The following is a 109,391-nucleotide window of genomic DNA, read 5'->3' on the forward strand; positions in this document are numbered from 1 at the left end:
ATCAAAACAAAAAAAAAACAATTTTTTTTATTTTCTTTCTCTCTAAAAAATTATCTAATCAAAATATTAATTTTGATTTAAAATTAAACTGAACTAAATAAATTAAAAATTAAAATTTTAATATTTATAAAAATTACGATTGAATTATTTTTATTAAAAATTTAATTGAATCGAAGCGGTCTACTTCGATTTGATTAATTTTAACTTTTAATAATTTTTTTTATTTTTTATTCTTTATTTTTAATATTTTAAAATTTAATTAGAATATTTTAATTTTAATATAATCTAATTTTTATATTATTAAAAATAATACACCATTATCACTAATCCGTTCGGTTTAATTTTTTAATTTTTTATTAAAATTAAATCGAATTAAAATAATTAAAATTTTTAAAATTAAAAATCGAATCAAACCGAAATAAATAAAACACTGAATTAAAATTTTAAATTAATTTAATTTAATTAAACTTTTCAATTCGAATACATTGCTTGGGTAAGCAAAAAGTCAACAACTCCATCAAGGAAATAATAGAAATCAGAAAAAGAAAACAAAATGGAAGTGGGGATAAGGAATAATAGATAAGGAGAGAAATCAAGAGAAAAGGATATTTGAAAGTGGGAAACTAGATTTTCATGGATTAGAATTTCACATGAAGCATCTTGATATTCATAGTGCTATTCAAAGATTTGACCTTTATCAATGAAGAATGCATCATTCTGATTTCAAATGAAAAAAATAAATTAAATTAATTAAAAAATTCAGTTTAATTTTTTATTTTTTTAACTGATTTAATTTTTATTTTTAAAATTTTTAATTATTTTAATTCGATTTAATTTTAATATAAAAAAATGATAAAATCAAATTGAATTGATTATTAATTTAATATATTAGTTTTAATAATATATATATTAGACTATAATCAATAATAAAATATTTTAAATTCAACTCATCAAATCGAATTAAATTAAATCAGTTCGATTCAAATTAATTATTAATAAAAATATTAATAAAAATAATTGTTAATTAATTGAGATTTATCATTTATACATCGGTAAAAAAATACATAAATTTAATTGGAGAAATTATACCATGAATACATAAATTTTAAATTCTTTGAATTCTCAATTTAAATTGCATGATCATAAATTATGTTAAATTAAATTTTTATAATTCATAAATTAAATTCTTATTATTACATATAAGTGAGATTTTTGTTAAAATAAAATTAAAGTTGAAGGATTTTTTTGGTAATGAAATGAAATTGAGGGATCAACATGAAATTACTCTTAAAATTAAATAATCATATGAAATCACTCTTAAAATTAGAGACTGATAAAAAAAACAAGAAAGTAAAAAAAATGACAGAAAATAAAAGAAATTTTATTCATCACACTTGTTTGGATGGCAGAAAAATGGTCGAGAAAAATACAATATGAAAGTAATTTATGAGAAAATAAATAGTAAATAATATAATTTAATTTTTACAACAATTTATATTAATTCAAAAATTAAACGGTAAAATAACTATTTGACCACTTAAAAGGTAACTTTTCTCTTTTATTTTCTTGAGGAAATTTTTTTCCTTCTTATTTTCATCTTTCTTCCTAAAATGGTTTTCCAAACATGGTGTAGAAGTGATTGTCGAGCAGCCAGTCAATAGAAGAGGACGAGGAGGCAAAGAGAACCCAAACAAAAAATCAGAATCAGTTGCTGCTTCCATCACTAGAGAGAGACAACACAGTAAGAAAAAAAAAAAAAACTTTGTTTACTCAGTTTCTACCCATTTATACGGCTCACAGAAACAGGGGTAAACCATTATCTTTCTCTTATTTTATTCTCTCTGTCTCTCACCCACACCCACACCCACACCCACACCCACTCACAGTTTCATATTCAGCTTCCTCTTTCGGGGGTTCTTTTGTCCTTGTTTTCTGGAATTGGTTTCTCTGGGAATTAGCTTTCCCTTGAAATTCCATCTTGCAAGATCTGATACACCTGTTAGCTTGTTCATTTACTGCATGCATGGGGTAAGTTTTCTGCTTCTTCCTGGTTTTGGATTTACATGGAGATTTTGCTTGTGGGTTTTTATTTTTATGGGGTTTTGTGATTGTTTGATTGTGAATTTTGGTCTGCTGTGCTTGCTTTTCTCTGTAATTGTGGGAAAAAAAAGTAGGAATTGGGATTATTGTTTTGTGTTTGTTGCATTTTAGTCTCTATGGTATTGACTAAATTAAGCTCACTAATATGATCTATTAATTTCAGCAGAAGGTATGAGGTAAAATTTTTTATTGGTATGATTTGGAAAATAAAAGATTATGAAATTTTTACATCATATTTTATTTTGCAAGAATTGAAGTTTGGTTTTGCTGGGTATCGCCAAATGAATTTCTTCAATCTCAAAACCATAAACCTTGTTATTACTATGGCACATGGTGACAATTGACATTCCTAAGAATTTATGATGGCCGGAGCTCGCCTGGTTGTTGTGTATGTTGAGGCATTTGCAAGTCTTGACTTGCTGCAGCACGACACATAGCTTGCTTGGGAATGGATGATTTCTCTGAGTGAGAAATTTCAGTGAATTCGCTGCTTTTCTTGTAGCCAGACCATTTTTCTCTTAAACAAGTGCCCAAAATGTGATGCTGTGCTATGAATTTCAAATCTTTGGCATTTGTTTTCTCTTTTGTCTTCAATGAATAATGATAATGTATTAATATCAAGCAATTGTAACTTAAAATAGTGTGTCACTGCAAAATGACTTTTTGCAAGTGTTAATGAGAATGTGATAATCTCATGTGTATTTAGCCATGTGACGATGTGTGTCCCTCTCTATCTTACTTTTTTGCTCCTTATCTTTAGTTTGAGCATTGACTGTTTTGTAGTTGTAATTTCTTCTGTATCATTCAGCCACATCTATATTTAGTGGTTGTTATGCTTCAGCTATATGATTGTATGTGATTTGCTACAGAACAGTGGTTGTCTCGGATGCTACAAAAAACCCACACTAATTACATCTGTAGATGAGCCATCAAAGGGATCAAAGGTTCAAGGTCAGACAGTGAAAAAACCTAGCATTTCAGAGGAATTCTGGACTACCAGCACTTGTGATATGGACAACAGTGCAGTTCAGTCACAGGGAAGCATGTCATCAATCAGCACTATCAACCAGATACATGATCTGCATGGTGGCTCCAGTAGCACTACTGCACCTTCTGAATTTGTAAACCATGGTAAGTTATAGTGGTGGATCTAGATTCTTGAGGGGGAACAATGTGATGAAGTATTTCATACGAGTTATATCATGTATAATAAAGGAAATTGATGAAGTCTTGAACTGTAGCTTCATCATAAATCGTCAACATAAAAAATGTAACTTGGAACCAGAAAGATCTTAAAATACATATTTACATTTATAAAGATATAGCATATTTGAATTGTATAATCTAAATTGATGAGAAAAAGAGTTCCAATATAATATTTATCATCACATACCATTTTCAAGTTACATCTTTAACTGGAACTTGCTTTGCAATGGTTTTCTTTGAAGTCGGCTCTTCAGAGTGTAAAACCAAATAAGTCTGTACTAACCAAAGGTTACAGTCGAGGAGGCCATAGTAACAACTACGGATTAGGAATAAGAAAATCCTAAACCAACACTAATCAGAATCCCATATCAAAACCAATGTTGAAGTATCACTTACTATGTTTTCTTTCTAAAGTAAGTAGTCTTAGAATTGCTAGAAGATGATCCTGTATCACTAACCCCTATATGCAGTTTAATTGTCAATTATATTTTCTGCCATGTTTTACCTGCAACATAGATATTTTAGAGGGCTTTTGTATGGCTTAATGCATTTATACATTATGAGGTTGGTAAGACTTCCGTGTAGAAAGACAAAATGCACTGGGTAGTGAGGGTCATCTAGCTCTCCATTCCCCCACCTTCTCTAGGTTTTCATGTGTTTTTCTGTTTTAATTGGATTTCCTTTTGGATTTGATTTATTAATAACCTGTTTCACTTTGCATGTGCACTGAGGGTGCATGGTTGGTACTTTTTGATCTATCATTGGTCCAGCATGTTACACTCTTCTCAACTGTGTGTGGGCACCTGCTTCCACATATGCCAACTTTTTCTAAATGAACTCTTGATTGTAGGTCTTTTGCTTTGGAATCAAACAAGGCAGCGTTGGGTAGGAGAGAAAAGGTCCGGGAACCGTGCACAGCAGTCTCGGGAACCCAAACTAAAGTGAGTTGATCTAATTCTTCTGAATTGGTCAAATTAAGATTCTTGCATATGCATGCATTATTGTTCATCAACTTTCTAACACCTGTATACATGTACTGCAAGCAAACGTTGTACTGTGTTCACGTCTTTGTCATTGAGTTCCCAGTCTTGATTGACTATACGATGCAATTCGTCCAATATATCTTGTAATTTTAGTTGAAAGGGTTATTTTTGTTTAAGAAATGAGCAAATCATAAATTATAGAGGAGCATTCAACCTTGCTGGTTGAGGTTGCACTTTGAATCAAGTTGTGATTTTGCTTCCAATTCACAGCACCTCAAATAATCATGTATGAATGATAAAATTCCAAATATAAAATGTATCTGGTTTTTTTTTTTTTACCCCAATTGAGCAGAGATATGAACTAGAACTTGTTTGTGGATTTTCTTTTTCTCAAAAGAGTTGAGTGTTACTGTTCCCTTGAAAGGAATGGTGGAAAATGTCAAGATTTTTCAACATTACTTGTGAAGAAACACGGGTGGGAATATCATCTCTTGAACATGCAGGATGCTATCTTAAAGATAAGCATTGATCATTCATGAATTGTTTGTGGTTATTTTGTCAGCACTCATTGTCTCTCCATGGTTAAAAACTTCTGGCCTTGCAGTTGGAACGCGACATATGACAGTTTACTTGGAACCAACAAGCCATTCCCTCAGCCAATTCCTCTCTCTGTAATTCTCGCCCTCTCTCTCATTCTAGGTTCCTGGTTGAATCAGTTGAACTCCTAAAATTATGCTTTCTTATTGTACATTGATTTTAAATGACAGGAAATGGTAGATTTTCTAGTGGACGTTTGGGAGCAGGAAGGCATGTATGATTAATCTGCAGCAACTAGAAGACAAATGGAGAAAATCCCTGTAACATTCTTTGCGTATACTCACCCTGGCTTTTGCCTTCCCTCCACAGCCATTTTTAGACAATTCCTTTGTATTGCATTCAAACCAATCAAAAACATTGGCTGCCAGTTCTTTTCCATTGCAATTTTTTTTCTCTGATGCATTGAATTCCTTCTTCTCCCTTCTTTCTGTTTGTTTCTTTGGAAATTTTTGAAGGCCTGCCTGAATGCTCACCCCGCAAGACACCCAGTTTTGATGACTGACACATGTCATCACGTAGTGACCGGAAAGCACCTGAAAGACACTCAGTAGATGACTGACACATGTCAGTCACGTGGTGACGTGATAGTCATGATTTCAACAGTTTTGAGTACCGTTAGGTCTTATCATGCGTGCTTTTGTCTTCACTATCATATGCTTACGCATACCATACACTGCTGCCTTAATAAATCTCAACCGTTGGCTCATCTATTTCTTTTATATGTGGATCGGACGGATGAAAATAATCCAGTCGCTTCTAATCTCCTCCACATTTGATTCCGTAGAAGCTTATCTTGATAAATTAAACACAAAATTAATGTTTACATTTATTAGTATTTTATTTTATTTTTTATAATTATAAAAAATTTATTTTAATTCTCCAATTATAAAATAAATTGTTATAAATAAAGGCTCAAACAAAATGCAGGCTGCTATATGAAGTTTGAAATTGAATTGAAATTTAGATGTAATGAAAATTTAACAATTAATTTTTAGAGCGTAAATTAATTAAATAGATCTAAATTTTAAAAAATTTAAATTTTATTTATTAATTTCTGTTTTGAATTAAAGTAAAATTTAAGTTTTGACACATTTGAATTTGAATTAAATTAATAAGTTCAAATTTAATTTATTTAGTAAATAAATTTAAGTTTTTATCGAGTTAAATATTAAATAGTTTAAAAATAATTTAATTATAAATATAATAAATTTTAATTTAAAATAAAGTAATTTTAATTAAACAATTATATTCATAATATCATTTGCGAGTTAACAAACTTTAATTTAAGTGATTTATTAAATGAAATTTAAAGTTAGACTAAATTTAACTTATTTAAACAGTAATTATAGTTAAGTGAAATTTTAATTTACAGTCACATTTATAATTCTAAGCACTCATAAAAATTTGACTCAATTTGTTTTAACCTCTTATAATCGGACTCGTGCGTTTATATTTTATGATTTTTAAAACTTTTTTAATAAGTATTAATAGTTTATTTTCCGATCTTATAATTAACTGAACTTATTTATTTATTGCTTTCAATCGTTTTTTAATTATATATTACTTAAACTTTAGTGTTTATAATATTAAATTTCCTTTTTTTACTTTCTTACTTTAAATATTATCTTTATACATATATATTCTTCACATTCATTTATATAAAAATTCTTGTTTAATTGTATTTATATGAAACTATAATATAAAATGAAATTTTATATAATGACTATCGAGCTTTATATATTCTGACTGAATTCGTATGAGAAGAATTAAATTTTAAATCTATTAAGATTTAATACATAGGTATATTTCACGGTATAAAATTCAGGATTCGCTTGGACAGATTAAACAGGATTCGGTCCCATATGTAAGAGGTCTAATTCAATTGTGTTGATGAACCCGCAAGATCAGATATAATTAAATGATCGTCTGATGATAAAAAAAGAATAATACATACGATCTAACATGATAATAATGAAATATACAGGTACAGGACAATGGTTATATATTATTAAAAAATAAAAAAAAATAAAAAAATTAAAAAAATAAAAAAATAAGAAAAAAATAAATCGGATCAAACTTATCAAAACACATTGAATCTATTTTTAATAGATTTTAAAATATTATTATATATTTAAGTAGATAAGTTTTTCGTGGATACACGTGGAATTGGATTTGGGGTTGAAAGGAAAAGTACTTGGTGAAATTTAATTACATCGGCATCGCAATAAAAGCTTAGCATCTGAAAGTGGAGAAGATAAAGAAAAGTCTGCAAAAGGGAAGGAGCTAGTGAGCAAGAGTAGCCTTTTCCTTTTTTATTTATAATCATCTATTTTAAAGGATCATTTATGTATTTATTTAATTTTTTTCACATAAATTCAATTCATCCATTAAAAAAAAATATATTTGTATCATCATATCTCACTTCTTAAATATGATTAAATAGAATTTAATACTATATAAATTCCAAAAATTAATATCTTGAGTAGGGTGGATAAGTTTAAACAAATAATTTATTCTTAATTATTTGATTGAAATATTTAAAAAATAGAATATTAATTAAATTTATAGTTAAAAAACCTATAGTAGTATTAATAATGACAGTCAAAGTCTCTGAAAGTTGATCCAATAGTCATATTCACTCAAATTAAACAGGAAGTCAGTGCCACAGTTTCCCAAAACGACAGGAGAATTTGTGCCTGTGATTTTTTTCTACAAAACAGTGGCAAAGTCTAAATTTCTTTAATTGGTGAACAACCGCTACTACTATGGCCATCAGAGACATGTCCCTTCCAAGCCCAACAGCCCTAGAATTTTGCCTCAAACTCTGTATATAGTCTATTCTTTCTATTTTACCAATCAAACCTACCAATCCTTTCTCTCAAATATTTTCCTGTTCTTCTTTCCCAGAAACATCATCCTCTTCCTCTGGCTACGTCTCTTTACTGTTAACTTACCTTACAAGTGCTACTATTGTTAATTTAGTGCTCCGGCTCGGTTATTATGGCTGCTTCTACAACCAATGCAGATGGGCTGAAACTTGCAGTAATTGTGGTTTTCGTCCTTTGTCTCATGTTTCTACCACCACAATCAGGTAAATAAATCCAACCCATTTGAGGGAAAAAAGAAAAAAAGAGAATATATACAGCAACTTTTTAATTTGGTTCTAAGAAATATAGTTTTCGTTTTTTGCATTTGGGATTTGCTTAGCTGCTCAAGGCATGGTACTTTCAAGCAACAGTGAGAATTTGCAGCAGAAAAGGAAGAATACGGTGTTGGGTTCAAAGCCTCCAGGTTGTGTAGACAAGTGCTTCAGTTGCAGACCTTGCATGGCTACTCTGGTAGTTCCTTCTCATCAAAACAAAGGTCGCAAGTTTAAACCATTATCTCGTGGAGACGATGATGATGGTGGCTACTATCTTCTCTCATGGAAATGCAAATGTGGAGATAAGCTCTTTCAACCATGAACTCCATACATGTAATAAAACAAAACAAAACAAAACAAAAACCTTCCCTTAGTAATTATCTGTGTCAACCTCTTTTCTACTTCGTGCAACTACCAGTGATGAATGATAATTTATCAATATTTTAAGATGTATTAATTTTATATTACCATGCTTGTGTACTGTGAACATTGTTGCACATGCATGCAGATGTAAGAAGATAAGAGAAAAGACTAATCTCTGGTAAGAGAATAGCTGTTGTTGTTCATAAATGCAATGGCATATGGAAGTGTCAAGTCCTCATGAGTTGAGTGATAATTCATAAGCAAACAGTGAAGTTTTTGGAAGCTTTTGTTGATGGTAATGGTGGGGAAAGTTAACACTGAAACTTGGTGGGTACCCTATGATTCTCTAATCTATCCACTGATAAAGCATGAGCTTTGAACATTGTTTTTCCTGTTTCAATAATTCAAGTAAATTTTACATCAAACAGTTGATGTTTTGGACTTTATTGTGTTGCTTTTATTGATTTAGTCTTTATGATCATCTGGGACTGCACTGGATATTTACTAAGCTTCATTGATGATTCATAAACAATTTGTATGTTATAAATAAATGCAGAAATTTTATCAAAATATCGAAAATTAAATAACTCAATATCGTATTAATACTCGTATTAACGAGTGATTTAATACTTTATTTTTTAAGTGAGACGATAATTTAATTATTATAAATATAATAAATACTCAAAATTATGTTGCCCATTTATTATGATTGCATTCTAAAAATAATTTATTCAAATAATTAACTCTAAAAATGATTTATGCAAATAATTCAATTAAATTGAATTGAATTATTATAGAATTTTTAATTCTAAACGTAGGAGTAGAGCATTTAAAGAAATTGCTCAATAAAAAATATTTTATTGTCAAAAGAAAAATTAAATTAGTTTTATAGAAAATGAAAAAAAGAATTTTAAAGATCCTATTATACTAATTTATATAAATTTATTAATATCATTTATTTGTTAAATCACAATTAAAAACATTAAAAAATAAGTTTTTCCTTGAAAATTATTTTACTACATAAAACATTTTTTAAATTAAATATATAAGTTATTTTTCAAAAACGAATATAATGTTAATCACACAAAATGTTCAATTTAGTATTTATTGATACAAAGTATTAAAGAATATATTTATCAACAAGTGATTGAACCAATGGTGTGAATAATAATATGGAGTTTGTAAATTCAGAAAGAAATTAATATATTTTCTATTAATTGTATTGTGTGCAAAATTCTCTATTAGTTAGAGAGGATAAACATAAAATAAAAATATAATATTAGTTAATACTCGTGATCACATATTATCGTTAACAGCCTCCTTCAAGTTAACTGAGTGACAGGTGACTGAAGTTGAAGCTTGCATGAATGAGTAGAATAAATCTTGGTCCAACAATTTGGTTAAGATATCAGCTATTTGATCTGCATTCTTGATAAGCCGTATTAGAACAATGCCGAGTTTAATTTGATCTCAAATAAAATGATAATTAATTTCAACATATTTTGTTTGTGCATAAAAAATTAGATTGAAAGTGAGATAAATAGTACTAATATTGTCACACCATAAAGTTGCATATTGAGCAGGCGCATGTCCAATTTCACGCAAAAATAAAGTTATCCGCATTAACTCTGTGTTGCATTAGCTATAGTTTTATATTTATTTTCTGTGTTTGATCTTGCAATAGTTGGCTATTTCTTACTAAACCAAGAGATAAAATTATCACCAAAATAAACTAAATAATAACTTATAGATCGACGATCCCAATAGCATTGAATAGAAAGTGTAGATGATGGATGAAGCAAAAGTCCATAAGTAGAAGTACCATTAAGGTAACACAATAATCTCTTACATGCCTGCCAATGGACATCCGTAGCATAGTGTAAGAACTGAGCTAGCTTGTTGACTGCAAAGGCAATATCTGGTCTAGTGACATCAAATACTGAAGTGCCCTATACTACTTGATGATATTCTGTCATAGAAGACAACGATGTGCTCATATTCTTACTTAAATTTGGAATTATTGCCATTAGTGTATCACACGGTTTTGAATCCTACATATGTGTGCCTTGAAGTATCTCTGAAATATATTTACTCTGAAATAGCAAAAGCCCATCTGGTGTTCGAATGATCTCTACTTCAAGAAAATAATTAAAATCACCAAGATCTTGAATTGAAAAAGTAGCTGCCAATATGTGAACAAACCAATCTATAAGTGAAGATTTAGAACATGTGATAAGAATATCATCAACATAAACAAGCACAAATAACTGATCAGAACTATTGATATATAGAAATAAAGAGTGATCGGCCTAAGTGTACCAAAATTTGATGGAGCACATAAAAGTTTTGAGTCTTTCAAACCAAGCACGCAGTGCCTGCTTCAGTCCATAAAGAGATTTGTGGCTTACAAACATAATCAGGCTTAGTGTGATCAACAGAGCCTTTAGGCTGTTCCATGTATAAATCTATATCTAAAAACCCGGAGAAAAGCATTAGAAATATCCAATTGATGCATATCCCATCTATTTATTACAACAAGAGATAAAACGAAGATGGATAGTAGTAAATTTGAGGACCTGTGAAAACATCTTTGTATAATCTATACCAGATTGCTGTGTAAATCCCTTTGCTACAAGCCAGATTTTGTAGCGCTCAATATTACCATTAGAATGTTGTTTAACCGGATAAACCCATTTGTTTTGAATAATAGTAACATTTGCAGGCCTGGGCACTAATGTCCATGTTTCATTCCTAAGCAAAACTGAAATTTCTTCTTGCATAGCCTCTTGCCACCCCTGCATTTTGTTAGCTTGCAAAAAAGTTTTTGATTCCTAAGATGGCAAAAGGTGAGCAACAGAAGCATATTTACAATTTGGTTTAGGATTGGATCGTAAAACCATGGGATGGGTTCGAACTTGATTTGGGATAGCTGTAGGTTGGCCAGATCGAGTACTGCTAGGGGAAGACATAGGAGAAGAAATATCAAATATGATCTGTAATGCTTTGGACGGGCTAGAAATTGGCATTGTTTTTGTTGAACTTTGAATGTCGGTTGGTGATAAAGGCTAAATGGGAGTTTGAGTGAAAGAGTAAATTGGAGATGAAGGAGTGTGAGGTGAAGAGGGAGTGGAAGGAAGAAAGGTACCTGATGAAGGCGTTGGTGAAGATAACATAGTGCAAGTAACCTGTAACCATGTTGGATTAGCTTGGAGCTCCTGCATGTTGAATGTTGTAGAGAATTTAGCATAGGAAAAATTATTAGACACAAAACGAACATGTTTAGCCATATAGACACACCCTGACTTATAATCCAAACATCTATAGGCAAAATGAAATGGGTTTTGACCAAGGTACACATACTCAGTTGAACGATAACTAAATTTATGATTATTATAAGGACGTAATAAGGAAAAAAACACTACAACCAAAAGGTTGGAAAGACAAATAATTTGAGTATTTGGAAAATAATTTCAAGAATGGTGATGCTTTTTGTAAGACATCAGATGGCAATGTATTGATCAACATAGCACTTTGTCCAAGAACATAATTTCAGTATTTTAAGGATAGATAGGCATAAACTAAAAGAGTAAAACCAATATCAATGAGATGTTTAATTTTTCTTTCAACTGTATCATTTTGTTCATGAGTATATGGATAAGCAATTCTATAAATGATACCATTAGTCTTAAAATATCAATTCAAACATCGATATTCACCGCCCAATCAGAATGAAAAGCTAAAATTGATTTATCAAATTTACTTTTTATAAGCTGCTCAAATTGAAAAAATATATAAAAAATTTCACTTTTATTTTTCATGAAATATACCCATGTGAAATGAGTAACATCATCAATAACGATGATCCAAATTATATTGTATAGGCGCTCGACCCCATACATAAAAAAATACGATATCAAAAGAACTATGGCTAGTATGTTCTTTGGAAACTAAATAAACACGAGATAACTTTTCTACATGACAACTAGAATAAGGATGCAACTGAGTATCAAAAATTGATATTTTATATTATTTAAACAAAACAAACAATTTGAAAAAATTTGGATTGCCCAACCGCCTATGCGAGTCATTCATTGAAGGAGCCGCTGCTCCGTGATTAGCCATTGGGTGTGGTTGTAATTGAGTCAACTTGTACATGCCATCTTCACTTGGGCCTTGCATCAGAGTTTTTTAGGTGCACTGGTCCTTTATAGCAAAATAATGTGGGAAAAATTAAAAAAAAAAAAAAAAACAGAATTGTCAGTCATGAATTTTTGAATAGAAAGCATATTTTTGGTAATTTCAGGAACACATAAAACGTTATTCAATTTAAGCTTACAGGTAGGAGTAGAGAGAAGGTCATTATCAGCATGTGAAATTTGCAGACCTTGCCCATTGCCAACAAATAACTGATCATTATTTGAGTACCCATTGATGGCAGTCATCTGTTACGGATCAACGGTAACATGATAATTCGCAGCTGTGTCTGGAAATCATGAAATAGATGCAAAATCTGCCATTGAAAGAGGAGCAGATGGGTAAGCCATAGTTGTATGCGCCATATTCGCAACAGGAGGTCGATGTGGTTTGGAGGAAGACCAATATCCTTGATTGTAACCTCCATGACCATTAGAAGAATAACCTACATTGTGATTGTTGCCAATATTGCCACGATAAAAACGCCGGTAACAAGTCAAAGCAGAATGATTGGGCTTGCCATAGATTTGACAAGTCACACGATTCTTTGAAGAATCTTGAGGTTGATTGGCAGGAGCTGATGAACGAGGCGTAGGTAATAAAGGAGCACCAGAAAAATTCGATTTAAGACTTAAGTTAGCCATAGATTGATAAAGATTATTAAGAAGTAGTTCATGTGCAACCAAATGACCATGAAGCTTAAAGAACAAAATAGGTTCAGGGCAAAGATTAAAATGGGTAATAATCCGACGAAATTCAAATTCAAGGTTCCGTAAAATCATAAGTAACGATTCGAATATTTTTCGCATGTGTAACAAAATAATAATATTTTCTTTTTTATTGATGGTCATGCATATTATTTTTTATAAAAAATAAAAAAAAGAAATTATATTTAATTAAGAGAAAAAATGAGAAAATGGAGTAAAAAAAACTAAAAAGAAAAATTTAAAATTTTTCACTTTTTTCATTATTTTGTATTGTTATATTGCATATAGGTAATAAAATAAATAAATTTAGAAAAAGTTAATAAAATAAATCAAAGAGTTCAAAATAATATGCAACATTTTATTATATAAATTTATGATCTTGAAAATTTTTTTTGGGTAAATGATTTTTCTATTATTTAATAATCGCAAAGAAATAAACGAACTATACGTCCACCAGTACTCTAAAATTTCAAGTTTCCTCAAAAATGTCAATTCTCTCTCCGGCAACCACGGCAAGCTCAGCGAACTCACCGCCACAAGCATCTCCAGAGTTCAATGCGAACTGCCAGTCTATCCCTTCTCTTCCTTTTCCGAATAATCCCCACCTCTCGTTCCTCCCGCTTCGCTCCAATCCCACTTCACGCCGCCGCATTCTCCAGGCCACGTTTTCCCCCCAGCCGCCTCCACTGTCGGACCCGCCTCCCGAAAATGACCCTATTCTGCCCGAAGGTTCAAATTCTAATAACTCCCCGTTTAATCGATTATAGTTATGTTCCGAGTTGCTAAGTATCTGTGTTGTTGAGTTGATAATTTTATCATTGAATTCATTTATGAATGTATACAGTACGTCTATGCGGTTTTAGCAATTTTGAAATTATTTGGAAATTGATGTTTTGCTATGCAATAGCGGTCTAATTATCCCAAGGATTTGCCTGCTTATTGGGATGTTTCTTACACTATTCTTGCGGAGCTGGTACTGGCAAGCTTAATTTTGGTAACAATTTGTAAATTGGTTATGTACCCTACTTGGTTTTTGAATTCTCAGACCTCATGGTTCGAGATGGCGCATAATTTTGGCGACGGGAATTCTCAATATGATAATGAGTAGTATGAGGACTTCATTGTGTTTACTTAGGTCACATTTGATAGGTTTCAAGTTTATTCATTAGTTGTAATGAGAAAGGAAGTTATCAATGTGCTTTTGGGCAAATCCCAAATGTGGAAGCAATCTCAACACAACCTTCACGTATGGGATTTAGACCAGGTATTAACTGAGTTTAAAGGAAAGGAGAATAGGAGAGTTGGGTAATAGGAGGATGGCCTGGAGATAAAGAGTATCTATACTGGCAGAATATAATGTTTAGTGGCGCTATGAAGCTTTATGGATCATTGGTCTTACGTAGACGGTAAATTAGCATCTCTCACTAGATAGCATTGCTCACTGCTTCAGCGGTACTCCTAAGAATAGTTAGTAATATTGCTCTGGAGGTTTCCCTATGTCCGGGAGACCTGACATTTATAATGGTTATCTAATATATAGCCACCTTGCATTGTGATTTCAATAGCTCTTAGTTGAATGATAGACGCTAGGATTTGTGCAGAGCATGGTACTACAACAAAGTCTGTTCACAGCCCTTCAACTCACCCTGTCTTACCAACTTGCAACTAAACAGTCATTTACTTCTAATTCCTTGCAAACCCTATTCCCAAATGCTGTTCTGGCCTTAATAGTGAATTGTGGAACTTCAGCCACCATTAAATCATTTTTAAGCTGATTCTTAACCCATATCTATTATTTTTCCAGTTTGAATAAGGTTAGAACTGTCTTAGTCATATAATATCTCGTGTTCTCATCCTGTAGTAGATCTAATTGTTTGTGTGCGTCTATGTTTTGCCAGCTTAATCCATGAGAATTACTCATCTACTGAATTTTGCCATTTTCAATGAAATTGGTAAACTATGTTTTTGTTTTTATTTATTTTTATGTTTGCTTTGTCTGATGTACCTTTTATTGATTCTGTTGGTAATTGTTTGGTTGTCTAACTCTAGGTTGGTAAAATTGTCTCCTCTCTTTTGAATCTTGTCAAGAAAGTGGAGCATAAGTCAATTACCAGTCAAATGCCCTGAAATTGAGTATTTTTATCTGGCTTCTTATATTTTTTAACCCTTATGAAGGCAATTTTGCAAGTTTCTCTGGACTTCAGGACCGTGTTCAGATCTTCTTAGCTGTTCTTTTGTGGATATCTCTGTTCTTTTGGTCTGCTGCATGTGATGGAAGGAACAACGGCAGTGGTAGACCAAACAAGTGGTCTCAATTTAGAAGATGACATAGTAAGCATTTAATATACATATGTGAGTGTCTTTGAGGGAGTAGTATTAGATTGTATACATGGGGCAAAGTACATTGTTGTCTATATAGATAGTTTTCTAGCCTTATTTACATTTATTTTTATAAGCAAAGTGGAATTAGGAAATTTTCAATGGTTCAATTTAAAATGAAATGTTCACATTCCATACTTGAATATGGATGGAGATTCTTTCTTGTTTTGTAGGAGCTTATACTGAGCTGATTGTTTTTCTCTGTCTAGGAAGGATCTGAATTATGAAACGTCTATTGAAGTTATGGCCATTGAATGCTTTTGGTTGTATTTGTGCCAAAAATTGGGAGATTTACATTTTAGTCCCTGAGTATTGCCATTATTAATAAGTCAGTCCCTGCATTTTCAGAAACCTATTAAAAAGTTCTTAACTTTTCTCTCCGTCAACGAAATAGTTCTCTGTCATCTTTTCCATTAAAAATAGATTAAAAAAATGAGATTTAAAATTTTTAAAATCCAATTTTACCCTCAAATAAAATCCCTTATTTAGTTATTGAATATTGCTATTATTAATAAGTAAGTCCTTATATTTTCAAAAATCTATTAAAACGTAAAACTAAAACATTCTTATCGTTTCTTTCCGTCAACGAAATAGTCCCTCTCCTTAAAAAAGAAAAAAAAAAGAAGAATAAGATAATGATGATGAAGGAGAAGAAGAAGAAAGAAGAAGAAGAAGAAAAAGAAGAAGAAAGAGAAGAAGAAGATGATGATGATGAAGAAGAAAAAGGAAGAAGAAAAGAAGAAGAAAGAGAAGAAGAAGATGATGATGATGAAGAAAAAGGAAGAAGAAAAGAAGAAGAAAGAGAATAAGAAGATGATGATAATGAAAAAGAAGAAGAAGAAGAAAAATCTCCTCCTCTTTCTCCTTAAAGAAGAAGAATAAAAAGAAAAAATGAAGAAGAATCAAAGAAGAAGAAGAAGAAGGAGAAGGAGGAAGAGGAGGAAAAGAAGGGGTGATTTGGTCTTTTGTTATATTTTTAACTGTAGAAATAGATCGAATAACTATTTTGTTGATGAAAAGAAAAAATAAGAATGTTTTAATAGGTTTTTGAAAATACAGAGACTTGTTAATAGTGGCAATACTCAGACACTAAATTATAAATCTCCCTAGATATTTTAATTAGGGTGCAGTTATTGTAAACTGGAGCTACTATTACTTGAAGCTTAACTATTTGAAGCTCAACTATTTTAAGCTTGAGCTTGTACTAGAATAAGCTCAACAACCTTTATTTGGTATAGATTTGTATTTTCGTGGTATATATTCTAATTAATTTTGCATAGACCTCGATATTAGATTAGATATTAAGCTCATTATTTTGTGAGGTCTAGTTTATGTGAAATGGGAAGTAATACACCAAACTTTCCAAAAGTTATAAAATCATGAAAACGAAACAAAGTATTTTATACTTTGAAGTAAGTTGAGAACCAAACCAAACCAAACGAATCCTTATTTCAATAATTGTACTGTACTCTCCACATCGCGGTTGTGCAAGTTTTCTAATATTTTAGAGAATTGCGTCCCATCAGAATTGAAAATAAACCACAACTGTAAGAATTAAATTGTACCAAATTTATATTTACTATTTGTTTTTATTTTGGTTGTTTAGCAATAATCAAATTTAAATTATTCAAAATAGGAATCTATTAAAAAATTAATTTAAAATATTCTCGTTCTATTGTTTTTTCACGTATATTAAAAAATATAATTTTTTATTAATTTTTTAATTATATTAATTTTAAATAAAATATATTTTAAAAAATTTCTTAAAAATAAAATAAAATAAAATTATAATAATTAATTTATATATTATTATAATTTAAAATATAAAAGTGAATAATAATTTTAGAATAATAAAAAAATTGATAAAAATTATAAAATAGAGATAATATATTTTTAGATATATTTTTTAATTTTAATAAATATATAATCTAATTTATAATTAATTATTTTTATTATATAATTTGATGTTATATTTTTTATTTTTAAATAATTTTAGTTATATATGGATTAAATTAGAAACGATCATATTCGATTTAAATCGAAAAAATTGATCGAACTGAATTAATTTAAAATTTTAATTTGGTTTTTTATTTATTTCTATTCGGTTCGGTTTTTAATTTTAAAAATTTTAGTTATTTTGGTTCGATTCTGTTTTGATAAAAAAAATTAAAAAAATTAAACTGAATCTATTAGTGATAATAATATATTATTTTTAATAATATAGAGATTAAATTATATTAAATTTAAAATATTTTAATTAAATTTTAAAATATTAAAAATAAAAGATAAAAAATAAAAAATTTATTAAAAATGAAAATTAATCAAACCGAATAGAATCAAATTAAATCAGATCAGTTTGATTTAATTTAATTTCTAATCAAAATTGATTCGATTTAATTTTTAAAAATATTTAAATTTTAATTTTCAGTTTATTCGGTTCAATTCAATTTTAAACCGAATCGACCGAATACTCACCTTTAGAATTATCTTTCAGCTAACTATATAATCGACTAATATGTAGAAAATATTATTTACTAAGAATTATATATAATAAATATTTTATATTAATTTTAACATTGTTTTAATATTAGTGTTTTTTTATTATTGTTAATATTAGAATTTAAAATTTAATATTTTTAAATAATTACAATATTGTGTAATATTTTGTTTGTAAAATCAAATTTTGATTTGGAATTAAAATTAGAATACGCGAAAACTGTATCAAAATTGCTTTTGGATTGAATCAAAGTTTCTTAGGCATTAATAGAGAGATTATGGTGACCACTGAGGGAAAGATTATGTTAACAAATTGCTGAAACAATACCAAAACCTTCACACCCACAGATTGATTCCATGGGGAACTTCCATCCATTAAAAAGTTTTTACCATAAGTTTAAATTTTATTAAAAAAGGAATTCGGCTCTCGCAGTCTGATCGTAGCCCACAGTCTGAAAAAAGAAAACAGACAACAAACAAGTATGTCTTAATTATCTTAATGTTCTTGGTCCATACCTGTCTCTTTTTCAAATCATGGTACGTGTCTAAACTGGCTTGGAAAACCAGAGATGACAATAATGTGCCTTTGTTTCTCATTGCAAAGGCTTTTATGAGCCGTCCATTTTTCCCAGGAAGAGAAGTCTGTCAATCTATCAATCACGTGACCCTGCCTCAACGTGTCCTTGCCTTACAGGCTTTGTGCTTATGTGTAAAATTGCCTTACAGGCTCTGTGCTTACGTATTCTCATGAGATCATTGACGGCTGAGATTTTATCATTTGCCATTGTCGCAGCCCTTCGAGAGCAGATATTTCCCTTCCCTGCCACTTGTCTGAAAAAGCCGCTTCTTCTCGGAATCACTTTTCTTTCAATATCTTTCTTTCTTCTGTGTGAAAAGGTAAAAACTTTCAGCTACCGTAATTCCCTCTTAAAAGCTCGTTTATTTTCTTCGCTTTCATAAGCAAAAGCGCTTTTCCATAAACATGCTGTTGAGGAGCTCCTCTACGCCAATCTTCAATTCTTGGCTTCCCCACTCCAAGGACTCCTTCTCACCAGAGCCAGAGTCCCAGATCCTCCAAAGAACCAAATCAATTTCCTTCCATTCTCAACCTTCAACTGATGATCTAACAAAGACAATCACCACCCAATCTTTTCAACAAGAAGCTAATCTCCAAACACCCAAGAAGGGCTCACCTATAAGAGCTCCTCACATCTATAAACAGCAATGCAAGAAAAATAGTGATGAGGAAGAGAAGGAAGCTGCAAAACCCAGTTCAAGAATCTCAAGTTCTGGGTTGGGAGGGACAGTGATGAATGATGATGATGATGGTGTTAAGAAGAAGGGTTATGGGATGCAGACACTAGTAGTGGGTGGTGGAATAGGAAGTGGAGGTGGTGGAGGAATTTGTGGCGGTGGTAACGGAGGGAGAAGATCAGATGGTGGAGATGGTGATGGTGGGTCAGAATTTTATGGGAATGAAAAAACTGATGCTTATTATCAGAAGATGATTTCAGCTGATCCTAGCAATGCACTTCTGCTTGGAAACTATGCTAAATTCTTGAAAGAGGTACGTGAGATCATTATTCTTCTTGTGCTTACTTGCTTGAGTTGGTCATTTACTTAATATTTTTGGTTTTAGGTTAGAGGAGATTTTGCTAAAGCAGAAGAGTTCTGTGGAAGAGCAATTTACGCAAATCCAAGTGATGGGAATATTTTGTCAATGTATGCTGAGCTGATATGGCAAAACGATAAGGATGCTCAAAGAGCTAAGAGCTACTTTGATCAAGCTGCAAAAGCTGCCCCAGAGGACTGGTATGGCATTTAAACTTTGGCTTGATCTTTCCAATTTAAAGTGGTTTTAATTCTAAAATTAAATATTCAAGAACTTGTAGTTCTGAAACTAATTCATTAAAATCAAATTCTTGCAGCTATGTCCTAGCTTCATATGCTAGATTTCTTTGGGATGCTGAAGAAGAAATTGAAAATGAAGATGAAGATGACCAAGAAGTAGATGAATCTCAAGCCAGTTTCTTGCTTTGCTCCCCCCATGATCCCCCTTTAGCTGCAGCTTCCTAGTCTCAGAAGTATAAATTATACAGTAGTAGTTTTATGCTTTGTCTAAAATAACAAAGTCATATATTACCATCTAATAATTAACCTCCCTTTCTTTCAAGCCAACTATTAATTCCATCATTTCTTTTGGTTCTTTTATCAGATGATTTTGCCATTTGGGTCTCTATCCTCCGTTGAAATTTTTTTGAAACACAGCGGTGGTGTAATCCATAAACACCATCGTAATCAATATAAGTGAAGACAAGCCAACACTAACAAATTTTTAATTTAATAATTTAACAGTGTTTTTTAATTATAAAATTTTGAATTAATAATATATATAAATATGGTGAATTATGACTTCAAACCATAATGAAAAATCCAATAATGAAAATAAAGGATATGGCAAATGAGCAGCCAATAGAAAATCTTGAGAAACAGATGGAGTCTCTGTGTCTGTTTGTGCAGATGTACATAAATACATTGGCGTCCTCAGACCTGCACAGAGATAAAAAGTGCAAAACCAGAGGACCCATAACAGCTATTCTTCGTCCTTTTCTTTTCTTTTGTTCTTTTACGGATGGCTATGACTCGAAATACAGGCCCGTGAATAGTATATGCCAAGGGTTTAAAATGTGTGCAAGTTTCATATCTGACAGAGATGCATCACTAATGTCATCAACCATCTCGGAAGAGGAGCCGCCTTTGCTGTTCCATTTGATGAAATACGACATGGAGCGAGAAGCTGATTGAGAAGAAATTGGTGGGTCAGACATATCACAAACCCCTTCAAGCATTTGGACCACTTTAGTCATTGATGGTCTCAATTGCATCATTTTCATTGATGTCCAGCTTTGGATCAATGACTTCTCTCAATCTTCCCTTTTCCAACATTTTGAAACAATAAGAAGGGAAATGAGGTTTCTCAGAACTTCAGATGAATCGTAAGTCTTCCGGCCTCCAATGATCTCCAGCAAGACAATGCCATAGCTATACACATCACTCTTCTCTGATATGGAGTTGTTGGTGATCCATTCTGGAGCAAGATACCCCCTCGTACCCCTCACTGTTGTAAACAAGGCTGTCTTCGCGATTCTTCAGCTTGCCAAACCAAAATCTGATACTTTGGCTGTGAAATTATCATCAAGCAGCACATTCTGAGGTTTTATGTCGCAATGAACTATTTTCACCTCACAATCTTCACGGAGATAAGCCTTTTGAACCTTGTGTTCCAATCTAACAACAGATCTTCATTATCATTGAAGATCCAGTTATCCAGAAAGCCTTTACCCATGAACTCGTAAACAAGAAGCCGATATGACCCTTCAGCACAGAAGCCTTTAAGCTTGACCAGATGGACATGATGGACACATCCGATTATACTCACTTCAGCTCTGAACTCTTTCTTCCCCTGTCCGATGCCTTCCAGTTTTTTGACAGCCAACTGCGTACCGTCCGGCAGAACACATCGGTAGACTGAACCAAACCCTCCTTGGCCAACTTTCATAGAGAAGTTCTTGGTTGTTTGCAGAGATCATTGAAGTTGTAGCGAGTCGGCATTGCAGGAAGAGTATCCCAGAAATCATCGTCGTCTACATTCTGTCTTTAGAATTCCAAGAACTTCTTTCCTTTGCAGTGACTCCAGATCCAGACATAAAGTGAACAAGCAATTGCCAAAACTATTGCAATAACAATGATTGAAATCAAGGAGGCCTCTGTCTCCCCGTTCCTGCCACCAGCTGAATTTTGCTCCTCCATTGACACCTTAATATATGAAATATAGCCTGTAGAACCTGGTTGACTGCGAGTCAAGCTCCCTAAATGATCAAACAGAAAGCACCTTCCACTACTATTTTCAAAGAACAAAACAATGCAAGAACAGTTTCGGGACTATTTCGTTAACATAAAAAAATGATAAGAATATTTTAATAGATATGTGAATAGATAGAGACTATTTCATTGACGGAAAAAAACGATAAGGACGTTTTAATAGATATGAAAAAAATAAAAATATTTTAATAGATTTTAAAAAATGTAAGGACTAACTTGTTAATAATTATAATATATAAAGACTAAATAAATGGTTTTATTTGAGGGTAAAATTGAATTTTAAAAATTTTCTCTCTCCTTCTTTATCTAATTGTAACGGAAATTAGGAGGGAATGATTTTGTTGACGGAAATAAAACATAAGGACGTTTTAATAGGTTTCTAAAAATATAGGGACTGACTTGTTAATAATGGTAATACCCAGAGACTAAATTATAAATCATCCTTTTTATAATTATATTTATATAAATTTAATATATAATTAAATTAATTATATTAATATAATAAAATATAAAAAATTAAATAAAATAAAATAAGTATGAGAAAATTTCTTTTCCACACCAAGATTTTAGAATTAATTTTTTTTTTTAATCTGAAATTGCAAAAAGGTCCAAAATAGCACACGTGGCATCTGTCACATGGCTCTGTTATGCTGCAGGAATTTTTTGGTATCTTGGTTGCCTCAAGGTTAACCGAGTTTCCTTTCTGAAGATTGTAGAATCCAATTGCTCCATCAGAGCCTAAAACCATAGCCCACACAGCATTGGGGTCAGAGTTATCAGATAATATGAACTGCCAGAGCAAGACTCTGTTTTGATCATAGAAATTCCAGGAATTGGAAATCAGAGTCGCAGAGTGCACTTTGCCAATAACACTATTTTTTATTTTCCTGCTTTCATTTGCAAGGGACCAGTATACTTGTGGAGTTCGGGGTTTTTGCAAAATTAGGGTCAGGGCCTTTTTTATTTACGATTTTGTGGTTGGGAATAAAGTATTTGTCATTTTGGGGTTCGGCTGCCACGTGGCAGCCGAAAAGGAGGCCTGGCACCTCTCAAAGAGGCGCCAGGCCCTAGCGCTTCTTAAAGAGGCGCCAGGCCCTAGCGCTTCTTAAAGAAGCGCCAAAAGCAAGCTGGCGCCTCCATATTTATAAAATTAAATATATTATATATATTCATAAATAATAAATATATTATATATTAATATTTGAATATATTAGAATTAAGAAATTAATATTATAGAATTTATATATATTTAAATTCCATAATATTAATAAATGTGGAATTTTGTTATTATGTTTAAATAAAATTAATAATTTGTAAAAAAAAATAAAACTGAATTTAGTAGTAATGATGTATCTAAATAAAATTTAAAAAATAATAATGATATTAATAACAATTAAATTTAAGTATACAAAAATTCACAGTAATATTATAAATTATGTCTAATGATGACCATGTAAATGACCACCCGTGCCACAATATCGTGGTCTCCTCTCATTAGTGCGTCTTGTGTTGTATCGACGCCCGTCAAATGATGGCTCCTGTTGAGCTTCTTCTGAATTTCCAACATCATCGTCAGCCATAGATATATTTAAATCAGGAGGTTGAGATCGAGGTCTTGAACTCTCCCCAACAACTGGATCCTGAGTTGGAAAGCCGAAATCCCCCGAATAAGGGGTAGCAGAAAATAACTCAGGAAAATCCGAAGAGAACAAGCTAAGTCGGCTTGAGGGATCATCCAGTGATTGTCGAGGGAATGCTGGAAAAACAGACTCTGATGGAGTATGTGTTTGCGCAGGGGAGAAGAAGTCGAACGACGTGCTAGCCATGCCTTCCGCTCCAGTCTGATCGTAATTGGGCGGAGTTGGAGTAAATGACTGAAAAGGCATAGAAGAAGGCCCCGGTGTCCATCCTGTATACTGACTCTGAAAATTGTCTCCATAAGTGGGCAGTTGTGAAGATTGGCCCAATTCTGTGTATGAGCCGTATGGATGGAATGCAACTGGTGATGGTATCTGCATTACACCAGGGTTTGGCGTAGGTCGTGGAATCTCCGTCTCCCTTGATGGCCTGGTAGTGTGGCGACGATGTCGTGGAGGATTCCTGGAGGAGGAGGGTGTGTCGTCGTGTACATCATCTGGAAGCGGTTGGGAAGGTGGCGCCGGCTGTGGAGGTGGCATATGGGAAATGCGATCGAACAAACGAAGTGCATGAAACATTGAATTGACCGCATTTCCAATTTTATCTACTGTTGGGTGACGAACTTGACTCGCCCATAAGCGGCAGTTCTCCAGACCATCCTCCTGAAAAATGTATTTATTAAGATTTATATTCCCAAAGTTAAGTAATGTAAAAATGTATATAATGAAAACATAAATCATATTGAATTGCCCATTACCACAGCGCCGATTGATGCACCCCTTTGAGACACCCACCGACGTGCAATCATTCTGTACCATTCCATGTACTGTGAATGGTAATGCAATGGCTGGATCAGAGTATTGCTGGAGACAATCCGTCGGTGCCTTGATTCCCAGAGCGTAATCCAAGTTTGGTTCTCGGTTATCCAGTTTGTAGCTGAAGAAGTTAATTTAATTGAATGCATATCAGCTGTTTGACGGGGTGGTTGTGGAATGGGCTGAGAAAATCCAAACTGCCTTAGCACCCTGTCAGGTTGATGCCACTCAACAATATGAAAACAAATAAGTGGAACAACTGATCTCCATATTTGTCTACCCTGTAGACAGTAATCTGGCAAACCGTCCACCACAACATCAGAGTATGGCTCCCATATAAACTGTGTAGATAAGATAATGTCAAAGGTTGAAATTGTATAATTTGATTTGACATGTAATTTCAATGTATAGAATGATGACCTCTTCGGCTTCCATTCGATCAAGTTGGTACCGAAGTTGCACAAGCACATGCGTTGTAACTTCAGTAATACTTCTAGCATTACTCCACCTATACAATTTATAGTTTGGAATTACAAACAAGATGTTGGACTTGATAGTATAGTAGTACACAATTGAGATCACATACCGACTGCCAATCGGTGTATCTGGAAGGGGATTTATCTGGGAGATGGTAGGGGCAATTGTCTTTATTCTGTCCCATGTCCAAATCTGTAAAATATGCAATGGCCCGCCAATTTGTTGCACTTGTGGTGACGTTGCCCTGCAAAGCTCTTTATAAAGCCAAGCAAGGCATGCTGAACCCCAGCTATATTGACCACAGTTGTTGAAATTAGCGAGAAGTGGTAAAAACATAAGATTTACCCTATGAGCAGACCGATCAACAAATAGGGATCCACCGATTAGTCGTAAAAGGAAAGCCCGAGCATGCCTCTGAATAGTAACATCATCAGCGTACTCTGGAATTTGGTCAAAGTTATCTCTCAACCAGGTAAGTGCAACAGTATTTCCTTTCATGACTTCACGATCCGGGACTAACCCGAGCAAATCTTGACATATTAATTGCCAAGGCTGTCCCGTACTCCCAGTAACAGCACTACTATCAATAGGCAATCCAGATATCAGTCCCATATCTTGAAGTGTAACAGTACACTCTCCATGGGGTAACATAAAAGTATGTGTTTCTGGTCTCCATCTCTCAACCAATGCCGTTATGAGGTGGTGATCTAAGTTGAAGAAGCCTAATCGAACAGCTCCGTAAAATCCACTAGCACGGAGATAAGGGATAAGCCTCTCATCAATATCATGACTGTGTAATACGGTAGATGATCGTCGGCATGTGATTACACCAGTCTCTTAGGGATCATCCCACACGACTTGGGACCTATGAGATGCTTGGAAATATAGCAATGAAGTATCACGTGGTCTTGGGTTGATGAATAATCTACTGTCATTTGAGCCCTCCATTCCTGCAAAGGATTATTAGAACTATGAATTACTTATGTCAATTCTTTCTATTGCTAGACAGTTTGATGACATAACAGAAGTAAAAGAATAATGTGATTTTAGTAGGCAATTTTTTTGTTTTGGTACAAGTGATGAACACATAAACCTAAACTCCTAAAGAGCACCTCCTAAACCCTAATACCCTACCCGAGTAACGTATTACATAATACGATAAATGCATGTATATATTTCAAACAACATTTCGGTATACAATGTGGCAAATATTTTATAAAATCTCCACAATCATTGTCACTATAATCGGACATGTCACTATAACATCGCCACAATCATTTCACATATATATTTGGAGGATGACATTTTCTGTATATAACATGCGTATGATAAAAAGGTGAAATGTCATAAACAATCAATGAATCATAACAAATCAATTTTTTTAGCAGAAAATAGGCAATGTGAAAACTATTAATTTTTATTGACAGTACATGTCTTTTTATTATGTCCTGATTGACCACATATGGAACAGTGATTTTTTCCGGGAATATTAACTTTCGCAACCCTCCAATCCATTTCATTTTGGATCCTTGATGACTTTAGTCACCCTTTTTTCCTAATTCGGTTCTTGTTTGGAATTAGTGGTAATTTCAAATCTGGTGGCCAATAGTCTGAATTACCTAATGGAATGAACATGTTTTCGTAACATTTAAGTGACCTTTCCAGTGTGTAGTAGCTACCAACGAATTGCTCATAATCAACAGACCTCGACATGCATGCTGCTATGGCATGTGAATATTGGATACGCATCTCTTGAAATTTACCGCAACTACAGGTCCCTTCTAGAAGCTTAACAACTTGTTTTTGACCTGATTTCGCACTTTGGACTTCGACAACCAAATCATCACGATTAAATGTTGTAACACGATGGCCATTTGCTGACTGTGCATTTTTTTGTATAATTTCATCAGCTGACTGGGTGAATCTATAGCCATCTTGTTGCTGCCGAAAAAATTGACTCCTTCTAGTATCGAAGTAATGCGCACACTGATAAAATATTTTTTCCACCATTGCTGTAATAGGCAAAACTCGAAAGCCTTTCAACATTCCATTGACAGACTCAATGGTGTTAGTCGTCATCGATCCATATCGCTTCCCACCATCGTGCGACCGAGTCCACTTCTCCAAAGGAATCTTTACAGCCCATTCAAAGGTCTCGAGATTTACTTCCTTAATTTTATTCATTGCCTCATAGAATTTCCTCCTTTGATTATGATTAGCTGTTACGTTCAAAATATATTATTGAATATGAATATGTTATATAAAATAAACAAATTGTAATTGTTTTACAAAGAATAGTGGGGTGAAGTATTACCAGCCTTTCACAAGCATTCCTTCATTGTTGCATTCTTGAATTTTGTGTTGTAATTGCTCAAAATGTGCCGTATGCAGTATCGATGATGTCCACTTGGTGGTTGCCACCAATCTTGTTCCATAGATTTCTTTATTCCAATGTGACGATCAGAAATGACACATAAATCTTCGCGATCTGTGACATAAGCTCTCAAACAAGACATGAACCATCCCCAATTATCTGAATCCTCCTTTTCGACAATTGCAAAAGCCAATGGAAATATCTGATTATTTCCATCAAGACCTGTTGCACATAATATACACCCACTATATTTCCCGTATAGGAATGTTCCATCAACAAAAATGACTAGTCGACAATGCTTGAATCCTTCAATAGATTGACGATAAGCCCAAAACATGCGATCAAATACACTAGTAGTACGATCCAAACGATCGTTTACATAATGGGGATCATCTTCAATTACAAATATCGAACCAGGATTGAAGTGACACACTGCATTCATGTACTTACGGAGCTTTCCATACGATTCATCCCATCCACCAAAAATTTTCCTAATTGCAAATTGTTTTGCCTTTCATGTCTTTGAATATGATAGTTCATATCCAATTTTATCTCTAACTTCTGTCTTAAGTGTTTTTATCTTTATTTGTGGCTGTTCTTCTATCATAGACAAAATAAATTCACATAGAAATTTATTATCCAATTGAGGATGATCTTTTTCTACCACTGGATTAGAACAAGTGTGGGGCCCATTATACGATACAATTTTCCAAACCTCAGATCCCTCCTTCATTGATGCACGCAAATGCCATTTACAGTTATGTGTTTTATTTTTGCATTTAATACTATATGTTCTTCTCTTTGTCTCATCACAGCAAAACTGATGATGTCTACGCAAATGATACACCTTTGCTGTTGCCATGACAGCATTTCTGTTTGGAAAAATCATTCCAACAGAAAACTCCATATTTGGACTCCAAAACATATCAGTCGGTGGTTTTGCATAAGGGTCTACACGCATTAATTCAAAATCTATTTCAGAAAAAGGCGGTGGATGCACAAGTGGTAAAATAGGATTAGAGTACTGAGGAACAACAATATCATCACCCGATAATAATTCGTCGTCATCAATCCAACCACTTTCGTACTCGTTATTGTCAGAATCAGAGAATCTCTCTGTATCAACATATTCATCAACTTCATCCACAACTTCATTAACAATATTGTCAACAGTAGTAGTGTTAAAACCCTCAGTATTAGAAGGACCAGCACCATCATCTTTATGATTTCTATGAATATCCTTAGCGACATCGACATAAAAAACTATGCTTTCAGATCCTAGTGTACAGACGTAATCAAACATCATATCTACATCGGCATCGTTCAGTAGCTTAACTAGTTCAAATTTATAATCGTTACCACTAATAATTGGTTTCCTAAATTCAATCTTGCATATAAATTGATTATGGTCATCCAATTTTGTGGAACGAACTATTTTCATAAACAGATCCTCATAAGTCAACCTTCGTTTCATACGGAAGAAATTATGCTGGCCACCAACATAGTCATAACCTAATTCGGTTCTAATAACATGACCATCCCAGTGTACAATTCCATAACTCGGAAAACTCATTTTTGTCAAATCTAGTCTACAATTCAAACAACACAAAAATATAGTAAGTATTTAATTAACATTATAAATTAAGTGCAATATTATTACTCATACATGTTTTTTTTTTAATAATGCGATCTAATAGCCTTACAATACAAATTTTTCTACTCCATGCCATATATCAATTTAAATTTTATATTTAGCACTAAATACATTAAAATTTCATATAAATATCATTAAAAATATAAAAATTAAACTACACAAATTATTATAAAAAAAAAATAAATAAATACTTTAACTAACCTTATAATGAAAATTGTTAGGAAATTTGATAACAGTGGAAAAGAGGATAGTGAATCTGAGGAATTGGGTAAGGGGGTTGAATAATATTTCGAGTAAGATTGGAGTTGAAAACCCTGGGAGATTTTATAGAAGCAACCCTGGCGCCGCTTTAAATGGCGCCAGGGTTGCACGGCCCAACCTGGTGCCACTTTAAGTGGCGCCAGGTTGGTCCCGAGGCGTCTAGGCGTCAACGCATCGGAACTGCATCCTGGCGCCACTTTAAGTGGCGCCAAGATGCTCCGAGGCGTAGAAGCCTCAGGGCGCTACAAACTGGCGCCACTTAAAGTGGCGCCAGGCCCCCTTTGGACTATATTCGGACTCTTCTCCTCATGGCAGAGAATCTCTGCCATGAAGAGAAGTCTCTTCATGGCAGAGAATCTCTGCCATGAAGAGTAGTCTCTTCATGGCAGAAAATCTCTGCCATGAAGATAACCTGGCGCCAATATAAGTGGCGCCAGGTACTAAAATAAACTATTTTTTTTTTCAATTTTTAATTCGTTTATAAATTTTAATTTTTTTATTTTTCGATGTTTTAATTAATTCGAGAAATACCTAATTTAATACACATATCCATAATTTTTACTACCTAATTTAATAATAAATTTAAAAAAGTTGCTACATGCCATATATATTCTCACTTATATTATTATTTGTATTCTTTTATATAAAAATTTATTTTCACATTAAATATTATTTTTTAACTATTACAAATTTATCTCTTAATATATCATATACAACATTTCATCAAAAAATTTTTTATTATATTTATTATAAATTTTCATTTTATAATTTTCAAAATTAATATTCTTTTAATATTTTTATCAAGACATCATGCTGTTTAGGTGAGGAAATACGTTTAGAAAAATTAAGATGGCATTTATATATATATTTATATATATATAAATGCATATATATATATATATATATATATATATATATATATTTATATATATCTACTTTTTTTAAAAATCAATCTAAATTTTAAAAATTTTATTTTAAATATAAACTATTTTCATATAAAATTAATATCATCTCATATTTAACTATATTAACTGATAAATTTAATTATAAAAAACAATATTTTTAAATTTAATTTTTTAATTTAAATTTAAATTTTTTAAATTTAAATTAATAGAACATTCAACTTTTTTTTTCTCAATAATTATCGAAATAACATGGCAGAATTTAATATAATGTCATTTGTAGTTACTTACAATTAATTACAATTATTTAAGACCAATTACTTACTGTTTTTTTCTAAAACCTGTATTTAAAATACTATTAAATAAAAATTGTACTAATAAAATTAGAATAATATATTCATATTAAATATATTAAACACAACAATATAAACCATTTAAAATAAAAATAACATATTACAAATTTAAAATACTAACTAAAGAAATAGAATTTAATTCTATTTCTTTTTACAATTTCCAAATCTGCGTCCTTCAGTTGAACGTTTAGCGGATTTAAATGTTCTTCCCTTCCTTTGTTCCAAATAATCATATATATTCGCTTTATAATTGGTACGTTCACCTCCTCCTGAAATTAATAATACAATAAAAATATTGTTAAAAATATAAATTACTTTACATATTATGTTTAATTAAATACGTACCTCTTAATCTTTTATTCTCTCTTTTGCAGAATTCTTTTTGCGAAACAGGAAGACTGTGTTGCAGACGCAACCAAGGTGCATAATCTAATTTTTCATAAATAGGAAAATAATAATTGACTAAATCAGAGTAATTTTTTATTTCGGTTTTTGACCAAATCAAACTTAAAATTTTAAAATAACATAACGGAACAGTTTCAATCAAAATATTAATCATTTCTATATTCCGCATATTATAACCAGAACAAATTATTTCTTGTAAATAATAATTAAGACATAAAATATATTGAAAAAAATTATTTTCAGAATCTATTCTTAATTTATATATTTTCTTCCATATTTTTTTCACTCTATTTTTAGCTAATTTACCTTTCAAAACTTTTGGAACAACATAAATATAAGCCATAACTCAAATACAATTGAAAAAATAAAAGCACAAGAGAATAAGCGAAAATTAAAACAAAATAGAGAGACAAAAGAAAAATTAGAGAGGCAGAAAATGCGTGGGTGTTAGAGGGGTGGGGTGGGTTTTTATAGGAAATTTTGGGGTGGGTTGGCGCCTCTTTAAGAGGCGCCAACTGAATTCCCGAGGCTTTTCGGGAACTGGCGCTTCTCAGGGTCATCTCTGGCGCTTCTTTAAGAAGCGCCAGTGTTATCTCTGGCGCTTTGTAAAGAAGCGCCAGAATAGCCTGGCGCCTCGGGAAGCGTCGGTCCAAGCTTCCCGAGGCGCTAGCTTGCTCCTGGCGCCTCTTTGAGAGGCGCCAGGCCTCCTTTTCGGCTGCCACGTGGCAGCCGAACCCCAAAATGGCAAATACTTTATCCCCAACCCCAAAATCGTAAATAAAAAAGGCCCCGACCCTAATTTTGCAAAAACACCTGTGGAGTTCTGTATCCTGCATATAAGATCAAATCCCCAGACTTAATTTCAAGATAATTATTCAAGTAATTCTTGTTTGGGAAACTTTTAAGTCTCATTCCTTCTACAAACTCCTGGCCTGGTAAGAGCGTATCTGTGGGATAGATAAAACTCTGCAAAAGAATACTTATTCCTGAGTCCATCAGTTTCATTGAGGTTACTCTTTCTCCTTCTGTTCCTGTGGACCAAGCTGCATCATCTCCATGTTGCAAATAAACATTCCCATTTTTTTCAAACACAAAGTTGTCAGAATCACTGACAGACAAATCTGTGTTAGCAGTCCATACAACTTTGGAACGTTTCAAGTGAATGACAACTAGTAAATAAGATTGAGCATCAAGGGCATTGCTGAAGCCACAACCGAAAGTTGAGTTCTTAGATAGCCAGAACAGCCCCTCTTCCTCTATCCAATCCATTTGAGATGCTTGGAAACCAGGATGTATCTGGCCTATATACTGAGAGCCAGCAATACTGGTTCGAAACACAAGGAAAACACTCAAACAAAAGAATCTAAATTGGAGCAAACCCATATTTTAACTCTATCAACTGAATGAGTTTTCACTATTAAAAAACTTATTCCTAGCAAAAATTTCAAGGAAATTGAGTACGCTAGAAAAGGAAATTTCAAAAGAATCTTTCTTTTGCCTTTATTTTTCTGAATGTAATGGAAGAATAATTTGATATACAAATCTGAAACTTACAAATTGCAAAAGAGAACAGCCTACGAGGCCACCACTGTATAGTACTGGGTTGCGTATGAATTGGTTCTTGGCCTTTTCTTGATAAAAGAGAGGAGAGTTGAGTATAGAAGAAGAATCTGTCTGTGTCTGTTGTTTCTTTCTTCAGGTTTTTTTTTTTTTTTCCCATACTCTCTCTCCATAAACTGCACGTCTGTACAGTTGTAGATTGTATAGTACAGTGCATAACTGCTGATAGAAACATGTTCATCCAAGACTCACAGTAAAAATATTTTTTTAAAATTTATTATTTAATATTTAATATTATCATTATTAACAAATTAATTTTTATATTTTTAAAAATTTATTAAAATATTTTTATTTTTTTATCAATAAAATAATTCTTTCATTTTTTCTATTAAAAATAAATAAAAAATAAGTGAAAAATTTTAACTTTTAATAACTCTCATCAATTCGTATGGGTGAGCTTATCACTGCCCCTCTGCGTTCTGGATTACGAGATAAGAGTTTTTCAGTGGGAAGTAATTATAATAATAAATAATTTATTTTTATTTAAAAAAAAAAAAGGAAAATGGAGAGGGAGACATCAACCGACGACAACAGACGTATCCGAGCATCAACGGTCTGTGTCCCTCTCTTCGCCACACACACGAACACGAAAACGAAGATGCACTCGTAAATACCAGAGAGAGACAGAGAGTGTGTGAGAGAGAAAACTGTTTTCTTTCTAAGGGTCTGGCTTGGTTTTTGCAGGTGAAAAATGGAAGCTAAAGAGGAAGTTATTTCTGTTGAGCTGCCTGCTCCTCCGGCTTGGAAGAAAATGGTTTGTGTTTCTCTTTCCTTCCTCTTTCTTTATCTATAAAGTTTTCAACTTTCTATCTTCTTTCTTTATATGTACAGGTTCATTTCACTTAGCTTACACTTCCTTCTTTTGCTTCAATTGTGTGTTGGCTTTCGCTTGGGGGGATTACTTTGGTTTTTTATTACTGTAGAGTATACTTCTCTTTAAAAAAATTGGTGGGGTTGCTGAAGTTGTTATGTTATGTTTCTAGTGTTATTTTAGGAATTGGGTAATTGTTAATTATTATGATTAGGGTTTCTTTTTTTTTTTTGTGCAAATTGGTAATTCCTGCGCTAATTTTGTTGTTAGGGTTTCTTTACATGTTCTATTACCTGTTTGTGGTGGTAGATGTATTTAGAGTTAGACTTATGTTAGGTTTTTGTATGAATTCCATAAGATAAATACAATTCCATTAGTTGTTCCTTCTCTGCAAAATGTTGGCTTTAGCTAAACTATTTTAGGTTATTTATTCATTCCATAAGGGAAATGCAATTTCCACTAATTTGTTCACCATTAGGTTAAGATTTCCTTTCTGCATCTTTCATTTTCATAATAGCTATTTGCTTGGAATAAAAGGGAGATTTTTCATTTGTGTGCCTGCATTCTGATGGTTTAACCACTAAATTGTTCAAAGGTGTCTACAAGATTAAAGTGAATAAACATTTTTGTAATTGTGGAGAATAACAAAATTTTGAAACCAGATGATAAATTGACATCTTCCATTCAAACAAATAGTTACAAATCACAATAGCTCATTGATATTGTTCACAAGATAGACCTCTTAAGATATTTTCAGGGATACAACCTACTTTTATGCAGTTTCCATTTCAAATCTTCATACTGAAATCATGAAGTCCTGTTTTTACTTAGTCTACTATTGGAAAGCAACAATCCCAGTGGGTCCTCATCTTGTTTTTGGGGATGTTTTATCTGTATATTAGCAAAATAAATCAGGACGATTTTGTATTAGTACTACACTTTGATGAACTACTGGTTTAACTGTTATCTGGACCAACAATTATGCCATTTCATTCAGGTGGTGTTTAATGATTTTTTGAAGAGATTGGGTTTCCTTTAAATAAAATCGAACTAACAGTTTTTAGTGATATATGGTTTACTTATCTTCTTATTGTCTGCAGTTTATTAAAGCTTTAACAGTTTTAGTTCCAGGCTATAACTTTTGGAATTTTTCTGGTGTATTTATCTTCTATTTCTTTTTTTACTTATTCTAAGGTTTTTCTAATTTTCTTTTTTCTGAATTTTACATATACTATTGTTGGCTTCATGTATCAGAAGAGGAAATTAGTGTTATATGAAAGGAGAACTATGGATAGCGTTATAATATAAGAGAAGAAAGAGCCGTGTCCATAGTTGGTATCTCTTGGTTTATGTAGCAGCTCTTGATGCTAGAGTTCAAATGCATATCCCTCTCTAATGAGCTCCCTTTCTAGTTCCTCTTATTGCTAGAAAGTTTTGGTAGTCCAATTTTCTAACGAGAACAAAGAATATAAGGCCTGCAATCATTAATTTGTGAACTTTTCCAATATGCAGTTGAACCAACTTAAGCTTCTCTATTTCCTAATATCAAACTTCATTTATTGTTCTTACTTTTAGGTTGTTTTGCTTAGAACTGATTTTGCTCTTCTCAGAATCTCAATAACTTCATTAGACTCATCCATCAAAACAATCATTTGGTTCATGTTTAGTGCATGCAGTTTTATTGAACCTTACCTTTAAATCTAAATAAATCCTAATTTAATAACTAATAAATTATTTACTGTTTTATTCTTGACTTTTAAATTTTTGGTTTTAATTTAATTTTCAAAAATTACAAAAGAAATGATATTTTATTGAGGACTTATTTTGACTTAAAAATAAATTCTGTGGTGGCTAAAAAAGTCAAATTGGGCATATTTGGACTTCAATAAAAAGTTCAGGGGCTTATTTTGCCAAAACAAGAAGAATTCTGAGTGAAGGGGTTAATGCTTTAGAAGGGAATAGGATAATCAGTTCATTGCTATGACTACTTGGCTAATGTAATTAGCATAGGTGATTTGTTTGACCGGTGTTTTAATATAGAGTTTTATGAGATTAAGCTACTTTAATAGATTTATTTACTAAATCTATGCTTCATCTAATAGCTTGGAGTTGGACTATCTGTCCCTGGGCTAAGTTCAGATATGGTAGTTGATTCAGCTTTAGTTGATTTGAAAGCTCTTAGCGTTAGCTAATGAAACTCTAATTTGTCACTCTCCCCTCTTCTTTCTCCCCTCTTCTTTTTAACTTTCCTTTGCCCTTACTATCAATAATACCAAAAATTTTTGATCTAGTTTTACTTGGACTTGATACCTAGAATGTCAAGTAATACATTTTGCACGTAGAATGCATGGCAGCTGGGTTAAATGCTTATTTTTACTCATCCCTTGCCACTTGAAAGCTCAGTTCATATGCATCTGTAGATACCATTTGGGGTTAGTTGGAAGCATGGTTTCAAATTGCAGTCGCGGGTACCGGAAACAGGCCTGTAACGGAATGTAACAGTAACGGCCTGTTGCGACTCAAATTTTTTTGAAAAATTTGTAAAGTTCATGAAATTAAAATATATTGAAAGATATAATGAAAATTAAGTTATACAACTTAATAATAAGTACAAATATATCAAATAAACATAAAATATATAAATTTTAAACATTATATATAGTAACTTATCTCAATTAATACCACCAGAATGATTGTCTAGAGTAGGTTTTCGAGTAGAAATTTAAGTATATAGGCTACTCTCAAAAAAATTAGGAGAAATATAGCAGTTTTTTGCTTTAAAAGTTAAACTGGAGACTGGAAATAAGTATGAAAGAAGTATGGAAGAACTCGGGAGCCTGGAGCCTGGAGCCTGGAGCCTGGAGCTAGAGTCTAGACTCCGGAGAAGTGGAGAGGTTGCTAGATGGAGGATTGCTTGGCTTGCTAGCTGTGGCGAAGACACAAAGTAGTAAAAAGTAAAGAAAGATAAAAGGCTAAAGAGAAGAAGTAGAGAAATAAGTTTTTTTCCCTTCAATAATGCATTTCAGGTGACAAAGGATGGTGCTGGTTGAATAAAACAGGTACTGTTCTGCAAAATTTCTAAAGTTGAGCAGTTAATGTGAAATAAAGGAAAGTAGTGGCCGCTACGTCCGTTACATCACGGCCGGTAATGGCCGTTACCGTTGCATAATGGCCATAAAAGCTGTTATAGCAACAAAATTTTTCTGCCGTTATTTACAGACCTTAACAGCCATGGAGGCTCGAAAACCTATAAATAACGGCCGTTAAGTTGTATTTAAAATCATGGTTGAAAGTAAGTTTAGGCAATATTCTTGAGGTTGCTCTGGAGTTTAGGTAATATTCATGAGGTTGCTTGGGCAGATGCATCTATTTTCGTGGGCATACCCTTTTGCTGGTCCTCTGAGTTGTCTTGTTTATGTAGGAGATGCTAGGTTTTGAGCTTGCATTAACTAAGCCCGGTTAAAAACACCCATTGTTGCTATCTTATTTGGCCAATTTGCATTGATGGTTCTACAAACAGCGCTGTGATCCAAGTGGGCAGGTTTGAAGTACTATGGAGCTTTATGGTTAGCCAATTGCATTATTAGTTGCTTGCCATCAGGTGTTTTATTTACTGACCCTCAAACATAGTAGAATTAATCTAGATGTTGTTTGACCAGTGTCACTTATATTGAGGTCTACATGTACTTCAATCTATTGTTAAGTTTTCAGCCCAACGGAGGTATTATATTAGAATTACAGAGGAATAGATAGAATAGAATAGAGGCAGACATGAAAAAAGAAGATAGAGAGAGGAGAAGAAGCATAATATAGGGGGAAACAATAATGTATTTCTTATTGAAGTACAGAATGTTTCTCCTCTGTATTCAGAGCTAAAGTACAGCTTCCAGGGTCTGTAACAGATAACTGTCATTTTCTCAAAAGTAGAAAGAGTTACAAAGGTAGTTATAACTCCCTAATCTGCTTAAACAACTTTCTTTAGCCACTAGATTCTCTCTTATGTGACAATACCCACATCAGGAATTGGGACAAGAGAAAAGTTGTCTTCCCAAGTAGCCTCCTTTCAAGTAAGAAATGGAACTTCAACTGAAATGGCTCACAGAATTTGGTTGAAACTTTCAGTTACCTCCTCATTTTCAGCGGGAAATATGAACTCTTAATTGACAAAGAATTACAATGAGCTAACTTCTTCCTTTTTCTTTTCCAAATTTCCTTTCTTGTTCTTTCAAGAGCATAATATTATTCGTTTTAATCTGCTTTCGTTGAATCATACAAGTCTGCTGTATCTTATTGATTAAACTATCAAGTCAACATTAAGTAAAAGGAACATAGGCAAGTCTTATTTGTTGTGGTTTGTTGTGCATATTGATTGTTCTATGACAAATCTCGTGTTTCATCTTTTACAGTACTTGCCAAAGAGAGCAGGGACACCAAGGAAGTGTGAGATCATGTTTATTGCTCCAACTGGGGATGAGATTACCAACAGGAAACAATTGGAGCACTACCTAAAATCACATCCTGGTAATCCTCCAATATCAGAGTTTGATTGGGGTACTGGTGAGACACCCAGGAGATCAGCAAGAATCAGCAAGAAGGCCAAGGCAACTCCATCGCCTGAGAAAGAGCCCCCAAAGAAGCGAAGCAGAAAATTATCAGGTTCAAAGAAAGACAGCAAGGAAACAGAACCTGCCTCTGAAAAAGGTGAATGTGAGAAAGAAATTCAAATGCAAGATGCAGTGGGATCTGAAAACGAAAATGCAGAAGCGGGAAAAGAGAATGGTATTACCAATGACAATCAGATACAGGAAGGATATAAAGAAGAAGCTCCCGAGGCAAAGAATGCAGATACAAAAATGGAAGATGCTACTCTAGAAATTAATAAAGATGTGAACACCCATAAGGATGCTGGTCAAGAAAACGGAACAAAGGATGATAATGAAGGATCTGAGGAAACTCAGCAGGCAATGGAAGTTCAAAAGCAGGGGAATGCAGAGGCAACCTTGGAGAACAAACCAGCAGAAGAAGCTGGTTCTGATGAAGGCTCTACAGGAAAGTTTTCACAAATTGAGGCGGAGAAAGAGACTGTCCCAGATGCTGCGACTGTGGAAGCAAATGGGGGTGCAGAGAAAGAGAATGTTAACAGAACTGTCCCTGCATCTGAGGGCGAGATGAAAGGAAAACCAGATATACAGGAGAATGATGCAGAGTGCAACATCTCTGTAGATGGAAAAGCAAATACTACAGCTGGGAGAATCGCAGAAAATGGTAAGGTTAGCCAAACAGGCCAAACTGATGCCCCGCAAAATCCAGCTCCTCTCGTGAGCTGCTGAGTTCACTGCTTTATTGTCCATGACGTGTAATCCTTCTTATCATAACTCTTGCCGATTTTAGTTTTGATGACTTTATGGATTTCATGGATGACTGTAACATTAGTGTCGTTGCCGCTAGATGTCACTGAATGTTGATACTAGATTCTAATGTATGTAGGTAAATTATCAGTGGCCTCAAGAGTAGGTCCTAGTAGCCTCAGCTTTTATTACTTTGTGCAGGAACTCAATATTGTAGACTATTGACCTGTTCTCAACTGTATGATTAGTGACTAAACTAGATGTCGTGTTTTTTTCCCTTCTTGCTGCTTTATTTTGGTGCTTTGTGTATGTGCCATGCATCACGATTCCTGTGTTCAGGTATTGCTACCGATAATTTTTAGTGTGGAAGCAGGCCACAACCTACTAGAGACTGAATTTGGGAAGCAATTCATGGGAACTTAATAGTTTCTTGGATCAATAAATTTTGCTATTATTTGAATAAAAAGAAAAGAAAATTTCACCTCACGAGGACGTTGGAAGGCTAAAGATCTTATACTTCAGAATCGATGTGAGATTTTAAAACATCAGCATATGCTTTGAAGGGATTTTAATTCAAAGCATGGGCACATCATCCCTATTCCTACCCGATGTGGGATTTAACATTGTGGGATAACTATGTAAATTTACGTATTAAGGGACTGAGCAAGTGTAGTTGTATATTATCATCAAGGTACTGATTGAAGCTAATGGCCAAATCCGGCAACTTCATTCAAATTCTTGAAATGGGAGGAACATCCCACAAATCAATCCTTTGTTGGACCATTTTTCAGCCCCCACGGAAGTTTCCACATCCAATTTATCATTGTCCAATCCGAAAGGCAAAACAGAAAACAATGTTCTTTACTCTCCAGTCTCTACAGCCTCATCAAGAAATCCTCCAATCTTCTCTCAAGAAAAGCACATATGACAGAGTTTATCTAGAGAAGCATCCATTTCCATGGAGAGAAGGTTCCCATGAGAACTCAGAACAAAAAAAGCCAACTTTTTAGTAAAGCTAAGAATCTATACCAAGCCCTCCCAAGATTTTTTTTTATTTTTTTTCATCTTTGGGCAAAGGTTTGGAATCTTCTTTCCAAGATTATTAGATTAAGGCTAAGAATCCTTTTATAGTTTCTTGCAGGGTGTTATGGCATGCCCCCACAACAAGAATTGGATTATCATCCAAAGAGTTTACCTTTTCGACACTTTTGAGTTACAAAAGGTTGGACCCTACCCCTCTGCTTTTCTACAAATGGAATTCACTTTCTTTGTTAATTTCTCCATCAGACTTATGGGTTTCTCTTCTTTCTCTCTTTTGCATCACCTAGTCTTCTGTCTCATATTTTCCCATGGTACGTACTTAGAGCTTCATTCCTTTTTCTTTTATGGTGGCCTCCTTCCTAGAAGAATAATATGTTGAATTCTGATGATCTACGTCCTGATATTTGTTAATTTATGATTATATATCTGATGGGTTACATTGGAATAATTGCATTATATTTGCTGGATTTTTTTTTTAAATTTACTATTTAGTTAGTGAGAAATTCATTTTAATCTCAGATATTCATTGGATAGTTTCTTTATTTTAAAATAGTCTCTCTGTTTTAAAAATTATGTGATAATATTTTTGATGTTTTAAAACGTCTACTAATTAATATTTTCAGAAATTATTAAAAAAATTTAAAATTCTCTTTTTGTATGGAGGGATTAATTAATAAATTTTTTTAGAAACGTGAGGATCAACTAACAGAGATTTTGGTGTCTGTCCTGTAAGCAGTTGTTACAGGGAATTCATTCAAAGGATCATTTGGTGTAAACTATGGTAAGATAGCAGATAATTTACCTTCACCACGAAGTGTGGTGACGCTTCTCAAAGCAGCAAAGATTAAAAATACAAGAATTTATGATGCTGATCATGAAGTCCTCAAGGCCTTCAAAGGTTCTGGCGTTCAAATAATAGTTGGACTTGGCAATGAGTATTTGAAAGAAATGAGTATAGGCGAGGATCGTGCGTTGAGTTGGATCAAAGAAAATGTGGAGCCATTCCTTCCTGGAACAAAAATTGTTGGAATTGCTGTAGGAAATGAGATCTTGGGAGGCGACGACCATGAACTCTGGGAAGTTTTGCTGCCTTCTGTCAAAAATGTTTATTCTGCTCTTAGGAGGTTGGGTTTGGAAAAAACTGTTGAGGTCTCAAGCCCGCATTCGGAGGCAGTTTTTGCGAGTTCCTACCCTCCATCTGCATGTGTTTTCAAGGAAGATGTTCTTATATACATGAAGCCATTGTTGCAGTTCTTCGAGCAGATCGGTTCTCCTTTCTACATAAACGCCTACCCTTTTCTAGCCTACAAGAGTGATCCTGAGCATATTGACATTAACTATGCTCTCTTCAAAAAAAATCCTGGAATCATAGATACAAAAACTAATCTACACTATGATAACATGTTTGACGCTCAGGTTGATGCAGCTTATGCTGCCCTGGAAAAGGCAGGGTTTCCGAAGATGGAAGTCATAGTTTCTGAAACTGGCTGGGCGTCTCATGGAGATGCAAATGAAGCAGGTGCTACATTGCAGAATGCAAGGACCTATAATTATAATCTGAAGAAACGGCTGTCGAAAAAGAAGGGTACCCCTTATAGGCCTAAAACTATGGTGAGAGCTTATGTTTTTGCATTGTTCAATGAGAATTTGAAGCCAGGGCCAACTTCTGAGAGAAACTTCGGATTGTTCAAACCTGATGGAAGCATAGCATATGATATTGGATTCACTGGACTTAAAGAATCATCTGCAGTTTCTTCTCTTCTTTCTTTCAAGGTATGAAAATTCCTGAGTTTTCCTGAAGTTCTATCTTTGTTCATGCCTAAAATGTATTTTCGGTTTTGGATTTCAGGGCATTGGGGCTTCCACTTGGCTGAGTTCTTCCTATTCATTAGTTTTAGCAACCTGCATGGCAGTTCTGCTGTTAGCTTCAGCTTTATGATTGATGTCAGAAGGCATACAGCATCACAGCAGGGCAAGGAAAAGACTTGAGATTCTTGAATTTACTGATGTAGTTTGTAACATATCAATGTGTAACCAATTCGTTTGCTGATATTGTACAGACAATTTATTGTTGAATCAATTGATCACAGAAAAATTGCTGATTGTTTTTTCATGTATCTTGAGCAACGAACCATAGTCTTTAACTGGTCATGGCTACAGGCCTGTTTCGGTCCGCTTTCGGGCCAAAACAGCCAATTCGATTGGCTGTATGATTCAAACCGGTTTTGAATTGGAAAGATTCGGCTCTAATTCCGCTCGGCTCGAATGGTAACGATATTAATATTTATTTAGTTTCTATAGTCAAAAAGTTAAAAGAGAACAATTAATATAATTTTTTTAAAAAAACATTGAACTAATTTTCATTTGGAATCAATCCGTCGATTTGGCTGATCTTGGCTGGTTCTGATTTTAGCTCAAAGCAGAAAGGCTAATAACTGATTTCCTAATAAATCATCTAGTTTGGTTCATAAACTGAAACTGATTGACTAATTTATCTCATTTCTAACGTCATGCTTCAGTAGTTATTAGCTAATATTAGGAAAACTAACATTTTATGGTCCATTATTTAACTACTCTAGATGGTCAAACACTAAATACTTTCTTGGAAATATGCTAATTAAATTAATAAAAATATCTCTTTAAAAATCAACAGCGTAGATTTTTTTTTCCTTAACTAGAAATCTCAAATTTAAATTTTAAATACGAATTACTTTTAAAAATTTGATAAAGAGCATTTTGCCGATGAATTTATATTAGTCGAATAAGTGAATTTCGAACAAATAATAAATCTTGTATTACGTTGCAATCAACGAAGCAATTATCAAGGATTCCACCAAGAAAATTCCCCATCGTTAGAGAGCATGAAGTCTTGTTTGAAAGTTTTATATGACTAAAATTTGTGAGGGCAAAGTCTTATTTGTCTGCATTGCAAAAGTCTAGGATAGTAGATTGAAAATAAAATCCCAATGAACAACAAGTCTTCCCATTTGCATTTCCCTAATCACATAATTTTTTAAACTTAAAGAAATAATCAAACCATCTAACATCCCTCATTTATTGATCTGATTAATTTGTATTCACATATAGCAAGTCCATTAAGATAAATCGCTTCTCTTTAGATTTCAAAGACTTTCTTATTTAACGTTCCAACTTAAAATTTTATATATTTTAATAATCGATTCAAATTTATAATAATGATGGAAAAATTTTATCTATAATCCGTTTATCATGGTTTAAAAAATAAATAAGTGGAATGATTTTTTATAAAAAAATGAAATATAATTATCTACATGCATATATTTTTTAATTGACATTTTATAATTTTAATAATTTATTAAATATTCTTTTATGATTTACTTAATGAGTGCATTATTTCGAAAATATTAATTGATTAATTACATTTGTATAAATATTTTAATTAAAGGATAGATATAGTATTTCTTATCTCAATTTTTATTAAAATTTAGTATGTTTATCATCTTTTATTTTAATTCGTGTGTGAAAGATTTAAACAACAGAGTATGAGCTTAATTAGTAATGACATCATTAAAATATCATAATTATTTATGCAAATTTAACAAAAACTTTCCTGCAATCTTGGAGTTAAGGCAAGGTCAAGGAATTGGGAAACTGTGAACGCCTAAAAGAAAGATGGAAGAGTCTGGCAATTGAAATTTCCACAGCATTTAAGACTTGCAGAAAGGTCGCCGATGGTGGACTCGCTGCATGCATACACATGTAGTGCCAACAAGACCGCCACTCTTGCTTATCGTCCACGCTGATTACCTTCCAGACTACCTTTCCCCGTCAAGGCCGCGTCTAATTGTTACCAACTCCTCGTCTTCACCCCTGCATGCCCTTTGTATATATATAGCCTAGAAACCATGTGACCTTGGCAATCCCATTGAGTTATATACTTCAAAGCGGAAGTTAGAGAATAGGTCTAGTCTTAAAGAGAAGAAGAATAAAAAAAAGGAAATGGCAAGGTTTCTCGGTGTAGCTTTTGGGTTTCTTGCGGTGGTTTTGCTGCAATGTGCGGCGGCACAAACGGTGCATGTGGTGGGGGATAACATAGGTTGGACTATTCCGACAGGTGGTGCACAAGCTTACACAAACTGGGCTAATAGCAAGAATTTCGTTGTTGGGGATATCCTTAGTAAGTCACCTGCCTCCTCTAGCCTCCACCATAATCAACATCTTGTTTCTATGTCCACTAGAAAAACACTAGACAGGCTTACATGCATTAGAGTTGCTGAGATTTCTAGCTCATGATCTTAATCAATTGTTAAATAATTCTTAACTTGAAGCAATCACCATATATTTGAACGTGTTCTTTCTTAATTTTGATTGATTGATCTTGTTGAATATGGATATTTGCAGCTTTCCAATTTGCTACCGACTCCCACGATGTACTCCAAGTCCAGAAGGCTTCCTTCGATGCATGCACTACTTCAAATTCCATCGGAGACATAATCACCACTGGCCCTGTCAATATCACATTGGACGCCGCTGGCGATCACTTCTACATCTGCACATTTTCTCAGCATTGTCAGCTTGGCCAGAAACTAGCCATTACTGTCTCATCATCAGGAGGCACACCAGGAGTCTCACCTCCCTCCACCACCCCAAGACTGTCTCCACCAACCACTCCTTCACCCACTAACACCCCTGCCATTTGCCCACCTGATGCCCCAGCGGGTGCACCCACAAGCCCTTTAACTCCTCCAGGAGCAATGGGCCCCAATGTTAACACCCCTCCATCGGAATCCTCATCTTCTAAGGTCTTGGCTGGTATCTCGGCCTCCACTTTGGCTGTTCTCATGGGTCTTTTCTTCTAGGGATACTCCTACATAATGTCCTTTTTTTTTCTTTTTGTGGATTTTATTCTTAATCATATAATAAAGTTATGAATTTTTGTTCGATAGGGATCAATTTGGCTTTATTTCAGTCCTATGGTAATAAAATCGTATTCAGACACACTTCTTGTGATCAAATTTCCCTTCATCCACAATCTGGAATCTGTCCTTTTCTTTTCCCAATTAACTTAATAATTTTTTTTTTTATAGAATTCCAGGTATTAGCATATAATTAAATTATGACGACACCAGGATTGCAACACGCATAAAACGTACAACGTGCATGGCCTGCTTTTTAATATATATAATAGTTACGTACCTATCAACAAGAAGGGATCCATTCCTTCAATAATTTTCTTTTGCCTTATCTTCCGCCTAGCTTTCTTGCCCACCAAAACCACTAAATCCTTATTTTCAAAACTCGCTTTCAGTGAATGATTTGTCTTTTTTCCAACTAAATTAATAAATAAATTTCGAAATCATATACAAATAAAAAGGTGGTTAGTAGTATAATTATTTAAGACATAAAATAACATATTTTTGGCAAGTTGCTATTCAACGTGGAACATTACTTCCTTTCTTTCTTTTCTCCTTTTGTTGTCTGCAAATGCCATGGAATCTACTTTGCTTTTTTTGAAAATAATATATATATATATATATATGGCAAGAAGTGACGCAATCAAAGCAACATTACAAGAAGTAATCTTTTTCTCTATAAAGTTTTTTGAAAAAAAAATGCTGAGTTTAGTAATTTTTGCAGTGAAATTAATATATTTATTTACTCCGATAATAAAGTTAATTGTATGCATTGACAATATTCGGTTCAAATAAAAAAAATTGATTTAATTGAATTAATTTAAAAATTTAGTTCAATTTTTTATTTATTTTGGTTCGATTCGATTTTTAATTTTAAAAATTTTGATTATTTTAATTTGGTTCAGTTTTGATCAGAAAAAAATTAAAAAAATTAAACCGAACTGATTAATGATAATAATATATTATTTTCAATAATACAGAGAGATTAGATCATATTAATGTTAAAATATTTTAATTAAATTTTAAAATATTAAAAATAAAGTATAAAAAATAAAAAATTTATTAAAAATTTAAATTGATTAAACTGAATTGAATCGAATTGAATCAGACTGATTCAGTTCGATTCATTTTTAATCAAAATCGATTCGGTTTGATTTTTATAAATATCAAAATTTTGATTTTTAGTTTATTCAGTTCGATCCGATTTTAAATCGAACTTACCGATTGCTCGTCCTAAGTGCATGATGCAACTCTTCGTTGGATGCTGATTAAAGGAATATAAGATAAAAAGATGAAGAAAGAATAAGTTAGATTTTTATATCACCACTAAAATTATTGCCGACCTAGTTTACTTGCAATATAAAATTTTAAGGTTTAAACAAACACCGAGTTATAAGATTATTACATAATTATTGAAAAAAATTATATTTTTTATATATAATAATGATGACCGCTGGATTTCCCAACCCCCAATCCTGAGCCTAGATTACGGCCACGGCCCATGATAAGAAGGCCCACACGCCCTCTCAAATAAAACAGGCCCGGATCACCAGATCCCTGAGGCCGGACTCCACCAGATTCTTCCTCATCGAGATCGGCCCAGCCCGTATAACCTCCCCACGGATTCCTTCTCCTCCTGGGTTCAGCGTCCAGCCCAGCCCAGAATTCAGAACGGGACTCGTCATACAGCCTGGCAGATTCGCTCGAGTGTACGCACGGGGGAGAATCAGAGGCCGTTACGCATGGAGCAGGTGCCGATATCCTCGTACGTCCATATCTGTATGGCAGAGACGCGTGGTCCAATCATGGGAGAGCCGTTATACGTCACCAGCAAGCAAGAAGAAAAGGATAAAAGGGATACTCCTTTAGGGAGAGAGGCCAAGTTTTTTTCTTCAATACAAAAACCCTTGTAAAACCCTATTCTATTGGATCTCAGATCATCAAATAATATATTTTAATAAATAGTTTATTTTATTTTTAATATCACATCCATTTTATAATTTTTATCTATTTTTTTATTTTAAAATTATATTAAATTTTTTTTTATTTTTAAATTTAAATTATTTATGATATTATTCGGATCAGATGAGTGAATTTAAAAATATACATACACAAAAGTTTTAGTTCATAATTATACATGTGCGGCAACATGATATGTACAGAATGAAAAATTAATATCCTGTTTGAAAATTAACTAGAAAAAAAATTAATTAAATTGATTTTTTTATTTAAAAGAAATGAATTAAAATTTTAAATTTAAAAAACTATATACAATTTAATTAATTTTTTAATATATATATATATATATTCAATAGAAGCCTTTTAGGTGAGAATTGTGGAGTTTCTTTTTTCTCTCATGTGTTTTGCAATTATATTGTGGCAGCCAGCTTAACTAGGTTGCACAGTGAACTCAAACTAATGCTAGAGAGAAGAGAGGGTATGATCTTAAACAAAAATGGTGGAAAAAAATCATATACCATGATAACGCCTATTAAAAAGAGAGATTACAACTTTTCCCTTGTCTTTTTATTTAAAGTGTAAGTTTTTAATAATAATAATACGAGAAATTTATAATTTAGTTTCTGAATATTATCATTATTAATAAGTCAGTTCCTATTTTTTTAAAAATTTATTAAAATATCTTTATCTTTTCTCTCAGTTAACAAAATAGTCATTAGATCTATTTCTACAGTTAAAAATATAAACCCTCTCTCTTCTTTTTTTTTTTTCTCCTTTTTCTTCTTTGATTCTTTTTCGATTTTTCTTTTTTTTTTTTTTCTTCTTTAAAGAGGAGGAGAAGGAGAAGGAGAAGGAGGTAATTCTTCTTTTTCATCTTTTTCATTAACATTATCTTCTTCTCCTTCTTTTTTTTTTCTTCTTCTTTTTTTTCTTTTTTTTTTTTTTATCATGATCTTCTTCTTCTATTTCTTTTTTTTCTTCGAAAAGGAGGAGAAAAGATTATTTTGTTGCTGAATAAAAATGATAAGTACGTTTTAATAAATATAAGAAAAGATAAAAATATTTTAATAAATCTAAAAATGATAAAAACGTTTTAATAAATTTTTGAAAATGTAGGGACTGACTTATAAATAATGATAATACTCAAGGATTAAATAAGAGATTTTATTTGAAGGCAAAATTGGATTTTAAAACTTTTTTTTTCATCTTTCATTTATTTTTAACAGAAAAGAAAACGAAAAAACTATTTTATTGACAGAGTGAAAAAATAAAAACGTTTTAATAAATTTTTGAAAATATAAGAATTAACTTATTAATAATGATAATACTTGAATATTAAATAGTAAATCTCAATAATAATAATAATAATACATGAAAAAAATAACAAATTTATCTTTCATGTGATACAAAATGATTTTATAAAAAAAAGAATTTAAATAATTTTTTTTAAATTATACATAACTTTATCTTTCTATAATGAAGAAGAAATTTTAAGTTTTCTTTTTTTTGAAATGGAAGAAATTTTAAGTGAAAAGTAATTAATTTTTTTTATTTTAAAGAATACGATTATAAAAAAAATAATTAAATTAAATCTTTATTATCAATTTGGTAAATGTAAATTCAACTTTCATCATCATTCCTGCAAGTTGAATACAAACGGAAATTCGAATATATTAAACACTTGACTAATTAAAAACTCTGATTATATATTTAATAAAAGATTTACTATAATTTTAAATAAAAAGGTATTTTATGGATTGAATAAAGAACCATTCAAATTCGAATGGCTTTAACTTGTGATTTAGATCTATATTGAAATAAATAATTAATATACTAGCAGAATTTAATTTTCTAAGATTTTTCATACAATGAGGGGTAACAATTTTTTTTTTTTTCTTCAGCAACCAAATAAAATTTTATAAACAAATAAAATTAAAATTAAAAGGATATTAATATTATTATTTCCATATGGACAAACAAGGTCTTGGGAAGAGCTCAACTCTCAAGCTAGCTCATCTCTGAACTCTTGTCAACTTCTCTTTCTAGAGTGTATTACACTTACACATGTCGTTTTGATCATTCCGAAAAAAACAATCAGTACAATACACGAAAAGGTTTAAGGGCAATCACAAGTGGTTTCCCCATCAAGAGACAAGTCCACCACTCACATCACAGACCCCCCCAAAATTATTCACCGTCATTATTCCTCTGAGGCCGGGTACACCTCGGTCCCGTCCTCCACGGTATCAACACCGTTGATCTGATCAAGAACTAGAACTAATCCCATGGCAAACGCTCCATCAAATCCTTGCTTTATGCAGAGAGAGAAAACGTCTTTGCCAAGCACCACGTTAGTGGAGGCATCTACTTTGCGTCTTATCTCAGCCACTGATACTTTCTCTGTATTCAAGATTGTGCAGCATCTGTTGGCGAAGGAACCTTCGATCTGGTACTCTTCTCCTGGATTGTCATATACATCTACGGCCACGCTGCACCGTCCGATTATTGATGATCTTCTCACACTGAAGATCGGTTTCTGTCCCTCTGTTCTTTCTCCGATGTAACCTTCCCATCGGTGATGTAGACTTGGTCTCTGTTAAATTCATACCCACAAACGAAATTGGAAACTACAGATGATATATAACAGGAAAGTTAAATTCTTTTCTCAGTGACTCGAATCGGATGAACTAGGAAGTAAAAAAATCAAACAATACCACAAAACCAAATCACATGTTACGCCCATTCTCAGCGAACTCATTGTTTTAGAGTGGGAGAAAAAAATTATACCTTTTTTCTCACAGTGAGAAGACATCGGCCATGGGCGTCCATGAGAACGACTTCACCGGTATCACGGGCATCAGGGCCGTAGGAATCAACTCGGAAGACTAACTGGCCTTGGCAATCATAGGCTGTGAAGCCATCATTAGCAAAGAACAAAGAGGTTTTAAGCACAGTGAGATGCTTCTCCTCTTCGTATATAAACCCACTATCCACAACCAATCCTCCCTTCATTTTCTTTCCTCTTTTCTTCTGGGCTCTTAAGTTGCTCAACTCTCGAGAATGAAATGACTCAAAAAGGAACTCAGTGCCTTTGGAGTTTGGCGTTCCCCTATGGAGAAATTCGAACGTTTGGCGGAGAAGAGACGTTGAAGCGAAGATATATAGTGCTCCCACAGCGAGCAAGAGATAGAGATAGAGAGAGAGAGAGAGAGAGAGAGAGAATTGACGATTGACGCGTACAGGATGCGGGGTTAATGGTCATGGGCGGACAGTGTAAAATATTAAATATCTCTGGTCGCTGTTTCTCTCGCCACCGCTCCTCTTTTATCTCCCTAAATCATGTGGCGGTATTTAATTGTGCCCCTCACTCTCTTTCCTTTTTTTCTTTTTTTCACTTAGCTAAAATTTTTTTATTTTTAATTTAATGCAAAAATAAAAATCTGGTATTTTTAAAATAAAATTAATTAAAATTTCTAAACTCATACCGATAAATTTTAAAAATAAATTAAATGATCGAGGTTCCCCAAACAATAGGAAAACTAATCTAGGGAATCTTTGGACAGCTACATTGGGGGACTCGAATACGTGTAACTCGGTTTGTCTTAAAAGGTGTGGGTGAGTTGTAACTCGAGCGAGTTGGGGAGTGATCTGAATGTATTTAAGTAGATTTGGGCAAAGCAAATTTAGTTTGTAATGTTTTTTTTATATTGTGAATAGAACTGAAAGTGAGATTTATAATTTATTTTATTTTTCTTAAAAGATTCAAAACGTGGTTTTTTTAGTTTGTAAGAATATAAAACAAGAGAGAATATTTTTTATGGTGGGAAAGAGAACACTATATTGGAAATTCTTTTTGGTACAAAAGATAGTATCAATGCTTATCAAAGTTGTAAATTATATTTTAATTTTTAAATTTTAATATAATTAATAAATTAATTTTTATATTTTTAAAATTAAATATTTAAATTTTTATATAATCAAACACATTTCATTTATAATTTTATTAGTCAATCAATTAAAAAAAATAAATATTTTAAATATCTAAAACACTCAAATAAATATTAAAATTCTTTTCAATATAGGTGAATAATTTTATATTGAAATATTTATAATTTAATTTCTGGATATTACCATTATTAACAAGTCAATCACTATATTTTTAAAAATCTATTAAAATGTTTTTATCTTTTTTATCCGTCAATAAAATAGTCATTCCGTCATCTTTTCCATTAAAAATAGATAAAGAATAAGAAAGAAAATTTTTAAAATTTAATTTTGCACTGAAATAAAACTTTTTATTTAATTTTTGGATATTATTATTAATAAGTCAGTTCTTATATTTTTAAAAATCTATTAAAATGTTCTTATTTTTTTTATATCTATTAAAATGTCCTTATTTTTTTTTATATCTATTAAAATGTCCTTATTTTTTTTTTATATCTATTAAAACGTTCTTATCATTTTTTTCCGTCAATGAAATAGATCTTCCTCCTCCTCAAAAAAGAAGAAAAAGAAGAAGAAGATGATGATGAAAAAGGAGAAAAATAAAAAAAAAAAAAAAAAAAAGAAGAAGGAGAAGAAGATGATGAAAAAGAAGGGAAAAAAAGAAAGAAGAATCTCCTCCTCCTCCTTCTTCTTAAAAAAGAAGAATAAAAAGAAAAATTGAAGAATAATCAAATAAGAAGAAGAAGAGGGGTAATTTTGTCTTTTGCTATATTTTTAACGGCAAAAATAGATGAAATTATTATTTTATTAACGGAAAGAAAAGATAAGGACGTTTTAATAGTTTTCTGAAAATGCAGGGACTGACTTGTTAATAATAGCAATAACCAGAGACTAAATTATAAATCTCTCTTTTATATTATATAAATTACACTTTAATCTTTAAATTTTATTATAATTAATAAATCAATCCTTATAGTTTTAAAACTAAATCCTTAAATCTCTCTATTTAATTCATCTAAAATTATAATTTTTTCATCTATTACATTAGTTCAAAGCTAGTGTATTCTAAAAATGCTCTTTATAAAAATCTACAACTTACTTAAAAAGGTGATTTGATACTATTTAAAAATAACTGAAATTGTAAATATTTTTTAAAAATTTTAAAATTATAAGTATTAAAGTGGTCTAATGAATGTAAATTGAAGAATAAAAAGTGTTAAAAATTAATTAAATGAGATATATAGATAAAAGCTAATGGAAATTTAAATATTTTTTAAAATAAAAAATGAAGGATTAAAATATTTAAATTAAATAGATAAGAACGAATTGATTATTGAGCGATTTAAATATATAATTATAAAAAAATAGAGATAGATCTATTAATTATATTAATTATATTTTGTAATAATAAAAATAAATAAAAAAATCTGTTATTTGGACTTTCTACCTTTTTAATACTCACATCTTTGATTTTCACTTCATCTTTTTTAGTAGATGCATCATATACTCCAACAGCAGATCTTCTCAATCTTTTTTACTTGTCCAGATACTCACCTTTCTCTTTGCTCTCAATTTCTTCTGTCTTCTACAAAAACTCTACCCATACAGCTCCATTAAACTTTGTTGGAATTCACATGGGACATGGCTTGTATGGGTAAAGGGAGAAAGAGAGTTAACCTGGAGGAGCTAGAGACCAGGTGTGGAGTACCTATAAGAGCGTCAATTGCCACTGCACCATTCCTCCATTTCCTCTCCTTTTCTCTCTCTCTCATTCCTCAACTCTTCCAATGGACCCACCACCATCATCACTTCTGCTGCCCCATCCTCACCATCGTGGCCATCACCGTCCCCTTCACCTCGCTGCTGTCAATACCTCCACCACAGCTTACCATGATTCCATCCATTCTTTTATATGGAAGAGAGATAATACGGAGGAAAGTAAATAGAGAAGGAGAGAGAGGGAGAGGGAGAGGTTTTCTTAAAGAAAATTTTTTAAATTTAACATATTTCTCTCCCCTTTTCAACATATTTTAAAATAAAAATACTTCCAATTTAAAAGTTAAAATATTTAATTTTAAAAATAAAAAGCTAATCCATTAATTATGTTAAATTTAAAAATTAAATTATGGGTGGTGTGAAAAGGGGAAAGGATGCCATATTTGCAATCCACCAAACAGAACGCAATTTATGGAAACATAATCATTCAATTTTTGTCCTCCGCCACCCATTGCTTTTCCATAAACATAAATTCATTCAACTGTTAATACCATATCCTCTCGGAGTTGGACATCACATCTAATTATTCTAACATTAATGAATATAATCTTTATGGATTAAAAATCCATGAATTTGATAGAAGAAAATACTAATTAACCAATTATTATAATTTTTTTGGTTGCATAATAGGACCTTCAAATGAAATAATAATCAATTAATAGCTTATTTGACCAAAACTTAATAAGAGATAAATTTTAAATTTATTTTTATCCATTTAATTCTAAATAATTTATAATTTATTTTTAATTCAAAACAAAACTAAAATATTCAACCTGCTCTTTATCCATTTGCTATGTTTAGGGAAAAGATATTGATGGCCACAATCAGCCTTGCTACTTCAGAATTTTTATTGTTTTATTCAATTTGCCTTCGAAATCAAAATTAAATTTTTATGGGTGCGGCTAAAATTATATGGAAAAAGCATCCAGCAGTTGGCCACCACCCTCCCACTTGTCTAGTTGGTAAGATGATACGGTGACTCATGCCAAGATCACAAGTTCGAGGGCTGGTGGGGAAGAGAGAGATTGAGAGAAAGTAAGAGGTATTTCAAAATACCTTTCTTTTAAAAAAAAAAATTAAGGAGAATTGAACCATATTCTAAACACCAAAATCAATTTTTTAACATGTGATTATGTGATGCTATAGTGGAGAATTCAATCCTCAATCAACTGAAAATAAAAATCCTTCCTTTGGAAAGAAAAGGGTAGGTCGAGGGCCAAAGTTGGAGCATTTCTTACCAATAATCATGGCAAGAACAAGTTCCATTTCTGAAACGATGGAACCTATTCCGATCCCTGACAACAATTTCTTTATCAAACTTTCCTGAGACATGCTTCAGGAAGTCATGACAGTCGCGACAAGTTCGGACATTTTTCATGATTCTTATAGTTCTTCTGTCCTTAAACCTAAGAAGAGCAAATGCAACTGCTAACTTTTCACTGTGATAGCTAAGACTATGCTCTTTCTCCTCCTCTTCAATGTCATGAAACACATTGGATGTATGGGGTGTATACCCTTCAACTCTAAGACTATCAATAATACAGACTAGCAATTTCCTGATTTCCTCTGATTCAGGATGCGAACTATCTCCTGATACGAACTCATGAATCTCCTCTTCCACTGTCAGCAAGCTATATCCAGGTTTCTTGCTAATTTTCTTCTCTTGCATAGAGTTTCTGAGCTCAGTTTTCTCACTGTATCTTCCAACTTCGGCATATGCGTTTGATAGAAGCACGTAGTCACCATCGTGATGGGGTTCTAGCTGATTGATCTTCTCCTTTGCTTCCTCCGCTAATGCAAGATTGTTATGATTTACACAAGCTCCAAGCAGAGTTCTCCAAATAATGGCATTTGGTTTATAGGGCATTTTTTCTATGAATTCAAAGGCCTCATGGAGCTTGCCTGCACGGCCTAGGAGATCGACCATACACCCATAATGCTCGACTGTAGGTTCCATACCGTATTCGGTCTTAATGCTTTTGAAAACTTTCCAGCCATCATCAACAAGACCACCATGGCTGCAAGCTACTAAAACACTAGTAAATGTAATATGATCGGGTCGCAAATCGGTTTCTCTCATCTCATAGAACCCTTTAAGAGCCTCCCTGCAACGTCCATGCACAGCAAGCCCATTAATCAAAGCTGTCCAGGTTAACACGTTTCTCTCAGGCATCTTATCAAACACCCTGATAGAATCATCAACAGAGCCACATCTGGAGTACATATTGATCAGAGAGGTACCCAATGATACGGTAAGTTTCAACCTATTTCTGGAAATATAAGCATCAATCCACATACCCAACTTTAAAACCCCCAAGTTAGAAATAGCAGATACAACACTGAGCATTGTCACCTCATCAGGCTTTACATCTCCATCAAGTTGCATTTGTCTAAATAAAGCCAAGGCTTCTTGCGCAAGACCATTGTTAGCCAAAGAAGCAATCATGGATGACCATGAGACGAGGTCCCTAGCAAGCATTTCTTCGAACACATTGAAAGCAACATGAACCGAGCCACAACACCCATAAAAGTTAATCAACGCGTTCTGTACATAAATATTAGTATCAAAGCCAAGCTTTACTATCAGGGAATGGAGGTCTTGACCCATTTGTAGACGAGAGCAAGCCTTGAGTACAAAAGGGAAAGTGAAGTGATCGGGCGAGACGCCAGCTCGGCGCATGTTAGAGAAAAGGGAGAAAGCAAGAGAGGGAGATGAAGAAGCATGGGCTTTAATGAGGGTGTTGTATGCGAAGGTGACTTTTGCACCATACAATGGGAGCACAGCCATCCTAAAACGCCATGGATGCGAATGCTAGTGTTGAAGACAAGATGCCTCTGCAAGTTTCAGTTTCTAAACGGCGTCGACTTGGTGCGATTGTCGCGGCCCATAGTTAACATGGGCTTCGTCATAGGTCTACTCTGGCCAGCCCATAGAACATTTAATTTGTTTTACTCATTGCTCAAAATTTTTTTCAAGTTGAAATTGTTATGAAAATAATTTATAATTATTGAGCTATCTCAGAAAACGGCATTAGAAAATTAAAAATTTTCTTTAAACTTTATTCATGTGATTTATTTATGTATTCCTAGCTAGTTGCTCGGTTCAATTTTAGTTTTAGTGATTTAATACATATTTAATATAGTGAATAATAATTGATAGATTATTCTGACCCAGTTAAATTACTTTCCGGGAAATATCCTTTTCGAACCAAACGAGGCCTTTATTGTTAACCCAACTGAGGAAAGCGCCCAATATATCCATTTATGGTGAAACCCATGCATGCACATTTTTTGCTATGACTATTGTGGCCTAGACTCTGTAATTGCAGAAGGTAAATTTGAATTGTCTCTTCACAATTGAGCAAAGTTGGAAACCAAATTAGAAAAATCAATAATAGATTGAGTGATTGATGATCTTTGACATGTTAAGACTGAAAAAGTTGTTGCTTGATTTGGACTCTGATATATATTCCGACGGCACAGCTCACAGACTCGCAGCTGTTAAAAGTTACAGAAGTTTTATAAAGAGAAGCACTGATTAAGCCAGCTATAAAAAGCTGAAACCATAACACTTACCGCTAACAAGAAGAAAGGATTGATATCAGAATCAGAACTTTAATTTTCAACTAGCTGGATCATTTTCATTCAAACTTACAACCTGACAAAAATTCTCCAAAGGAAAAAAAAGAATTTACTCTACATTGAAAACAAGTAACAGTAGCCGCTTTTCCATTCTCTACACGTGGCAGACAAGCAGCAAGACAACAGTAAGCCTTGTAGGTTAGCTTGGTTTTCAGCAAAAACCCAGATGAAGATAGTGGCCAAATAGATGAAAGACTCATAGTTTTGGTTCAATTCTGCATTGGGTATCTCACCCCAGCTGCTAATAGTCTCTGCTGCTCAAGCTGCAGTTTGCAGTGAACGAGAAAGTTATATTAGTACAGTTGTAGAATTTCTGTACGTGCATGAGATGAGACAATCCAACAAAAAGTGAAAAAGGAAAAAAGAATTGGAGTGGTCCATAAAAGTGTTTGAAAAAAAGCTAATGTGAAAACGTACCTGGAACAGTTCGTGCATCTTGTTCTTGAGGTAGCAGTACTCGTGCTCTAGCAACTCCAATGCTCTCAAGCACCTGAAAGTAAAAAACCAACACATACACTTGTCAAAAAAGGCCTTGTTCGCCATACTTGTCCTTCCCTCTTTGGCTTTAGTAGGGTAAAAAGCTTTAAAAAAATGAAGGGAAAGTGAAAATGGGGTAAGCTAGCTAGGCTGAGCCTCGAGAGTCGAGAGAAAGAAAAAGGAATTTACCCAGCTCGGTTGTTCTGCTCGGAAGCGGCGCGAAAAGCGACGCAAACATTTCTGATTCTTTTAGCACCAATACTAGAGCTGCTTCCCATGAACTGATTTAAATGGGTTCCTATTTTCTTGTAGTCCGAGCACTCTCTATCCATCCTGTCCCATCAACATTGCCAATATTATTTTCTCCACAATCACACTTACATATACTGCTCAAATTTCAAGAGAGAAACAAGGAGAGAAAACAAATAAAACCACAAATTCAATGTTCAGAACTCAGTTTATAGATAAAAACCCAAAATTGAGTTTCATCTCCTCGTTCTGCATATATGAAAAAAAGGGTTTTAAAAGCAAATAACAATGGAGAGCAATAGTTTAGTGGGTCTTTGTGCGCGTGCAAGAATGAAGAGTAAAGGAGAGGTGAAAATGAAAAGACCTCATGACCAAAATGAAGTTATAATTAGAAATTACTTTTAAACGCGTGTACATGTGAAAAAGAAAATAAAGAAAGAAAGAAGATGAAAGATTGTAGATTACAGTAATCCTCTGAGATTCCTGAGCAGCTTCTCCGACTCATGGAAGTAAATATTCACAACTTCTGATACAAAATTCGGGGAGCTTTCATCTTGAAGTTGCTGGAGCTGCAAGAACTGCTCATCCAGCACTCCCTAAATATAAAACCACAATCCAAAATCATCACAATTCTAATATTAATTTCATTCTTCTCTGGCAATCAAATTCTAGCTACGGAAAAAAAAAAACTAAGACACAGTAGTGAAGAAGAATGAAGAAGAAGAGAGGTGATTATCACCTGATGGAAGAGTAATGCAAGTAAACGGTTCATATCGGCACGCAACCGATCCGCACCCAACCCAAGCATCCACACAGGTAGACCCGTTTTGGCGAATTATGGTTGAGCAAAGAAGCTTAAAAGTTTTGCAGCAAGGTTTCGGTTGTCAGCTTCTCGAGGGTTTAGGGTTTTGTGTGCTTTTTTGGAATGAAGGGGACAAAGTTTGAGTATCATCTATTTAAAAGGAAGCCTTCTCCTCTTGGACCCCTCCCACGTACATTCCCCACCATTAAACAATTCGTTTAAACGCTCTCATTCACAGTGTGTGATACACGCTCCACTTACTAATATTCTCAACTTCTTTTGTTTGAAAGAAGATTTTAAAGTTTTTAATATAAAAGTTTCTTTTTTAAACAGTAATCAAATTTTTATTCTCTGAATCGTTACTGATATGTAAGCATTTTACTGCCTGCAATTTTGAATCTAACGTCTGGAAAGTGAAATCACGCGCAAATGGAGAGAGTAAGAGAGGAATTTAGAAAGAGTGAGGGCGTGCAGCGTGGGCCAAATCGAGGTGAATGTGGGGTATCAACCGGACCAGGCTACAAAAAACCCCAGAGAGAAAATGGGTTGAGAGAAGTGGTTACTTGCTGTCCCATTAATCGGTCACCTCGCGTGCAGCCTGTTTTAGCAGAGGCTGCTGCGGCGTTAAGCCCTCACTTCCGCCGACAACTGCCTGCAGCCGGTTACTTGTCAGTCACCTCTCCTCCTTACTTAAAAATTTATCAACCAACCTTCTAGTTTTTAACCCTCACTTTTCCTCCGACTTTCTCGAGGAAAACGTTGCGGGTTATGGGACTGAAAAAGGGAGAAAAACAAAAAGAAAGAAAGAAAGGAAAGCTCCCGGTAAACAAGGCGTGGCAGTGACAGGTTGGAAGACACGTGGCAAAATGGGTTAGCGATAAAAATTTTTTTGTCTGGATTCATGATGATGATGATGAGACTTTTGATGAAAAGAGTGAATCAGGTGTGTGTATGACTATGAGAATAGCACAAAAATATAGGCGTGTGACTGTGTGATTGGTGTATTTGTATTGTAGAGAGTAGGCCATATAACAATTTTGGATTCATGATGATTTTGATAATTAATGAGACACTGATACCCACCACCTTAAGATTTATTGCATCCTTTTTCCTGTTTGCTTGGAGTTCTTGATGTTCTTTTAGACACTAATTGTACAATTGATTGTTGATATTACATGGCAAGATTTAAGAAGAATTAAGTAATTAAACAATAATTAACTCTAATTATTATTAATAAATAATCATAGATAGAGCTAAAAGGTAAAAGATGATTCCTTTCATGCATGCTCATACCCATGAGAACAAGAAAAAGGGATAAAAAAATAACAAAAACAAAGAATATTCCGAATCAAGTCTCAAAAACTTTCTCTCTTAACATAAAAAGTTATTGCTTAACGTTAACAAATGCACAAAGGAAGAAGAAGACATGATTCTATGTTTGAGTTTTTTGAGTGCACACATGGTTTTGCTACACCTTCTTCTTCAAACCGTACAGATGAAAGCCTGCAAAATAATATATAAACCCTAAACTGGCAAGCTATAATGGCTGTATATTAATATTATTTGTTTATCCAAACCTCGACAAACTCAATTCTAAAGCATGCTTTGAATTGACGTAAGCAAAAGCTTCCTATTTTTATATATTGTATAGTATTTTATGGATTAATATTTGCTGTTACTGCCTCGTTTTTAATAAACTCTTAGTTTAATCTTATTTTATTAAATTATATGCTTTTGTAATTAAGTTTTTAACATTTATTTTATTTTTTTCCATTAATTTTATAAGTTACTCACTCTTGTTCTTAAATTAAAAACAAAAGAATTAATGGGGAAGCATGCATGCGGCCTTGGAATGATGTAAGCACATTATTGAGTAATGAACCTTAATTAAGAGATTCACTTTTTTTTATTAAAAGAAAATTAATTAATTAAATTAAAAGAGTTGATAACATGATTAATTTTGCATGGGGCATGGTGCTCCCGTGCTTATTTACTATAACCATTATGTATGCAGAACAGAAGAACAACACATTCTCTCTTTTGTCCTTAATCATTTCTTAATTCCCATCTTTTAGCATTGAAATTCCAAATGTTGGGAGACACTGTCTTTTTTTTTTTTTTTTTTTTTAATTCTGAATCAAATTTTGAGGTATTTTAAACAGTGATGATTAAATAATTAATTTGTGAATTCAATGGATAAACCCATGAATGAGTGTGATTGATGACTAATATGATCAGAGGACTCATTGCTCGAGATAGTTTCACATATAGGAATGCTTTACTTCCTTAATTTGGATATATTACTCTTGTTTATTAGTTAAAAAGTATTTATTATATTAATTATTATTTTTTCTATAATTAATTATTAATTAATATACTCTTACCAATAAAATGGAAAATACTGAACAGTGATTATTACTAGTATTTTTCTCGTCAAAATTGATGTTTTGGAGATGTTTATGGATATAGGCATACACATAAAAGTTTATTTCTTTTTCTACAAGGGTTTCAGTCCAAGAAAATAACATGATCAACTATAGCACAACCAAACCAATGCTCTAGGCCAACTCGACTCGGCTTGCACTTAGTGAGAAAACCAGATTTCGTTCATGGGATTCACAATACTGTGAAAACTTTCATATCAACTGAGATTGATTGATCAAATTTTGTGAAAAGGAGCCTGCTTTTTATGCCAGTTGTTCTTGGAGAAATCTCCAAGTATTCCAAGCTCCCTTTCTCCACACATGACAAGCTGAACTTGCTAACCAAGAGATGTGGCAAACCATATAATCCTCACCTCCTGAAATGGTTTTTAAACAAAACAAACAAGCAAAAAGAAAGACCAATGGCATCGTTTTGGTCGAGTCATCAGACTGGATCTTGGGCTCTCGGGTTCAAGCCTCTCTAATATATTCGATGCAGGTTTTAGATGCTATAATTTATGGTAAAAAAGACAAGATGGCATATGTTTTTTAACATGTCATATCAAGTGTCTTGGTCCAGTATAGACAACCAAAATATTTCTCGTTACAAAATCAGTAATAAAACAAAATCATAACGACTGGATAGAAATATGAGAGAGATACGAAAATATCTTATTCTTTTTTTTCTTCTCTGACCAGAGCCATTGAAAGACAATTGTTTTTGTTTAATGTTACTGGATGTTTCGTGGGGTTCAGTTTATTGACGATTTGTTCTCGTTGCTGGAGGAGACTTCATGGTTTTGTTGTTTATGGTGAATATTTGAGAAAAAGGGCAAAATTTATAGCGAAAATAATGTAGAAGGAGATGGAGATACAAAGATAAGGCGGTTGTGGGTTTTAGATTACTGGATTTGGACAGGTGAAATTAGATCCAGATGTTTAATGGCCATTGAAGATTATCTTCTTGTACTTTGTCTGTTTCCGTCTACTTTGCAAAGATATTTCTTAGCTCAACTTGTGCCTGTGGTTAACTCTCCCTATATTGCTCGCTTTCAGACTCTTTTCCTCTTCATTGCTTAGATTCCTGAAGATTAATTAAGCTGCTACTCTCTCTTTTTTGCTCTCTGGCTAGTTAAGTTTATCAGTAGAACTGTGATAATGGCATCAACAACAGGGGCTACACTCTTTAAATTGCCAACGCAACCTTTCTCTGCTACGAGGTCATTTCCCACTACCAAAGCAAATCCTTCTGTCTCAAGCTCTCTAGGTGAGTGTTCGCCAGTGCTACCTTATTTCCTTTTTCTTGGATTTTTTTTTTCTTTTATTCATTTGTTTATATTATTTCTGAGATGGATTATTTAGTTAGTTAAAACTGAGAGCCAATTTCAGTTGCTATTTTGGGGAAGAGGGCCCTGGGGTCCCAACCCAAGGGTCCCTACCACCCTGGCTAAACTTGTTTGGCCATGGAACCACTGGTGGGTTCTACTTGTTTGAAGGAAAGAACCCATGATTGAGTTTGTTTCTTACTATTATTTTCTGTCATCAGAAATGGAGATATTGAGAATTAGCTGATAGAATTTCCCTTTTCTATTGCCCTTTTTGGGCTTATTTTTGTATAGATGTTTAATTTTCAAGACAGAGGAGTATTCAAGTTAATTGATTTGGAAGTAACCACTTTAAACCGAAGGTCAAAGTGCAAAAAAAATTGGGAAAGTGATGCAGTAGTACTATTTTCTGCTGAAATTTTCTTAAACTCACTGCATGTACCAAGTGTAGAAAGAAGAGCAAAATGGCAAAGACATGATTATCTGTTGCATGAACCCATGTAGCACCTATAATTTCATAAGCTGTTAGGTTGACGAAATCTTGGATCGTCTAACAAAAAAAAGTTCAGTTGTTGAATAGCATATAATTTATCTATTTATTCCCCAATGACTTTTCCCCCTAATGAGTTGGAAAATGAAAATTAGGTAAAGCATAGAGCTTAATTTCTTTTAAATTGCAGCCAGTACTTTTGTTGGTGCTTCATTGCCAATGAGCTCAACAAACAAGAACAGAACAGTCAAGATGAGTAGCAAAGTAACTGCTGCAGCCGCTGTTGCTACAACTCCAATGCAGGAAATTACTGAGTATGAATTTGCACTTCTATTTTATGGCTTCACACTTTTTCACAATCATGGCTACAACACCATGGTCTGATATGCAGTATTTCTGAACTTTAAATCGGTCTGCTGGCTCCAGCCCCAGCCTGTAGTGGTGGCCCTTCAATTAGCAATCATGGAATGATCTGATTTCTCGTTTTTTGCAGGTATGTGCTTCCTAGCTGGGCGATGTTTGAACTTGGGAGGGCTCCTGTATATTGGAAAACCATGAATGGCCTTCCTCCAACTTCTGTAAGTTGCATTAAGAGCTTACTGGATTCTTTTCTTCTATTTCTGTCAGGACTTAGGAGTCTTCTAATGATAAGTGCACCTAAAATCCTTGACAGGGACAAAAGCTAAAGCTTTTCTACAATCCGGCTGCCACAAAACTTAATCCGAATGAAGAATTCGGTATTGCCTTTAATGGTAATTTCTGATGCACCATACCTCATTTCTCCGCCCCAACTTCCCCTATGCATATGTGCAAGTTTGAACAATTAAATTTTTTGACTTCTTGTGGTGTACCTGCAGGAGGTTTTAATCAGCCCATTATGTGCGGAGGTGAGCCAAGAGCAATGCTCAGGAAAGAACGAGGCAAAGCTGATCCACCAATATATACCATCCGGATTTGCATTCCTAAGCATGGTTAGTCCTACTTTGACAATTTTTAATTACTTTACACAACAATTTCAGAAACTTGTGTTCCCTTTTAGTGACTGTTGATCTTGTTGCAGCTGTGAACTTGATATTCTCATTCACAAATGGAGTTGATTGGGATGGTCCTTACAGACTGCAGTTTCAAGTTCCTAAGGCTTTGCAAAACAGACCAATTGAATTCTTTAATGAGGTAATAACTCTTTAAGTTTACGATAAAAACTTAACTAGACTGTGATTCATGATGGACTCTTGAGTCTACCATAAACCGGTTTAAGCAAGAATCGCCCGAAGTTTACCTCGTCCTTGCATGGATTTTGGTCGACAATTTGGGTTTTAGCAAAAACAATTCAAACTTTGTATCCGTATGGCAGGGCCTGGCACAAGAGTTAAGCAAAGAAGGTGCTTGTGAAAAAGCAATATTTCCAGATGCTAACATTGTTATTTCACGATGTGCTATGATCGGTAACCTTTCCATAGAAGGAGTAAGTGAATTCTTTTTTCATTTTTCCAGGAAATCTAGGATCAAAATCAAGCTTTTCTAATACAAAATGGAAAAATATTTTCAGGGTGATCGTTGCAATCTTGATCTAGTACCAGGATGCATGGATCGTGGCTCACACTTGTATAACCCACTTGCCAATGTAGATGATGGATCTTGCCCAATTGATTCGGACGTAGAGAATTAGGATTTCCAAGTCCACAATCATACACTATCCCTTTCATCATAATACTTCCTTTGTTCTGTCAAACTCAATATTAATACAATACATAAAAATTATTAATTGATTACTATAAAAGAAAAAAGGAATAGAATCACACGGCTTCTTACCAAATCTTTTGTAGTTAGAACTTATCCAACTCCCATTTTGGCATATGTTTTCGATGTTTTTTGTCCATTTGCATGCAAATCCCACATGTATCTTAAGCGCAAAAGTGTAAATTTTCCATTTTCAACGAGTGTACAACAATAAACAGAAAAAGAAAAAAAGTATCTGCCCTGGATTGGTAAGATAAATCTCCTTTATCTTTATTACTTTTTTCACTTTTCAACTCTTTCAAAAGTGTTGACTAATAATTTTTTTCATTTAAAGAGGTTTTAGATTTAATACATTACATAGGTTTCTATTTTTCTTCATATTTCCATGTATCATAGGTTTTAAGTTGGATATATTAGAAAAGCTTGAATATGATTGTGACACGGAGCAACTAGTTTTGGATTTTACAGCAGATTTGGATCGGATTTAACTTTTATTGCCAACGTCCAATGGAGACTCACGATAGCTTTTCAAAAAAGAAATTTCAAGATGTACGAATTTCAAGATGTACGAATTTCAAAAATGTGACAAGGGTTACAGAAATGTCACAAAGTTTGATATGAAAATTCTACCGTTTAGGAATCAATTTTGCATTTTAATTACTTTTTTTAGATATTTTTATAATTTTGCATATTATAGTTTTTTTTCTATTATAAATAGTCTTCCTTGGCTATTTCAATAAGACTTTTCGACTTCTAGTCTATCATTTCTCTTATATCATTTTAGCCAAACGATATTGTTTAAAACTCCTAACGAAATCTAATTAGTCCTTTATCAGATTGGTATCAGAGCGAAGTTCAACCATGGCAGACAACCAAGAGGCGCGACTTACTGCAATTGACGCCTCTTTGACAGAATTGAGGGAGATGATTGGACAATTAGCCCTACAGCAGGGAATCCACCAACCGGTCATCGCCGAACGCCCTCAGCCAGTCGCCAATCCTGTGGTCGCCAATTCTATACCTGCAAATCCCTAACAGAATTATCAGGAAGGTTATAAGATAAAGATAGACTTTCAAAACTTTCTCGGTTCGTTGGATGTAGAATCTGTTCTTGATTGGTTGGCGGAGGTTGAATGTTTTTTCAAAGTTATGAACGTGGAAGAGGATCGCAAGGATCTGATTGTAACCTATAAGTTATAAGGGGGGTGCAGCAGCCTGATGGAATTCGATTCAAAACGAATGCTATCAGAGGAGGATGGAACCTATATGAAACTGGGTGTTAATGAAGCGGATGATTGAACAACGGTTCTTGCCTAGTGATCATGCTCAGATTTTGTATAACCGGTATCATGACTGTGTACAGGGAAATCGAAGGGTGGATGAATATACCGAGTTTTTGATGTTGCAGGCAATGTGTGAAAACTGTGAAAATGAACCTCAACAAATTGCTCATTATCAGAGGGGTCTAAATCACGAAATTCACTATATGATGGGAGTAGCTGCAATTTTCACTTTGGCGGACGCCATTGAGATGGAAAAAATGGCAGAAGAGCGTGTTGATTGGCAGTCACGACAGCAGTATAACCAGAATTTTAATTACAAAAATTCTAGTTTGACAGGGACGCAGCAGTATAGAGGCAATTACAGCGAGCAACCTTCTAAGGTTGTAAATTCTAGCAATCCTTAGAATACTATGGAAGAAAGGAGAGACAGTAAGAAAAAAGCAGTCGCCACTCTAGCAAATAAAGGAGACAAAATCAAGCCTTATTAGAAGCCAACGGGAGACATATGTTACTACTGCAGGCAACCTGGTCATCGATCGAATAATTATCCAGAACATAGAGGAGTTAATAATGGTCGCCGACATGTTAATGTGGTTGAGCAGGTGGCTGAATCTGAGGAGGAAGTGGATGACGATGATGGATCTATTGCTAGTTTTAAAGATGGTGAAGTCACCTATGTGGTAAAGAAAATCTTATGCTCGACAAAATAGGAGGATGAGACGCAAATGAGGAAGATTTTTCAGGCAAAGTGTCGAGTAGGAGAAGCAATTTGTAGGCTAATTATAGATAGCTATAGTTGTGAGAATCTGATAGCTAAGCAATTAGTGGAGAAATTGTAGTTGCCTACACAACCGCACCCTTCGCCATACAAAATCGGATGGATTAAGGAAAGTCCGATAATTGAAATCAATAGAATATGCAACATGTCTATCTCGATCAGTAAATCTTACACTGAACCTGTTAATTGTGATGTTGTGGATATGGATTGCTGTGAAATTTTGCTAGGTCACCCTTGGCAGTTCAATGTTGATGCTTTGCATAAGGGGAAGAAGAATTCATAAAGAAGATTACTATTTTACCTTCCGATTCTGCGAAACATTCTAAAGTAGAAGGGAAGAATGTTGTTACTGTTTTCAAGGGAGTGCAAAGGCTGTTAGGCACAATTGAAAAATCTGGAGGCATACTGCCTTTATTGGTGAGAGCGAAAGGTGCAATGGAGAGTATACCATCTTTACCACCACCCGTCAAAGAGCTGTTAGCGGAGTTTCCTAAGATAGTAGAGGAATCCTCCAAGCTTCCACCTCTATGGGATATCCAACATCATATTGATCTCATTCCTGGATCAAAATTACCGAATATGCCTCATTATAAGATGAGTCCAAAGGAGAGTGAAGTCCCCTAAGAACAGGTTGAAGAATTATTGCAGAAAGGGCATATTCGGGAGAGCATTAACCTCTGCGGAGTACCTGCCCTATTAGTTTCAAAGAAAGATGGGACTTGGAGAATGTGCGTGGATAGCAGGACCATTAACAAAATTACAGTTCAGTATCGATTTCCTATTCCAATGATTGGATGACATATTGGATCAGCTATCTGGGTCTAGAGTCTTCTCTAAGATCGACCTTAAAAGCCGCTATCACCAAGTTCGGATTAAGGAGTGAGATGAATGGAAGACAGTCTTCAAGACTAAAGAAGGCTTATATGAGTGGCTGGTTATGCCCTTTGGTTTGATGAACACATCTAGCACTTTTATGCGACTTATGAACCAGGTTTTGCATCATTTCTTATGAAAATTTGTGGTTGTTTATTTTGATGACATCTTGATTTTTTAGTCGCAGCGAAGAAGAACATTTTCGGCATCTCCGTCAAGTCATGACAGCCTTGCAAGAAAGTGAGTTGGTTATTAATATTAAAAAATACATTTATATGACAGAGCGCTTTATGTTCTTGGGATTCGTTGTGAGTGCCGAAGGGATACATGTTGATGAGAAGAAGGTAGAAGCAATACGGAATTGACTCATCCCCAAAACTATTTCTGAAGTTCGCAGCTTTTATGGCCTTGCTACTTTCTATCGACGGTTTATAAAAAATTTCAGCAGTATCGTTACCTCTATCACAAACTGTTTGAAGAAAGAGAGAGTGCAAAAATTTGCTTGGACTGACACTGGCAACAAGAGCTTAAAGATAAGCTTACTTCTGTCCCTATTCTTGCTCTACCCGATTTTGATAAACTGTTTGAGGTTGAATGTGATGCTTGTGGAGTTGGGATTGGCAGAGTGTTGTCACAGTCTAAAAAGCCTATTGTCTTCTTTAGTGAGAAACTGAATGACGTTAGGAAGAAGTAGTTTACTTATGAGCAGGAGTTATATGCAGTATTCCGGACTTTTAAAACTTAGGAGAAGTATCTAATGGGCGAGAGTTTATTATTCACATAGATCATCAATCTTTGATCCACTTTAAAACTCAAAAACATATGAATAAGATGCATGATCGATGGGCAGATTATTTTGGAGCATTTCATTATGTCATAAAACATAAGGTTGGCCATAGTAATAAGGTGGCAGATGCTTTGAGTAGGAAGACTGCTCTGATGATTACAGTTAATCAGGAGGTTATAGGTTTTGAATTTCTGAAGGATTTGTATGCTACAGATAATGACTTTGCTTATATATAGGCTAGTGTAATACCCGGCTAGACTCCGACATCGAAATTCCTACCGTCCGGTGGGATTTGGATATCGGAAACCTCTAGAAGGGTAAAAGCATGTTTTTATGAAATGTTTTCACGTTTTTAATGGTTTTAAGTATGAAATTTAATGAGTTTTTGCATGAAAAGTCTTTGGAGGAAAACCCAGGTTCGGCCGCCGAAAGTCAAGTTCGGCCGCCGAACATGCATGCGTTTTGGAGGCACGTTAGGCCCCCGAAAGCATGAGCGAGGGAAGTCCAGGTTCGGCCGCCGAAAGTCAAGTTCGGCCGCCGAACATGGCATGCATGCGGAGGCACTTTCGGCCCCCGAACGTGGCCTGGCCAGCCACCTATAAAAGGGTCCCTTAGCCGAAAACGGGCGAGCTTTTTCTCCCCATTTCGGCCAAGGTGAGCATTCTGTCATCCTTCCCCAATCTTGAGTTTTTCCTTCCTTTTTCCATGATTTTTACAAGTTTATAACTTTGGTTTTGAAGATCTTTGAGCTTAGAACGAGTTTTGGAGCTTGGAGACCAAAAGTTGGAACTTCTCCCATCTCCAAGTTTAGATCTCCTCAACCCTCGATCTTCAAGAGGTAAGAGCCGATCTTAAGCTCAATGTATGATTTAAACAAGTTTTATGAAGTTTCATGGGGTAGAATGGCATGTATAGGGTTGTATGAGTTTTTGGATAAATGTTATGTTTTGAGCTATGTATGTTGGAAATGTGTTGTTTGAAGTGTTGTAGTTGGGGTATATGTTAGTTTGAGACCCCTAGGTGTAATGTATGTTATGTATGCATGTTTTAGAACAAGTTTATGCATGATTTGAGGCTTTGGGAGGCAAGAGGTTCATGTGAACCACGTTTCTGCCCGTTTGGCAGAAACCAGGTTCGGCAGCCGAAGGAACTTTCGGCCGCCGAACCCCCTTGTGGAGGCAGCATTCGGCTGCCGAAGCTTGCCCTGAAAGAGGACTTTCGGATCTGTCCGGGACTTTCGGCCGCCGAAGGTGCAGCCGAAAGTGCCTGACTTTCGGCTCTGGAGGGACTTTCGGCCGCCGAAAGTGCCCTGTTCAGCCATTTCATGCATGTTCTTCTATGATTATTTCATGATGCTTTAGGGGGGGTTTTTGGGGAGTTGTTTATGAGTTGTTTAGAGTATGTTTGGCACCTCACTGGAGTCCACCTGTGTAGGATCGGACCCGAGGAACCGAGGTGTTTAGCAGTGTTAGCTGCTTCAGAGTTAGTCCAGAGCTAGCCAGAGGTGAGTGGAACTAACCCCTATGTTTTTAAATCAAATGTTTTCGGCATGTTCAAGCATGTTCATGCATCATGAATACCATGTTATGCAATAGGTTGTTTGCATTAGAATTCACGAATATGATGCATTGCATAATACGATGATAATGATGTGGATGGATACTGGATGATCCTCTAGCCCTCAGTATGTTATGACATGATATGAATTGATATGATATGGCATGTACGATATGATATGAGATGAGAAGTCCAGGTGTGGCCGTATCGCCCCTGGCATAGAGCATAAGAAGTCCAGGTGTGGCCGTATCGCCCCTGGCATAGAGTATGTGAAGTCCAGGCATGGCCGTATCGCCCCTGGCATAGAGTATTGTTGACTTGTTATGGTACGAGATTGATTGTGTAGGGGGCTATTGGTGACAGATTCATCCTTGAGGTGATATATTTGTGATGTGACGCATTCCATGATAGCATATGTTAAAATGAACTGTTTTCTTTTATGGTTTCTGCTCATTGGGCTTTTTAGCTCACCCCTCTCCCCTAACCCCAGGTTTGCAGGGTCAGAGATAGTCAGGAGATCAGCAGGTTACGTCCATGGTCATGTTTATGTAATAGAATAGTAGTGGACATGATGTAATGTAAAGTTATGTAAGGATGTAAAAGAGTTATGTTGTAATATGACATTATGTTATATGTTCAGAGTTATAGTATTGTGCTTGGCCCGAGTTGGATAATCCCCTTGTACATGAGTTTTATTTTATGTTGTTTCATGTGTTGGACCGAGTTTGACATAGGGTATGCTGACCCTAGGGGTTCTATGAGTTCAGTCATAGTGCATACACAGGTCAAACGGGTTACAGAAAAAGTTTACAGGTTTATGTTTTAAAGTTTATGCTTAGGTTTGATCATGTTTGGGATTATACCAGCTATACAGGACAGATGTTAGGGTTGCTACGGTTCCCGGCGGCCTTAAGCCGATCTGGATCCTAGCGCCGGTAGCGGTCCAGATTTTCGGGTTGTTACAGAATGGTATCAGAGCCCTAGGTTCACATGGTCGGACCTATAGTGTGTAGGGCTCATAAAGGTTATAGTAGGGCAAGCACAATAGGAAGATCATGTCCACTAGGATAGGATATGGAGTCCTGTCTTGTATGATGATGTGAAATGCCATGACGATGAGCATGTGCATTAATGCTATGATATGTATGTGATGCAGGTTCATGTGTTTCCACATGAACCATAAGATGCTAATGTTTATGTGCTATGTTATGCTTTCAGAAGTCAAGATGAGAGGAACTCGTCGATCTGCGAGATTGACTGGAGCTCCGCCAGAGAATGAGGGCATGGATGCCCATTCCCCTGCTCTGCAGAGGGCAAGATCTTGTAAGACGATCAGGGAAAGTACATCAAGGGACCTTAGAAGGTCTTTTGATGCAGGTCGGAGGAGATCAGTTCATGAAGTTATGTCAGCGGATGTGATGGAAACAGAGGAGGATAACCAGAGAAGAGATAGTAGTTTGGGCATGAGTATGTCAGTAGAGGATATGGGAGAGTCCCAAGGAGGCACTCAGGCCTCGGGCTTTGTTCCACCACAGTATCCACCCTACCCGCAAGGGCCAGGGTATCCGATGGGAGGTACATCGGATTTCTTTAGCCATAATCCATATCCCACCTTTATGCCCTATCCTCCCTTTTACCCACAGTACCCCATGTTTCCATCCTCACCCTTTTTCCCAGGTCCAGCAAACCCTAACCCAGGGGATGCTGCTCCTCCTCCTCCACCAGCAGAACCAATAGTCCCTGATGTCCGGATACCCAAACCTGGTTCATCAGTTGGGGGTAAAGTAAAGATGACAGATTACCTCAAGTTGGATGCCCCCAAGTTCGAAGCAGGCGATGACCCTTTTGAGTATCTCAGAACGGTAAAGATGATAACAGATGAGCTAGGAGCAAGTGACAGTAGAGCCATTCAGATGGCAGGGTTCACATTGAAATGCAAGAAGGCAAGGGAGTGGTTCAAAAACTATGTGAACCCAAGGTTGGAGAGCTTATCCTGGGAGCAATTTGCCAACGAGTTTGCAGGATGGGCTTTTCCGGATAGTTCCAGAGAACTGAAGATGATTGAGTTTGAGCAGCTAAGGCAGACGGAAGAGATGAGCGTAGAGGAGTTTACAGACAGGTTCCTGGAGCTGTTGCCGTTTGCAGGACAAGGTCTTGACACAGACCTGAAGAAGTCTAGGAGATATGTTATGAAGCTTCACTCCAGGTATTCCTCTTTGGTTTAATCAGCAGAAAGGGAGAGCTTCCATGCTATAGTGGATATGGCGCGGAGAATGAAGGCTAGTGCCATTGTCCAAGGGACAGTTAAACAGTACGTGGCACAGTCTTCGGGTTCCAAACTCCCGAGGACAAGTGATGTTAATCTCTCCCCTCTAAGTGAGGCTATCACAAAAAGTAAGAAGGGAGACAGAGGTCTCAGAAGATCAAAGAAGAACAAGTTCTGGAATCGGATAAAGTCTGGTCTGGGATTAGGAGGTGGCTCGAGCTCAGGCACAGAGGTTGCAGAGTGTACGAGGTGCGGTAGGCCGCACAAGGGAGTCTGTCGGTTTGGGACTACAGCATGTTACAGATGCGGCCAGGAGGGGCACATAGCTCGGGAGTGCCCTAAGGCAGCTTTTATGACACCATCCCATCAGACGACTCCAGGCAGTATGGCTCAGCCATCAGCTCCAGTCATGTTTCAGGGCAGTGGTAGAGGCGGAGACAGGGGGACAGCCCCTTCTTCAGCAGGTTCCCGTGGGGAAGGTCCATCAGCTCCAGCGCGGATCTTCGCCATGACTCAGTAGGAGGCTAACACATCGAACCCGATGGGATCAGGTAATCTCACTCTGGTGTGTTCTGGTGTGTCTGTTTCATGAACCCTGATGTTTCTCTTTTCTTTGTTTGCTTGTGAGCCCTTGTGAGGTTGGGTTGATAGCTTATGGGTTAGAGTAGTCCCTTGGGGTCAGTGCACCCAAGTGTGATCCATCTGTGGCAGAGTCAGTCTGCCGGTTTAGTCAGAGTATGTGTTGTGAGTAGATGCCTTCCAGCTGGCCTAGCGGTTCTAGATTTGACTGTTTGATGTCATTCTAGGGTTGGATTGGTTCTTCTACTAGTGGTACTACCTAGTCTGCAGAGACAAGGTAGTCAGGTTCCGAGGTAAGGATGGATCAGAGGTAGTCCTTAGAGGGGACATAATAGGGATACCTAGAGGTTCAGTATCAACCCTATAGGCTCGTAGGTTGTTCAGGAAAAGTTGTCAGGGGTTCTAGCTCTTGAGAGAGAGTATAGCCGTCAGGTCAGGGAGCCCGCCTCAGTGCCCGTTGTTAGAGAGTTTAGATGTTTCCCCAGACGAGTTCCCAGGACTATCACCTGTCAGGGAGATAGAGTTCAAAATAGAAGTAATGCATGGAATTGGACCAATCTCTATTCCTCCCCACAGGATGATATCAACAGAGTTAAAGGAGTGATAAGGATCAATTGTGAGAGTTGGTAGTTAAGGGTTCCCATCTGACTGAGCACTTCGCCTTGGGGTGTTCCAGTGTTGTTATGAGGATGAAGGATGGATCCCTAGGACTTTGTGGCGACCACCAGTCGTTGAACAAAGTCACTACCCAGAACAAGTATTCGTTACCTTGGATCGACGATCTATTTTAAGCCAGCTAGCAGGAGCTAGTTGCCTTTCCAAGATAGATCTGAAGTCTAGGTACCATCAGTTAAGATCAAGGAAGAAGATGTACTGAGAACAGTGTTTAGAACCAGATATGGGCACTACGAGTTCCTAGGAATGTCGTTCGGGTTAATGAACGCCCCTACATCATTCATGGACCTCATAAGCAGAGTTTTAATCGGTTTCTGGATCACTCCGTTATTGTCTTCATTGACGGTATCTCGGCGAGTTCCAGAAATGCAGAAGAGTATGCCCATCATCTGAAATCAGGATTGCAGATCCTGAGAGAACATGGCTTGGATGCCTAGTTCTCCAATGTGAGTTCTGGTCGAGGAGCATATCCTTCTTGGGTCATGTGTGTCGGAGAAAGGAAAGTGAAGTAGACCTGAGAAAGTTGAAGTTGTAGCCGACTAGCCCAGGCCCATGGTAATGACAAAGATTAAGAACTTTTGGGTTGGGCAGGTTACCTAATGGAGGTTCATCTAGAACTTCTCTAGAGTTGCCGCTCCTATGGCCAGATGGATCAAGAAGAACCAGAGGGTGTGTGATCTACTCAGATTGAAGAGGGCTTTGAAAAGCCAAAGAAAATGTTGATGTCAGCACCAGTGGTGGCTCTGTCCGCCAGTGATGAAGATTTCACAGTGTCCTGTGATGCGTCCCGTGTGGGACTAGGTTGTGTGTTAATGTAAAGTGGTAGAATGATTGCTTATGCTTCTAGGTAGCTGAAGAAGCATGAGTTGAATCATCTTACACACGATCCAGAGATGGCAATGGTAATACTTGCACTCAAGATGTGGAAGCGGTACCTGTATAAGGTATGAGGACAGATCCTTACAGATCGAAAGAGTTTGCAATACATCTTGAGTCAAGAGAGGAGAATCAGAGGCAGAGAAAAGGAGTAAGAGCTGCATAGTCAGAAGATGAGAAGAATCAGAACTGCTATGAGTCAGCAGAAGAGTTATGAAGTCGTCCGCAAGAGGCATGTAGAGTTTCAGAAGAGAAGAAGAGTTTTGTCAGAGTGCACGGCGGAAGCGTGTTGAGGTTCTCGAGGAAGTCGAGGTTTGCTGGAGGTGTCTCCTAAAGAGAGGGTGATTCGCTATGGGCGAAAAGGTAAATTAGCTCTAAGATACATTAGACCCTTTGAAATCCTGCAAAGGATTTGGGAATGCATCCCACGAGTTAGATTTACCCACTTCAATGGAAGAGATCCATTCGTTTTTTCATGTTTCCACGATATATGAGTTCGTGTCGGGTCCGAGTGAGGTTCTTAAAGGAACCAGAGGTGGAGACCGTAGAGGATCTCACTTATGTTGAGCAGCTAGTACGGACCACCGACACACAAGTCAGAAAGTGTGGAAACAAGGAAATCCCGATGGTGAAAGTCCCTTAGAATCACCTTAAGATGAAAAGTTCACCGGGGAGACCGAGAGTTTATACTCCAGCAATGACCGTGTCTCTCTTTTAGAAGAGAGGTTTTTAAGTTTTGCTTGCTTGTTGCTTGCTTGCTTATGTATGTTAGATGCTATGCTTTGAGCTGCCTGTTTGTTTGTTTGAACATTCGAGGACGAATGTTCTTAAAGGGGGGAAGAATGTAATACCCGGCTAGACTCCGACATCGAAATTCCTACCGTCCGGTGGGATTTGGATATCGGAAACCTCTAGAAGGGTAAAAGCATGTTTTTATGAAATGTTTTCACGTTTTTATTGGTTTTAAGTATGAAATTTAATGAGTTTTTGCATGAAAAGTCTTTGGAGGAAAACCCAGGTTCGGCCGCCGAACATGCATGCGTTTTGGAGGCACGTTAGGCCCCCGAAAGCATGAGCGAGGGAAGTCCAGGTTCGGCCGCCGAAAGTCAAGTTCGGCCGCCGAACATGGCATGCATGCGGAGGCACTTTCGGCCCCCGAACGTGGCCTGGCCAGCCACCTATAAAAGGGTCCCTTAGCCGAAAACGGGCGAGCTTTTTCTCCCCATTTCGGCCAAGGTGAGCATTCTGCCATCCTTCCCCAATCTTGAGTTTTTCCTTCCTTTTTCCATGATTTTTACAAGTTTATAACTTTGGTTTTGAAGATCTTTGAGCTTAGAACGAGTTTTGGAGCTTGGAGACCAAAAGTTGGAACTTCTCCCATCTCCAAGTTTAGATCTCCTCAACCCTCGATCTTCAAGAGGTAAGAGCCGATCTTAAGCTCAATGTATGATTTAAACAAGTTTTATGAAGTTTCATGGGGTAGAATGGCATGTATAGGGTTGTATGAGTTTTTGGATAAATGTTATGTTTTGAGCTATGTATGTTGGAAATGTGTTGTTTGAAGTGTTGTAGTTGGGGTATATGTTAGTTTGAGACCCCTAGGTGTAATGTATGTTATGTATGCATGTTTTAGAATAAGTTTATGCATGATTTGAGGCTTTGGGAGGCAAAAGGTTCATGTGAACCACGTTTCTGCCCGTTTGGCAGAAACCAGGTTCGGCAGCCGAAGGAACTTTCGGCCGCCGAACCCCCTTGTGGAGGCAGCATTCGGCTGCCGAAGCTTGCCCCCGAAAGAGGACTTTCGGATCTGTCCGGGACTTTCGGCCGCCGAAGGTGCAGCTGAAAGTGCCTGACTTTCGGCTCTGGAGGGACTTTCGACCGCCGAACCTGCCGCCGAAAGTGCCATGTTCAGCCATTTCATGCATGTTCTTCTATGATTATTTCATGATGCTTTAGGGGGGTTTTTGGGGAGTTGTTTATGAGTTGTTTAGAGTATGTTTGGCACCTCACTGGAGTCCACCTGTGTAGGATCGGACCCGAGGAACCGAGGTGTTTAGCAGTGTTAGCTGCTTCAGAGTTAGTCCAGAGCTAGCCAGAGGTGAGTGGAACTAACCCCTATGTTTTTAAATCAAATGTTTTCGGCATGTTCAAGCATGTTCATGCATCATGAATACCATGTTATGCAATAGGTTGTTTGCATTAGAATTCACGAATATGATGCATTGCATAATACGATGATAATGATGTGGATGGATACTGGATGATCCTCTAGCCCTCAGTATGTTATGACATGATATGAATTGATATGATATGGCATGTACGATATGATATGAGATGAGAAGTCCAGGTGTGGCCGTATCGCCCCTGGCATAGAGCATAAGAAGTCCAGGTGTGGCCGTATCGCCCCTGGCATAGAGTATGTGAAGTCCAGGCGTGGCCGTATCGCCCCTGGCATAGAGTATTGTTGACTTGTTATGGTACGAGATTGATTGTGTAGGGGGCTATTGGTGACAGATTCATCCTTGAGGTAATATATTTGTGATGTGACGCATTCTATGATAGCATATGTTAAAATGAACTGTTTTCTTTTATGGTTTCTGCTCACTGGGCTTTTTAGCTCACCCCTCTCCCCTAACCCCAGGTTTGCAGGGTCAGAGATAGTCAGGAGATCAGCAAGTTACGTCCATGGTCATGTTTATGTAATAGAATAGTAGTGGACATGATGTAATGTAAAGTTATGTAAGGATGTAAAAGAGTTATGTTGTAATATGACATTATGTTATATGTTCAGAGTTATAGTATTGTGCTTGGCCCGAGTTGGATAATCCCCTTGTACATGAGTTTTATTTTATGTTGTTTCATGTGTTGGACTGAGTTTGACATAGGGTATGCTGACCCTAAGGGTTCTATGAGTTCAGTCATAGTGCATACACAGGTCAAACGGGTTACAGAAAAAGTTTACAGGTTTATGTTTTAAAGTTTATGCTTAGGTTTGATCATGTTTGGGATTATACCAGCTATACAGGACAGATGTTAGGCTTGCTACGGTTCCCGGCGGCCTTAAGCCGATCTGGATCCTAGCGCCGGTAGCGGTCCGGATTTTCGGGTCGTTACAGCTAGAGTCCAGATTCACTAGCCTACTGATGGGTTCTCAATACATGATGACTTTCTTTTTAAGGAGAACAGGTTATGCATTCTTCGATCTTTTCTGTGGAAAAAACTGATTCGGGATGTCCATAGAAGAGGTTTGAGTGGCCATTTGGGGCATGATAAGACTATTGCTGGGTTGGATGAGCGTTTTTACTGGCCACAATTAAAAAGGGATACAGGCAGGATGGTCCAAAAGTACCCAGTTTGTCAAACTTAGAAGTGTCATTCGCAGAATACGGGCTTATACACTCCACTACCTATTCCAACATATCCTTGGAAGGACTTGTCTATGGATTTTGTTCTTGGTCTTCCACGTACTCAACGTGAATCTGATTCTATTTTTGTTGTTGTTGACAGGTTCTCCAAAATGGTGCAATTCATTCATTGCAAGAAAACTAATAATGCTTCTCATGTAGCAAAATTATTTTTTTAGGAGGTTGTTCGCTTACATGGCGTCCCTAAGACCATTACTTATGACAGAGATGTGAAGTTTCTATCTCACTTTTGGGTGACTTTATAGAAACGTTTTGGAATTGAATTTCGATACAACAGTGTTGCCCGTCCTCAAACTGATGGACAAATTGAAGTAATGAACCACACACTTGGCAATCTTCTGTTCTGCATCTGCAGTAATAAGAAAACTGCTTGGGATCTTGCTCTTGTCCAAGCAGAATTTGCTTACAATAGTGTTGTCCACAGCTCCATAAAGATGTCACCTTTTGTAGTTGTGTACAGGAAAGTCTCAGCGTATACAGTCGATCTTATTGCCCTTCTTACAGGTTCTCACAACAGTATTGCAGCAAACAACTTGGCAAAGCAGCATGTTGATATTTTCAAACAGGTACAACAATGTCTTACAAAAACCAATGAGAAATATAAAACTACAGCTGATAAACATAGGCGTTTTAAGTCCTTCAATGTCGGTGGCTAAGATATGGCTTATTTACGCAAGAAACACGGTGGAGGACAGAAAAAGCTTGATTTCAAGAAGATTGGTCCATTCCAGATCATTTAGAAGATTAATGACCATACCTATATTTTGGACCTCTCAAATGAGATGAAAATTTTCAAGATGTTTAACGTAGCGGATCTATTTCAGTACCACCCTATTGATGACAACTCGATATCGAATTCTTTACAAATGGAAGGGAATGACACGGAACAACTAGTCTTATAATTTACGGCAGACTTAGACTGCACCTAACTTTTACTTACGATAACTTTTCGAAAAGGAAATTTTGATACGCACAACTTTAAAAATGTGACGAAAGCCGTAGGTCTGTCACAAAATTCGAATATGAAAATTAGGGAGTAAATTTTACATTTTAATTATTTTTTGAATATTTTTATAATTTTATATATTAATTTCTAATGAAGTCTAATAATTTTTTTATCAAATTAGGTTAAATTTTTTTATTTTAATTAATTAAAAATTGAATTTAATTAATATATTAGTTCTCTATCTCTTTGTATTTTTAGAGTCGATTAAAAAGCTAATATGAGCCAAACTCTTTCTTTTCTCTATCTTACAATGTATACCTACTTATTTTTAATTTAAATTATCTATTTAATTTTTTAATATATCCTAATTTTTATTAAGAAATCAGTAAATTTAGTTTTTTTTAATGCGAATTAAAGACAAAAAAAAAATAAAAATTAAGTCTATTTTGTGGAGTTGTGAGAGTTTTACTCGTTTACGAAAGTAAAACCCACACAATTACTTGTCTCCTTGTTCACGTTTTCCATCACCACTGCTCAACCAAACAGATTTTCCAACAAATCCTGTACACATTTTTTTCATGCCTTAAATTCATTCTAATTTATTTTTTCCCCTTTTCTGCACAGATTAAATTAACCCCTTAATCATCATAAAAGGGTAAAATAATTAAAATTAAATAGGCAAGATATGTTTAAGAATTCTTTTAGTGATGAAGATTTAAATCCTAAATGCCTAGGGATTAAAAAAAAATACAAGTCTTTTCGACATTTCAAAAGTTTGGTATAGGTTACAATTGCAATTTGGCCTTTTTCTTTCCTTTACATAAAAGCTTCTTTAGCAGTAGCAATAGCCTCCTTTCTCTTGCTTGCTTCATATTTCCCAGCTAATGAATCAAATAGAAAGCCAGCACCCAAACCAGCAGCTAAATCAATGGTATAATGACCTCTAGTGCCAAGCAACCTCACAGCTTGTAGAACATTAAGCACATCAAATGTCCATGCCAATTCCCACCTCTCCATTCTTCTCATATCCAGCGATGCTATCACAGAACCAGCGACATGCCCTGAGAAGAACAGGAAGAAGGACACGTTCCCTACTGGGAAATCCACTCCTGAACCTAGAAATCCCTGTTTTCAACAGAAACCCAACAACACTATCTCATCAAGGATTGCATTTCTCTATAGTAATAACAAAGATAGAAAAATTATTTGACAGTAAACCTCAGGTACTGGAAGCTGAGTGGAGTAACCGAGAATTCCTCGGCAAGTGAACATGAATAAAGCAGAGATTGTAGCTCTTGGCCTGCCCTCTATTAGCCATGTCCACATTATATATGCAGTTTGCATGCCCACAAACACCTGGATGACAGGGAAAATTCAGATTTTTTAAGCTTGAAGCAAGAAAAGATTGAATCTTTACAGGGAAAAGAAAAGAAAAGAAAACAAAAAAAAATAAGATTAAGGTGTTATAATTGCCCCATTGATACGATAACTTTTCCCAAATTAAAAAGGAAAAAACAAAATGGGTAAATATTTAGACATGCCTACCGTATTAAGAGCAGCCAACAGAGTGTTGAGCTCCGGAGAGGAGGAAAGCAACTGGTGGAGACGTTTTGTGGCAACAAATCCCAAGTCAAACGGCGGCGATGAAGCCGGAATCATGTTGAGCGTGTATTCAACGCCCATAAAAAACAGCAACCCAAGTGCAAAAAGGCACGGTAACCAATGACGAGTAGCTACATTGAGCACATCATGCACCGTCCATTTCAAAAAGGAGGGTTCAAAGCCAGAAACGCCATTAGTGTTAGCAATCTTATTGACGGTGTCAACGGGGGGGAGCTTTATCTTTTTGCGGTTGTAAGTAGTGGTGGTGGTTGTTGTGGCGGCGGAATTATTCATGGTTGAGTGATGGGGAGGAGAAGAAGGGTATACATTATATAGGAAAGGATGGAGAAGAAGACAGAAGACAGAGAGGCGGAAATCACAAAGAAAAAGGTGGGTGAGAAAGTAAAAATATTTGGGAGAGAAAATTGGAATCTTGTGGGTATGATTTTAAAGAAGAAACAGAAGAGGTATTTGTTTGGTTGAGGCTTCAAGTCTTTCGAATTCTTCTTCATCCATACATTCACGTAAAATCTTCTAATTTTACATTATAAATCTATATGTGCCTGGTTTGGACAAAAAATTTCTTCATATTTATTTCCAAATTTTTTAGGATAAATTAGAATTTTTACCTTTTTTTTTTTCATTGTTGCTCCGAGGAATGACGACCCTAAGATAAATAATGACAATGACTAAAAATTAAATAATAAATTTTTAAAAAAGAAAAGACAAATAGAAAAATTTAAAAATTAAATTATAAATAATTATAATATTTAAATTAAAATATTAATGACAAATAAAAAATGTACGAAAGTAAAATTGAAAGATTAAATAATTTAATTCCTCAAATATTAATAATGATAAAGTTTACATGTTAGATTGTAAATTTCCCTTTGTCCTGTTTTGTTTTTTTTCTCACAAGTGGTATCCCTGGGCTCACGTGGGTCATTTATCGTCAACTCAGCCAAAAATTGCATTCTTCTATATTTATAATTTACATGACCAATGTGTTTTCCTCAAAAGGGAACCGCACGGTGATGAATTTGCCTCTAGTTGGTAATATTTTTTTCCCATATGAATTATTTTTTTAAAATGGTATTTCTTAAATATTTTTAAAGTTAATTAAGTAGCACTATATTTATATAGACTAACGGAGAAAATTTGGATTTTAGTGATAAAAAAAAAAAAGAAAAAATAAAAGTAGAATTGTACAGCAAAAATGGTGGCGACTGGAGTGGACCACAGGATCCAATGCGATTTGTGCATGGAAAATCTAAAAGCTTCTCTCTAGCCACACATGGGTCAGTGCTCATTTGCCCATGTTTTTATCACATTCTCCTCTTTTTTTTACTTTATTAATTTTAGTCCAACTTAATTCTGTTCTGTCCAATCACTACGAAAATTCAAACCAGTAATAACTTAAACTATAAAATCTGTCTAATCCAAAATGATTTTATAAAAAAAAAAATTAAATTTCTATAAAATTATTCATAATTTTATTTTTATACATAATCAAAATTTTTAAGTTAAAATATTTTATTTTAAATAAAAATTTTAATTTATTATCTATGAATAAAATAATTGTGGAGCAAGAAAATATGAGAAAAACATGTATTGGAAAATTTGAAGAAGAATAGATTATAGAATATGAGTTTTATAATTAGGAATCCATATGTATCATAATTAATGTTATGTTTACTTTTTTACAATTAATTAAATATGAAAGACTATGGTTGGTAGTTGGCACGTTGTACTGATGAGTAGGCCATTTTCTCACTTTTTTTTTTAAATATTTTTTAAAATTTTAAAAAATTAAATATTAACAATATTCAATTTAAATAAAAAAATTAATTTATAAGTGATCGTCCTATTTAATAATATCATTTATATAATATAAACTTCTCATTTGATTCAAATTTTATGAATTATATTAACTAAAATAATTTTAAAACTAAACTAATTAATAAATAAATTATAATAATTTATAAAATAATAATTTTTGGTAAATTAAAAATTTTCTCATGTTTAGAATTAATGAATGGGGAATGATTTATTATTGTGAAAAGTATGACTACCTTTCCTTTTCTTTTTCTTTTCATTTTATAAAAATTTTCAAATTATAATGGTTGTTGATTAATTTGGTGGTTAAATTAGTTGTTGAGAAGTTAACGTCTTCTCTCAAACGACAAATAAAGGCTTGCCACTCACTCTAAGTCCGAGTCATCCTCACCCTCCATGTGCAAGGTTTTTAACGTGTCATATGCACTTGCAAGTAGGAACGAGCATGGGTCGGTTTAAATAAAAAAAAAATATCAAATTAAATTAATTTATCACTTGAATCAATCTTGTCCAAACAACATTTTGGATCTCACCGGTCCACAGGATAAATAAAAAGAAAATAAAGATATCGTACACTCCATCGGAAAAACAAAGCACATACTCCAAATTATAAAGACAACTATCACCTTTAAATAATTGAAAGTTAACGGAAACCTCGAATGTTACATAATAATCATTCGAAATAAGCGATAAGTTATTACCATATAATAAGGTCATGTAGTAAAAATTTGATAAATCAATACACAGTTTTACTCATAAAAAGAAAAATTCAGATGTTTCAGAATAGATCGACCTCAAATCGTACATATTTATCTTCTTAACTTCAATACGAGACTTCATAAGAAAGTTATTATTAAGAACTACAATCCAGTAGATCTTTTTATGCCTGTAATCATGAAATTTTCTACCAATTAGCCGATAAATATCCCTTATCAACAAATCTACTACGTCATCACTAAATCATGAGAAAATGTTGTATTTATCTCCATTTTCTTAACATATAAAAAAAAGATTACTGAGATAAATGTACGCTATTCTCTCATATAAATACTTTTAAATTATTCATTCACCATTTTTTTTAGTTTATTAACTTTAACATCGGACCATTTCATTTTCTCTATATTGCAAAATTAGCTAATTACAGACAATTTCATTCCGACCCCATTATTTTAGTTTCAATAACATTAATAAAATTATTTTTTTAATGATACTTTTAAAAGTAATACTGAAATGGTAAACATATTAAATAGGTTTAAAAAAATTGATAAATAATAATTTTAATCAAAATAAGATAAAATAAATTATTATTATTATTATAAAATTATTAATAAAAATAAAAAAATTAAAGAATAATATAAATAATAATTTTTTAATACTAAAAAAATAATTTAATAATAAGAAAGAATAATTTTATAATTTTATAAGTGTGCACTTAATCAAGCATTAAAAAAATAATTTAATTAATAAAAAATAAAAATATTAGAATAAGATTATAATAAAAAGAAAATATAGTATTTTTTATTAATTATAAACTTTATTAACGTTTATATTTTATTTTTATTAATTATATTTTATTTTTATTAATTATAAACTATACTTATTTGAGAGTACTTATCTAAAAGTATATTTTAACGTGATGTTTCTGATTTTTCAAAAGATAATTGTAAACTGATAATTATTGAAATTTTAGCTTCCCATTACTGTTTTCTTTGCAATAGAATTTTTGCTTTTTAATAGTCCCATTTTTATAAATTAATTGTAAGTGATTCAAACTTTTCACTCTCCACATTTAAACTTTTCTGAACTTAATTTGATTGATTCTGATAATTGATATTTTTATTAGATGGATTCGTCGTTATACCACTCTAATTACTCATACTTTAATTAAAAAATTTATTAGGTATGATAAAAAAATCTATTAAGTATGATCGTCAAACAGATCTATTAGATATGATTGTCAATTTGTTTGAAATGTCAATTTATTTAAAATGATATCTCTCTTTATTTAATAAAATTATTTTATTAATACAATAAATAATTTTACTTTAAAAAAAATTATAAAATATATTAATTTTTATTAATTATAAACTATATTTATTAATTATAAACTTTAATTATAAAGTTTATTTTTATTAATCTATAGTGATATAGCATTATAACAATTCCCTTAATTTTAATAAATTTTAAATAAACTTTAAAAGATCTGGTAAAAAAAAGTATAGAATATAATTATAATAAAATTAAAAGTATAAAATTAAATTAAAAAAAAAACAATAAAAAATAGTTATAAATTTTAAAATCCAATATTAAAATTTTATTAGCTCAAGAATCTGATTAATCTCAAAGCCAGAGAAAAAACTAATTTAATAACTTAGTTAACTGACGATTATTTTATATGCTAAGCTAGATTTATAATAAGTTTTTTAATTTTGCTCCAAAATTTTCCACTTAAGATTTTTTTTTTTTTTTCTAGCTACGGTCTAGTTTTGCTTGTGCAATTTGTCATATATGATGACTCCGCGCTCAGATCTTTCAACTCGAATAGTTTATGGATTGAACAGAACACACACTACATATTGATTAGAAAAAAACACGCACGCGAGGGTCTACATTATACTACATGGATACACGGGAGTCCAACATTAGTGAAGCCCTTATCGCTCCGATCATGTCCGTAAGAGAAACAAGTCCTACCATAAAACCATGTCTGTCCACGACCCAAACTCTGTGCACATGTTTCGTCACAGCCTTCTCCATCACTTCTGCTAGAGGAGACTCAAGATGGCAAACCACAAGTTCCCTTTCCGAAACATTCGACGCATTGAATAATGGCGAAGTCGAGACTATCTCAGTGAATTCTAGAGCACTCAGGGACAACCACGTCCTTAACGCAGCTAAATGGCAACCCCTCAAATCTGTTGAAGAGAACGTCCCTATAAGCTTCCTCCCTTTACCCTGCGCAAGAAGAATCATCAGAATTACAGATGATCATCGTAAATTGATTAAAACCAAGATGGGTCAATCAGGTTACGTTTATAAGCTGCTTGGAATCTTCTTCAAGGGAATTGGAGCCTACGACTATAGGAACAGCATTCAACAGGGCAGCTCTCATGCACTTGATAGCATCTATTACTTTGGTTTTACCAGTTATGGCATAAACATTCTGGTTTACTACACCTAGTTCCCTCACGCTGCGAGATATGATGCCTTGCAACTGGATATCAGAATAATTTTCCTTCAAAAACTTGATCACATCCATTTGGGTAAGCATCCGATAGCTTGGAGCAGATTCCACCAGCTCCACGCCTGAGATGTTCTCCATCTGGCTGTCGAGTGGCACTAATGCTCGGTGGATTCCTTTGCTAAATACTTCCATACAATCTAGGATGCTGCAATTTCGTTGTTTTCACAAAGAAACAAAAAAGATCAGAAAATTATGCAGTGAAATAGAAATTCTTGAGAAGAATTATTCACCTGGTGCTTGGGTTTAAAGTCCACAAACTGAGACCTTCAAGGCAATGCCCTATGATGGAAGAAACTGGGACAGACATCTTCTTTTCAATATCAGATACAGAATCACCACCACCGTTCATCTGATCATCACCAGCAATATGTGCCAAGATATCAAGCATAGTAACCATCCCTATGTAGTGCTTTCGTACAACCCCCGTCTGCTTATCAGACTCCATGATCATGGATCCACCTGCCCCAATCCATTGGCCAGGTGGGGCAGCCACCGGCACCGCCACTACTTGGTTGGCGACCAGTGTGTTCATTGTGTGGGCTAAGGAAGCTGTATAAGGAACTTCTACTAGTCTTCTCTTGCCAACCATTAGGTCACCCACTTTCTTGTCCCTCAGCCTTCCATGTTCGGTGGCGGAGCTCTGGGTGGGTTCGGTAGGAGAGAAGGTGTTGAGGCCTAACTTAAGTTCTTGCATTCTGATATTCGGACACTTTCTCAGTTCTTGGACAGCAAATGCATGAAAGATAAGGCGTGATGTTGGAAGATTGGATTATATGAATGCATGAACAAATACGTGTCAATAAGCTAAGAAGTGCATCCTCGCATGGCTGAAGTGGGTTTCGCCAAGTGTTGTTATTGCATGCGATCGAAAAGGGGTAGAGCTTGAGGCGGCAGAGGCGCAATGGCAAGCATAGACTGGATTTTGCAAAATTATATATTAAATTTTCCTTTTATTTTCTGCTACGAAACTAAAATTTTTAGATAAGTATATTTATTAATTTTAATCTTTCTATTTAAAATTAATAATTTAAATATGATGAGCAAGAACCTGCAATTGGCAACTATGATGAACAAACGGACAAAAAATCAGCCACTGGTTCGATTGGTGAAAAATCTCGTGAACGACATTAATGCTCAAATTCCCACATCGATTTATTTCTCTTCCTTCATATTCTCGTGACCCCATTATTCCATGCACCCAACTGCCCTTTTTTCCTGACCCATTTCATTAACTCTCCTCACTCTCAGCACACCCCTATTTAATCCCCAAGCCCACACTTCCCTCCTCTCAACATCTCCACAAAAATGGCTACATTTTTCTCTACACAAACATTACTACTTCTACCTCTTCTCATGTCTCTTTTGCTACCATTCTCTATGCCTTTTACAGTCATTGTTTCCGATTCCGGCAACCAATCTTCCATAATAGATGGGCTGCAAAATGGGTTCTCAATGAACTTGAGCGGAGCCCAAACTGAGGCCCACGAGCAAGAAGCTGTCTATGACATAATGAAGGCTACAGGAAACGCTTGGGCGACCGATATCCCCGACGTTTGCCGTGGCCGGTGGCATGGCATAGAGTGTATGTTAGACAAAGACAACGTGTATCATGTTGTTTCATTATCTTTTGGTGCATTGTCTGATGATACTGCCTTCCCTACTTGTGACCCAACAAGCTCTTATATTTCGCAATCTATTACTAAGCTTCCTCATATTAGGACTTTGTTTTTTTACCGTTGCCTTAGTCATAACCCACAACCTATCCCTTCATTTTTAGGGCAGTTGGGCCCAACTTTGCAGACATTGGTGCTTAGAGAAAATGGACATGTGGGTCCAATTCCTAATGAATTGGGCAATCTTACTCGTTTGAAGGTTCTTGATCTTCACAAGAATAGCATCAATGGTTCAATTCCAGTTTCCTTGGGCCGGTTGACCGGCCTAAAATCGTTAGATTTGAGCGGAAATAGATTAACCGGTTCAATTCCCAGTTTAAGTTTTCCAGTTTTGAATGTTTTGGACTTGAACCGAAATCTTCTGACTGGTTCAATCTCATCTAGCTTGGGTTCATGTCATTCTCTAATCAAAATGGATTTCAGCCATAATCGTTTGAGTGGTTCAATTCCTGATTCTTTTAGTGGCTTAAAAGAGCTAATCTTGATGGATTTAAGCCAAAATCGCCTATCAGAGCCACTTCCCATTTCAATCAGAAGCTTAAGCTCTCTCCAAGCATTAATCCTAGAAGGAAATCCAATGTCTACAACACTCAATGGCGAAGAATTTGATGGTATGAAAGGTTTAACAATCTTAATCCTCTCAAACACAAATCTACATGGCCCAATCCCTGATTCATTAGGCAGATTAACAAACTTAAGAGTCATTCATCTCGATCAGAATTGCTTAAACGGTTCAATTCCCAGGAACTTCAAGAACCTGAAGAACTTGAGTGAACTAAAGCTAAACGACAATCAGTTATCAGGGCCAGTTCCATTCGGGAGAGAAATGGTGTGGAGAATGAGAAGAAAGCTGAGGCTTCATAATAACACAGGACTCTGCTATGATGCTGACAGTGGTTTTGAAGATGGGTTGGATTCATCATTTGATTCAGGCATTGGTTTGTGTGATAAGGGTAGACCCAGTTCAGCAAAGACAGTGCAGCATCTCTCTACCACTGCTAAGAGTTTGCCATTGGCAAGTAGAGTTAATAAATCCTCTGGTGCAGATCAGAAAGTTCCAATTTTGGTTATGTTGCTTGGACAAACGATAGTTGTCGTTTTGATTTTGCTTTTATTGTAAGGTGAAGAAGTAGCAGGAATGTAAATTGTAAAATACAGGGTTATGGATTGATTTCAATTTGTCTCATAAATAAGTTGATTTCTCAAATATTCTGGCCATTAATTAAAAAACGTTTCTTAAATTTCTTAAAAAAAAAAAAGAGAAACTTGTTTAATGGCGTAAATGATTCAACGGAGTCGTCAAAAATTCAACTTTGATTGATTGATTGATGAAGGCAGTGGCCAGTGGGCCTTTCACTTCATAAAAGATGATATAATTTGGCTTTTCCTGTTTATTTGTAGAGAAATTACTATAAAATTCTTAAATTTTTTATAAAATTTATTAGGTCATATTATTTTAAAATTATTTAATTAAAATAATTTTATCTTATAAAATTTAGCTAAATAATTTTTATTAAAAAATTATTAATTATTTTAAATTTTAATTATACGAATTATTTATTTTTTAAATCTTAAATATTTATATTATTTAATTTTTTTAATTAATGATAAAATAAATTTAACTAATAATTTATGTAATAAAATAATTAAAAAATATAATTTATAAAAAAATTACTTTTTAGTTATTAAAATATAATCTAATTAACGAATTTATTCCTCTAATTTTTAAAATTTAATATTTTTATTTCTGAAATTTAATTTTATTAAAATTAAAATTTTTCTTTAAAAATATTAAAAATTTTTCTTTAAAAAAATATCATTAATGACAAAAAAAATGATTGAATTACTTTTTTAAAATTCAACACTTTAATTCTTGAAATTTAATTTTTATAAATGTATAGTTTCTCTTTTAAAAAATTAAAAGAAAAAACAATATTTTTATCCCTAAGATATTACATAATTAACAGATTTATCTCTATATGTTTTTCAAATTCAACACTTTAATCTTTAAAGCTTAATTTCATCAAAAATTAAAAAAAAAATCTCAAATTCAATCTCTATAAATAAATAAAAATTTTAATAAATTTAATATTTAAATTTAATAAAAATAATAAAAATTAAAATATATAAAATTTAAATTATTAAAAATGAAAAGTTAAAACTTAATAGAATGATGTCCTCCATACTCGCCATTTAAAAAATTTATTAAAATGTCTCTGATATTTTAAAAAGTTTACTAGTTAATTTTTTCGTTAATTTTAATTGTTAAGTATTATAAAAAAATATAAAATACCTATGATATAGAGAGAGATTAATTAGTACATTTTTTAATAATTTGAAAGACTAACTAATAATTTTTTTTAAACTATAGAAACTAAATAATAAAATATTTAGTGATAAAATTAATAAAGGAACTAATTAGTAAATTTTTTAAAATGTCAGAGACATTTTAATATATTTTTCAAAATTAAAATATTAAATAGCGATACTATAAAAACTAAATAGTAATTTTTATTTTATTATTGATAAGAGTATTTTTTATATTATATTTATTCTCTTTCTTTTAACTAAGTGGAAATCATTGACTTAATAAAAATTTTGATAAATGAATCTTAAATTTTAACGAAATTAAATTTTAAAAATAAAATTATTGAATTCTAAAAATAAAAAAATAAATCCGTTAATTATATTATACTTCATAAACTAAAAATTATTTTTCTTTTATAAAATATAAAATATTTTAATTAAATAATTTTAAACAAAGATAAATTAATAAATTTTTTAAAATATAGAATTTACCCTTTATTCTCCCTATATTTAGTTTTTATTGGGTAAGTTTTAGACACTATCATTAAATCTAAGTCATTATTTTATTATTATTATTAAATTTTAATTTATTTAAAAAAATTATTAACGCTTTATATATTTATGGGTAAACTGTAGTTTAGTTCCTCTAATTTAGTGAAATGCAACCTTTTGTCCCTCTGTTTTAAAAAATCTTTAATTCAGTCACTGTAATTTTTAAAAACTATGCCATTAGTCCCTCCCGTTGGATTTTTAGTTAAATCACTGTTAATTTTAGTTAAAAAGACTAAAATACCCATTCTCTCTCCTTCCTCTTCCTCCTCTTCTTCTTCTTCTCCTTTTCGATCTCCTTCTTCTGCTTCTCGATCTCCTTCTTCTGCTTCTTCTTCTTCTTCTTCTTCTCTTTTCCGATCTCCTTCTTCTTCTTCCTCTTCTTCTTCTTCTTCTTCTCCTTCCCGATCTCCTTCTTCTGCTTCTTAAAATTTTCTCTGAGTGCACTAGTTCCCTTTTATTTTACTGTTCTTTTTCTTTGTGCTTCATTGTGCAAAAAAACATAGCATATTGATAAAAGTATCTGATTTTCTAACTGCTTTCCATTTTAATTCTTGTGTTTGATATTGTTAACAGAATCATATTTCAAGGGACACAAAAGGATGAAACTATCTGATGATGGTGATAAAAATGGTAGTGTTGTAGATTATTCTGACCCTTTTGCCATTTCTAGCTTCATAGATAAGTTGGATTCTGGTAAATATGGTAGTGTTACAAGTGACATTGAAGCTCTCGTTTCTAGGAGTCTTCAAGTGCTTGGCCCTTATTTGAAGAAGCATCCTGGGCTTTCGATTATCTTATTCGATGGGAAAAAGGACCCAAATAAAGATGCTTCAATGTCACAAGAAAATGTTATTGATTTGGAGGATGATAGTGTTACAAACAATCCTCCAACAAAACCAAGGCCTGTTTTAAAAAACAGAAGAAGGAGATTGGGAAGGAGAAGAAGAAGAAGAAGAAGAAGAAGAAGAAGAAGAAGAAGAAGAAGAAGAAGAAGAAGAAGGAGATCGGGAAGGAGAAGAAGAAGAAGGAGATCGGGAAGGAGAAGAAGAAGAAGAAGAAGAAGAAGGAGATCGGGAAGGAGAAGAAGAAGAAGAAGAAGAAGAAGAAGGAGATGGGGAAGGAGAAGAAGAAGAAGAAGAAGCAGCAGCAGAAGAAGGAGATCAGGAAGGAGAAGAAGAAGAAGAGGAAGAAGAAGAGGAAGAGGAAGGAGAGGAAGAGGAAGATGAAGGAGAGAGAATGAGTATTTTAGTCTTTTTAACTAAAATTAACGGTGATTTAACTGAAAATCTAATGGGAGGGACTAATGTCATAGTTTTTAAAAATCACAGTGAATAAATTAAAGATTTTTTAAAACAGAGGGACAAAAGACTACATTTCACTAAATCAAAGAGACTAAATTGTAGTTTATCCTATATTTATTTGAAATAGTTTTTGGATGAATTTTTAGTTCTACTATGAGTTTCACACAGTGTGTAGGACTCCATCGACCTCGGAGCTAGAGATTTTGAAAAAAAAAGAAATATAATGGATTTAAGGCCGATATTTAATTATGTGGAGTAATTCTTTATTTTTTTTTCTTGTTGGATTTTTACCGTTTTAAGATAAGAATGTGATGAAAATGTAATAGAAAGATCTTCAAAGTATACCTCCCTTTCTCTTTGATTAATTTTATTGTCCCGTCAATCTTTCCTCTCTCGAACGCATTTCTCCTCCTCCACACAATACAATCCATAGACCCAATAATAGCATCCGCAGGAAACCTAATTCCTGGATCACAACACACATCTTGAATAACTAAACAGCTCTCAGGATTTAAATGCCCACTATTCCCATTGTTGTCACTGTTTCAATTATTGTTGCTCCATTCACCCACACCATGCAAACTCGGTTTGTTATTCTCACCGCAAATTCTTATACTATCTTTCTTCCTTTTCTGTCACTGTAGATTTTTTTTTTTCTTCACTCTCTTTCCCTCCCACTCTGCTGATAGTGTGTCATCGCTAGCATCGACGTTTGTTGTACGGCCCCAACGGTACATTCTAAATTTCTAAATGTGGTGCTTTTTTTCTTGATGGTAGGCTCACCGATGTTTGTGGAGAAAGGAAAAAGGAAGATAGAGGAGATTGTGAATTTAGAGGAGCGAGAGATGTGTGGGTGTGGATCTATTTTTTGTACAGAAATACAATTTTCTTCTTGCTAATGAAGGTGAGAGAATTAGTTTTTGGGTTTCCTTAGTTTGATTTGGTCTATTATAATGGATGAACTTTATGCAAAACGGGTATGATTTTATAGGGAAATAAGTAGAAAGAAAAGGAAAATTACAAATAATTAAGCTTTAGAGAGAGAAAAAGAGAGATGGAATGAGGAAAATTTTTAATTTTTGACTTATTATCAGATGAAAAAGAATAGATTTTATTTAGTATTATGAATTTGTCTCTTATTGAGATTTTTTAAATTAAAAATGAAAATAAAAAAAAACTTTAAAATTAATTTGAAAGAAATTAGGTTTAAGAATAATATATAAAAAAGTTTTACTGTCTAATATGATAAAGAAATTTTTTTTTAGCTATAGAAAATATACTGTAGTTATTGTTAGACTTCTCACGTTTTGTTTTAAGAGAGAATTAAATTTATAAAGACAATATTGACCTAAAGTTTATGAATTTCTCTGGTAAATCAGTCTAACACCTCCAGTTTCGGCCTGAATTCACGGAGCAAATCGGGTCACTCACGAATTTATCTGTCAAGAGGAAGTCTAATCCGATAAGGTGACAAGGAGAGAGACAGCAGGTTCAGTCACTTCGCAGCTTGTTGAAGGAAATTAAATAGTCGATCGGCGTGAAGAGGGCATTTGACATTTTCGTATGTATGGATCTACAGAGATAGTTAGGTATCACTAACTAGCAGACAAAAGAGAATAAATAAAAGGTGAGGAACACTCTCATTTCAAGTTACTGAATTTATTTTATGGAAAAATTTATATAAATGATTATTTTAAATAAATATTTAAATATTAATAATTTTTTAAATTAAATTAAAGTTTTTAATAAATAGAACCAGACATTAACTTAAATTCAATAGAGCGCATTAGTGAATGAGCTCACATTTTTTAAAAAAAAATTAAGAATGACCTTTAATAATAATCATTAAAATTATATAAGATAATGTTGTATAATTATTAAAGAACATATAGTTTTTTATATTATTTTAATGTTTATATGATAAATTTATATAATTTAAAAATAAAGTTATTGCTATGTATATAAATTCATAGTTTAGTCTTAGGTAATTTACAATATAATTTTTAAAATTTAGTAAAATTTATAATTTAATTAGTGTTTATTTAATAATAAATAATTTAATTATTAAAATTTTAATTTATTAATAATATAATTTTTTGTTAATTTTTTAGTTAATTAATTATTAATAAAAAAGATATTTAAATTATTATAAATATTAAAACTATAAAAGTAAACTATTATAAAAAATAAATTCAATTAGTTTAATAATAATTGAACTATAATATCAACTTTATAATATATAATATGAATGTTTCTTATTGCGTTGCTTCTAAATAAAACTGTCTCAGTGAGCTCCATTAATGATTAATCACCAAAAGAGAGTAAATTGCAGGGTTTTGCTTCTCCTCCTTGTTTGCTGATTTTGTTTGCTATTACTCAAATCCTTCTGTGCAGAGGAAGGAGCTAAGCATGGCAGAGGTGGCAGCAGGAGCATTTCTGTCCAGTTTCTTTCAGTTTCTGTTTGAGAGGATGGATTCTTCGGAGATTGTTCATTTCTTAAAGGGCCAAAAACTTGATCATGGATTGTTGAAGAAGCTTAAGATAACTATGATCACTGTTAATGGCCTGCTCGATCAAGCTGAAGAGAAGCAGATTATCATGCCAGCCATCAAAGAATGGCTCAACGAGCTTAAGGATGCTGTCTATGAAGCTGACGACTTGCTTGACGATATTTCTTATCAAATTCTGCGGTCCAAGTTAGAAACTGGATCCTCCAGACAGAAGGTCTGCAAAATTTTCTCATCTCATCGTCGTCGTCGTCGTCGTCGTCATCATCATATTGAAATTCAAGAAGAGGTGAACGCGAAATTGGGAGAGATCCTCGGGCTACTTGAACATTTAGTAAAGCAAATGGATGCGCTTGGCCTAAGTATGAGAAAGGGTATTGGAGAAAAACCATCATCTCAGAAAACACCGACTATTTCAAAGCCAGATGATGCATACGGTATTTATGGTAGGGAGAAAGACAAGAAAGCAATAATGAAGTCCTTGAAATCCGATGATGTAGGTGTGATTTGCATCATGGGAATCGGCGGCATAGGTAAAACCACCCTCGCTCAGCTTGTCTACAACGAAAACGAGGTGAACAAGTGGTTTGATCTCAAAGCATGGGTTTGTGTTTCAGAAGAATTTGATGTCTCCAAGATAATGAAAGATATTCTAAAGGAGGTCACTGGAGAGAACTGTGATGCCAAGAATGAGCTCTGTTCTGAGCTGAAAGAGAAATTAGATGGGAAAAAGTTTTTGCTTGTCATGGATGATGTTTGGAATGATAAGTATTCTGATTGGGCAACTTTGCGCGAATCTTTACAGACTCGTGCACCAGGAAGTAAGATTTTGATCACCACACGCATAGAAAGCACATCATTTGTCATCCACAGCCGAAGTGTAGTTTATCATTTGAATAATTTAACTGATGATGATTGCTGGTTCTTGTTTGCAAAACATGCCTTCAATGATGGAAGTTCTAGTGAACATTCTGATTTAAAGAAAATTGGCAGAGAGATTGTGAAGAAGTGCAAAGGTGTTCCATTAGCTGCAAAGACAATAGGGACTGTTCTTCGCTTCAAAAGAGATGTTGTTGAATGGGAGAAGGTCTTGGAGAGTAGCATGTGGAATTTGGTGAGTGACGACATTCTTCCAGCTCTACAATTGAGCTATCATTGTCTCCCTTCACATTTAAAGCGATGTTTTGCTTATTGCGCAATATTTCCAAAGGGTTTTGAATTCTACAGGAAGCTCTTGATAGATTTGTGGATGGCAGAGGGATTTCTACTCCACTCTGCAGGCAGTGGCAAGGAAATGGAGTTTCTAGGCAATGAGTACTTCAATGATCTTGTCTCGAGATCCTTTTTTCAGCAGTCAAGCAGAAACAAGTCATGCTTTGTGATGCATGACCTCATTCATGACTTGGCTACATTCATTTCTGGAGACTTTTGCTCAAGTGTGGAGGGTAACCGATTACCTAAGCTTCCATTAAGGACTCGTCACTTGTCACATTTAATAACACATTTTGGTAGCTATGATGAACTGGGGAGGATCAATGAAGGCTTGCCTTTGCGTACCTTCTTTTACATGAAACTTCAGAAGTTGGCTGATCATTTTGACAAGGTAACATATGATTCATTTTCATTACTCGATCGTTTACGAGTTCTATCTCTTCCTGGATATTGCAGTGAAACTAAGTTGCCTGATTCATTTCGCAATTTGAATCATTTACGATATTTGAATCTTTCTGGAGCATCAATCAGAATGTTACCTAAATCTTTGAGTAGTTTGTACCATTTGCAAACTTTAATTTTGTTTCAGTGCCAAAATCTTGTCAAGCTGCCAACTAACATGGGAAGGTTGATCAACTTGCGGTGTCTTGACATTAGAGAAACAAAATTGAAAAAAATGCCACCTCAGATGGGCAATCTGAAGGAACTGCGAATATTAACTAATTTCATAATGGGAAAAAGAGTTGGGTCTAGCATTAAAGAATTGAGGGAACTTCATCACATTAGGGGAGAAGTTAGAATTGAGAATCTTCAAAATGTAGTTAATGTTCAAGATGCTTATGAAGCCAACTTGAGTTTTAAGCATCACCTTCAGAAGTTGGAGCTCAAATGGTCTGGTGAAGTTAAGGATTCAGAGCATACAAATAGGGTACTTGAAAATCTAAAGCCTAGTTGGAGCTTGGAAAGTCTTTGCATAGTTGGCTATGGGGGCACAGCTTTTCCAAGGTGGACAGGAGATGCTATATTCTCAAAATTATTGTCCTTGAAGTTAGATAAATGTAAAAATTGCTCACAGTTGCCACTGCTTGGACAGCTACCATCTCTACAAGATCTCTCAATCACAGCATTTGATCAAGTCACCTCTGTTGGTCCTGAGTTCTATGGAAGATCCTCTAGTATGCCATTTGGATCCCTCAAAGTTTTAAGGTTTGAAGATATGCCACTGTGGAACTTCTGGACAGATAAAGATGGAGCTTTCCCACTTCTCCTAGATCTTCACATAATAAACTGTCCCAACTTAACCAAAGCCCTGCCTAATCACCTTCCTTCCTTGACAAAATTGTTGATTAAGGGATGCCAGAAACTTGTGGATGCTCTTCCAAGGGCTCCAGTCCTATCTGAAGTGACGTTAGAGGACAATTCTCGTAGAGTGGTGTTTGCTGAATTAACTTCGGGGCCATGTCATCTCCAAGTTGACGGATTCCACTCTCTGAATTTCTTAGAACAAATGAAGGATCTTTCCACTTTATTAGAAGATATCGAAATCAGCAATGATAATTCACTCAGGTGCTTCCCGCTGATGTTGTTCTCCAAGTTAAAGAGAGTTCAACTCTCTGGATGTCTGAATCTCGAATCTTTTTCTGCAGCTGAGGCTTATGGAAATCCCATATCTAGCACATTTTTGGCAAGGACTTGCTCAAATTTCCCTCCTATCCAAGAGTTTCACATATGTGATTGTCCGAAGCTGCCTGTGGTTTCAATGCCAATGCCTCCAACCATTCAAAATATGTCATTACATAACCAAACTGGTTCTATGCAGGTACATAAATTGTCTTCTGGTTTGCACAGTCTTCTGGTTGACAAATTGGACTTACTGGAAGAAATTTACAAGAAGCATTTACATGGTGTTTTCAACACCTTTGAAGAAATCACCGTCACTGGCTGCAATGTACTAAAGTACTTCTTGCTAAAGTCTTTCCCCAGGTTGAAGAGTCTCGTGATCAAGCAATGTCCAAATATGGAATCCTTTTCTGCACCTGATGAAGCAACTTTGGGGGATTTCAGATCTTGTATGTCCTTGGAAATGAGGAAGCATATGCATCTTGATTCAATGCTAGGGAGTAGCCCAAACTTCCCTCAGCTTGAAAATATATGCATAATTGATTGTCAACAGCTGCCTCTACTTTCAGTTCCAAGTGCTCCAACCATCCAGAAATTGACGTTGGTAGACGAGTCACGGGATGTGAAGTTAGAGAAATGGAGTACTTCTGGGTTGTACAGTCTCCATGTTGGTAAATTTCACTCCCCAGAAGATATTGAGATGTGGCTAATGAGTGGTGTTTGCAGCAATGTAGCAGAAATCACAATCGAAGACTGTGACTCACTCAGCTACATCCCATTGTTCCCGAACATAGAAAGTCTTAATATCAGACGTTGTCCGAATTTCACATCCTTTTCTGCATCTGAGGCAATTCATGAAGAAGCCACGTCCCTCAGTCTCTTGGCAATCAAAGAATGCCCTAATTTGGCATCTTTTCCAGAAGAAGGACTCAGAGCCCCATATTTGACGGAGCTTTATTTATGGGATTGCATCAACTTGAATGCGCTGCATGATCATATAAAAGCCTTCTTCCCAAAGCTTGTGGTCTTGAAAATAGGTAGATGTCCTGAATTTAAGTCTTTTCCAAAAGGTGGCTTGCCTACCAAATTACAATCACTTGAAATCCAAAGTTGCAGCAAACTCTCTTTTGTTCCAAGCTTCATGGAGAGTAATAATATAGAAGATGATGAAGAATTCGTCCCAGAGGAAAGTCTTCTGCCCTCCACTCTGACCCATCTTAAAATTCGGGATCTTCCAAATCTGAAATCTGTGGACTACAAGGGGCTTAAACACCTGGCAGACCTGGAGATTGGAGACTGCCCAATCCTCCACTTTATGCCAGAGTGTATGCAAACCCTCCTGCCTTCACTTGTGAAATTGAAAATATACAACTGTCCAGGACTTGAGTCGTTTCTTGATGCTTCTTTGCTTGAGAAGTTAGAATTACTCGACATCAGAGACTGTAACAAACTCATTGCTGGCCTTATTCGATGCAATTTGCATATTCTCCCATCTCTCACTCGTTTTACAGTTGCTGGGTACAATGATCTGGAGTCCTTCCCAGAAGAGACACTGCTGCCTTCAGGCCTTACCCATCTTCAAATCCAGGGTCTTAAAATGCTGAAATCTTTACAGCTTCAACACCTCACTTCTCTCAGAAAATTGGAGATCAGGGATTGCCCTGAGCTCCAGTATTTGCCAGGAGAGAGGCTGCCCTCTTCTCTTTCTTCTCTAAGCATCAGTGGTTGTCCTTTGCTAAAACAAGGATGTACAGGGAAGGATAGCAGAATCTGGGTAAAGATCTCTCACATTCCCAGTATATGGATCGACTATATTCCATTGTCTGAGATGTAGATGAATCTCTCTTCACCCAACAAGCTCAGGTATTTCTAATCAAACATTTTCCACATCGAAATTCTGAAGTGCTTAATGAATTCTGCTGAATGATATTTCTCTGGTTTCATGTCCTTTTTGTAGGCTGTAAAAGTTTCAACCTTGGCTGAAGATGTTGGAGCAAAGCCTTCATTCTAGTAAATATAGTATCTTACCCTTATCTTCATTTCACCCCAATCTGTCTTATTTCTGTCATGTAATAAGCCCTCCATTTTTCTTTTTCATTTTCTTTGCTTCTTCAAGTGCTAATCCATGAACAGTAATAATAAAACTGAAAATGAAGCATCATTACCACCAAGGTTGAAATTGAACTTAGTTGAGAAACAATGATTGCAAGAGACTTGTGTTTGAGGTTCCTTTGGGAGACTTGAAATTTGATGATAAAAGTATAACAAAACAAAGCAAGCATCAAGTACTGTATTAAAATGATAAGGCCAATGTTGGGATTTGTTGGAAAATCTGCAAACTTTTTTGTTTGTCAATGGCGTGTTCTTCAAGTCTTGGCCTAATATGTAGCATATGCAGAAGATAATGGCAATGCTTCTCTTTCAGAGACTACTTGGGTTGGAGCTTGAAAAATTAAATCTTACTTTGTAACCTAGTTGGGATTTGGGATTTTTCCCTCTATTTGAAATATGAATCACACAATGAAGACTGCCCATTTGAGACAACTTCATATGCTTTTTCAAGTTGACAACTCAGCCATAGCTGCCATAAAAATTCTTATGCACCAAATCTAATAATTGACTTCAGACAATGAACTGATCAATGCTCAACTCTTTTTTCTTTTTAAACTAAGAAATTAATCATTTAATTAAGAGGAAACAAAAGCCACATGAATGCTGAACTCTGATCATTGAAGACATGCATGTTTATCCATGTTTATCTTTAAAAAACTACCTTCTGCAAAAAGTCAAAAGCTTTTTCTTTTACATCACAAGAGACAATTTCTTTTCCTCAAATCATCATAAAAGACAATCTTAAAATGCATAATTGAATCACCATTACTCCAACTATGGAATTCTTCTCATCTCAATTGAAGTGATTTATATCTCATGGGATAAATTCCTAGAAAATTGAAGTTCCTGTGTTGTTCTTATGTGTACAAAAGAAAAACACTAGTTTCCAAAAATTGAACAAATCCTATTATGTAGTTTTTGTCTCATAAGGGCAATAGCCCAAGTGGCATATCCTCCTCCTATCACACCCAATCATTGAGTAGGCCTACCTACTATTTAAGCAGAAAGAGAGGCAATTATGTATCTAGACATTATGATTTTTTTTTTCTAAAAGAAAAACATGATGATTTATAGTTTAAGCATGTCCTTTGCTGATAATTAATTGCTAATTATAGTTCTCTTTCCACATCAACATTACATTAATAGAATTGTATTTTTGTATAAGTTGGTTCAAATTTTTGATCCCCACTCATGGGTAGCAATGGTGCATAGAAAAAGCCAACCTCAAAACCCTAATTTATTAACCCTAGGTCACTTGTATTAAGATAGTATTTAACTATTATTTTAAGTAATTATCTTCTTGTGTTCTGTTCTTATTGAACTTGGGAGGAAACCCAAACATTCCTAATATATCAGCACCATTTAAATTTGCAGTTAGAACATTTTTACCCTATTTCCTCAGTGTACTAATAAAAATAAAGTGATCAAAATAAATATTCAAAAATCAAATCCTTAAAAATAAATAATATAAATTATTCATCCCAACATTTATTAGTAATATAATTTTATTCATTATTATATTTTTTACTTTTCCCAAAATATAAAGATAAGATTAGTGAAAGCAATGATATTTTCTTGTTTGAAAAAAAAAAAAATTGCATGTTCTGATTAATTTAGGTTTCAAGTCAATTCATTCCACTTTGTTAATAGCTTATAATGAAGCATGCCTCATTAATAAATTTCCAAAATAATTAGCAAGTTGTTTGGGTTTAAAACAAGCATTATTATGTTAATAATCTTATAATTATGATGTTAAATGAAAATAATGGTAAGTACCATTTTGATACATTCATCTTGCAATCAAAAGTTTTTAACATTATTACCACAAAATAATTATCAATATATAGATGGTATTTGATGATGATCAGACTCTAAGCGTTCAGGTAAGCCTGTGCTAGAAAGGCAGGATGTTAGTTCTATTAGGATTTAATGTTAGTTCTATTAGGATTTAATGCACATAACAACTCTTTGTACAAGTCCAAAACTTGTTCCGGCAGTCAGGTTGGGCGTGGACTTGTACGTGAAGGATCTGGTCTCGAATATCCATTAATCTCGTGGAACAACAAATTCCGTTGATAACCGCTGGGTCTCTTCCCTCCCAGGCCGAGCCAGAGCCCATAATAGCGAAGGTCGGCCCAGAGCTCAGGGCACCACAAGGAAAGCCTGCCCACAACAATGGCCCAGACCTGAAGACATCAGCTGACTTGGGCCGCCTTCGAACTCAAACCTGCTATATTGAAGCCAGCCCCGTGATGGGACCCAAGGATGGGCAGCAGGCCCGGTCTTTTCGCAGCCCTTCTTGCACGCGCTTTGGAGGGAATTAAATGGCCGCTTGATATGAGTAAGGGGAACTGACACCATTATACGTACGGAACTGAATGATAGAGACAGATATCACTGTAGCAGAAAAGCCGTTAGACGTCACTAGCAAGTCAAGAGAAAAAGGATAAAAGGGAGGGGAAATCCTCCTAAAAGTTTAAGTTTTTTCCAATTATTGTAAACCTCATTTTATTCTGAATCCCGGAATATCACCCGTGATACTGAAATTGTATTCAAATAGTATCGGATGAAATTAAATAGTCGTCTAATAGTCGAAAAGAATATAATATATCCTTATAATACAGTTAGCGTAATTATGACAGAAGAATATGAATACAGTACGATAGTTATATATCACTTAGAATAAAAGGAGAAAAGAAATAAAAAAAATAAGAAAAGCAAAGACAAATCAAACTTGAGTCTAATCTCTAATTGATCCGATATCAATATTTATTATTATTTTTAATAGAATATTATTTAAAATAATATTAATATATTTTTATTATAATTAATGTATGAAAATTTTCACTTTATTATTATTATTATTATTTTGGGTTTGGTAAGTTATCTAACCTCACATGTTCCATAAATTGGTCTTGTTACCATCAAATATTAAATGTATATTTGGTAAGTTATTTTAAGGATCAAAATTGCCTTTTAAAAAAGGTGCCATTTTAAATACAATTAAAAAATTTTAATACACTTATTTCACTATTTCAGCTTTTCATAATTAATATTTATTAAATTTAATTTTAAATTATTAATACCTTCTAATTAATATATAATTTAAAAAGTTTTTCTTTATTATCAAATTTCTGATGTTGACAGTTCATTACTAACATTTTTTAAAAAAACCAATTTAAATTTTGAGACATTGAATTTATTATATATCAATTGATTAAAAGCTATAGATGTATGTTTATAAATGAGATTTATTATACTTTAATATATTTTCTCCCCTCATAATTTTTATTTATTTTATTTATATATATATATATATATATATTAAAAAATATCTTTTTTTATTAATTTCTCAATTATATTTATCTTAAATATATTAAATTTTATTAAATACTAAAAAATATTTTATAAAATTTCTTAAAAATAAAATAAAATAAAATAAAATAATTAATTTATATGTTATAATAATTTAAAAAATGAAAATAAGACAATAATTTTAAAATAATAAAAAAAAGTAAACAAAAATTATAAAACGAGAATAGTGATGCTACAAAACAATCGCTCAAAATAAATTGTGAGTTGTCACTCAAAAATAAAACCACGTGATTAATAAGTAAAAAATGCAGTTCTGTCTAAGGAAATAAAAAAATCAATACCTTAACACCTAATATAGTATCAAGATTTATCCTTTTTAAATAGAACGAATTTCCATATAAAATTATCATTATCAAATATAGTCTAACATATTTTTATTACGTTTATAATCGCGGAATCATTTATCTATTAAATAGCTGTAACGATCCGGAAACCGGTACCCCTCAGTAACGGTCCGAACCATCACTGGCACTAGAATCCAGATCGGCTTAAGGCCGCCGGGACCCGTAGCAAGCCGACTATACTCTCTGTGTACCTGATCAATCCCATACATGATACAAAACAATACTCAACAATCCTGTAAAACTCTGTAGGCTTAACTACTGTTACTCAGATATGCCAATCTGAAATGGCCCTCAGTGCCTATACCAGGGACTACTATATGTTGTGGTTCAAGGGATTAAAACCCTTTTTACTCTGTAACACATCCCACTGGTATCTCAGAAGCCATGCATTAAGCCTAACTCACACATTTCTCATCAAGAAACGTAAAACAGGATTCATGTACCAAGGGATTACTCATACATCACACGACAGCAAAGACACTAGGGAAAGCACAAGTCTATCCAGTATATGCCAGTACACATCTATATATTACATCACAACTATTCTGTTAATTACATCATGTCCACTATGCTATTACAACATACATTCATGCAATACTTTTCTCTGTACTCTTGCTGACTTTGACTTTCCATAGCTATCTTAGAACCTGCAAAACTAGGGTTAAGGGAGTGGGATGAGCTCTAGAGCCCAGTGAGGAGGAACAATAAAAACAGTTCATTAATTACATGCTCTCATGAAATGCATCACATCACAAACATATCATCTCAAGGATGAACTTGTCACCAATAGCCCTCAACTACATGTTATAATATGACCAACTGTGCCAAGGAGACGATGTCATCACCTGGTCTACATTTATCTCTCTGATATCATAACAGGACCAACTGTGCCAAGGAGACTAGGTCATCACCTGGACTTCTCTTATCTCTGATCTGACAGGCTGTCTGTCTAACTCATAGTATCAGGAGCGACCTGGCCTATCCAGGGGCGACCTGGTATGGCTATCTCATGCCATAACTCTGTATCTGCTCTCTGTCAAGGGCTAAGGATCATCCAACATTCATCCACAGGAACAACATTTTATGCAATGCATCATATTCGTGAAGTCTAATGCAACACAACCTAATACATAACATGGCCGTGTATGATGCATGAATCATGCTAGAATCGTGTCATTTCTCAAGATAAACTATGAAGTTTAGTTCCACTCACCTGTAGCCAATGCTTGGCTAACTCTGGGCTACCTCTGAGACAGCTACTACTGCTAAACACCTCGGGTCCTCGGGTCCAATCCTACAATGGAGGACGCAAATGAGGCACCAATTATACTCTATACAACTGATCAAGAACTCCCCAAAACCCCTCTAAAAGCACGTAGACCAATCACACAAAGCATGCAAAAGAAAGCTGGACAGAACACTTTCGGCGGCAGGTTCGGCGGCCGAATGTCTCCTCTAGAGACGAAAGTCTGGCATGTTCGGCGGTCGAATCCTCCTTCGGCTGCCGAACCTGAGTTCATCCAGAACTCAGTCCCGACGGCAACCTCCCTCCTTCATCCACTTCTAACTCTCAAAACATGCATAACTCCTCCCTCAACTCCCATACACGTAAGTATATGCTCAAAGGGGTCTAAAACTACCTAACAACCCTAACACAAACAACAAACATACACATAATTATGCTTACACCATTCAAACATCAAAAACTAAACTTTAAAACCTATATATGCAACTCTACCCTTAACCTCTTTAAAAGCTTTATCAATCAGTAAAAGAAGTTCAAAACCTTCCCTTACCTTCTGAAACTAGAAGAGGAACAACCTGAAAGCTGATCTATGGACCAACACCTCTTCAAAAGCTCTAAACCACAAAACCTCTCCTTTTGACCCAAAACCTTCAAAATCACTTAAAAAACACCAAACTTGTGCATGGTGTGATAAAACCCTGCAGATGAGTCATGAGAGATGTGGCCTAATCCTCTGTCTGTGATTTGGAAGCAACACCTGGCCATTTCACCGACGGAGGAGTGCACAATAGCTGGCTGACCAACTCAACTTCGGCTGCCGAAGCGCATGCAAAACCATGCAACATTCGGGGGCCGAACTTGAACTTCAAGGGTAGAACATTGGGCACTTTCGGCGACCGAACATGGCAAAATGCCTCCTTGGCCTTTTCTCTTCATAACTCAATCCTTTTCCATTCTAACCCGTTAAAACACTTGAAAACATTTGAGAACACTTTCTCTTACCCTTCCAGAGACCTCTGACATCCTCACATTCCACCGGACGGTAGGAATTTTGATGTCTGACTCTAGCCGGATATTACATTCTTCCCCCCTTTAAAAACATTCGTCCTCGAATGTTTAAAACAACAAGAAACAAACAAGCAAACAAGCAATTAAGGAAAGCCTAACACCTTCCTCTAAGCATAGACACCGATACCACTGGAGTAAAACTCCCGGGTCGTCTATACTTTCTGACTCTGCTAACGTTTATCTCCTTAATCTATGTCCACACTCTATATTGACTGCTACTTTTCTTTTCTCTTTGGCTCTTCTTAGCTTTATTCTCACTACTCTGGGTATTCTACCCTTTGTTTCTCTTTACTCACTCCGGTCAGAGGAGCAATAACTCTCAGGAAATGCTAGATGACTTGGCTATAACTTTCTCTCTCTCTACTTACTTTAGATGGCATATTGTGACACATCACAATTGAACAGACATGCCCTGAAATCGCACTCAGCTTACAGAACTTGGCCTCTATGCCATGTTCTCTGCAACTCTACAACATTTCGGAGATACTGGGCATGCTTCTCTATGTTTCTGAACTACTCTACGCTTTTGCTGCGCACTATGATCCTTGCCCGCTTTTCTTCTTCTTTACTATACTGGCTTCTTCTCTTTTGATCCCTTTTTAACTACACTGAACTATCTCTAGCTCTCTAACTCTCTAGCTCTTTCGCTATTTGTTTCTATAGGATAAACTGATAAGCGACTTCTGACTGAGGGCAGCTAACATCTCATCTGCCTCACCCAGTAGATAATGTCTTGTATACTCAGAGTCGTTAAGCAGTTTTACCCCTTACCTCAGGTTTAGACTCTTCACTATAATAAAGATCTCATCTGTACTCAATTACTACACTAACTTTTCTCTTCCCAACGTTCAGATCTATTATGGAAAACAACCAGCTTCGACTAACTATTCCTATAGATCATCCAGTCTGCATGGGAACACCTGTTCTTGGTAGTGATTTTGTGCAACTCTTCACAATTGTGACCAAATCTCAAGGTTTCATCCTTCGTTTCGCACAACGACACTGGAACATTCCAGGGTGTGTGGTACTAAGTCGGATAGAATCCTTCGTTACCAAGCGAACACTGCTCTACTATCTCTCTCACTCTTGCAACTACTTTCTAGCTCTTCCAGTTTTTCTACTCTTACATGCTACAGGTACTCTTTCGAAGGAAAAGGTGAAGATGAGTCTAGTCTCCATCCTCACTTAACTTCCAAACTCGATTGGTAACCTGCTAGCTTGTCTGGGCTAACATATAACATTCTTTCTCTTTTTCTGTCTATGAGTACTGAGGCTGGTTCCTTGACCTGGCTATTATGCTCTCGAATAAGAGCAAGAAAATCCCTGACTACCTTTCCTAACGAATGCACGAGCCTGTAGGGCTGATATCACACGTCTGGGAATACTATACTGTCCCTTCTAAGGACTAACTTTGATCCATTCGAGCCTCTGAACTCTGACCTTTCCTACCTTGTCTTTACAGACTTAGGTAGTACCTCGAGTAGCTAGCCAATCCGCCCTAGGTTGACATCACCAGTCACCCCTAGAACCATAAGGTCAGCTGGAAGGCATCTACTACTCTCAACAAACTCTGCACTATACTGACTCACTGACTCTGCCTCAGATGGATCACACTCGGGTTTGCCAACCCAAAGAGAACACTCTAAGCCCAGAAGTTATCAAACCCCCCTCTATCTCTGGCTCTCAAGACAACAGGGAAAGAAACATCAGGGTCCATGATAATCTACACATCTGAACACCCTCAAGTGAACGTATCTGACGTCACCGTGTTCGATGTGTTCGCCTCCTACTGAGTCAGGATGAAGATCCAAGCTAAAGCTAACGAATCTTCCCTCGGGAACTGACCAAAGAAAAGGAGAACTCTCTCCTCCTGCCTCAACCACTGTCCTGAATCATGGCTAGAGCTACGGGCTGAGTTACACTACTAGAAGTCATCTGCTGGGACTGTGCCAATCAGGGCCGCAGTAGGACACTCACATAACATGAGTCCTTCCTGCTCGCATCTATACATGCCGTAGTCCCATACCAACAGACTACTTTTGTGTACACTCTACGCCTCACGTATCCAGAACTATCTGAATCAGAGCTCACTCGCCACCTAATCCCAGACTAACCTGAAATCTCTTTCTAACCTTTCTAACTTTACGTTTATTCCATTCTGTTCTTTCTCTGCTTTGTTCTATTTCACTTACTCTTCTTTTACTTACTTTTCTTCCTTTTTCTTACTTTTCACTTTCTTCCACTATTCTCTGCCTTATTTCTTTACTTGAGGTCTCTACTCTGAGATGAGAGATCACTCTCTCTATACCTGCATTTATAAAATCCACGGCTATAGCTCTCGAGCTCTTTCCTGGCTCACTAACCTTTAATGATTCACTCGTCTCTGAACCTGTATCAACATCTAACTCTATTACACTTTACTATTCTCACATCAACTAATATTCTGCTAGTGTCCAGAAAACCATACACATCAAAACAAGCAAAAGTGAGCTTACCTGGCACCACTGTGTTCGGTGTGTCTGTCTCTGGCTGAACCTGAGTGAAAATCCGAGCCGGAACTAACAGACTTCCACTTAAAGAACCTCCTGAAGAAGGGACTACCCCTCTTTCTCTATCTCTACCCTGCGCTGAGGCTGGAGCTTCTAGTTGAACTATATTATCTGAGGATGTCTGCGGGAACTGTGCTGACACGGTCGTAATGGAACACTCTTGTGCCATGTGCCCCTCCTGTCCGCACCTGAAACATGCTATTGTCCCAGCCCGACAGACTCCTTTGTGCCTCCTACCGCACTTCGCACATCTAGCACTATCCCAACCAGAACTCGAACCCTCACGACAACCCATGCCAAACTGTACCCTACTCCAAAACTCTCTTTTCTTTGACCCTTTCAGGCCTCTCACTTTCTTTTTATTTTTTGCAGCAGCCTCACCCAAAGGAAAACAGTCACTATTCTCTGGGTCATGTTCTACACTCATGTTTTCTGTCTGCCCTAGCTGCTCAAAGTCACTCTCCTTACGCTCCCTTGAGCTATCTGAACAAGCCCATCCTGCAAACTCTGTAGCAAACTGCTCCCAGGATAAGCTTTCTACCCTCGGGTCCACATACTGGGTGAACCATTCCCTTGCCTTCTCACATTTCAATGTGACCCCTGCCATCTGAATGGCTCTACTCTCACTGGCTCCCAACTCATCAGTTATTATCTAAACCATTCTAAGATACTCAACAGGGTCATCACCAGTCTCAAATGTGGGAACATCCAACCTCAAATAGTCTATCATCTTTACCTCACTTCCTCCAAGTGAACTAGGCTTGGGTGTTTGGACAACTGGGGCTACTGGTTCTACTGATGGTGGAGGAGGTGCAACATGCCCTGAGGTAGGGTTTGCTGAACTTGGATAACCAAAGAAGGGTGGAAACATGGTATACTGTGGATATAACGGTGGATATGGTGGGTAAAAGGAAGGATAGGGCATAAAGGTGGGATATGGGTTATACCTAGGAAACTCTGATGTACCTCGCATCGGGTACTCTGCCCCCCACTGGTAGGGTGGATACTGAGGTGGAACAAACCTCGATGCCTGAGTGCCTCCTTGGGACTCACCCATATCTCCTCATAACCCGCTTCTGCCAAAACTACCATCTCTACTCTGCTCATCCTCTTCTATTTCTCTCATATACCCTGACATACCACGCTGAACGACTCCCCTTCTACTCTCATCAATAGACCTTCTAGGGTCCCTTGATGTACCTTCTCTGCTTAAACTATCTGATGTTGCCCTTTGCAGAACAGGGAGATGAGCATCCATGTCCTCATTCTCCGGCGGAGCTCCAGTCAATCTAGCAGATCGACGAGTTCCTCTCATCCTGCCGCTGAAAAGCACAACATCACACACAAAAATATCAGCAAATGATCCATGTGAGAACACATGATTCACATATCAAACATATCAAGAATGCACATGCAGCTCATCATGACATTTCACATCAGCATGCAAGACAGGACTCCACATCCTATCCTAGTGGACATGATTTTACCTATTGTGCTTCCCTCCTAGATAAGACAACACCTCTTTCCGATGTGGGATATCTCTCATCCTTGAGCATCTTTGCTCAACACATCGTACTCTTGAGGCCCTATGCTCTGATACCAATCTGTAACGACCCGGAAACCGGTACCCCTCAGTAACGGTCCGAACCATCATTGGCACTAGGATCCAGATCGGCTTAAGGCTGCCGGGACCTGTAGCAAGCCGACTATACTCTCTGTGTACCTGATCAATCCCATACATGATACAAAACAATACTCAACAATCCTGTAAAACTCTGTAGGCTTAACTACTGTTACTCAGATATGCCAATCTGAAATGGCCCTCAGGGCCTATACCAGGGACTACTATATGTTGTGGTTCAAGGGATTAAAACCCTTTTTACTTTGTAACACATCCCACTGGTATCTCAGAAGCCATACATTAAGCCTAACTCACACATTTCTCATCAAGAAACGTAAAACAGGATTCATGTACCAAGGGATTACTCATACATCACACGACAGCAAAGACACTAGGGAAAGCACAAGCCTATCCAGTATATGCCAGTACACATCTATATATTACATCACAACTATTCTGTTAATTACATCATGTCCACATGCTATTACAACATACATTCATGCAATACTTTTCTCTGTACTCTTGCTGACTTTGACTTCCCATGGCTATCTCAGAACCTGTAAAACTAGGGTTAAGGGAGTGGGATGAGCTCTAGAGCCCAGTGAGGAGGAACAATAAAAACAGTTCATTAATTACATGCTCTCATGAAATGCATCACATCACAAACATATCATCTCAAGGATGAACTTGTCACCAATAGCCCTCAACTACATGTTATAATATGACCAACTGTGCCAAGGAGACGATGTCATCACCTGGTCTACACTTATCTCTCTGATATCATAACAGGACCAACTGTGCCAAGGAGACTAGGTCATCACCTGGACTTCTCTTATCTCTAATCTGACAGGCTGTCTGTCTAACTCATAGTACCAGGAGCGACCTGGCCTATCCAGGGGCGACCTGGTATGGCTATCTCATGCCATAACTCTGTATCTGCTCTCTGTCAAGGGCTAAGGATCATCCAACATTCATCCACAGGAACAACATCTTATGCAATGCATCATATTCGTGAAATCTAATGTAACACAACCTAATACATAATATGGAAGTGTATGATGCATGAATCATGCTAGAATCGTGTCATTTCTCAAGATAAACTATGAAGTTTAGTTCCACTCACCTGTAGCCAATGCTTGGCTAACTCTGGGCTACCTCTGAGACAGCTACTACTGCTAAACACCTCGGGTCCTCGGGTCCAATCCTACAATGGAGGACGCAAATGAGGCACCAATTATACTCTATACAACTGATCAAGAACTCCCCAAAACCCCTCTAAAAGCACATAGACCAATCACACAAAGCATGCAAAAGAAAGCTGGACAGAACACTTTCGGCGGCAGGTTCGGAGGCCGAATGTCTCCTCTAGAGACGAAAGTCTGGCATGTTCGGCGGCCGAATCCTCCTTCGGCTGCCGAACCTGAGTTCATCCAGAACTCAGTCCCGACAGCAACCTCCCTCCTTCATCCACTTCTAACTCTCAAAACATGCATAACTCCTCCCTCAACTCCCATACACGTAAGTATATGCTCAAAGGGGTCTAAAACTACCTAACAACCCCAACACAAACAACAAACATACACATAATCATGCTTACACCATTCAAACATCAAAAACTAAACTTTAAAACCTATATATGCAACTCTACCCTTAACCTCTTTAAAAGCTTTATCAATCAGTAAAAGAAGTTCAAAACCTTCCCTTACCTT

General features: G+C 35.0%; 15 protein-coding genes across 23 annotated transcripts; 10 read left to right on the top strand and 5 right to left on the bottom strand.

Annotated features, from left to right (window-relative positions):
* The first annotated feature begins 1,595 nt into the window (after window positions 1-1,595).
* Window positions 1,596-5,264, top strand: LOC110625848. 8 transcript variants are annotated; one of them, XM_021771515.2, is made up of 6 exons: window positions 1,596-1,741; window positions 1,899-2,028; window positions 2,975-3,231; window positions 4,157-4,247; window positions 4,852-4,960; window positions 5,057-5,264. In XM_021771515.2, the coding sequence occupies exons 2-6, from the start codon at window positions 2,024-2,026 to the stop codon at window positions 5,108-5,110; spliced, it is 516 nt and encodes a 171-aa protein (XP_021627207.1). In that variant the 5' UTR covers window positions 1,596-1,741; window positions 1,899-2,023; the 3' UTR covers window positions 5,111-5,264. The 8 variants fall into 8 exon arrangements, with proteins under 8 accessions (XP_021627207.1, XP_021627205.1, XP_021627206.1 ...); XM_021771513.2 differs by having other exon boundaries at window positions 1,600-1,741; window positions 1,887-2,028; window positions 2,970-3,231; XM_021771514.2 differs by having other exon boundaries at window positions 1,601-1,741; window positions 2,970-3,231.
* A 2,358-nt stretch (window positions 5,265-7,622) lies between these two features.
* LOC110626973 (EPIDERMAL PATTERNING FACTOR-like protein 8) lies at window positions 7,623-8,833 on the top strand. The gene is made up of 2 exons (XM_021773184.2): window positions 7,623-7,977; window positions 8,094-8,833. The coding sequence occupies exons 1-2, from the start codon at window positions 7,887-7,889 to the stop codon at window positions 8,348-8,350; spliced, it is 348 nt and encodes a 115-aa protein (XP_021628876.1). The 5' UTR covers window positions 7,623-7,886; the 3' UTR covers window positions 8,351-8,833.
* A 4,884-nt stretch (window positions 8,834-13,717) lies between these two features.
* LOC110626095 lies at window positions 13,718-15,940 on the top strand. The gene is made up of 2 exons (XM_021771839.2): window positions 13,718-14,021; window positions 15,468-15,940. The coding sequence occupies exons 1-2, from the start codon at window positions 13,778-13,780 to the stop codon at window positions 15,617-15,619; spliced, it is 396 nt and encodes a 131-aa protein (XP_021627531.1). The 5' UTR covers window positions 13,718-13,777; the 3' UTR covers window positions 15,620-15,940.
* A 3,046-nt stretch (window positions 15,941-18,986) lies between these two features.
* LOC110626049 lies at window positions 18,987-20,345 on the top strand. The gene is made up of 3 exons (XM_021771784.2): window positions 18,987-19,734; window positions 19,807-19,979; window positions 20,096-20,345. Exons 1-3 carry the CDS (start codon window positions 19,150-19,152, stop codon window positions 20,241-20,243), a joined length of 906 nt encoding a protein of 301 aa, XP_021627476.1. The 5' UTR covers window positions 18,987-19,149; the 3' UTR covers window positions 20,244-20,345.
* A 12,637-nt stretch (window positions 20,346-32,982) lies between these two features.
* LOC110626031 (methyl-CpG-binding domain-containing protein 11) lies at window positions 32,983-38,984 on the top strand. The gene is made up of 3 exons (XM_021771760.2): window positions 32,983-33,101; window positions 33,233-33,302; window positions 37,766-38,984. The coding sequence occupies exons 2-3, from the start codon at window positions 33,240-33,242 to the stop codon at window positions 38,687-38,689; spliced, it is 987 nt and encodes a 328-aa protein (XP_021627452.1). The 5' UTR covers window positions 32,983-33,101; window positions 33,233-33,239; the 3' UTR covers window positions 38,690-38,984.
* Window positions 38,985-39,131: 147 nt separating this feature from the next.
* Window positions 39,132-41,860, top strand: LOC110626030 (glucan endo-1,3-beta-glucosidase 14). The gene is made up of 3 exons (XM_021771759.2): window positions 39,132-40,059; window positions 40,485-41,521; window positions 41,598-41,860. Exons 1-3 carry the CDS (start codon window positions 39,855-39,857, stop codon window positions 41,685-41,687), a joined length of 1,332 nt encoding a protein of 443 aa, XP_021627451.1. The 5' UTR covers window positions 39,132-39,854; the 3' UTR covers window positions 41,688-41,860.
* A 1,525-nt stretch (window positions 41,861-43,385) lies between these two features.
* LOC110626033 (cucumber peeling cupredoxin) lies at window positions 43,386-44,735 on the top strand. The gene is made up of 2 exons (XM_021771763.2): window positions 43,386-43,904; window positions 44,129-44,735. Exons 1-2 carry the CDS (start codon window positions 43,727-43,729, stop codon window positions 44,584-44,586), a joined length of 636 nt encoding a protein of 211 aa, XP_021627455.1. The 5' UTR covers window positions 43,386-43,726; the 3' UTR covers window positions 44,587-44,735.
* A 3,796-nt stretch (window positions 44,736-48,531) lies between these two features.
* On the bottom strand, window positions 48,532-49,850 carry LOC110626032 (protein LURP-one-related 12). The gene is made up of 2 exons (XM_021771761.2): window positions 49,387-49,850; window positions 48,532-49,192 (listed from the first exon to the last, which is right to left on the bottom strand). Exons 1-2 carry the CDS (start codon window positions 49,609-49,611, stop codon window positions 48,800-48,802), a joined length of 618 nt encoding a protein of 205 aa, XP_021627453.2. The 5' UTR covers window positions 49,612-49,850; the 3' UTR covers window positions 48,532-48,799.
* Window positions 49,851-53,415: 3,565 nt separating this feature from the next.
* On the bottom strand, window positions 53,416-55,143 carry LOC110626128 (pentatricopeptide repeat-containing protein At4g21065). The gene has a single exon (XM_021771886.2). The coding sequence runs from the start codon at window positions 55,106-55,108 to the stop codon at window positions 53,555-53,557; it is 1,554 nt and encodes a 517-aa protein (XP_021627578.1). The 5' UTR covers window positions 55,109-55,143; the 3' UTR covers window positions 53,416-53,554.
* A 559-nt stretch (window positions 55,144-55,702) lies between these two features.
* On the bottom strand, window positions 55,703-57,595 carry LOC110625445 (pseudo histidine-containing phosphotransfer protein 6). Its single transcript, XM_021771035.2, has 5 exons — window positions 57,428-57,595; window positions 57,154-57,284; window positions 56,629-56,772; window positions 56,380-56,452; window positions 55,703-56,225 (listed from the first exon to the last, which is right to left on the bottom strand). The coding sequence occupies exons 1-5, from the start codon at window positions 57,494-57,496 to the stop codon at window positions 56,172-56,174; spliced, it is 471 nt and encodes a 156-aa protein (XP_021626727.1). The 5' UTR covers window positions 57,497-57,595; the 3' UTR covers window positions 55,703-56,171.
* A 3,036-nt stretch (window positions 57,596-60,631) lies between these two features.
* LOC110625874 (protein POST-ILLUMINATION CHLOROPHYLL FLUORESCENCE INCREASE, chloroplastic) lies at window positions 60,632-63,524 on the top strand. Its single transcript, XM_021771559.2, has 8 exons — window positions 60,632-61,180; window positions 61,919-62,042; window positions 62,222-62,306; window positions 62,402-62,480; window positions 62,586-62,699; window positions 62,789-62,901; window positions 63,083-63,193; window positions 63,278-63,524. Exons 1-8 carry the CDS (start codon window positions 61,072-61,074, stop codon window positions 63,395-63,397), a joined length of 855 nt encoding a protein of 284 aa, XP_021627251.1. The 5' UTR covers window positions 60,632-61,071; the 3' UTR covers window positions 63,398-63,524.
* A 14,726-nt stretch (window positions 63,525-78,250) lies between these two features.
* LOC110626114 (phosphatidylcholine:diacylglycerol cholinephosphotransferase 1) lies at window positions 78,251-79,622 on the bottom strand. Its single transcript, XM_021771865.2, has 3 exons — window positions 79,059-79,622; window positions 78,732-78,869; window positions 78,251-78,638 (listed from the first exon to the last, which is right to left on the bottom strand). Exons 1-3 carry the CDS (start codon window positions 79,407-79,409, stop codon window positions 78,330-78,332), a joined length of 798 nt encoding a protein of 265 aa, XP_021627557.1. The 5' UTR covers window positions 79,410-79,622; the 3' UTR covers window positions 78,251-78,329.
* A 3,859-nt stretch (window positions 79,623-83,481) lies between these two features.
* Window positions 83,482-85,151, bottom strand: LOC110627153 (SNF1-related protein kinase regulatory subunit gamma-like PV42a). Its single transcript, XM_021773408.2, has 3 exons — window positions 84,426-85,151; window positions 83,983-84,340; window positions 83,482-83,906 (listed from the first exon to the last, which is right to left on the bottom strand). The coding sequence occupies exons 1-3, from the start codon at window positions 84,887-84,889 to the stop codon at window positions 83,568-83,570; spliced, it is 1,161 nt and encodes a 386-aa protein (XP_021629100.1). The 5' UTR covers window positions 84,890-85,151; the 3' UTR covers window positions 83,482-83,567.
* Window positions 85,152-85,473: 322 nt separating this feature from the next.
* On the top strand, window positions 85,474-87,058 carry LOC110627119 (protein TOO MANY MOUTHS). The gene has a single exon (XM_021773363.2). The coding sequence runs from the start codon at window positions 85,501-85,503 to the stop codon at window positions 86,986-86,988; it is 1,488 nt and encodes a 495-aa protein (XP_021629055.1). The 5' UTR covers window positions 85,474-85,500; the 3' UTR covers window positions 86,989-87,058.
* A 5,247-nt stretch (window positions 87,059-92,305) lies between these two features.
* On the top strand, window positions 92,306-97,915 carry LOC110625956 (putative disease resistance protein At3g14460). 2 transcript variants are annotated; one of them, XM_043962173.1, is made up of 3 exons: window positions 92,306-94,138; window positions 94,337-97,230; window positions 97,325-97,915. In XM_043962173.1, exons 1-2 carry the CDS (start codon window positions 92,438-92,440, stop codon window positions 97,199-97,201), a joined length of 4,566 nt encoding a protein of 1,521 aa, XP_043818108.1. In that variant the 5' UTR covers window positions 92,306-92,437; the 3' UTR covers window positions 97,202-97,230; window positions 97,325-97,915. The 2 variants fall into 2 exon arrangements, with proteins under 2 accessions (XP_043818108.1, XP_021627362.1); XM_021771670.2 differs by having other exon boundaries at window positions 92,306-97,230.
* The last annotated feature ends 11,476 nt before the right edge of the window (window positions 97,916-109,391 follow it).

This window comes from Manihot esculenta, chromosome 11, assembly GCF_001659605.2.
Source record: "Manihot esculenta cultivar AM560-2 chromosome 11, M.esculenta_v8, whole genome shotgun sequence".
NCBI lineage: Eukaryota > Viridiplantae > Streptophyta > Magnoliopsida > Malpighiales > Euphorbiaceae > Manihot > Manihot esculenta.

Excerpts from the sequence above, each read along its gene's own strand:
- LOC110626095 (XM_021771839.2), top strand. The coding sequence starts at position 13,778 with ATGTCAATTCTCTCTCCGGCAACCACGGCAAGCTCAGCGAACTCACCG. Across the intron at positions 14,022-15,467 it reads TGACCCTATTCTGCCCGAAG|GCAATTTTGCAAGTTTCTCT; the intron begins GTTCAAATTCTA and ends ACCCTTATGAAG.
- LOC110626033 (XM_021771763.2), top strand. The coding sequence starts at position 43,727 with ATGGCAAGGTTTCTCGGTGTAGCTTTTGGGTTTCTTGCGGTGGTTTTG. Across the intron at positions 43,905-44,128 it reads CGTTGTTGGGGATATCCTTA|CTTTCCAATTTGCTACCGAC; the intron begins GTAAGTCACCTG and ends GGATATTTGCAG.
- LOC110626128 (XM_021771886.2), bottom strand. The coding sequence starts at position 55,108 with ATGGCTGTGCTCCCATTGTATGGTGCAAAAGTCACCTTCGCATACAAC.
- LOC110625848 (XM_021771513.2), top strand. Across the intron at positions 3,232-4,156 it reads TTCTGAATTTGTAAACCATG|GTCTTTTGCTTTGGAATCAA; the intron begins GTAAGTTATAGT and ends TCTTGATTGTAG. Across the intron at positions 4,248-4,851 it reads TCTCGGGAACCCAAACTAAA|CACTCATTGTCTCTCCATGG; the intron begins GTGAGTTGATCT and ends TTATTTTGTCAG.
- LOC110626114 (XM_021771865.2), bottom strand. The coding sequence starts at position 79,409 with ATGAATAATTCCGCCGCCACAACAACCACCACCACTACTTACAACCGC. Across the intron at positions 78,870-79,058 it reads TGTTGGCTGCTCTTAATACG|GTGTTTGTGGGCATGCAAAC; the intron begins GTAGGCATGTCT and ends CCTGTCATCCAG. Across the intron at positions 78,639-78,731 it reads CTCAGCTTCCAGTACCTGAG|GGATTTCTAGGTTCAGGAGT; the intron begins GTTTACTGTCAA and ends TGTTGAAAACAG.
- LOC110625874 (XM_021771559.2), top strand. The coding sequence starts at position 61,072 with ATGGCATCAACAACAGGGGCTACACTCTTTAAATTGCCAACGCAACCT. Across the intron at positions 62,307-62,401 it reads ATGGCCTTCCTCCAACTTCT|GGACAAAAGCTAAAGCTTTT; the intron begins GTAAGTTGCATT and ends AATCCTTGACAG. Across the intron at positions 63,194-63,277 it reads GTAACCTTTCCATAGAAGGA|GGTGATCGTTGCAATCTTGA; the intron begins GTAAGTGAATTC and ends AAATATTTTCAG.
- LOC110627119 (XM_021773363.2), top strand. The coding sequence starts at position 85,501 with ATGGCTACATTTTTCTCTACACAAACATTACTACTTCTACCTCTTCTC.
- LOC110626030 (XM_021771759.2), top strand. The coding sequence starts at position 39,855 with ATGGCATGCCCCCACAACAAGAATTGGATTATCATCCAAAGAGTTTAC. Across the intron at positions 40,060-40,484 it reads CTGTCTCATATTTTCCCATG|TTGTTACAGGGAATTCATTC; the intron begins GTACGTACTTAG and ends TCCTGTAAGCAG. Across the intron at positions 41,522-41,597 it reads CTTCTCTTCTTTCTTTCAAG|GGCATTGGGGCTTCCACTTG; the intron begins GTATGAAAATTC and ends TTTGGATTTCAG.
- LOC110626049 (XM_021771784.2), top strand. The coding sequence starts at position 19,150 with ATGCTGTTGAGGAGCTCCTCTACGCCAATCTTCAATTCTTGGCTTCCC. Across the intron at positions 19,735-19,806 it reads ATGCTAAATTCTTGAAAGAG|GTTAGAGGAGATTTTGCTAA; the intron begins GTACGTGAGATC and ends TTTTGGTTTTAG. Across the intron at positions 19,980-20,095 it reads AAAGCTGCCCCAGAGGACTG|CTATGTCCTAGCTTCATATG; the intron begins GTATGGCATTTA and ends AAATTCTTGCAG.
- LOC110625445 (XM_021771035.2), bottom strand. The coding sequence starts at position 57,496 with ATGCTTGGGTTGGGTGCGGATCGGTTGCGTGCCGATATGAACCGTTTA. Across the intron at positions 57,285-57,427 it reads TTGCATTACTCTTCCATCAG|GGAGTGCTGGATGAGCAGTT; the intron begins GTGATAATCACC and ends TTTTATATTTAG. Across the intron at positions 56,773-57,153 it reads AGGAATCTCAGAGGATTACT|GATGGATAGAGAGTGCTCGG; the intron begins GTAATCTACAAT and ends TTGATGGGACAG.
- LOC110626031 (XM_021771760.2), top strand. The coding sequence starts at position 33,240 with ATGGAAGCTAAAGAGGAAGTTATTTCTGTTGAGCTGCCTGCTCCTCCG. Across the intron at positions 33,303-37,765 it reads CTCCGGCTTGGAAGAAAATG|TACTTGCCAAAGAGAGCAGG; the intron begins GTTTGTGTTTCT and ends CATCTTTTACAG.
- LOC110627153 (XM_021773408.2), bottom strand. The coding sequence starts at position 84,889 with ATGCAAGAACTTAAGTTAGGCCTCAACACCTTCTCTCCTACCGAACCC. Across the intron at positions 84,341-84,425 it reads ACTTTAAACCCAAGCACCAG|CATCCTAGATTGTATGGAAG; the intron begins GTGAATAATTCT and ends ACGAAATTGCAG. Across the intron at positions 83,907-83,982 it reads ATTCCAAGCAGCTTATAAAC|GGTAAAGGGAGGAAGCTTAT; the intron begins GTAACCTGATTG and ends CTTCTTGCGCAG.
- LOC110626973 (XM_021773184.2), top strand. The coding sequence starts at position 7,887 with ATGGCTGCTTCTACAACCAATGCAGATGGGCTGAAACTTGCAGTAATT. Across the intron at positions 7,978-8,093 it reads GTTTCTACCACCACAATCAG|CTGCTCAAGGCATGGTACTT; the intron begins GTAAATAAATCC and ends GGATTTGCTTAG.
- LOC110625956 (XM_021771670.2), top strand. The coding sequence starts at position 92,438 with ATGGCAGAGGTGGCAGCAGGAGCATTTCTGTCCAGTTTCTTTCAGTTT.
- LOC110626032 (XM_021771761.2), bottom strand. The coding sequence starts at position 49,611 with ATGAAGGGAGGATTGGTTGTGGATAGTGGGTTTATATACGAAGAGGAG. Across the intron at positions 49,193-49,386 it reads TTCTCACTGTGAGAAAAAAG|AGACCAAGTCTACATCACCG; the intron begins GTATAATTTTTT and ends TGAATTTAACAG.